Source organism: Taudactylus pleione, unplaced genomic scaffold (genome assembly GCF_031769625.1).
Source record: "Taudactylus pleione unplaced genomic scaffold, aTauple2 ptg000040l, whole genome shotgun sequence".
NCBI lineage: Eukaryota > Metazoa > Chordata > Amphibia > Anura > Myobatrachidae > Taudactylus > Taudactylus pleione.
This window is the reverse complement of record NW_028284442.1, coordinates 21,767,643-21,911,821: the sequence shown is the minus strand read 5'-3', so window position 1 is coordinate 21,911,821 and position 144,179 is coordinate 21,767,643. Positions and strand designations below refer to the sequence as shown.

Here is a 144,179-nt window from a genome sequence, read left to right as displayed (position 1 = left end):
ACATGTTAACATGTTCAGCATGTACACATGCCCATAGTCGACTTGCAGTGTGTTGACACTGACGAAATGTCAACACGGTGACAATGTCAACAAGCAATTTTAACCTTAATCCTTACCTTGATGCCAACCCTAACCCCTAAATCTAACCCTTTTTCTCCATGTTAACATTTTGCAGATGATTCTGATATCAACTATATGGATGTTGACCTGGTGACTGCATACCAATAAAACCAGTTAATTTCCAGTGGGATCATTTACACAGAGACATAATATTCAGGGGAAAAAAAGAACCGTGCATGTGTTTTTTAGAGGGGATATGATTATTTATTTGTTAAAACCTTTTGTTTAATTAAAATGTTGCCTATTTTTTACATAGCATACTTCCCACCCATCTGGCATTAGAAAGGACAGTCTCAATTTTGGAGGACTGTATTGAATACATACTCTCCTGGAAGGTGCGAGAGTCTCCTGATTTGTCTGGTAGTCCCCCAAACCCCGAAAGAGAGTAGAGATGTGTGGTTCAGTTTTCCTGAAAAACGAACAACCTCAAACCTTGGGGTTCCCAGTCGAATCGAGTCCCGGCTCGGGTCACTTTTGGGGTTTCAAGTAGAACCGAATCCTGGCTTGGGTCCGCTGTAATTTCGGAATTTGGATTTAGAACCTAATCTTGGGTTTTGGATTGCATGTAAACAGGTCCAAGTTACATGATGTTAGCTGTTTTTATCAATTTTAACAAAATTCAAAACCGAATCCAAACCAAAACACTTGAGGGTGATTTTGCCAAAATCAAATCATATAAGGGTGGTTTTGCCAAAGCACGGGTGTCCGCACATATCTCTACTTCATAGTGAAGTGGACAGGATGGGGCAATAGTGACCAGGAATCAGATTTGTTTGGAGGGGTGGGGCTAAAATAATGCAAACCCAAAGCATTTTGCCATGATGGGGTGGGGCCTAATGATGTGAGAGCCCTACCCGCCCCCAGAGTGAAAATCTGTATCTCTTCCCCGGGCTTCTCCCAGAGAGGAGCACTTCTAAGTCGGCAAGCATGCTTTCTTGCCATCCATTCATTCTAATTTACAGGAGTTTTATGGGTGTTTTACTGCTGCACGAAGCTCGGATCAGGAGCCTCCATGGCGTGCGGCAAATACCCTCAGGGGCATGGACATTCCTAAAATGGGAAAAATCTGATTGCAAACATATTAACACATGAACTGCCTATATATAGGTGCAATGTCGTTTTAGGCCTACTTTCCCATAAACTACTGTGTATTTGGACACACATAAACAAACAGTTGTAATCAGATATTTCAGATGTTGAACAGGACTGTGAAAAAATGTGATTGGACTTATAGCTACAAATGTCCATGTTTATAATCATCGTCTGACTGCTCTAATTGTTCCCCATTGAATCCAACCAATTGATGTAAATAACATACGACTGGAACTTACCGGTGTAGTGACTAGAGACTGGAACTTACCAGTGTAGTGACTAGATACTGGAACTTACCGATGTAGTGACTAGAGACTGGAACTTACCGGTGTAGTGACTCTGCACTGGAACTTACCGGTGTAGTGACTAGAGACTGGAACTTACCGGTGTAGTGACTAGACACTGGAACTTACCGGTGTAGTGACTCTGCACTGGAACTTACCGGTGTAGTGACTAGAGACTGGAACTTACCGGTGTAGTGACTAGACACTGGAACTTACCGGTGTAGTGACTAGAGACTGGAACTTACTGGTGCAGTGACTAGAGACTGGAACTTACCGGTGTAGTGACTAGAGCAGGGGTTCCAAACCACGGTCCTCAAGGCACACTACCAGTCCAGTTTTTAAGGATAGCCATAGTTGAGCACAGGTGACTTAATTAGTACCTTTAGTTATTTTGATCTAACCATCTATGCTTAAGCATGGATATCACTAAAACCACCAGGACTGTTAGTGTGCCTTGAGGACTGAGGTTGGGAATCACTGGACTAGAGACTGGAACTTACCGGTGTAGTGACTAGAGACTGGAACTTACCGGTGTAGTGACTAGAGACTGGAACTTACCGGTGTAGTGACTAGAGACTGGAACTTACCGGTGTAGTGACTAGAGACTGGAACTTACCGATGTAGTGACTGTGCGGTTCGGTTTTCCTGAAAAACGAACACACCTGAACTTTGGGGTTCCAAGTCGAATCAAGTACTGGCTCATATCACTTTAGGGGTTCTGAGTGGAACTGAATCCCAGCTCGGGTCTGATGTAAGTTCGTAACTCAGACTTAAAAACCAAATCTCGGGTTTTGGATTGCATGTAAACAGGTACAAGTCACCTGATTTTAGCTGTTTTTATCAGCTTTAAATAAATCCTAAACCTATTCTGAACCAAAACACTTGAGGGTGGTTTTGCCAGAACCAAAACCAAAACACGGGGGGGCCGCACACATCTCTAATGGTAACACATGTCATTGCTGGCACTCAACAACTACTGTACCTGTGAATGAGCACCTTACACCTCAGAGATTGTGAGTGTAAAACTGTAAAGCTGTTGATGTGAGATGTCCTTGGTATTTCAAAAACATGGATGGTGAGTACACATGACTGGCATGTACAGTTTTACTCATGGTTATTGCCTGTTCTATGGGGTGTAAAGGAAATTTAGCAGTGTTACAGGCCACAAACTGTATGTAGAGACCTTATATTATGTAGCATTCTAGCAAAAAGAGACCAGGGAAAGTTGAAATCTTGGGTATTTAAATAGCAGATGAGGTTCAATGCATATATACACAAACATTTCCCTTGTGACATGACAAGTTACAGTCTACATGAATACTTAATGGTGATCGATTTGGGAGTATCAGAGAAAAGACTTAGGGCCTGATTCAGAGTTGGGAATAGTAGTGGCAAACGCAGGATTTCTAGAGGGGGGTTTCCAAATGCTTATTTTTAGAGTTAGTGTGGCCAGTCCATGAAGAGGGCATAATTACCACTTATCCAGCTTTGTCATACAAAGTGTATTGTGTGTCATAATTCCAGGCATATAGAGGACCAGAGATCACAGTAAGCCATTAGATGTGGCAGTAGGCCATCCTGTCTGAGCTGAATGTTTTTATTTTAAATGTGGGCACCATTCCAGAGCATGGGAGCAAGTCCGGGTGTCTGGGGGAGCAGCAGAAGAACCTAGCACTGCCCTGGACATATATGTACATACTGGGCTCTATAGCAGTGCATCCCTAACAGTGCATGTTTTCCAAATTCCCTAATTGGTGCACAGGTGTATTTATTACTGGCTGATACATGTTAAAAGATCCACAGGTGGTGCTAATTATTTCATTTATGATACTGAGAAGAACATGCAGCGCTAGTAAAATTCCATTATATTACTATTTATATTGTGGTCATGGTGTGGGCTGGGCAGGGGGGTTTCCAGGCAGACGGAAACCTCCCCTGCGTTTGCCTATAAATAGAGAGAGATACCTCTCTCAACTGATCATCTTGGTTAAACCATGCTGCACTGCAGGTGGGGAAGATGTAAAATGTGCAGAGAGATTTAAATGTGGGAGGGAGGTGTCCAAACTGACATCTAAATTGTAGAGTAATAATACAGTATTTGTGGGCTACATGTAAAAGCAGCCAGTATTTACCCTACATGCAAAAAAAAAATTCTGTATTTACACCCCTTGCATTGCAACATGGTTTGTCCAGGTACACTGGGCCTGATTCAGAGCCGGACGCTATTTGCGGACGGTCGTTCAGGAAAAGGGGGTGGCTATTCAAATGAACCGTTCGCTCTTTGCGGTCTGTTGACGCCTCCATGTCTGAATGAGCGAACAAAACTTGCGGTCGTTTTTTGGATAACTACGCCCCCTGGCCGCTCGCATCCTACGTCATGTCCGCTATTTATTAGATTAATCGAGTACATCGACCAGCGTATGAACTGCTCGCTATTCTTGTGGTTGGTTTTTCCTACCACAATCTTGCGAGCAGTTCTGACTATAAAATAACCCAGTGACGTGGTCAATGACGCTGCTGTATTAATTATGCACACCCATAAAACGCCTGTTTTGACCTTTAAGCACGCCTGAGTTCGGATCTCCACTCCCCGTTTTCAAGCACCTTCCCCTGTTACCACCCACATACGCCTCCTCCTGTCACTCAAAATAGCAGGCATTCGCTATTTAGCGAACAAACGAATTTCGGCCGCACTGACTGGTTCGCGCATGCGTATTAAAATCCGTACGCATGCGCAGTTGGGCAAACATCGATCGGAACGAACGAGCGGCCGCTTGCGAGCGGCTCTGAATCAGGCCCACAGTTAAGTGCTGTCTCTCTCTCTATTCCCAACTCTGAATCAGGCTCTTTGAGCAGAAAGAACTGGGAGTATTGGTGGGGAAAGGTGTAGAAGTACTGGTATATGGAGATATATCCGGGAGTATGTGTAGAAAATGTACTTGATGCAGAGGTAAGTGGGAGTATTGCCAGAGAAAAATGTAGGAGTATTGGTAGAGAATAGGCTTTATGGAGAGATATCTGTATATTGCTAGAGAATAAACTTAATTGGTATCTCAGAATACTAGTAGAAACAGTGGGCCTGATTCAGAGCCGGACGCTCTGACAAGAGCGCTCGCTCTGAATCAGGGCCCTCCTGGCCGCTCGCATAGCTGTGGGTGACCACCCACAGCTTATGCGAGCGGTTAAAAAGATGGTCGCGATGGTCAAGACCATCTCGACCATCAGGCTTGCGACGAGACCCTGCGGTAGGGTCTCGCTGCCGCAAGCCCAGGAGTGCTTTTGGCTCTATCAGAGCCAAAAGCACTCCCACTGACATGACATAGTGATGTCAGTGGGGTCGGCCCCAGACGGTAGGCGTTCCCATGGGAACGCCTCCGTCTGGGCAGCCACGCCCCCGGCACGCCCACCAAAGGGGGTGTGCTGTCACTCACCATCGACAGCACGCCCCCTTTGGTGCGAGACCCATAGCGACGGCTTGGCCGTCGCTATTCGGGTCTCGCGCATGCGCACGACGGAGCGCGAGCGGGTCTGAATCAGGCCCAGTATTCCAAGATGGGTATCAGGGAGTATCGGTCGGCATCGTAACAGGGCACAAATGTGCTGGCCCACTCCCTGAGTGCCCAATGTCATGACATCGTACGCATGATGCACAGAAGAGGCAGGTCGGCAGCATCGGGAAGTGCAGGCTGCTTGGTGCCTGTCTGGAGCATTTAAAGGATGCTCCAGTTGCACTGCACCAGTGATCCTGGCAGCAGGGAGCCGTTTCAGGCACCCTGCAAGGCAGAAGCAAGGGCCATGAGGCAGCGACGGTGCTGCCCACAGAGCCCTATGCTCTGTTTGGAGGCAATGGTCACACGCCCCAAGCCATAGCCCTGGTATTGTTATGGTATAGCCCTGATGTACAGTATAGTGATCCTTGAGTAGTGAATAGGTTTGTAGGTTTGATGGTAGCAATCTGAGACTAGTGGTAAAAAAAATAGGTTTGCTAAATGGAGATCATTGCGTCCTGGTAGAGAATAAGCTTGATGGACAGAGATCTGGAGGTGGTAGATACTAGTCTTATCAATGGCATGCAATGTCCCTCTGTGGCATCTAAAATAAAATAATAGGATATTGTACAAAAGGGATATAGAAACAAGGGAAAGAGTGTAGTTTTTGGGCATGCACAGAGCAATTATATACAAAATACGTAACACAAACTGGTGTAGTACTGCTTTGTATCAGTCCTTATTCTGCATTTAGTTACTGGTCTGGCTATGCTTATCCCCTATTCTTTGCAGCTTCCTCTGTCGTATATTACTTGGGGGGAGATGCAATGCCAACTCCCATCTCTACAGCTACACATCAACCCTCAGTTCTTGTCTTTACAGCTTCCTGCCCTTAGCGTGATAGCCCATAGCAGTGGGCACCTTCTTGGGGTACAGATTTTCATTGTTGAACGTGTACTCTGTATATTAGCACCGCACCTCCATAATAATGTATTTTTTGTCCCCCTAAGATACGTATAGATGAAGTCATAAAAACAGATACTAGATGATACTATAGATGTTGCATTAGCTAGTTTTAGATACATATGTGTCCTCTTGCATCCTTGCCGCTCGCACTGCAAACGTGCGCAGGCATCGCGCCATGCGATTTGCTGTGGCTGTGTGCGCCACAGTACGCCATGCCCTGTACTGCATTTGCACCATGCTATCCTATGGGTTGCAGGTGCGAATGCAGCGCTCATACCCGTTTGCGGGCGTGCAACTCGTGACATACGTGACGCGATTTGCAGCATAAGCGGCAAAGATGCAAGTGGACAAATCAGTACAGCTGAGTAGCGCATAATTCAGTGGTTGGTCATTAGAAAAATCAAACAACAAAATGTAGGGTTTTATTTTAATAGTTGAACACTGAAAAGATGGGCACTGACAGGCTGGGACAAATCTGGATGGCAGAAGCAAGAGAGGACTGACATTTTGTATTCATCCCTAAATTCTAAAACAAAATGGTGGCTTCTTAATGTATCATATAAAATAATTAAGCAATCCAATTACAAGTTGCCTTGTTGTTCATACTTACTGTCCGTGTGTGAAATGTAATTCGTTCAGGGGGCACTATAACTAAAATAGACTATAACTATAATAATAATTGCAAGTAACCACAAATGTATTCAGCCCCACCCAGTGAGGTACAATAGTCCAGTGATATGTAAACTGATACTATACCCCAGCTCCCTGTTTGCCTGTTAGAAGTATATGGGGCTGTACGCTGAATGCCTTCCAAAAGAGTCTAGCTGTGATCTGTTCAAATTGACAATTTTCATGAGTAAATATTGTGCTTGGTGTCTAAAAAGTGAAATGTAAATTGTCTAATAGCATCTAGTAGTCTCCTCGGGGAGTGTGGTTTATTAAAGGAAAGCAGTGAAATGAGATCTTAGTGCCCGGGCAGCCCTCTAATGTGAGAATCAAATAATGATGTGGTGTTTGGCCAGCTTTCAGTCTGCATTGTTATCAGAAGAATGAGAGTCTTTGCTATTTAGTCCTTGACCTTAGCTGCTATGCAACCATTTGATCATGCCTAAATCCAACTCCTAACATGGTCACATCACGCGTGATCACAGGCTGGATGCTTGCAAAATCACTCTCGACTGATATCATTGGAGTTTATTTAACGCTTTTGCATTAAGGGGGATTTCCAAAATGCTAGAGATAATCATACCCAAAATTGCCCGCAAGATTTCACCCAAACACCATCCAAGGAATTTTCAGCGTTTATCAGCTGTTTATTTTCAGTCCAATTCCAACTGTTTACTTAATGAAAGCTACTGTATATACGCACGTTTTGTAATGCAGCAGAATTCCCAAGTAACATCTGTCAGTATGAGGTAATAACAGGGTCTGTCGGCGGATAAGTGAATCTATTTTTAGTTAGTGCTGGTTCCAGTTAAATGATTGCTGTTGATGGCTATTATTGCAGAGCACTGACATCCCCTAAACACCTATGCTATGCTGTAAAAGATAAAAATTGATCTTCCTGCTAAATCACCAGCTAGAATTACAACACAAGTAAAATATGAAGTGTTATATTTTCTAAGAACCAGCTGCATTCCTTTTGGTGTGTGTCTGGCTAATCCAATGATAGAAGTAAAATCATAGCAGTAAAACTAAAAATCTGACCCATGAATATCATTAATAAAATATTGCCCTTAAAATCATTTTGGCCTATGGTACATAGAAATGTTTGAATCCTACCTATTTAGATATCAGTGATGAAACGTCTGCATTTGGGCCCACAGGTGAGGGGATCTGGAATTGACTGCCCACCCTCCTGAACCATCAGTCTACTGTCAGAAAAGCACACGGGACAGTGGACCAACACACTGCCAGAAACTTCTCCATATTTGCTGCGGTGCCAAGTGATGCTGTGTTCTATGTGTTCTATGCTGTTAAATAAGTGTATGTTTAGTTATCTGTGAAATGTTTAATTTTAAGCTAGACTTGTCTTTGATGGGTTTGGTACGGCAACCTGGCATTTAGAATAGTGGCGGTCAGAATGCTGGCAACGTAATCCCGATAGTTAAAATGCAGATGAATTTCAGGCTAACCCTTACCCTAATCCTTACCCACCCCTCCCGCAGCCTAACCCTTACCCTCCCCTCCCACAGCCTAACCCTTACCCTCCACTCCCGCAGCCTAACCCTAACCCTCCTCCCGCAGCCTAACCCTACATCTAACTCTAATACTTAACATTGCAAGTTATCCGCATTCTGACCCGTCAGGATCCTGCTGCTGGCATTCTGACCGCAGGGATTCTGAATGCCAGGATGCCGACTACATGGGTACGGCATCCAGGATCCTAGCGGTCAGAATGCCCGTCTTGGATATGTTACTGATTGAATATAATGACCACGAACATTTTTGGCTGTGGGGAGGGGGGATTTGCTGTATCTGAGGTTGGAGAAAGGAGGAATAAAGGTGAGAAAAGTTTAATTTATATGAACCAATCTTGCCAATCTTGCTATGTATAAAGTATAGTATTGGCGCCTGATTCAGCAAAGATCCCAACAGCGATTACGCATGCAATCGGCCGATTGTTGAGTTCCGCACATGCATCGCAGTGCGTGTGCGCAGACCAGTCACTGCGCTCGGGATTGTGATCGCAGTGACTACGCAGACCCATCGCAGAGTGATTTACAGTAAGTGCCGTTTGTGGGAGGTGATGGGGGGGTGGTTGGCGAAACACAGGCATTCCAGTGCGTTTGAACGCCGTTGCAGGGGCATACATAAATTATCCACTGCGATGCCATACCCAGCTCGAGTACTCAGTGAGTGCGATGGGGTTAGCAATTCCTGAGTAAGATCAGAGCTTGTGCAAGTGTGTGTGAGGCTCCGATTGTGCTCGATGTTACCGATGGTTTTGCAGTCTTGCTTAACATTATGGATGTGTGTAAGGTAAGGTGGGCATCCCTGTGTAGTGCTGCGATGGCATAGCAATCGCAATGGATTAGCATATCATCGCAGTGAGACTGCGTACGTAATAGCCGCAATCGCAGTTGTGATCTGTAATGAATCAGGCCCTTAATCACTTACACTGGGAGATTTTCAGATATCAGTGCCATAAGAAAACCCATCAGTACAACAGACAATTGGAAATCCCTAATATAAAAAAATTAATACAGTATGTACAATGTATGAGGTATAGCATAACTGTGGTTTGTAAAACAATATATGAAAAATACATAAAGAATAATAAAATACATATAAAAATGTGATTGCCTAGAAATAAAACAAGATTAATGGTTTAACACCCATAAGTCCCTCTGGCGTCCTTCTCCGCATGTGCGTCACCCACTGGGAGGAAGCACCGGAATGTATCGCATTCTAGTGCTTACTACATACGGAAAATGCAGTAAAACTCCCCAAAACTGCATTTTTCACTTTAGTACATCCAGACCTATGTGAGGTACCAAGTGTTCCACAATCCTGTTCAGATACTTTGCCCTTTTATACCCAATAACGAATAAAATAATTATGATGTTTTAGACAGCGCCTGCAGATCCTCTGTTCTACACATTAAGAAAGGGCTGTAGCAAGGCCCCAGAACATGTGACATCATGACAAGGGGACGGGGCTGGTTTTGGATCTGGATTGGTTTTGCCAAAAACTCACCTCCGTGTTTTGTTTTCGTGTTTTGGTTTTGGATCTGGATTTTTTCTTAAAAATAAAAAAAACAGCTAAAATCACATAAAATTGGCATTGTTTTGTTCCTACAGTATTAATAACCTCAATAACATTTATTTCCACTCAATTTTGACCACCTCACAGTTCACAATATTGATTTTTTTCATCTTGTTAAAGGGCCAAAAGGTTACATCCAGTTTGCTGGCTCAAAACTGATTGATATAATTATTAATAGAGTTGAGGACTGTGCAAACATGTTGGTTGGGATACCCTTGAGGATTGAAGAATTGATAGTTGGTACAGTCCTTGGCTGTAAAATTGATAATAAATTAATTAAAAAACAATTCATTGGTGCACCCCTGGTCTGAATAATTAATAATAATTTAATTTAAAAAGTAAAAAAAAATTCATTGGGTGCAGCCCCTGGCTGAATAATTAATAAAAAGAAATTCATTGGTGCAGCCCCTGGCTAAAAAATTGATAATAACTTAATTAAAAAACAAATCATTGGTTCCTAAACCAACCATAACATTAATTTAAAATGTCAGGCAGCAATGCCCCAACCAACACATAATGGAAAGGAAAGGTGCAAAATAGAATAGACCTTGGGCCCACCCATCCACCCTTATGTTGTATATGAAACAGGACATTCACAGTTTAACAAACCAATTATTTCAGCGACAAAGACTGCCAAATGTGGCTGAAATGATTGGTTTGTTTGGACCCCCATAAAACAAGCTGCCAATGCGCATTGGACTTGGAAATGAAAATGATCCCATACACAAACTGGCTTTACATTACAAGTTGTCATTGTCCTCGTCCTCTCAATCAGTGTGTACATCCTCTTCTTCACAAAATATTAATTTGCCCCTGCTGGAATCCACCATAGGTGCATCTGTAATTTTTTGATGTAATTGTTGGTAGAGGTCTTCCTCGTGGAATTTGTAATTCATTTTAATGAATATCATCTTTTCCACATTTTGAGGAAGTAACCTCCTACGCCGATCACTGACAAGGTTGCCAGCTGCACTGAAAACTCTTTTGGAGTACACACTGGAGGGTGGGCAACTTAAGTAATGCAAAGCCAGTTTGTGACTCCAAATTGCCTCTTTTTCCTGCCGGTACTGAAAGGGACTGTCTGACATTCCTATTAGGATGTTATCTCTGAAATAGTCATCCACAATTCTGTGAATGGAGACCGTATCACACATAGTCACGGTAGAAGACATGTCACTAGTAGGCAGTTCTCTCAGGCCCGACCAGATGTAACTTTTTGGTGAACGGTCTGCATGAATAGCTGACATTCTGTAAGGAAATTTAGTTTTTCCTGGCAGCTGCAGAAACCGAAGGAGGAGATGATGGCATTTCACGTGCGGCTGCAGCTGACAATTTTTTTACCAACAGCTCTTTGCATAGTTTTACATTTTGGTCTGTTGGAAAAAAACTCACAAGGTAGGACTTAAACCTAGGATCCAGAATGGTCGCCAAAATATATTTTTCAGATATCACTAGATTGACGACTCTTGGATCCTGGTGAAGTGACTCAAGGGCTTGATCCACCAGTCCGACATACCTTGCGCAATCACTTAATTTCAGTTCCTCCTTCAGTTTATCGAGCTGTTTTTGCAAAAGTCTGATGAGGGGAATGACCTGACTCAAGCTGGCAGTGTCTGAACTAACTTCACATGTGGCAAGTTCAAAGGGTTTGAGAACCTTACACCACACGGAAATTATACTCCACTGTGCTTGAATAAGGTGCATTCCCCCTCCACGGCCTATTTCATAGGCTGTTGTATAGCCCTGGATGGCCTTTTGCTGTTCCTCCATCCACTGAAGCATATAGAAGGTAGAATTCCACCGAGTTACTACCTCTTGCTTCAGCTGATGGCAGGGCAAATTTAACAGTACCTGCTGGTCATGCAATCTTCGACAAGCGTTTGCCGAATGCCTAAAATGTCCAGATATTTTGCGGGCCACCGAGAGCATCTCCTGCATGCCCCTGTCATTTAAAAAAAAAATGGTGCACCACCAAATTAATTGTGTGAGCAAATCATGGGACGTGTTGGAATTCGTCCACATGTAATGCTCTCATAATATTGGTGGCATTGTCCGAAATAACAAATCCCGAGGTGAGTCCAAGTGGGGTAAGCCATTTAGCAATGATTTCCCTAAGTTTTTCTAAGAAGTTCTCAGCTGTATGCCTCTTAGTGAAACCAGTTATACAAAGAGAAGCCTGCCTCTGTATCAGCTGTCTTTTGGTAGATGTTGCTGCTGCTGTTGCTGTTGTAGGCAATACACCTACCCAGTGGGCTATCACAGTCATGTAATCCTTAGTTGGCACTGTCCCACTTGTCCACATATCAGTGGTCAAGTGGACAGTGGGTACAATGGCATTTCTGAGGACATTAATAAGGTTTTTTTAAATGTCCTTGTACAGACTTGGAATTGGTGTTCTAGTGAAGTGGAATCTAGAAGGGATCTGGTAGCGAGGACACAGGACCTCAATTAACTGTAGAAAACTGACTGCAGTAATGGCGGATACTGGACACACATCTAATACCAGCATAGCTGTTATGGTGTCAGTAATCCGCTGTGCCACTGTGTGATTGCTGTCATACTTGTTTGCCCTTGCAAACGATTGTTTAACAGTTAATTGTTTTTTGGAGGATACACTACAAGTAGTCTTCCTCTTGGTCCCCTTCTGGGATGAAGATCCACTCACAGCAACAGCAGCAGCAACAGGCGTAGTCATCAAGGATCCTTCTGAGGAATCACGGATAGGAGAGGAGTCAGTCATGCTTCGAATAACATTGGATGCAGCAGGACTACTCCCGATGATGAATGAGGATGTTGATGATGCAGATGTTGGTGTTGGAGATTGAAGGCGCTTGGATCCCACAAAGAGGGAGCAGGTAGGCGACACTGGACTTGTTACATTTTGAGTTTTTGGAACTTGGCGACATACACTTTGATATTTGATGAATGGGCTCCAAGTGCCATAACAAGGAGGAGGTTCCTAGGTGGTTTAGGTCCCTCCCTCTACTCACTCTTGCTTGGCAACGGTCACATATGGCTTGACAACTGTTGTCCGGATTGGGGTGGAAATAATTCCACATGTAAGAAGTAGATTTTTTTGTCTTTTGTCCCGGCATGACAACAATGGGCTTTGGCTTTTTCAATCCAACAGCTGTTGCCTTACTTACACAAAGGATATCCTCGGCATCAGCATCCTCATTACCAAAATCTTCATCAACATCCTCATCACCAACACCATCCAAAATATCTTCCTCCTCCATGTGCAATTCCACAGAAGCATCCTCACTGACTACGTCTGCAAGATGTTGGCTGCCCTTCCCCACATTTACAGAGGGCACACAAATGTTGGAACTTGGAGGATCCTCCAGTACACTAGTATTTAGGTCTCGCTCACACATGGCAACCGCGGACACACTTGCATTCTCCTCGGGGATTTGTGATTTCGATTTCTCAGGGCACACAGTTGGTTTTTCCGGAGCTGTCTTACTCTTCTTAACAACATAACATTTTTGAATGGTACCACCACCACTACTACTATAAGCAGAAGAGCTATCAGAACTTAAATAAAGGCCAAGGCCTTATCCTTTCCTTGCCACTTCGTGTAGTGAATGGCATATTGCCAATTTTTTGTTTATCTAAATGCATTTTGACTTTCGATTTATTTTTCTTTACTACAGTAAAAGTAGCTTTACAATATCCATGGCGTGACTTAAGCCCTGGGGGATGGGCCTTCATAGAGGACAAGGAAGTTGACGGACTTGCATTATCATGATGACCGCTGGCGGCAGCTACAACATGTGGTTCTTGGCCTTGCTCTCCCGTCATGTCACAGCCCTCCATATTTTCTGCGGTCTTGAAGCAGTGTCACAAGCACCAATAGTGTAGCCAATGTGCGGTTCCAAAATTCACACACGTGCAGTCGTGCACACACAGAAAAAAAATATACAAAAGACATTATTTGTTTGTTGGGTTTTTTCCGGTCCAGAACTTGGGCCCAGAACACAGATTGATGACGACTGGAGTCAGGCAGCACTAGGTTGCGACTTGCACTGCTGGCTGCATTTTGTTCTTATGTGCTAAGCCTAACATGCACACACACACACACACACAGAACAAAATTAGAGAAAAAAAAATAAATACACTATTTCTTTTATTTTGTATTTCGGGTCCACAACTTGGGCCCAGAGCACTGATTGATGACGACTGGAGTCGGGCAGCACTAGGTTGCAACTTGTGTTGCTGCTGTGTCTTGTGCGGCTAAGCCTAACACGCACACACAAAAAAATGTGACAATAAAATACAGTAGTTATTTTATTTTGTTTTTCGGGTCCACAACTTGGGCCCAGAGCACTGACTGATGATGACTGGAGTCGGGCAGCACTGGGTTGCAACTTGCGTTGCTGCCGTATCTTGTGCGGCTAAACCTAACACGCACACAGAAATTCTTTTTTACAAAAAAATACACTATTTGTTTTATTTTTTTTTCGGGTCCGCAACTTGGGCCCAGAGCACAGATTGATGATGACTGGAGTCGGGCAGCACTATGTTGCTGCTGTATCTTGTGAGGCTAAGCCTAACGCACACACACAGAAAAAAATTTGACAAAAAAAATACACTTTTTGTTTTATTTTTTTTCAGGTCCACAACTTGGGCCCAGAGCACCGACTGATGATAACTGGAGTCGGGCAGCACTAGGTTGCAACTTGCGTTGCTGGCTGTATCTTGTGCAGCTAAGCCTAACAGGCACACACACAGAACAAAATTAGAGCGAAAAAAAATACACTATTTGTTTATTTTTTTTTCAGGTCCACAATTTGGGCCCAGAGCACCGATTTATTATGACTGTAGTCAGGCAGCACTAGGCTGCAACTTGCTTTGCTGGCTGTATCTTGTGCGGCTAAGCCTAACACGCACACACAAACAGAACAAAATTAGAGAAAAAAAAATACACTATTCGTTTTATTTTTTTGGGGTCCACAACTTGGGCCCAGAGCACCGATTGATGACGACTGGAGTCGGGCAGCACAAAGTTGCAACTTGCGTTCCTGGCTGTATCTTGTGCGGCTAAGCCTAACACGCACACACACACAGAACAAAATTAGAGCAAAAAAAAATTACACTATTTGTTTTATTTTTTTTTCGTGTCCACAACTTGGGCCCAGAGCACAGATTGATGACGACTGGAGTCGGGCAGCACTAGGTTGCGTTGCTGTATCTTGTGCGGCTAAGTCTAACATGCACATACAGAAAAAAATAAAAAGACAATATTTTTTTTTTTGGGTCCAGAACTTGGGCCCAGATGGACGCAGCAGACAGCACAGCACCAGCCCAGATGGATCAACAATAGCCCAGATGGACACAGCAGACAGCACAGCAGTGACAGCTCCAGATGGATCAGCAATGCACCAGCCCAGAACACAACAGACAGCACAGCACCAGCACCTCTCCCAGCCCTACACTACCCACCCTCCCTTTTCAGTCTCCAGAGCCGGAGTGAAATGGCATCCGCCGCATGGTCCCTTATATACAACATAGATCATAGAGACGAAAGTTCGCGAGCCACGAGAATTTCGACTCTATGGTTTTGCCTCGGCTCCGAATCCACTCATCTCTAGTTATATACTGTACATTGTAAATAGGGATGTGCGCCGACCCCCATGTTTTGGTTTTGGATCTGTATCTCCTTGTGTTTTGGATCTGGATGTGTTTCAAAAATTGATAAAATCTGCTAAAATCACATATTTTTTTTTTTGTTCCTACAGTATTATTAACCTCAATAACATTAATTTCCACTCGTTTCCAGTCAATTTTGACCACCTCACAGCTCACAATATTGTTTTTATCCAGTTGAACCCCAAAATTTGCACCAAGCTAGCTGATTGACTAAGCTAAGCGGCAGCAATGGGCGGCACAAACACGTGGCAGTTCAACTTCCAACATGGCACATAAGGAAACATATGTTTTCATTAATGAAGAGGCCTGAGGGAGTTGAAGGCAGGGACAGGAAGGGTTGATTGGTAGTAAATTTAATTAAATTTTTTGATTCCGAAGCAAATTTGTGAGGGAGGAGGGGAGAACATGGGTGAACAATATGTCCCATGTTTTGCCCACAAAGTCAACTTGGTGGTTTAGAATATTGTTTTAAAATTAAAGGGGCATGCAGGAGATGCTGTCTGTGTCCATAAACATTTCGGGCCATTTTTGGCATTCAGCAACCACATGTCAAAGATTGCAGCAACACTGGCACTTAAATTTCTAGCATGGCACATCAGGAAACAAATGTTATTATTATTCAAGAGGCCTGAGGGAGTTGGAGCATGTATGCAGTTGAAGGCATGGAAAGAAAGATTTGATTAGTTGTAAATTTAATTTAATTTTATGATGCCGAAGCAAATTTACGAGGGAGGAGGGGAGGCATTTACAAAAAATATTTTACTGGGTGGTACATAGGGGCCCTTACAAACTTTTACTAAATGGCTTCCAAACAACTAATTACGGCCCTGACATTGCTGCCCCCTACACAACATCACAGTCCTAATTGAAACCTATGTGAACTGCTCTGCTGATTGAAAGTAGAGGGACCACAGCAGATAAAAGAGATATCTGCTGCTGTACCTTTTTAATACATATGTTGGATACTTAAAATTTTTTTGAAATCTGCAGGTCTCTGAAGATTTTTCACAAAATTACTTTAATAAATATTCCCCAGTGAGTTTCAGGCATAAAGGAGGCGATTCAATCAAGCGCTGTTAAGTCGGACTAGAACCACCTAAGTGGGAGAATGCTGGTGACCATGCCTTAAGCTGAGCGTTTAGTTGCGGAAACTGTCATTCTCCGACTAAAGTGCCGGCTGCGAGGCTGTTTGATAGGACCGTAAATGCATCCCAAATATGTGTCGATAAAGAATGGTAATTATCAGGGTTCCAACTTAATAATAATAAATAGGTCACTGAAGGTGAGGGAGGTAAATATGAACCCAACACTGGATCTATCAGAAGTATTTCCCAATGTTTCATTAAAATTTCCCCAACTCTATTGGCGTTGCTATTATATCTAGCTATATTTCTGCTCCTCATGCTGTGTTACATGCATTTGTGTACAAAATGTGCATGGAAAATGGTATACTGTATATATATATATATATATATATATATATACAGTCAGGTGCATAAATATTGGGACATTGACAGAATTTTCATATTTTGGCCTCTATTCACCACCACAATGGCTTTGAAATGAAACAAACAAGATGTGGTTTAACTGCAGACTTTCAGATTTAATTTGAGGGTAATTACATCCAAATCAGGTGAACAGTGTAGGAATTACAACGGTTTCTATATGTGCCTCCCACTTTTTAAGGGGCCAAAAGTAATGGGACTATCAACTCAAAAGCTATTTCATGGACAGGTGTGGGCTATTCCCTCGTTATTTCATTATCAATTAAGCCAGGTAAAAGGTCTGGAGTTGATTCTAGGTGTGACATTTGCATTTGGAATCAGTTGCTGTCGACTCTCAATATGAGATTCAAAGAGCTGTCACTATCAGTGAAGCAAGCCATCATTAGGCTGAAAAATCAAAACAAACCCATTAGAGAGATAGCAAAAACATTAGGTGTTGCCAAATCAACTGTTTGGAACATTCTTAAAAAGAAAGAACGCACCGGAGTGCTCGGCAACACCAAAAGACCTGGAAGACCACGGAAAACAACTGTGGTGGATGACAGAAGAATTATTTCCCTGATGAAGAAAAACCCCTTCACAACAGTTGGCCAAATCAAGAACACTCTCCAGGAGGTAGGTGTATATGTGTCAAAGTCAACAATCAAGAGAAGACTTCACAAGAGTGGATATAGAGGGTTCACCACAAGATGTAAACCATTGGTGAGCCACAAAAACAGGAAGACCAGATTAGAGTTTGCCAAACAACATCTAAAAAAGCCATTAAAGTTCTGGAACAACATCCTATGGACAGATGAGACAAAGATCAACTTGTACCAGGGAAGAGAAGAGTATGGAGAAGGAAAGGAACTGCTCATGATCCAAAACATACCACCTCATCAGTGAAGCATGGTGGTGGTAGTGTCATGGCGTGGGCATGTATGGCTGCCAATGGAACCGGTTCCCTTGTATTTATTGATGACGTGACTGCTGACAAAAGCAGCAGAATGAATTTTGAAGTGTTTCGGGCAATATTATATGCTCATATTGCTTCAGAACTCATTGGACGGCACTTCACAGTATAGATGGACAATGACCCGAAGCATACTGCAAAAGCAACCAAAGAGTTTTTTAAGGCTAAAAAGTGGAATGTTATGCAATGGCCAAGTCAATCCCCTGACCTGAATCTGATTGAGCATGCATTTCACTTGATGAAGACAAAACTGAAGGAAAAATGCCCCAAGAACACGCAGGAACTGAACACATTTGCAGTAAAGGCCTGGCAGAGCATCACCAGGGATTAAAACCCAGCGTCTGGTGATGTCTATGCGTTCCAGACTTCAGGCTGTAATTGCCTGCAAAGGATTTGCAACAAAGTATTAAAAAGTGAAAGTTAGATTTAGGATTGTTTAGTTTGTCCCATTACTTTTGGTCCCTTAAAAAGTGGGAGGCACATATAGAAACCGTTGTAATTCCTACACCGTTCACCTGATTTGCATGTAATTACCCTCAAATTAAATCTGAAAGTCTGCAGTTAAAGCACATCTTGTTTGTTTCAATTCAAAGCCATTGTGGTGGTGAATAGAGGCGAAAATATGAAAATTCTGTCAATGTCCCAATATTTATGCACCTGACTGTATATATATATATATATGGGTTGGGTACAGGATGCTGGTGCTCGGGAACCCGGCAGTCAGATTCCCAACGCTGTCTGTAAGTATCCTACCCTATCCCTAACCCTTCCCGCCGCAGCCTAACCTAACCTCCGCCCGTAGTGCCTAACTCTAACCCTACCCCTAATGTCTAACCCCTAAGCCTAATCCTCCCCCTAGTGCCTAACCACTAAGCAGGGCCGCAACTAGGGGGGGCTAGAGGTGCACGTGCACCGGGTGCCAGATTGCAGGGGGTGAAAAAAGCTGACTCAAGGTGGCTTTGGGGCTGCAGACTCAGAAAATGGCCATCCAAAAATGGCCACCGCCAAAGAGGAGACAAATGTTAGAGGTCCTTACTGGCCAGGGGGGTTTATGCTCATTGCCAGGGGGTTTATGCCAGCCATCCGCATGGACGAGCAAGGACAAACTTCAAGTACAGGAAGGGAGGGGGCGCAAAATTGCTGCCTTGCACCGGGTGACAGATATCCTAGTTTCGGCCCTGCACTAAGCCTAACCCTCCCCCTAACCTCAGTACTTATCGTTGGGATGCTGGTGGTCAGGATGCCAGCGCCAGGATTCTGACCGGTTTCGGGATTCCGGCATTCTGAGCGCCAGCATCCCGACAGCCAGAATAATAATTACATCCCATATATATTTCTATTTTAGGCCTCTGCCTAAAAATGATCAAATTACCAGCACTCATAGCCTGGGCTTGTGGCCTGTATTGGTGGATGATGTATTGCCCAAGCTATGACAGGATGGGCTGGTCCCACTATGTAAGGGGAAACCTGCAGCATGAGGCCCCACTGTCATAATGTGACAGCCTAAGTTTGATCAGCACAGGGCTGCAGAAATACATTTGTGCTCCCTTTCTAAAACAAACAGCACTATGATGAAAGTCTTGGAGCCCCTCCCAACACATGGGGGTGGTGGTTGCTGGAGTAATTGTTTTTAATAATGATAAATGATGGCTGGTGTTCATAATTAGTCCAATAACATGGTGTGTTCCTAGATTTTAAGAAAAAAAAAACAGCATTCAACCGACCTTCTTCCCCGGACTCCGTGCTGTTAAGAGATAATTTAACTTTTCCTTTTGGGGTTACATGTGATTTTCATGTATATCCTGGCTTTCATTGTTTGCTCTATGCATTTTCATGCAGAGTCTATTTGCCTGCCAGCGTTATATGGCTTGCCTGACAGGATTGGTATGGCTTGCCTGACAGGATTGGTATGGCTTGCCTGCCAGCATTGAATGGCTTGCCTGACAGGATTAGTATGGCTTGCCTGCCAGAGTTGCATGACTTGCCTGACAGGATTGGTATGACTTGCCTGCCAGCATTGCTATGGCTTGCCTGTTAGGGTTGGTATGGCTTGCCTGCCAGCGTTGCTATAGCTTGCCTGTTAGTATTGGTATGGCTTGCATGCCAGCGTTGATATAACTCACTTGTTGATATGGCTTGCTTGTAAGAAGCTCTACTGTCAGGTCTGGCTAAGATGATTCTCCACCAAAAGATTAGAATTCGTGGACCCAGGATGAGGAGGGAAGGAGGCGAGGGGCCTGAATAAGTGTCTTCCTCATCCACCAGTACCGAATGTTGGTGAGACCTGACTAAAGGCGCGGAATGTGTTCACCAGTGACCCCTCCGAGCAGGATTTGGGCTAAAGCTGCACCCAGTAGGAAGGTCGCAGCCCTTTGGTCAGGTATCCGGCGTAAGTGGGAAAAATGGAAGAACACTACCACAGGGAAAGCACAGGAGAAATATATTGGAGGATGTACTGAAGTGATGTACAGAGAACACACTTAGTGGTTTCAGTCGCAATGCTGGCACAGGAGATGGTAAAATGAGCCGGTACTTGGATGATGTATTAAGTACACTCATTGTGTACTTAATACATTGGTTCATCATTCAAGTACCATCATGAGATGGTACTTGAATGATGAACTCAGGCCCTGATTCAGAGCCGGATGCTCTGACAGAGCGCTCGCTCTGAATCAGGGCCGTCCCTCTGAATTTAAGAGCGGCCTCCTGGCCGCTCGCATAGCTGTGGGTGACCACCCACAGCTATAGCGAGCAGCCAAAATGATGGTCGCGATGGTCAAGACCATCGCGACCATCGGGCTTGCGACGAGACCCTTGTGGTAGGGTCTCGTCTGCCGCAAAGCCCTGAAGTGGTTTTGGCTCTATCAGAGCCAAAAGCACTAACACTGACATCACTAGTGATGTCAGTGGGGCCGGCCCCAGACGGTAGGCGTTCACATGGGAACGCCTCCGTCTGGGCAGCCAGGCCCCCGGCATGCCCACCAAAGCGGGCATGCTGTCGATCACCATCGACAGCACGCCCCCTTTGGTGCGAGACCCATAGTGACGGCTTAGCCATCGTTATTCGGGTCTCGCGCATGCGCACGACGGAGCCGCCTCCGTCGTGCGCATGCGCACTTGACCAACATCGACCCGCTTGCGAGCGCTCAGCGCTCGCGAGCGGGTCTGAATCAGGCCCTCAGTACGCACACTGTGGCCTCAGACGCAGCACAGGAGAATGGTATCACGAGATGGTACTTGAATGATGAACTCAGTACACACGCTGAGGATTCAGCCGCTGAGCTAACACAGAAGATGACTCTTAATAGATTGTACTCAGAAGACGTTCTGAGTACACACACCATGGAAAACACTAGGAACAAGTAACTAGAATGAACAGAGCTTGGAACCTGGAACGCTGCAACAGCAAATTACCACTGGAAGTAACAATGTTGTACAGGCAACTTCCTGTTGTCCAGAGCCTGGTTACATACCCTAAGGTAGCAGTCCATTAGAAGACACTGTCAGCTGACCGCAACCAACGCTACCATTGGGTAAAGGGATAGTCTGGTGAAAACAGACTGACATGGCTGCGTCCATGACAGTAACTGCAGAAACCACATCACGGAGCGAGCACATGGATGTCCTAGAAGACCCCAAGTATAACCCTCAGCGCATCACTCGATGTCACACCTGGCGTCTGGCCGCTCTAGAGATCAAGGGAAGCCGGTGCTGAGATAATGGCCGATCCTAGGCTGCAACCTGACACTCTAATATCTGGTATAAAATGTATATTTCTTGGTCTAGATGACGCTACTAAAACATGATGTGATTGGTAGGAGTTTCTTTAAAAATGATAGAGAGGGGAAAATGTATCTTATAGAACTATTCTCTAGTTTGTTAAAATGGTAATATCTTGGAGTGTGCAACATAATTTCACTAGGTGGCTGAGCCTCTCTCTCAAATACTCCTTTTAATTTGTTTCAAACTGCATGAAAGCAGAATGGTCAGATACATCTCCAATTGTCATAAAATATTGCTTGTAGCAGAGTTACTAGAGAGATTATTATGGCTTTCTTTTCAGGCTAGTCAGTTGTACCTACTGCAGCATATTATACATCTGGAAGTAAAGTTTTCCGCTCAGTAATGAAGGACCTAAGACCTACAAATTGTACTGAACTACAGTACAAAGCCTATCATCACTCTTCTATATTTAATGTAGCTGATACTTATCTTTTTAAACTATGTGCAATCACATATTTACTGTATTTTAGGACAATTTATATGAAATTGTGGCATACCGTTCTTGTTGTCTCAGTAATCTATCTGTAGTGAATTACATGCAATTTATATGTTATTTCTAATGAGAACGTTAATGAAACAAATATGAGTAGCGAATACACGTTTAATAAAGGCACAGTGGTAAGTACTTTGAGTGAAGATTTAATGGTTGGAAATTGAAGTAAGAAAATACTCTGAATGATAACACTGCTGAGCTGCTGCTGTTACATCGAATATGAGGATAATTGGACAATTGGGAAAGTGGTAGAGAATGAAAATGACAGTATATTATATACCTGTGTGTCTCACAAGGGCTAAGGGATACACACACAGCAGCAGTTGTTATAATAATATGTGACTGAAAGGTTTTCTGAAATTGGGTAACATTGGGGTAATTCATATAAATACAGCAGTTTATATAAACACCCATTAATGTTTTTGTGTTCTAATACTAATGGTCATAGAAGAGTATACTAATAACTTGCTGCTTATTTCCTTAACTCCTTATTTATGTTTGTTGCATATTTGCAATTTTAAGGTACTAAAAGTATCCAAAGACATGAATCAATCTGTGTTAGAGACTGTATTAATTAATTGTTAGCTGATGGGCAGATTAATGTCACTTTCAAAACAGTAAACTATTGAGCAGTATGGCTAGTGGTATTAGGCCTGGGGTGGCCAACCAGTTAGAGACTAAAAGAGTAAATAAATATCTATAGATACTGAAAAGAGTCATACACTGAGACATGTTTACATGCCCATCAGATCACCTTATATGCCATCAGACCTCTAGATATGCCTTTAGACCTACATGTCCCCCAGATTGCCCTCATGCTCATCAGTTCCTCATATGTCATAAGGACTTTCCCAATGCCCCTTTCAAGCCTATCAAACCTCGCCACATGCCCCATAAATGCCCATCAGACCTCCCCACATGACCATCAGACCTCCCCACATGCTATCAGACATCTCCACAAGTATCCACACCTACCCACATGCCCATCATACTTCCTTCACATGCCCATGAGACATCCCCCCATGCCTCTCACATTTCTTTCTTGCACCTCCTCTACTTACCTTTACAAATGGAGTATGCAGACATAGCAGCTCAAAGAGAGGAAGAAGAGTGCCCTGCACTCCAACCTACACACCTCTTATTGGTTGTGATATGGGACCTCCTTGCAGTATGCAGAGGAGGTCTCATGATGCGGAAATAGGTTTCTCTATGCTTAATAGCAAATTAGGGGCTGCATCAGAATGGAAACAGCCGCATGGGGACCATTCGCAACTGTCAGCAACCTGAGGCCCTGCAGCTGGGAGCCACATTTACAAGTTCAAAGATCCATATGTGGCACAAGAGCCACAGGCTGGCAGCCACTGCTCTAGACGCTTTACGTGGCTAAACCCTGTCTAAGTGGGTGCGACAAGCGCAATATTTAATGGGGGCCTAAAACACTTGAATTACTACATTTGGTGCCTATTAATTATTGTGCACCTAAAACAATTCAATTCCCCCCTTGTGTCCTTCACAGGCACATTCAGCTGTATTCTGCTAATAGATCATGTACCACGGATGCAGTCCAGCAGCATCAAGCTAATAGTTTACAGACTCCAGGGTCCTGCGCAATACTCTGCTAATATTTTCTACCATTGGAATCAAGTTGAAAGTTACTAATATTGTCACCTTACCTGCTTCTAATATTCCTTATCAAATAAAAAACATTAATGGGGGTTTATGTAAAATGCTGTATTTATATAAATTACCTCAATGTTCCCCAATTCCAGAAAACCTTTCAGTCGCATATTATTATAACAACTGCTGCTGTGTGTGTATCCCTTAGCCCTCATGAGACAGACAGGTATATAATATACTGTCATTTTCATTCTCTACCACTTTCCCAATTGTCCAATTATCCTCATATTCGATGTAACAGCAGCAGCTCAGCAGTGTTATCATTCAGAGTATTTTCTTACTTCAATTTCCAACCATTAAATCTTCACTCAAAGTACTTACCACTGTGCCTTTATTAAACGTGTATTCGCTACTCATATTTGTTTCATTAACGTTCTCATAAGAAATAACATATAAATTGCATGTAATTCACTACAGATGGATTACTTAGACAACAAGAACGGTATGCCACAATTTCATATAAATTGTCCTAAAATACAATAAATGTGTGATTTCACATATTTTAAAAGATAAGTATCAGATACATTAAATATAGTGTTCACAGTGCATATTATAAATACCGGAAGAGTGATTATAGGCTGTGTACTGTAGTTCAGTACAATTTGTAGGTCTTAGGTCTAACATTACTGAGCGGAAAACTTTACTTCCAGATGTATAATATGCTGCAGTAGGTACAACTGACTAGCCTGAAAAGAAAGCCGTTATAATCTCTATAGTAACCCTGCTACAAGCAATACTTTTATGACAATTGGAGATGTATCTGACCAATCTGCTTTCATGCAGTATGAACTGTGAAGCAAATTAAAAGGGGGATTTAGAAGATGGGCTCATCCCCCTAGTGAAGTATTGTTACACACTCCAAGATATTACACATGTCAACAACCCAGACACCACAGTTCAGTAAGATGCACATTGGCTGCAGTATTGCAATTCATAACTGAAATATATCGCAATGCACATTAATTCTTCAACATAGGACCGGATTCAATTAGCTGCGAAAAAGCAAAAACAACATCGGAGAAGTTTTCGCACAATTCGGTACTATATTTTCACGTTTTTTGTCTATGCTCGCTCCCGTTTTTCGCACTATCCTATTACAAAAGATTCAAAAACACATTTGTGTGAAAATTGTGCATGGTGAAACCAGTGAAAAGTACAGCACATTTTGGGGACAACAGCCTGTATCCCATAAAAAACCTAACTGACATTGGAAATCAATATACTATAGAAGTGGTTTAGTGGATCTAATAAAAGTATTTTGGGTTTTTACATTGAAATGGCTGTTACTGTATATGCATATTTGTATAAGTGTAGAAAAATTATTTTTTAGAAAAATAATTGCTGCAGTTAAATTGGGGGAACATTAAAATGGGTGCAAGTATATTTTTGAGTATTAAAAGTGCACTATTAAAATTTTGTAAAAATACACCTGCTGCAGTCACCTGCAATCCTAAAAACACCTGTCCCATCCACACCGCCCCCCAAAGTACCTCACCCAGTACTTTAACTGCATTTTCAAACGCTTTTTACAATTTGACCCCAAAGATGACATGTCACTATTGGGGGGAACTAAGTTAAATATTTTTTTAGTTATTAAGGAGGGGGGGGAGGGACTGGCTTGTCCAAAGGGTTCTGAACCAAGTCCCCATATTTTAGCCAAAAATAGGGGTTTAGCACAAGTTTCACCTGCTCTGAGATTGTGAAAACAAGATGCCGATTTTTGTCTATGGAGTTTTCGCACATGGACAGACTTCGGCAATAGGATAGCATGATACACAGTTATGTGCAAAAAGTTCACACCTGCGGACACTTATTGCCAAAACGCGGCTTTTCGCGGCTAATTGAATCCGGGCCATAGTGTAATAATCGCCCATTAATAGAGGGATGTATTTAAAACATTTTCTCCTCTCTATCATTTTAAAGAAACTCCTACCAATCACATCATGTTTAAGTAACATCATCTAGACAAGAAATAGACATTTTATACTAGATAGTGCCTTAGGACCCTATTTATCAATCATCTTTTTAGTAAAATAATGTGAAAAGAGGGGGAAGCTGGCAGTGGCGCATGCGCAGAACTACTCTCAGGGTATTTTTTGTAATAAATACCCTGAAAAGTGTGCAAAGAGGATTCGCAGGGACAGAGCCTTCTCGCAAGCTCTGTCCCTGCATGTGATATTTAATAAATCCTTGTAATGTATTCTGATATCGCATTGCGTGATTTTATCACATCCAATTCTCATCTGATATGTGGATTGTGATAAATAGGGCCCTCAACACTGGTAGGTTAGCCATATCAACACTGGCAGGTTAGTCATATCAACACTGGCAGGTTAGTCATATCAACACTGGCAGGTTAGCCATACAACCCCTGGCAGGTTAGCCATATCAACACTGGCAGGTTAGTCATATCAACACTGGCAGGTTAGCCATATCAACACTGGCAGGTTAGCCATATCAACACTGGCAGGTTAGCCATACAACCCCTGGCAGGTTAGCCATATCAACACTGGCAGGTTAGTCATATCAACACTGGCAGGTTAGTCATATCAACACTGGCAGGTTAGTCATATCAACACTGGTAGGTTAGTCATATCAACACTGGCAGGTTAGCCATATCAACACTGGCAGGTTAGCCATATCAACACTGGCAGGTTAGTCATATCAACACTGGCAGGTTAGTCATATCAACATGGCAGGTTAGCCATATCAACACTGGCAGGTTAGCCATATCAACACTGGCAGGTTAGCCATATCAACACTGGCAGGTTAGCCATATCAACACTGGCAGGTTAGTCATATCAACACTGGCAGGTTAGTCATATCAACACTGGCAGGTTAGCCATATCAACACTGGCAGGTTAGTCATATCAACACTGGCAGGTTAGTCATATCAACACTGGCAGGTTAGCCATATCAACACTGGCAGGTTAGTCATATCAACACTGGCAGGTTAGCCATATCAACACTGGCAGGTTAGTCATATCAACATTGGCAGGTTAGTCATATCAACACTGGCAGGTTAGTCATATCAACACTGGCAGGTTAGCCATATCAACACTGGCAGGTTAGCCATATCAACACTGGCAGGTTAGTCATATCAACACTGGCAGGTTAGCCATACAACCCCTGGCATGTTAGTCATATCAACACTGGCAGGTTAGCCATGTGAACTCTGGCAGACAAGCCATACCACTTAGCCTCATGCATCAAGCTCCTATTTCCCTATAGACTGTAAGCATTGTCCTCTTGCCTCTCTGTATATTTGTTAATGCCTATTTTAATTTTATTAGTGTATTCAATTCTAAAGTGCAACTGAATATGCTGGTGCTTTATAAATAATTGTTGTTTATAAATAACTATATAGTAATGGACTGACTGTGGCACTTGTCAATCTTCCGAGTTAGGGTTCTTTATTTTGTCCTGGTTGTCTACATGGAACAATGGGCAATGTAGGCCTAAAGTTGATTGGCACTATGGTAGGCTACGTAATGCTACATGTGACTCTGCTATAGTGCCATCAGCCCTGGCCTCCTTTTTACAGGTACTGCTAAATCATCATCATCAGTACAGATCTTGCACCAACGAGAAAGCAGCAGCAAGAGATGCTCCTCCTAAGAGGTATACAGTATCTGAAGCTTTTTTCCACTCTACATAATACGTAAGGAGCAGGTACACAGCCTTACTGTACTTGGGCTATACCAACCTGCCTCTTCTCTCCTCTGTTCTGTCACTTTAAGCCTAGAGAGGCATAGAGAGATATGTCTATTTTACTGCACATGCATTTTGCACTCAGAGTTAGACTTACATCCAATTCAGCATGAGCCATAAAGCCTTTATGATAAAGGGGTTCAAAAACAAAATCAAATATACATACAGTTTATGTCACATGGTTGTACTAATTTTAATGCATTTTCTGTGTTTAGTGGACAGCATGGTTGGTGTAATGGTTAGCATTACTGCCTCCCACACCCCAAAAATGTACTGGAAAGTGAATTGGCTCCCAACACAAATTTACCTGTGTGTGTACATGTGGTAGGGAATATAGATTGTTAACTCCACTGTGGCAGGGGCTGATGTGAATGGCCAAATATTCTCTGGAAAGTGCTGCGGAATATGTATGAGCAATATAAATAACTGGTAATAAATAATAATCAAAGTTAATGCATACTTACCTACTCTCCAGGGACTGCCAGTAGCCTCCCGAAAATTGGGTACCACTACCGGCACCCCGCAAGAGTGGGCAAGTCCCCCGGAATGGCCGTTGCCCTCCCTACTTGCCCGCATGTGAAAGTGGGTGGTTCGGGGGCCGATGACGCGATTCGCACTGAATCGCATCATCGTAGCTCTGCCCCCTGCCCGCTCCCTGCTTTACAATGCCGGTAATATCGTCATTATAAAGCAGGGGCGGAGCTGCGATGATGCTATTGCACTGGCACTCTCACGCTCCGCCCACTTAAGCCACCCCCAACCTCCCTGCTGCATCCACCTGGCAGCCCCCTGCCAGAGAGAGAATGCAGAATGTTGGGAAGTATGAGTTAATGTTAGTGTAGCTCATCCTGCTGCTGCATACAGAATACTGCAATCTTACATTACTTTGAATGTAGTGTGAAAAATTAGATTTATGAAATAGAAAGTAATTGGCCAGTATACAGTGTGTGTGCCACTTTAGGCTGGTTAATACTGTACAAATAGAACTTATTTCCTTTATGAGTTGTGAGTTTTGGGCACTGGCCTGGCTATGTAAGCTAATAGTGCACCGAGCAGTTAGAATGATTGCGCTGTGTTCTGAATTAAGTTACCTGTTGAAGTTTGCCTCCTGCAGAATTAAGTAACAAATTGGTCCAAAGGCAACAACTCTACAAACTTGATAAAAGATGTCTTTGCTCTAACCAGCCAGCGGGAGAGTTTTCACCAGGTTGATGTTTCAATTCCCTACAAAGGATGAAGTCTTATAACGATACAGTGATCCAAAATGTATATTTGCTGACTGATTGGGTTAGGGTTTCTGCAGGGAATTAGTCCAGTTGGGTCAGGAAATGCTGACTGTTCTAGTCTGTAGGCAGAGGCACTGCCATGTACTTGAATGAATCTTGGAAATGTCATGCAGAATTTATTTTTTTCCAAAATCACTGTGCACTTCAATGGAAATTATTAACTATGTTTATATTTAGTTTAAGTTTTTCTAAAATAAATAACACATTAGTAATTTATTGTGTACAGAAAACTAATTTACCCTGCATATTTGTAATAATTATTCTTATAATGTAACATAGACTTACACAGAGGTACGCAACCTGTGGAACTCCAGATGCTGTGGAAGTTTTGCTGGCAGGGCATTCTGGGATGTGTAGTTCCACAGCAGCTGAAATGCCACAGGTTACCTACCCCTTGGCTACCACATTACTTTCTCTGCCTAGAAAAAATAAAACATTTCTCACAAACATTAGAATTAACAATCAATTTTATTTTTAAACTAGCTGAAGTACCCGGCATTGCCTGAGTTTAAATCTTCAAGTTATTAAGTTTATGTTATGTCGTCCAAATCTATCCAGTGGAAGGTCCAGAACAGGCTTGCTGGCTCGAAGTTCTGTCCAGCGCACTCTACCGTGAGCTCCGACTGGGACCCCAACCACTGCATCAGGCATCCCAGACCAATTGCCACCACTCTGTGACGTTTTCAACCATCCATCCCATGGAAAGCCCAGAACAGGATCCCCGGGTCAAAGTTCTGCCCAGCGTACACCAATGGGAGGTCCGACTGGAACCTCAAACCCCTAGAAGGTCTCCTGGGATCCATTGTTACCACTATGTGAAGTTTTTGTCCAAATTCATTCAGTGGAAGTCCCAAAACAGGCTTACCGGGTCAAAGTTCAGCCCAGGATACACCAACGGGAGGTCTGACCAAGACCCTATCCCCCCTAAAACCTGACCACTTATGTACATAGGGCTCTGGCAGGTCACGATACTGTGAGGTGAGGGAGGGCCCTGGCAGGTTCCAATATTGTGGGGTGGGGGGGTTTGCAATCCCTCATCTGGTGCGTTTTCATATAGGCTATGGGGGCATGGTTAAGCCTTCTCAGCCCATGTAATTGGCATCCTCCCTCATCTAGGCACCCCTGTGTAAATAGTGTACTGGTTATTCTGAACAAGCACATACAGTACACCTGACTCAATCCCATGCACATGAGATATCCTGGTAAGCTGTACTGAAATCCATCTGTAATGTCATAGATGGATTTCTGGACACAATTTACTTGGCTCATTACAGGTTCTATATCTGTAATAACCATTGTGTATGTCAGAGAAAGAGATATGTTGGCATTTATTTCGATTTTATTCTTCATATTCGGGCAGTGCAGATCCCAGGACAGATCACTGGAAAGACTGGAGATGGTGATGATACCTGATATACTGAAAGGTGTTCCTGCTAAGGTGGTCATAGATTGCACAGCATGTAGCACAACCTGTTGAGTAGGCACAAGGCTAGAGACCCGCTGCACAGTAGACAAAAGTGTCATGCAGTGTGACTGTGAGAAGGTGGCAGTGCAATGTGTGACCAGCTGGACGTGCGGTATGCACAGGTACACCCGGGCTGTTGGGGAGTATTTTAACATCACATGTTTCAACCCTGAAGACAATGAGGCAATGAGACCATGGATTTTTATTGGAAAGTAGCCAGAGGGGCTCTAACAACTCAGGGGGCAGCCTTCAAAACAATAAAACCCAGGAGTTACGTGGTGGAGTTTGCAAACATACAAGAGGAGGATGCGGGAACATATAGATGTGATGTACATTATAAACAGGACCGCAGGTTAGTAAAGCGCCTATATGTTGGGGTTAAGGTGAAGTACCCGGATATTGCCAGTCTGAACAGTGAAAAGGATTAGAAAGAAAGTATTTCTGGGCGCTGTCAGGTTACCACATATTAAATAAAAATTATTACACTATAGATGCATACATGAATAAAACAGAAAAAACAATACTCTAAAATCAAAAGAAAAGTTCCCCTCCTATTTAGCTCTGAGTCTGAGACCCAATATCAGAAATCTGGCAGTCCATAATAGACAATATCTATCTTGAAATGCTGATACAAAAACACAGAGGTTTAATTGTATCCAATCAGGTATCTCTGTGATCCATTTAGCAACATACAGATAAAAAAATGCAGTTCTTATGTCATTTAGACACAAACAAGAAAATATGCTGTTAAAACGATGTGTGGAGCTCAGCTGTCTGTTACGTATAAAAGTACGGATGTGACATACAAAGTAACATTGTTTCCTGAGGAAGCCGCCGACTATATAGACTATATAATTTTTATTAAAATATGTGTTAACCTGACAGCGCCCAGAAACACTTTCTTTCTCATCCTGTTTGTAGTTTTGGTAGGTTGATATACCCCACTTTGGTGTTTTGGGGCTGCAGTCAGGTGTTTTATATATTGTTACCAAAAAAAAAGAAAGGCGCCGAACTTATATTTTTGGTGAACAGTGAAAAGCTGGTCGCTAAGAGCCAGAAGGTAATAGCTGTGGTACCACAAAGACGAAGACCAATTACAGATCGCCTAGAGAGTACACCTATCACATTACAAATATGAGTGTTCATCATGCTGGGGGCTGGCATCAGTGTTGGGACACTGGCAGGTTTTGTTTATGGAGCGTTACATCAGTATTTGTCTAGAAGGAGAAAGGGGGATGTAGAGGAAGGTAATTTTGAACCTTCCTATATACCATGACATGACTGTTCCTAAATGTTCTGGCACACACTGAAGATCAGTTCCATAGACTACACTTGCTGGACATTTTCGTTGGGCTAAAAATATCTGGCTCCCAAATATAACTACAGCCTTTGGCCTTGCTCCATGTCTGCTCTAGAGTCTGTTCCCTTACTCAAGTCCACTCCAAAGACCTCTGGTTGGCCTTCAGCTTGTCCAGAGAATGAAACCCAGCCTCCATCCCACTCGTGACTGTTGCATGGCCTCATCCACTGCCTGGCCTCCGCCCAGCTCCAGAGACAGCTGGCCAGCCTCAAGCCTGCTCCAGAGACTGCACCAAAGATCGCTGGCCAGTCTCCAGCTCTCCGCAGAGACTGTGGGCCTGCCTCCATCTCACTCCAAGGACTGCTGGCTGGCCTTTATCCCACTCAAAAGACCACTGCCTGGCCTCTACCCAGCTCCAGAGACCACTGGCCAGCACACACCAGAAACCACTGTCTGGCCTTGATCCCACTCCAGAGACTTGCTGGCCAGCCTCCAGCCCATTTGAGAGACTGCAGACTAGCCTCCAGCTTGCTCCAGAGACTACTGGCCAGTCTCCCGAGCATCAGAGAGCACTGGCCATCCTCCAAGCTGCCCCAAAGACGATGGGCCTGCCTCCAGGCCACTCAAGTGATTACTCCAAAGACCACTGGTTGGCCTCCAGTCCACTCTAGAGATCATTGCATGGCCTTTAGCCCATTTCACTGGTTGGCCTCCAGCCTGCTCCAGAGACCTCTGGCAAACTTCCAGCATACTCCAAAGACTGCTGGCTGGCCTCCAGTCCCCTCCAAAGGCTGCTCATTGGCCTCCATTCAACTCCAAAAATGCTGACCAGCCTCCAGCCCACTGCAGAAAATGCTGTTTGGTCTCCATCCTGTTTCAGAAACTGCTGATGAACCTCGAGCTCACTGCAGAGACCACTGGCTAGGATCCAGCGAGCAAAGGAGACTGCTTGCTAGCCTCCAGCTTGCCCAGTGATCATAGGTCTGTCTCCTGGTGGCTCAAGAGACCACTCAAGAGATCTCTGGTTGGCCTCCAGCCCACTCCATTGACCATTGGTCAGCCTCTAAACCATTCCAGTGATGGATATCTCTAAAACCTGAACTGTCCGGGAGCCTTGAGGACCGTGTTTGGGAACCTCTGGATTATGCTTAAGTAAATACTGTATCTTCACCATGTTCTACAGTCAGGTGCATAAATATTTGGACATTGACAGAATTTTCATATTTTGGCCTCTATTCACCACCACAATGGCTTTGAAAAGAAACAAACAAGATGTGCTTTAACTGCAGACTTTCAGATTTAATTTGAGGGTAATTACATCCAAATCAGGTGAGCGGTGTAGGAATTACAACGGTTTCTATATGTGCCTCCCACTTTTTAAGGGGCCAAAAGTAATGGGACTATCAACTCAAAAGGTATTTCATGGACAGGTGTGGGCTATTCCCTCATTATTTCATTATCAATTAAGCAGGTAAAAGGTCTGGAGTTGATTCTAGGTGTGACATTTGCATTTGGAATCAGTTGCTGTCGACTTTAAATATGAAATCCAAAGAGCTGTCACTATCAGTGAAGCAAGCCATCATTAGGCTGAAAAATCAAAACAAACCCATCAGAGAGATAGCAATAACATTAGGTGTGGCCAAATCAACTGTTTGGAACATTCTTAAAAAGAACGCACCGGAGAGCTCAGCAACACCAAAAGACCCGGAAGACCACGGAAAACAACTGTGGTGGATTAATTATTTCCCTGGTGAAGAAAAACCCCTTCACAACAGTTGGCCAAATCAAGAACACTCTCCAGGAGGTAGGTGTATATGTGTCGAAGTCAACAATCAAGAGAAGACTTCACAAGAGTGGATATAGAGGGTTCACCACAAGATGTAAACCATTGGTGAGCCACAAAAACAGGAAGACCAGATTAGAGTTTGCCAAACAACATCTAAAAAAGCCATTACAGTTCTGGAACAACATCCTATGGACAGATGAGACAAAGATCAACTTGTACCAGAGTGATGGGAAGAGAAGAGTATGGAAAAGGAAAGGAACTGCTCATAATCCAAAACATACCAACCTATCAGTGAAGCATGGTGGTGGTAGTGTCCTGGCGTGGGCATATATGGCTGCCAATGGAACTGGTTCCCTTGTATTTATTGATGATGTGACTGCTGACAAAAGCAGCAGAATGAATTCTGAAGTGATTCGGGCAATATTATATGCTCATATTCAGTCAAATGCTTCAGAACTCACTGGACGGCGCTTCACAGTGCAGATGGACAATGACCCGAAGCATACTGCAAAAGCAACCAAAGAGTTTTTTAAGGCTAAAAAGTGGAATGTTATGCAATGGCCAAGTCAGTCCCCTGACCTGAATCCGATCGAGCATTCATTTCACTTGATGAAGACAAAACTGAAGGGAAAATGCCCCAAGAACAAGCAGGAACTGAAGACATTTGCAGTAGAGGCCTGGCAGAGCATCACCAGGGATGAAACCCAGCGTCTGGGGATGTCTATGCGTTCCAGACTTCAGGCTGTAATTGCCTGCAAAGGATTTGCAACAAAGTATTAAAAAGTGAAAGTTAGATTTAGGATTGTCTAGATTGTCCCATTACTTTTGGCCCCTTAAAAAGTGGGAGGCACATATAGAAACCGTTGTAATTCCTACACCGTTCACCTGATTTGGATGTAATTACCCTCAAATTAAATCTGAAAGTCTGCAGTTAAAGCACATCTTGTTTGTTTCATTTCAAAGCCATTGTGGTGGTGAATAGAGGCCAAAATATGAAAATTCTGTCAATGTCCCAATATTTATGCACCTGACTGTACATCACCTCTCTGCAGCAAGTGGCTATGTTATGAGAGAGGTGCTTCTCTGACAGAGAATACAAAGGGCCTGATTCTGTAAGGATCGTAATTGGAAAGCAGCACGCAGGCAGCTTTGCAATTGGGATCCTTGCAGATATGGTAATGCAGCAGGAGGCATCACATCTCCTGTGCATTACTTAACCGAGCTGCGTTGTTCAACACAGCATCAGTTAATCTGTGTGCCATCGGCTGGCTGCAGTGACCCATAGGGTCCCGCAGCCGGCCGCCGCAGTTTACAGGAAGAGGCCAGGAAATCTCCGTCACCTGGCTGCCATCATGGGGGTACAACCAATAGTCCCATACTGGGCCTGGTCTGCAGTGGAGACCTGGCCACCATCATAGTTAATTGCTGCTCCCTCCAGCCCACCATGCTCAGTTGCTGCCATAGTTAAACAAATTAACGGGTGCTCGCCGTGATAGCTGATACACGTGTGTTGTACCCGGCAGTGGCCCCAACTGTCCCCGGCTCCGCCTCCCTCATATGTACACTGTGGGAAGATAAGTCGTTGAAACATCATGACATCATCATCTCATCTGAGGCATCTAACTGCGCCATAGTGCTGTGGCTCCAGTTGCCCCCAACCAGCTCACAGCCTCACACAATGCAGTACAATAAGAAAATCACACAGAGGGGAAGGGTGCTCAAATCCCAAAATAAGTCAAAGTGCCATCTACTCAGCGCCAGATCTCTTGTGTTTTGAATTGTGTCATCTTGCATTTTTTGGATTGCATATAAAAGTCCCTCCCTCGTGATCAGGCATCATTACACACTGGATACCAGAGGGAGAGGGTGTGGGTATTATAGGGGCACTTTGTACTAAAAAAAAGATTAGGAGCACTGAATAACAAAAGCCTAGCTGCATTCAGGGCACTACCTCACTGCTTGAACCCTAACTATAATGGGCAGGTAGTCTGCAAAGTGCCTTATGTTTGGTGGAAGGTGTCACTCCTTTATTCATGGTTTAATAAGGTTTGGCCTGAGGGCTTTTTTTTTTTAAAACCGGCCTCCTGCCCGCTCGCATAGCTGTGGGTGATCTGATCGTCCAAATCAGAACTACATCGCTCCAGTGTGTACCCAGCATAAGCTACTACATTTCTACATTTTAAAATGCTTTTAGGGATTCTCTAGCAAAGTAAATACATTTCTCAGAGTACATGTCAACCAAACAATGTAAGCAGCCCATTTGTATGCTATACAGTGGTGCAAGTAGGTATTATCTTTTACCTGTACTATGAAAAATGGGGGAGTGGCCATGCATCACAGGGGCCATGCCTGCACGACTCTTCCCTGTTTCTTGTCACTCTGGGGGCATGCCAGTGCTCTTGGAGCATGGCCTGGGGTCCGCCTCGCTGCTGAGTGCTGTGACTTACTTGGCGGTGCACCTAATGGCATCAGCAGTTAGTTGGAAAGGGGTGTGGTGTACTGGTTACTGATTTTGTTAATGGTACGTCATACTGGCCTGTACCATGGGGCTGATTAAGAGATGTACATAAACCCTCATGGTTTGCCTACACCTGCAATTGTTAGAGATCTGCGACTACTGTGCTGTGGTTGTTTGGGCATGGAAACGGGGAGGCGCTGGGCTACATTGCTGAAAACAGGGGTGTGACAGCCCCTTTCTTCTGGGAGTGCCGAGGCCAGTGTCTGCATTTTCCGAAGTTCAGCATGTGTGACGTTACAGTGTTGTGATGCAGCTGAGTAAGGGTCTGATTCAGAGCCGCTCGTAAGCGGCCGCTCGTTCGCTCCGAGCGATGTTTGCCCAACTGCGCATGCGTACGGATCGTTATACGCATGCGCGAACCAGACAGTGCAGTCGAAATTCATGTGCTCGCAAAATAGCGAATGCCTGAAAATTTGAGTGACAGAAAGAGGCGTATGTGGGTGGTAACGGGGGAAGGTGCTTGAAAACGGGGAGTGGAGATCCGAACGCAGGCGTGCTTAAAGGTCAAAACGGGCGTTTTATGTATGTGCATAATTAAAACAGCAGCGTCATTGACCACGTCACTGGGTTATTTTATAGCCAGAACTGCTCGCAAGATTGTGGTAGCAAAAACCAACCACAAGAATAGCGAGCAGTTCATACGCTGGTCGATGTACTCGATTAATCTAATAAATAGCGGACATGACGTAGGATGCGAGCGGCCAAGGGGCGTAGTTTTCCAAAAAACGACCGCAAGTTTTGTTCGCTAGTTCAGACCTAGAGGCGTGAACAGACCACAAAGAGCGAACGGTTCATTTGAATAGCCACCCCTATTTTCTGGCCGAGCGAGTGCTAATTGCGTCCGGCTCTGAATCAGGCCCTAAGTCCTTTGCTTTAGCCAGGGGATTTTGGACCCCTAGATATTGTATGCTACACTTCAAAACAATTCAAAAAAGCAGGCAAAATTTAACAGATATCTTTTTATACAAATCCACTGCACAGTTTCTCCTGTGTACATTAGTCCTGCCTGAAACAAAGGAAATTGCAGAATATAAATCAGTAATACTTTGTGGAGCATTAAAAATTAAAAGCAAACATACAGGAACATTGAAGGATTAAGTAGGGATTATTCATGAAGTTGGCAGTCTATGCACAATTGTACTGTGCAGTATCTTCTCTTATTGACAAAGGAGGACCACACAGATGGCTGTTGTGAATATTTAAGTCTTGTAATGGATATTTGAAACAAAATAAAGTTGAAGATGTCAGGGGCAAGGTTTCATCTCTTTAATTATTTGTGGAGATCATTGTTTTGTACAGTATGTGACCCCAGAACAAAAGGCTGATTTTAAAAATATTTTAAAAACCAATTGATAGTTGAAAGCAATCTTTAGTGTTTTTTTTAGACTTGTATAAACGTTATTACATTATGTATAAGAGGACAACCCGAAAGTTATCTTTAAGGGCAAATTAAGTATTGTTTATTAACACTTTTTTTCTTTGCCTATTTGTAATTGTTACTACATTTATGCTAATCCCAAATTCATTCTGGAAGCTAGCACACTTAGGACCTGATTCAGACCCGGTCACCAAGAAGCGTTCACTCGTAGCCAGACAATTTTCGCATTGTGTGCATGCGTACGCATCACAGTGTGCGTGTGCAAACCAGTGCGAGAGATCGGGATGTGTTCGCTCGCTGCGCATAGACTGCCCAGCAGAGTGAGTGACAGGATAAGCCATTTGTGGGTGGTGACAGGGGCTGGCCATTAAAAACGGGGGAGTGGAGGTGCGAACGCAGGCGTGCCTGAGCGTCTCAACGCCGTTTCAGAGACGTGCATAATTTAGAGACAGCGTCATAGTACACGTCACATGGCTGCTTTTTTACACTGTGCTCGCAATGCTTGCGGTAGGGTATGGTCAGCCACAAGTGCTGCGATCGCATCCGATGATACTCGATGGTACCGACAATATATCCATAATATCCTGCCTCTACAAGCCGGAATGAAATCAATCAAACATGTTGCCAGGTCCCGACTGAAAATAGTGTCTCAGGAATGAAGCTTCTAATCGGAGCGAAACATGTCAGTCACTACCTGTTTCAATTGTGATTGGTATGCTAATGTCGACTTATTGACACGCTACATTCCGGAGATGGTATTTTTAGTCGGGACCTGGTATCATGTTTGATTGATTTCAATTCCGGCTTGTAGAGGCAGGGTATTATGGCAACACCTAGCCAGAACTCCACGGTGCCCCTAAACCGGGACAATGGGCCACACAAGCACTTAGAGGTGAGAGCTGGGGGTATTCTTACCTGCGAGGACCATGAGTATATTTGGTCTGAAAGACTCCTTTGGGATAATAGGAAGCACAGCCAGCGGAGTGCCTTCCCAGTCCCTGATAACATTTGGAGACAAGAGACTTTTCACAGCAGCAGGTGCCCCTAAAGCTCATATCATCTTACATCGTGTGTGGCGGAGATCACAATATACTTTGTTTCAAGTCCGATAATACTAAAGGACTGTTATCTATAAATAAATGAACACCGCAAGGATTGCTTTATTTTATAAATGAAATCCGTTAACCTCTGGGATGTATCATTTTTCAGAGTATTCTGATTTTTTATATTTACTTGTGTCGACACAATTTGGATCAGCATTTGTAAATATATGAAATTGATATTAGTAAAAATTCTACTATTTTTTATTGTTTTTTTATGTACAAGTGCATTTGTTATATGTTCGAGTATATATTGATATAAAACGTCTTAAATATACTAACGGCATTTTGAGTTATTTACTGCCATCATAAGAAGTGATAAGTGCAACTTCGTTTTGTCTTGTCTAGTTTTGTGGCCCTTCATTGAAAGGCTTTAGTGAGTATACACAACTCACTTGTTAGGTGCTGCTAATAGTAATATTATTCATGTTTTCTATACTAACGCCTAAATACATGTTTTAAGTATATTCTTAATTGTTATAGAGCAGCATAAACAGCAACTTACTGTAAACAATAAGCAATTGTGTGACATAGGGGTCCATTTACTAAGCTGTGTTAGGAGATAAAGTAAACGGTGATAAGGTACCAGCCAATCAGCTCCTAACTGCCATGTAATAGGCTGTGTTTGAAAAATGGCAGTTAGGAGCTGATTGGCTGGTACCTTATCACAATTCACTTTATCTCATAACACAGCTTAGTAAATAGACTCCATAGTGTCCAATGTACATTTCAGTGCTACACAGTGCTACAAGGTTTGCAATGGTGTCTGTTCTGCTCTGTAATAGAATCTATCTTCATTGAAGTATATATTTGGACATGAGTGTGCTGGCTTCCAGACTGGATTGGGGATAGCCTTTATTACATTATACTGTCCATGCACATCTCCTTTTCTAATCATTGAAGAGAGTGTATTTTTACACTATATTTTCTCTAAATATATAATTACATGTATAAAGGAAGAATGTGACAAAAAGGCAATCCTGGGACTCGGTGGTAATAATGAAAAAAAAAAGACCATTTATCAAGGATGAATCAAAATATAGTTTATTGCTGTAAAACCCCTTACCCGGGTCTTCTGGGCAATGGTGTCTATTTAAAGTTTTGCTTTTGAAATGCTTCTTACCTTTTCTATCTTGTAGCTGCAGTGTCTCCAACCAAATCTTGACACATGGCTTTCCTTGGGTAAAGTTTGGGACCACGGTCACCAGGGGGAGATTTGGGAATTCCCTGCCCTGTCACTTACTCAGACCATGAAACAGAAATATATCACACCAATATGTTGCACAGTGACACATTTATTGATGGGTTTAGGATAACTAACACTTTTGTAATTTTTATATCAAAAGTACATTTTTCAGTATGAAAACATAAAAAGAATAATATCAACGAACATGGAAAATAAATAAATGGAGCACTAGATAACATACACCGATCCCAGTAGGGAATGAAATACTGATATCAGTAGATAATGCATAATACAGATATACACTCTCCTCTGTCTGCACTTTGGACATCATTCAGAGCCGCTCGCAAAATGCGAGCACTCGCTCTGAATGAGGGCGGCCGCATCTCTAAAACGAGCCGGCCTCCTGACTGCTCGATAAGCTGTGGGTGTCCAGCCACAGCTTTAGCGAGCGGCCAGGTTGATGGTTGCGATGGTCAAGACCATCGCGACCATCGGGGCTTGCGACGAGACCCTTGTGGTAGGGTCTCGTCTGCCGCAAGCCCCAGTGAGCTTTCAGCTCTATTAGAGCCGGAAGCTCACCACTGACATCACGAGTGAATTTCTCTCTCGCTCCAGGGCTTGCAAGTGCGCAGTGCAGCCACTGCGCATGCACAGGGCCTCTACATCGACGAGCTTCCGAGCGCATCGGCGCTTGCGAGCGGGTCTGAATGAGACCCTTTATACGCAGAATCTTCCTTCTCAGCACAGTAAACACATGCAAATGCATTTGTAATATCAGGCTGGGTAATAAAATAACAGTGTTATCAGCAGAATCACATATTGCTTTCACATCACACTGCTCAACGGTATACAATTGGGAAGCCGGCTGCCTTAATACCGGCTGCCTTAATACCGGCAGCCGGCTTCCCGACTGTCATATCCCGGCGAGGGTGAAATGCCGGGCGTCTAGATGTAGATGCCTGACATTTCCCCGACGCCGGGAGACCGGCGCCCGGCATCCCGATCGAAGGCACCCGGGGGGACTTAGTGTTAGGCAGCGGGGAAGGGGGGGTTAGGGTTAGGCACTTAGAGGGGGGATTAGGGTTAGGCACTTGGGGGGGAGGTTAGGGTTTGGCACTTAGAGGGGGGATTAGGGTTAGGCACTTGGGGGGGAGGTTTGGGCTAGGCACCCCTAAGGAGGGTTAGGGTTAGGGGGTTAGATTAGGTTAGTATATACTAATGATCGGGATTTCCAGCGCTGTCGGGCTTCCACTGCTGGGAACTCTGCTGTGGTCAGCCAGGCGGTATTTCATACCGATTCCTCCTCAACATATGCCATGCTGTCCTCACCATCTATTTGTAGTGCACTGGGTTGCAGTTCTCACTGTGGAGCTGATTTAGAGTTGCACAGATCTCTGTTCACGGATGCAAATAGCCAGACCCATTGATATATGGCACTAGTTTTGTGTGTTATCCCTACCCCCCCCAAATCGAGCGGTTGCACTCTGGCGCTTGACACAGGAGTGGCGCTAAGTTTGAGACCAATTATGCCAATGACGACCTTCCTCTGAGCCCAGTGGAAGCCATCCAGACTTAGCATGTCTACCTCACTTTGCAGGGTCCTCAATCGGGACTTTCCGTCTGTGCCGCCCGCATCTGACCTGCGATCCAGGGTCATCGGTGGCCTGAAGGTGAGAGTGAGTGGAACAAGGTAAGTGCCTGACTACACCTGCATGGCAGCAGGCTTTCACATTCTCCAGCCCTCACACACAGGTAGGAACCCCCACATTAGTTGAAAGGATATTCATATTAGCAAAAGATAGTAAATCAGGTTCCCGTGGCCGCTCTCATCTACATCCACTTTGCTTGTGACTCAGAATCGACACTGTGACTTGCTTGAAGCAAAGCTGAACATGATTTGGATACCATATTATATTTGCAAGTAATGAACAAATAGTCTCCTGAAAACCTCCTTAACTGAATCACTTCTAATGATGCTGGGGCTAGTACTGTAGTTTCTCAACAGATAAATGGCAGCACACTTTCCATCTATTGCAACAATCAAAGCTGGGGTGTGATATAAAAGGTTGACATTCAGACGGCCGACACCACAAGGTTGACTGATTCTGAATGTCGACAGTCAATAGGTCAACATCGTCATTAGGTCGACCATCTTTTTGTAGATATGTATTTAAGTTGACAGGGTTAAATGGTCGACATATTGAAAGGGTATACATTTAACATGTCGACACTAAAAAAATTGTGAAGCGAAATGGGAAACTGAGCTTTCTGTTCTTCCTTGAGTTGCTCTCCTCTTACTAGTGAATGGAAAGTGATTTTAATACTAATCGGGGAAATCTTAGACTTCTCCACGGTAAAGTCCTTCTCTGAATAGGACAAAGAGGTGAAAAGTCCTGTTATTGCTGGTAGAACGTGAATTAGGGCTTTTCACGTCTTCATGAATAAAGCCCAAAGAGAGAAATTAGGGGGAAATGGGAGAGATAAGAGGCATACCCAATTCCAAATAATTGATAGATTTTCTTAAAAAGTGGTGCTAATAAAATCTTTATAATGTATCCTTATATTTTTATAAGCATTGTTTGGTGTTAATCAGTGTACTAGTATTTCAGTTAGCTAGCGGCCTATTTGTACCTGTTCTGTGGGGTACACATTTGGCCAAGAAATCAGCTGTCCGGCTAAAATGCTGACCAGACGATTTGGAAGTATGCGCCTGTGCATACGCACTTACCAATCGGCCGACTGATGTCAGGCCAGAGGAACCACCAGTGATGTCATTGTCAGTTGTTCCTACAGCTAGCGTACGGTATGGGTCAGTCAGCCGTCCATACACACAGGCAGATACCCACAATATATTGCATCTGCAGTACTGCACAGCTCACATGATATAACTGTAACAACGTCGTTCATAGACATATCAGCAGCAGCCAGCCATGTTTCATATGCAGCAGGCCGCAGACTCTGCAGCTCTATGACACGCAGTGAGCTCTCCTGCTGCTAAAGAGATCTCAATGTCTAATTTATGCACGCCCATGAAATGGCATTTAAATTGTTAGCTGCGCCTGCTTTTTTCTTATCAACCCCGTCGTTACAAACCCCAAAAGCTGACTACATGTCACTCACTTTACGAATGGTTCCTCTGTACGAATGTACAGTAGGTGCAAAATAATCGCTGTGCATACGCAGTGTGGCATTTGCGTATGCACATTAGCAAACAATCACTCGATCTGCATAAAAATCGCCATTGCGTCCTTCTCCGAATCAGGCCCTAAGTGTTTATTTCAAATAGACCACATACAGGTTTATGTAAATATCAGACAGAATAATCTACAATAAAGACCTTTGAACCACAGTCGTTTCTTTCAAGATCTATATTCATATATAGATTCTCAAACTGCTCTGTCAGTAATAAGGTCCAACCTTATAGTCCACAGGGTAGACATGATAAAAATACACAATTAGTCCGGCAAGTCAGTCTCATAATCCAGATCCACAGATGTTGGATGCAGATGTTTTTCCACTTGCGACGGAAGGACAGAACTGGTTGATAATTGGGTGATTGCACGTAAGCAAAGCTGCTGGTGAAATGATTGGCTATGCAGAGTGGTGCGTACGTATAATTATGTCTGTACACAGGGCTGGTGCACGTGCACATTGGTAATAATGGCGGCTATAAGACCAATCATACAGATAAGGGCTGTTGGGGTGCAGGGATGCATACAACTCTACATACAGTATGGGTGAATATGTGACATTAGTTCTGTGCTTGCAATGTGGGGGCAACTATAGATTACTTGCTTTCAACTATAGGGACCAGTAGTGTAGGTTACAGCTATTATTTTGTGTCATGCCCGTAATTGTTGGATATTATTTAGTCTGCTCTCACTGTTCTTTTCCTTGTTTCAGAAATATTTTCATCCCCAAATTAACTTTAATAACAGATTCCTCAGAGTGGTATAATAAAGAACATTACGATATTGCAAGACTCTATACTTATTATCCGCAAATGTAGTCCCTATTATGTCATGTAACATGAATTATATGGTTTGAACTCTTCACTATGATTATAAAATTATATTGATTTTTCAATACTGATTGAGGTGTAGCCTGGAATACACTTTAACTGTCTATCTCATTGAGAGTACGTTATTATCTCAAATCACTAGAATTATGTTGATATATCAATCATAGATATAATACAGACATCCCTGCGTATACTAGACTTTCACAGAGACATGTTGCTATCCTCCTACTTATGTGAACAGCATGAAGGTATCATAGAATATGTAACTTAGAAGTAAATGTAACTATTAGTTTCTATTAACGCCCAATACAGCAGCATAAGTGTATTGAATATCTTGTGTAGCACCCCACTGTGACAGTGGGAGGAGTGATACTGTGTGTGATTTATTAGTGAAAAGAGGGGAGGAGTGATCTACAGAGTTGTGGTGAGTTCTGTCAGTGAGAACAGAGAAGGGTCATCTCAGTTGAGACCCCAGGGAGGAGGGGAGTTGTTGCTGGGGTCCCCCAGCACCCTAAAATGTTGAAGAAGGGGAATCACCCCCAGTAATTTTGTGAGCTGGAAATACCACACAAAGATGGGGCAAAGAGCACATATATGAAGAGGGGAGAATCGCCCATGAAGAGGGCATGAGTCCAATTATGGAGAGCAGGAGTTAAGCTGGGTACATACCATACTATGTGGTCTATTTACTTAGCAGTGTTTGGAGACAGAGTGAAAAATGATAAGAAAGTGATAAGGTGCCAGCCAATCAGCTCCCAACTGTCATCTCAAAGGCTGTGTTTGAAAAATGACAGTTGGGAGCTGATTGGCTGGCACCTTATCACTTTTCACTCTGTCTCATAACACTGCTTAGTAAACAGATCCCTATACATCATCCAATATATACTCCGGGCACAGATCGGAACAATATATCGTACACATCATAGAGTGTGTACACCTAATCCGTCATTTCCAGTCGTCATTCATTGAATCATCCCATTGGATGTGCTGCACGTCCAATGGGACGATTCAATGATTAATGCGGTGTAGTTACATGCAGCATGTAATGATACATTGCGCTGTTGTATGGCTGATAATGTAGGGTGTATGGTGTGCAAAATGTATTGTTATATTCCTCACAGCATCGCTGGGTCGCACCATTATAAGGTGTGTACCCAGTTTAAGAGCACCATAATATGGCTAAAGAGGGAAAGAGTGCTCACATACAAAAACCCCCAGCAGCCAGTAACACCTCCTAACTATCCTGCTTTGGGCAGGACATTCTCGCTTTTAGAGGAATATCTCGCCCCCCCACCCACATGCTGCAGTGTCCCGCGAGGTGGAGTTTGGGGAAGCACTCTCAGCTCTGCTTTACATATCAGAGCAGCGGATGAATAGATGCTGTGTGCATGTGCACGGTATCTACACAGTGTGGGGGAGAGCCTGAAGACAGCCCCCACAGTGATGAAAATAGGAAGGTATGAAGAGACCACGCCCCCTTCCCCACAAGGCCACAGGTCCCTAATTTGAAATCTCATACATTGGGATGCTTGCAGTTAAGTGGAGAAGATCATTGCAGAGGCAGTTGAACTAAACAGAAAGTTGGAAGCCCCATAATAGAGGAAAAGAGGGAGTGAATCCCTAAGAGAGAACTGAGCCACAAAGTCTTAGGGAAAGTGCTGCAAAGCTGTGAAATAGTCAGAGCCAGATTAAGGGGAGCCCCCGGCCAGAGCACTCTGCTGCACTGTGCCATGCATTCTCTAAGGGACAGACTAGTGGGGGTAGGCTGGATGATCAGTGGGCTGGATGACAAGTGGAGATGGGCCGGATGACAAGTGGGGGTGGTTGTCACGACCCTGTCTAGTTTTCACCTTTTGCCTGTAGACTTACCCTGCCAACTGTCTCCATGGATCTGTGTGTGTGGTTTGCTTGGAGGATCTGCTCTGATCATGCTGGCTGCAGCACTTCTCTGTATGCATTCCCTTCCACACTGATTATTCACCTGGGCTCTGCACCTGAGTTCTAGCCTTTGTCACACCATTTCCGGATTACCCTGTTTAACCCTCGTCTCAGCATTACCTGATTTCCCTTCAGCCATTGTCACGTTATTCCAGTCCAGAGTCAAGTGCCAAGTTCATCAGTTCAATCCACGTTATTCCAGTCCAGAGTCAAGTTCCAAGTTTATCAGTTCAATCCACGTTATTCCAGTCCGGAGTCAAGTTCCAAGTTCACCAGTTCAACTCGCAAGTCTTCCTGCTGGTCCCAGTCCGGTTCCTCCAACTTCCCTACTGGTTACAAGTTTCTGTCATTTATCATCAAAGGCAGTTCTCACTGCCACATAAGTCTTGCAGTAGAGCTATTTACGTCATCTGTGGTACTAGTCATGCTGGTCTCCGTTGAATCCAGCTCATCACCTGAGACAGGTAACTCACAGACACCAATCGTGACAGAGGTGCTGTGAAGAGGGGGAGACAGTAGCATATCTATAATGGGTGCAGTGTGTGTGGGGCACACGGGCCCCCGGGTCCAGGGCGGCCCCGCACTGCACACACTGCACCCATATTATTTTAAACTTACTTATCCGTGGTCCCACGGCGGGTGTCAGTGCTGCTCAGAACACTGGAAAATGGCTGCCGCGGCCATTTTTCCGGTGTTCTGCGCAGTATTATACGGGCACACTCTAGTACTAATGCTCTGGTGGCTAGCCAGCCGTGTCGGTCGGCTGCCAGCCACCGGGAAGAGAGGAGGGGGCCCCGCACGGGGAGTGCACATGGGCTCACTCCTCTTAAGATGCCCCTGGGTGGGAGGGTGGAACAGTGGGGGAGGGCCCCTGAGTCTTAAGTGCCCCAGGCACCACTGAACGCTTATTCCGGCTCTGGATATACTGTAGGACTTGATCATGAGATGTAAGCTAATGCCACTGCTACCGGTGGAACGACTGCACCATCTGTCACAGATCAGTCGAATATCGGCATTCTGAGTAACCCTACGGTTATTGAAAATGGCTGCAGGATCTGAGATGCCGGATCACAGTTGCAGGCTGAGACTTGAACGGTTGCAACATGCATGCGTTTGAGTCACTATCCCCCAGTTGCTGCCCCAAAACAGTCCCTGTCTGTCAATCACTTTGTGAATATATCCTCACTGCGAGCAACAATGGTAAGGGAACTTGACGCCTGCACAGTGCGACTCAGACGCTTGTGCAGATCACTGATAATCGCTCAACTGTGTAAACATCGACATTGAGCAAAAAATGTCAATGAGCAACATATATCGCTGACTGATATACTTATGCTCAAAGCTGCAGTTCTGCTCCCCCACATTGGAACCCAGGTTTGTTTTATATATACAGAAAATTACATGTTTGCTGTGCCCGATGCCCAGGACTCAGCTTTTACTACATAATACTGCAGCCCAGGACCTAGCTGTTCCCAGCACTGCGAAAAACACACAACCCAAGGAGAGCACTGCTGTAGCTGTCGGGTTTGGTCTGGTGCTGCAACACACATCCTAGCAAGACAAATATATATATATATATATATATATAAATATATAAAAATAAAAAGAGATTCCTGCACTCACATCCAATCACATACGTTGAGTAATGTATAGCTGGGGTGCTCCTTTTGGACATCTCTATCCAAAAATATACACAGTCAATACCACACATAAGTAGGTATATAAGGGCACTCACCACATGTTCAAATCCAATAGCATATTTTATTGATGCAGCTAAGCAGAAAAATAGGTTGCAAATCGAGTCACCAACGTTTCGATCTACACACAGACCATTGTCAAGGCGATGTAATCCATACACAACAAAGGTAACCAGGTCCACAGGGAACTACTAGCAACAAACGTCCATACAGCCATCCAACGGTTTCAACAACGATTCAAAGACGAGCAGTAGACTGTTTTGTGACATTACTTTATTGGTCTACTCATCGTCACTTAATTTCTACAAAAACAGATGAACATGAAAATTTTTACCTGCAATTGTAGAAATTAAAGGGTATAGTTACTAAAGTATGGGTTTTTAGAAGTGGAGATATTTCCCATAGCAACCAATCAGATTCTACTTAACATTTATCCAGCACCCCATAGAAAATAATAGATAGAATCTTAATGGTTGCTATGAGCAATATCTCCACTTCTAAAAACCTGCACCTTAGTAAATATACAGTACCTCTAAGTGTCCGGGCCATTCATCAAGAAGCTTAAGCAGGAGATATCACCGAAATCTCCTGCTTACCTTTCTCTCTCGGAATGCCCCGCTGTCTCCATACACTGGTATGGGGACAGAATTCATCAAGCTCCGAAAATACAATATTTTTGGAGCTTGACTGCTGGAGCATTCAACATCTTCAGATGGTGTTTGTTCCCACTCGCGGCTCGCAACGTCCCAAGTTGCGAAGAGGGTTCCTTTTTGATGCCTCCGCCAGATGCCGAAGCTTTTATGCGCATGTGTGACCTGTAGGTCACCCACAGGCACTAGTGTCACTGCTCCGAAAGCGCTTCGGGGAACCAGCAAATTTTCAGATCAGCTGTCTCCGAGCTGGAGCAATGATAAATTGCTCCAGTGCTCACAGTGAGTTAGTATGTTAATTATCGGGATCCGTTTAGACCCCGATATAAATAATCCCTCGTCAGTATATTTGAACATAGGGTTATTTTATTCATTTACAAGGTATGGGGAGACATCACATGAAACAAACAAAAAATAAATAAACAAAAAATAAAAAATAAAGTTTTTGTGCTTATCTTTAAAAGGGGGTACCCAGTCCTCATGGATATGTATCCAAAAAACACCAAAGAGCCTGGGTCAAACTTTGACCCAGGCTTGGATCTGGTGTTTTTTGGATTATTTATATTTAGCTCTCATATATTGAACATATACGCTCCATAGAGGGACGGAAAGAGGGCACTAAAAGTTACGTGGCGGATGACAAATACAGGCTATCTAATTAGCATTTTCTGGTACGCAGCCTCTATATGTAATTGTACTACTACTAATTGAAAGGAAATACTACACTATATACATTCTTTCTCCTATGAGCCCATTTTAGCTTCTTAGAAGGTGATGAAGCAGATGACATCCCACTCAACCTGCCTTATATAGACCACCCACCTTCTGGATCTACAGCTAAGCTCAAAAGTTTTTCTTTTGGTACGCACAATCACTTCTATGAGCACGAATTATCACCATTTTTAAATACTACACTATTAGGCGCATGTCTTCTTACACTTCTTTTTCAGAACTACTCCATCTGTAAGCCAAACAGACCCCAAGAAGACTGCTCCTTTTAATTAAGGATCAGTGACTTAAACAGCATATTCACCAATACACCATCACAATATCTAACTTGAAGTTTGAGGAGATAAAACGATTACTGTGCGCTGTCCCTACACATTTTCCATATTTTGAGTTGATAGTCCCATTACTTTTGGCCCCTTAAAAAGTGGGAGGCACATACAGAAACTGTTGTAATTCCTACACCGTTCACCTGATTTGGATGTAATTACCCTCAAATTAAATCTGAAAGTCTGCATTTAAATCACATCTTGTTTGTTTCATTTCAAAGCCATTGTGGTGGTGAATAGAGGCCAAAATATGAAAATTCTGTCAATGTTCCAATATTTATGGACCTGACTGTATATATATATATATATATATATATATATACACACATATATGTGTATATATATATAAAAAAAAAAAAACATGCATATAACATATATATATTTATATATATATATATTACACACATACACATTTAGATATAACTATAAATATATATATATATGTAGATAAATATGACCCATATATATATATATATATATATATATATATATATATATATAGCATGAATGTCAGGTATACAATACACAAGTATGGATGCAGTTATTATATTCATAAGTTAAAATTATACAAACTGCAGCACCGTCACACTCAGTCATTGGCGCTCTCCTCGTCTCTTGCCTTAGTCACACACAGAGCCCAAGATCACCCAGCCCAGCCTTCCTTTCTGTGTGGTGTCTCCCAGACTGTCCCCGCCCGCATCCCGGAGCCTGCCCTGGTAAAGAGTGAGAGCCTCACGAGATGATGATGTCATCAACTCGCAAGGCTTTCACTCTTCAACAGGCTCGGGATTCGGAACCATGGTATTAGCTCTGCAGCGGCTGGGAGTTACATATTATACCACCCGGTGGCCAAGACCCCCCCTCCACCCAAACTACCGCCGCCGGCGCAGGTTTTAATAAAGATGACCCTTTTTTTTAAATAAAAAGGTAAAAAACTCCCAAAACACGCAGTTATTGGTGTGCTGCGGCTCAGCCCCCTGACATAGCCGGGCCCGGGTAATCAGTACCCGCTCCCCCCCCACACTCGGCGCCCCTGCCTCCAGGCACAATATTACTGTGTGCACCCGCTCTCACCCCCTCCCCCCAGGATTCTGATGACGCTACGTCCCCTCTAGCTACCTTATTTTTGTCCGTTTGTGGGGTGAAAACTCTTTTGCTGGCACCCATATTGCTCATGCGAATACTTTCAGGCTCAGGCCCATAGACAGCTGGTCTGGGGCCAGGTTATTTTCAGGATGCATGGCCTAATCGCAGGAGGCTTAGTGGCAGCAGCCTCCCTGGCCCTACTGCAGCCGAGCACACAGCAGCGTGTGCTGGGCTGGGGATAGAGGTTTTTGACAGGTAAAAGGGAGGGGAGTGACGGTGGACCTGGGCCCCACGGGGTCCTTCCAACAAGCCTGGGACTGTGTATTTAGTACCCACTCCCATCCCCTCTCTGCACCCCTGCCCAGGTTCTCCCCGATATGAAGTTAATCTTCCGGGCTCCTGGACTGCACATACGCCAGATAATGATATTCACAGTGTTTCAGCACATCTATTTATTGATTCATTTTGTTATTCTTACCCCGTGTTGTCATTAAATAAATAAAGGATATAAATTGTACATAATTTATGCAGTTTAATGACAACACAGGGGTAAGAATAGCTAAATGAATCAATAAATAGAGGTGCTGAAACACTGTGAATATCATTATCTGGATGTCACTTTAGAAAGGACACAGTGATAAGAGCAGCAAGACTTTGCCACATTGTATAATTCTCCTGCAGTGTTTTAAAACATTTCCAGTTATGATCATAATATGATGTGATTAGAATACACAGAGAAAAGATAAAGTGTACATTAATACCGGCACAAAACACCATTAAAGCACATTTTCTGACCCCTCTGATTTACCTATTAAACAGTCCCTCGACACGGATTTTACATTTTAAAAATATTTCACCATTTTTGTATATTGTATGTCCTGATGAATTTTTTAATTTACTTATCCATGTGACCTGTGCACCATATCACTATCTTTTTATTTTGATGTTCAACTCCCCCTGACGCATCATGGGAGATGTAGTCTTTATTCTGTGTCCAAATAGCAGTGGCTGAATTAGGGCACTGGAATGCTCTGATTCAGAAGGACTGCTGTGCTGCCCCCAGCTAGCGGAGAACAGTGCTGTCCCCCAGCTAGTGGTGCCCCTAGACACGTGTCTCATGTGCCTAGTGGGAAATCCAGCACAGGGGAAAAAATAGAATCTGATTTACTATAAATAATGAAAACACAGGTCTCTGTGTAACTAAACTGTCTTGTGTATCTTTAAATCACTGTATGTCAAATATAGGATCACATTGGTCATTTCATATTATCTACAGTATGTAGCATTCTTATGTGGCTATGAAATCACATGGAGGTTTAAACTCCTAGCCTGCATTCCATTAGGCATGTGCAGTTCCAGAAGCATTTCAAGTAAATTTTAAAAGGGCTTCCTACAACCAATTAATATTACTATGAAAAACAAAGGCCCTCTGGAACAGATGCCTCGGATAATTCTGAGATCCAGTTACAGAACTTTTCCAACCGTACATCTATTGTCTAAACTTGGAACAAACATTTAATCCTTAGTGTCACTATAAAAAGACAATGACTATGGATTTAGTTGGCACTGACGGAGGTGAAGCAGCAGTGGCAACATGGTAAGACTTACTGAGACAATATTAGCAGTATTTTATCCTTATACAGTATTCTCTATCAATTTTTATATTGGTCAATAATTTACAACATACTTTATTAGGTGTAATACAGTGGTTCCCAAACTTTCTTGAGTCATGACGCCCTATCTTATCAGCTTTTTATTTACGGCACCCTTAGTCCAAATGGTTAGTATTCAGAAAATATTATTAAATTATGTAAATTGTACTAGACTGTCATCCAGTTCTTTAGTGGTGGACAGGTTTATGCTTCTGTTTGTCCACTTATTTTATGATCGGCAAAATCAGTGCTGGTGGCTACCAATCACATTAACCATATTTTTGATTTGGTCCTGGACCAGCAACCCATGGCACCCCAGGCTGTTGTAGCACCCAATTTGGGAACCACTGGCATAATGTTAAATGATATTATTTATATTAGTGACATATTGAAATGATTTTCATGTTAAGGTTTATCCTATTGTATTTTATCTTTTATATTAAATATTTATTTAGGATACCGATGAGCTCTAAAGACTGGAAGAAAAGTGGGGGGCTACACCAAAGCCTCTTATTTGCTACCCCAACAGGGCGTTATAGTGTATCCTAATTAGAAATGAGCAGTTCGGTTCTACTCTGGTCTTTTTGCCAATTTAGTGTAAGTTCAGATTTATTTTGTTGGCTATTCAAAACAGGTGAGATACGATAGCCAAAAACGTGGTGTTTTTCAGATCCGAACATAACCAAGTACAACCGAACTGCTCATCTCTAATCCTAATAGTGGTTCTTGGGTCAGCATCTCAGCCCTTAGGGTTAGACTTGCTATATGTTTAAATGAACTCGGGAATATGCAATATATCTTTATTGTGAAATGCTTGCAGCATGATGTTTTCCGCATATATTAAACACATGAGCTGATGAGCTTACATTCAAGTCTATACATACTATTTTTTTTAATACCAACCAAATGCAGAATACAATTAGTTATTTTCTGGATGTTGATCACAGTTCTTACCATGTTCTTGTATTATCTCAACTTTATTCATTCAATATTGAAAAAAATGATAAAAAATAAATAAAAAAAAGTTAGAATTCAGTGAAGTAAAATTGTAGTGCTTCAAGTTTTCCTGAAGGATTATTGGCTGCGATGTGTGGACATTCAGCAACTCTGCAAAATTGTCACTGGAAGCCAGAATTCTAGCTAGAGCATAGACACCTTCTGCCCCACTTTGTTTCTTGTATGTTCAATTGGACATTCTGACTGCTTTAACCCAAATGGCCGTGTGAATGGCCATTGGAGTTCACATAGGGATAAACAATCTCTTTTTAAATCCCTGGCTGAGTTGAATTTCTTCTGTGCACAGAGCACCACTCAGACTGAGGAGTAATGTGACCTGTTTGTCGCTATGTGTGTTCCCTTAGTCCATCACTAATAGGGCTTTATAACACTGATGCATTTGGCTGAATCACATTCCGCTCCATAACAGTCCAAGCATATCACTTGGGTCTATTGATCATCGGTGGCAGTGTGGCCCCGAAAAGTATAATTTCATAACACATTACACTGATAAGAAATTTGGTTTTCATTGGTATTAAAGTAAAAAACTCTTGCCAGGATAAAGGCTCTGATAGAAACTTGTCCTAGAGAAGAGGTCTGCAGTAATGTGATTGCGATCGCTCTCAGATGTTGTTATCCCCATAAGGACAAAAGGATTAATACCCTCCTCAAATAGCATTTACTATCAGGCCAAACTCCAGAGCTTGGTAAAAAGGGCCAAACCATAGTCCCTATTGGGAATAAAGGGGTCTGTGGTCTGCATTAGGCATTTGATAAATTGCAGTTTTACTAAAAGATGCCATGTGGATGTAGCCAATCCGTATGGATGTATCCCTAATAATGGACCCCATGGAGAGGTAACAAAAGTTGTACAGAATTTAGGGATCGTGTTTCTTGTGTGAAAATGATTGCTCTTTTCATTTGAGTACATTTGCTTCATTGGAACTAATTAGCAGTGTTGACAGATAAATAAATAAATTAATACATAAATTATAAATCGTTATGCTTTGGTCACATCGGCAAATACTCTCCGTCTGCCCATGCGTCCGAGTCGGTTGGTTATTGTTATTGCTCAGATCGACGCAGAACAAAATTGCATGCAGAGACATGAAATTTAGATGGGTGTTTCCAGGAGGTAACAGGGGCTAGACAGACGTGGGCATGTTGCGGTCAGCGCCTGCATCTGACGCAATTGCACTGACCTCGGCAGTCACGTAAAGGTGGAGAAATTGTCCCTGCCAAGGGTAGGAACAATCTCTGATGTTGTGACCGATGCGTCCAGTGGTGCATTTTAATACGCACAGTGGTTGATTAGCGCCACAGTTGGCGGGCACCTCAACAGGAAGCCCATTGGCTGCGGCATTAGCATAAAGATGCAGTCGCAGCTGTATAAAAAGACGCAGCCTCGGCTGAAAAGCGCGCACAGCTGAATCAGGCCCTAATTGTCTTTCCCAGTTTGATTCAAGTAGTTTTGCAAGCACAGTAAGCACAATATAATGTTCCGACTGCCATAAGATGTTACCTATAGAAGATGTTACCTATAATTATGACTTTCCTTGAGATGGGGCTAGGTGCATAGAGGGATTGTTTTTATAGATCTGAAATACGGCACATAATATGAACTGCATTCAGCTCACTTGTGTGTTGACAGGTTTTATAGAGCCCCGGAGCTCTAACCTGATATGCTGCGCAAATGCTTGTGTAATACCCCACAATGCAACCTGTTGATACATATTTAAATAACAAACAAAGAAAGCTAATTACAATGTAGTACATCTTGATCCCATATTTTGATCATTAGAACAACATGGACTAATTTGCCTGTTACACTATGTAGCCTTCAGTTCCAGCCCTCTCACTTGTCTCTGCAGTTACATGGGCACAAAATTAAAGGTGATTTTTAGATAAAGATACATCATTCAGCCGTGGTTACTGCAGTTAAAACAGACCATTATACACTGTACAAGGATAAATAGGTCACATTGGATGCTGTGCAATTATATAGTAATTCCTAGTCCTTTACTGGCTTTGATTTGCTGGGATGACAGTATTTGTACAATGAGACAGACAATTCTGCTCCTGAACACCAGATAGTTTTCTTTTCTAAATTGTGATTCTATTTACTATCACTTTAAAACGTAGAAAAGCTGGGCTGCTCATTGTAAATAATATCTGTTGGCATTTACTTTTCATTTATGAATTTTCCCATGGATAGTTGAAGAAACATATCATTGTTTATACCGTAGAAATCAAATTGAGCCAATAGGGATATTTTTTTTTGTATGATTTATAAATAATGTACAGTACGTTGTATTTTTTTTATATAAGGCATATAGAGTTTGTATTCTAGAGGTTAGCATAATAAGTGAGTTTAATACAAACTCATGTATCACTTCATTGGGTATAAATATTATGGCCCGTATTCAATTAGAGGCGTAAAGTGCTGGACTTTTCGCCTGCCTGACTTTCCGCCTCCTTCGCCTGTTTTAGAGGGGTAAACTTTTCGTGCGCGTCCCCGCTTTTTGCCCTATTCAATCGCTAAACACGCGAAAACAGAAAGCGGCGAATGCGGAACAGGCGGAAGGTACTGTCGGAGGTGGGGGAATCTGTCTGTACCCCCAAAAAAGATGCACTAACATAGGGAATCAATGTAGATGTGTACTAATAGTCCTAATAAAGTGTTAGGGGGTACTTAAGTTGTTTAATTTGCTTCTTATTAGTGTCTTTGTAAAAGTGGTGAAGAATGGCATAAAGCAGTATATTTTGGTGAAAATGAGTAGTTCAGTCAAATTTGGGGTACTTGAAAATTGGTGCTAGCATATTTTTATGTCTCTAAAGTGAGCTTTTAAAAAACGTAAAAAGCGCACCTGCGACATGCACATGCAATCCCAAAAACACCTGACCCATCCTTACAGACCCCCAAGAAGTCTATTTCACTACTTTTTATGCTTGTCCCCCCCACTTTTTACTTTTTCACCCCCAAAACGAAAGTACTTTTTCGGGTGTTCTGAGGTCATTTTTTAAATTGTTTTTGCTGATTTGTCCTTTGGGGGGCTGTCCCAAGGGTTCTGGGTGGTTTCCTCATGTTTGCACCCCAAAATAAAGATTTTGCACTTCTTTTGACCTGCTATTCATAGGCGAATCTTTTTCGCCTATTAAATTGCATTGAGTTTCCTTTTAGACGAATTCCGTCTGGAATTGAATTTGGAGATAAGTTCCGACCAGGCGAAAACTTTTTTGCCGATTATGGCTTTTCGCCTGTAATTGAATACGGCCCTATGTAGGAAAAAATTCTATCTATGAATTCACCGCCCATTTCTTGTCGAAAGCCTTCGCCATGCTACTCTATGTAACTAGGATGGCGTCAGTACATATTCTGCCACAATCCTTTCAGAATTACTATTTAGACATTTATACATATTTATTAGTCAATTCTAATCAGAACAAGGTAGTCTAATAACAATAATTATTTTATATACTGCATATATTTATTTTTATATATATATATATATTTTTTTCATATGTGGAAGTGGAAGCCCAAGTCAGGGCACCAAGGTTATCTGGTGAAGTTCTAACGCTTCATTTAACTCTGCCAGCCATTTTTACCGGGCAGAAGAGTTTCACCCAGCTGCTCCGGCGATATAGTCTTTAGTGCAATAAGCGGTAAAAGAAAATCGGTGTCATCACCGCATATTAATAAATAGGAGCCTATGACTGAATATTCTCCAGGTACTGTGTAAATGCGTAAACATCACATTACAGTTTAACCATTGTGGAAATCTAGGTACAATACAAACTAAGTTACATGGTACGACTAAAGTTGTATTATAGATGTTTTGTGCTTCTCAAATGACCTCCTATGTTTTCCGTCTGTTTCCTATTGTTCTATTATTTATTATGAGATATAGGTAAAATTAGGGATCAAATTAAGATTTTTCTATTTATTGAATATATAGCCTTGGACCTGCACTAGGTTGCTGCATTGTTCCAAATACCAAATCTGATTTTTATTCCTAGGAGATTTTCATTTCAGATGTATTTATTTATTTATTTATTTTATTTCTAACAGCCTTTCAGATAGATGGAAATGGATAAAATGCTGAAAGAATGAATAAAGTGTATTTGTATTAGTGTTATAAGGATGTGAAAAAGCTGATAATTGTTTTTTAATCCTCTAGAATGTTCAAGTAGTAATTATGCCAAATGAACTCTGCTGGGAGTTTGTTCTTTCTGAAGGGATTCTTCAATATTACAGGAACGTTGGAGTCATAGTAACATTTCTAATGCTTGGTAAATCTACTTTTAAAGGATTAGTCCACACAAAAGTGGCAGAGTGAAAATAATTACACGTTTAGCTCGAGCTGTTGGATACTAAGAAACAGTAATGACGTGTACAATGAGAGACCACACAAATTCTCTGAGCGGAGGCCGAGTTGTTTTAACTAGAACACTGGAATGTAACCGAGGGTGACATAAAAGTATTTCTCTATTTTTATATTCCAGTGAGTCCAGGGAGGGTTTATTGAGCTTGGCGACACATTGGAGTGAGCTGTGTATGCAGAAGGATTTTAGGGGCAATGATTCATGTGTCTGAAAATAGATGCTCTTCTGATAAACTGTCTGGAATGTACCACCTGAGCTAAGATATCAACGTGTCCCTGCAAAAATACAAGGCATTAAAGGAAAAAAAACAGTTCATAACAGTTAAAAATAATTTTTTAGGTGGAGCCTGATTTTTACATGGAACTTCGAGTTTAGATCATAGTTCCCAGACGTTAGAGCCTTTGTGTGCTATTTGTCATTAGGAGTACAGACATTAGGGCTCATGTTGAATTGGATGCATTTGGGGTTAGCTAGTGTTGGCCACCATATTTACATCAGCCCTTTGGCCCGCCCAAGTAATAAGGATATTGACAGGGGTGTACAATCTCCACACCCTTACTGTACTTGGCCATCGTTGGCATGCCCCTTCCTTTCTTATTTTGCTTCTCCAAGTGGAAGGAAATACAAGTACATAATTTTTTGGGAATGCACACACACTACATATTTACACGGCAGTAACTAGGGGTGTGTGAGCGGTGCCACTGGCCAGGGTGCCAGGTCAAAGTTGTGGCACCATCTCTGCCCTGGTGGCAATGGACGCTCCGGTCTGGCACCCTGCAATCTGTGAAGATGCCTAGGAAGCTCCAAGACTTCCTAGAACCAGCAACCCTTTCCCCTAGGCAGGATGTCACAAGTTTAGGGGGCAGGGCTAGCACAGGGTGGCAGAGAGCCCTGTTCCGGCTGATAACGCTGGAATATGTGGCCGTACATATTCCTTCAGCAATTCACGAATATATGCATGCTTATGTCTTTCATTATTTTTATTGCAATTAAGAGTACATAGAAATGATTCAGAATATATATTAGTTGTAAGTTGCGGAGGACTGTCACATGTGTCGAATGGCCTCAGGCCTAGAGATGAGGTCTACCCTCTCTCTAAAGTAGGCAGGTGTGTGTCTGAAGCAACACGTATTATTGTTTAATATTGTTTAATCTAATGGTGTAAATATTATAACAAAAATAGGTATAAATTAGAACTGATCAAAACCATTTTCTTCTCTAGCAAGACAGAATAATGGGTTAGTTTAATATGAACAGACTAGGAGACAGTTGGTCTCAGATCTGGCTAAATAAGAAGGGAGCTAATCAGGATAGCCTTGGCCAATAAGCGGTCACCAGTATTTTGAGAACATAGAAAGGAGATTATAGGTTTTGTTATGATTAAAATATATAATCAGTGAAATGTTTAGTGCGCATGAATATTGACTTAATTAATTAATATTCGCCATTTTAAAATATATCAGTAGCAGAGAGGGAAAAAAGTATAAAAGATTGATCAAATAGGGGAGGAGTCAGGCAGTCAGGTTGAGCAGGAGAGATCATAGGTCGAGAGAGTCGCGGGGCGCTGTGTTGTAAGTATAAACATTGGCTGACTATCACCTTGTGCATCTCTGCTAGGCATTGCAAATAATCATTTTGTTACTGCTGCTGAACTTGTTTTTGTATATTGTAAGTCTGCTTTGACAATAATACCATAATACATGTATAAATAATTTGCTTTTAAGTAAAACATTGTCATTTATTTTAGAGTTGGTATTGGTGTGAATTATTTCATTTCTTCTTATAAGTAAGGTTTATAAATATTATCCAAAACACATCGCGTTATCACGGCCCTGTGCGTCCATTGCCACTATCAATCAGATTGACTCCCTCAAAGACTGATGAAATCTAACATTATGGTCAACATTTTTAAACCATTTTTCCCCCTCACCTCCTCTGCCTTGTGAAGTCACTGAAAGAAGGCTGTGCATATGTTAATGGTATTTACAGCCTTGCTTTATGGCTCTGCATTCATACACACTGTAGTAGACATCATTTTCAAATATAACCCAGTTAGGGAGATAACTCTAGCTCCATTTCTGGCTGGTAATTATGTCTCACATATTTTATGCATCTAGTTGTCCTGATTATTAATAGATACAGATGCCTTGGCTTGTTGATCACGAATGATTAAATAAATTGTTTTGATGGATTAAGATCCCTGTATAGATATAATAATAAGAACTGAGTCTGCCCTTTGTCCTTTTGTGACTTCAAAGATATATTACATTTTAGGTAATTTTGGTTCACTTATCCCATAGTCTAAATTTAGCTGGGTGACACAATCTAAATATAAACAACCCCTTTTATTATAGGACACTGGTCACTGCCCAGAACCTGGATAGTGTAAATGGACAGTTGATAAGTCAGCACAGTTACATTAACCCCTGCTCTGCTTCAACACATGAAGTTCACACATTATAACATGTCATATTTTAACTCTTGTTATGTTCATAATCATGACAGTAATTTCCATGAAAATAGTATTTGCTGATATTTACAGATCCTCTACCGCACACTAATCTAACACCTGTAATTTGCCACCTCAGACATGCTTCTATGGTACTGTAATGCTGATAATAGGCCATAGAAAGTATGTGATTATCACTTTATTTTACTCTTGAGTTCATATACAGAGCTGATTGCGTTCTATAGAACAGGTGTATTAAATTCTCATATGATTAAAATAATGTTCGATACAATGTATTATTTAAATAAAAAACACTTAAACATTAATTTATTCCTCCATAAAGGAACTGTATATCATCTCAAAGGCGTAATTTAATTAAATGTGTAAATGTAATATGCACTGATTATGTCAATCCTGATTATATAGATTGGTTAGTAATTATTAATCAATGAAATATAAATTATGTATTGCATACATTCAATAATACAAAATAAACTCTTACTATTAAAATATGACTCTTGCATACGTTAACATTCGGCCAGTGTGCTATATATCTATCTATCTATCTATCTATCTATCTATCTATCTATCTATCTATCTATCTATCTATCTATCTATCTATCTATCTATCTATCTATCTATCTATCTGTCTGTCTGTCTGTCTGTCTGTCTGTCTGTCTGTCTGTCTATCTATCTATCTACCCATACAACCCTGTATGTCTCCCCTTAATTTAATCTATCAGCAAATATCCAGTGTCACACATAACAGAGACCCAATCAATAATTAACTGAAATTGAACTTCTATACTGCACTGTATATGAAGTGTCACGTTTGACTCTGGAGAATCTCCTGCTAATGCTGGCCATACACGCTACAATTATCGGGACGATCCGCCCGATATCGGGCAGTGTATGCCCAGCGCAGCCGACAGACAGACATTTCCTGTGTTCCTTCCTACGGAAGGAACAGGGAAATGTCTCCGCCCCCGGGGGCGGAGCGCGGATGTCGGGCTATACACTGTGAGATTTCTCTCACAGTGTATGCCGGCGACTTCTGCGGCTGGCAGGCTGCCAGATAAAATGTCTGTCGTTCTGATAGGCATTTTATCTGGTAGTGTATGCCCAGCATTAGTAGTTGAAAGCTGAGGTCCGGGGTTGAGGGAGGAATCGGAGGCGAGGGGCCTGGATGTATGATCTTCTCATCCACAAATATCGGATGTTGGCGAGACCTGACCAAAGGCGCATAATCTAACCTGCTGGGAGGTGTTCACCAGTGACCTCTCTAAGCGAGATATGGGTTTGTGCTGCACCCAGCAGGCAGATCGCAGCCCTTTGGTCAGGTATCCGATACCCGTGGGAATGGAGATAAACACAAACGATGGCCCGAGTGATATACTTCAGAAAGAAGTACTAGCTGAGTATCTGCACTGAAGAGTGACTCTGAGTAAACAAACTAAGATGTTTTGATGCACTGCTGCAGTGGGAGATGACTCTTGTGGTTGATCGCAGGCTAGATGCAATTGACGCACTGCTGCACAAGGAGTTGGCACTGGTGGGTGCACGCAGGCAAGGTGTTTCTGAAGCACTTCTGCACAAGTAGATGGCACTGGTGGGTGCTCGCAGGCAAGGTGTTCCTGACACACTGCTGCACAAGGAGATGGCACTGGTGGGTGCTCGCAGGCAAGGTGTTCCTGACACACTGCTGCACAAGGAGATGGCACTGGTGGTTGCACGCAGGCAAGGTGTTTCCGGTGCACTGCTGCACAAGTAGATGGCACTGGTGGTTGCACGCAGGCAAGGTGTTTCTGGCGCACTGCTGCACGAGGAGATGGCACTGGTGGGTGCATGCAGGCAAGGTGTTTCTGGCGCACTGCTGCACGAGGAGATGGCACTGGTGGTTGCATGCAGGCAAGATGTTTCTGACGCACTGCTGCACAAGGAGTTGGCACTGTTGGGTGCACGCAGGCAAGGTGTTTCTGGTGCACTGCTGCACAAGGAGATGGCACTGAAGAGACTCGAGCGTATAACAACAAGGGAACCTGGAATGAAGTGACGGCAAGTAGACACGAGAAGTAACAACATTGGACAGGCAACTTCCTGTTGCCCAGAGCCTGGTTATAAACCCTAAGGTAGCAATCCATTGGAAGGCAGCGTCAGCTGACAAACCATGCTACCATTGGATGGAGGGTCAGTCAGGTGATACAGACTGTCATGGCTGCGTCCATGATGGAAACCACGGAAACCAAATCACGGAGAAGCCACTGACGATAATGCACCTAAGGCATAATTCTCAGCACGTCACCCACCGCTGTACCAGATGTCTGACTGCACGAGAAGTCAGGGGAAGTCGGCGCAGCGGTGAGTAATGCCCGATCCTAGCCCGGAACGTGATATAAAGTAATGAGTGGATGTACAAAACACGACAACATTATCCAAATTACTGCTAATGGTACTTTCTAATGATCAATATTTAAATCTTTTATTTAGCTATAACTATACTAACATTCAAATGTTAATATTAATCACTCGTTCAGTCCCATAAAAGAACACCATGCATAAAATAGCATAAGATGAGTCTAAATATAAACATAATCCTTGAAAGAACAGTTTCTATCATTTATTTGTGGATATTTTTTTAACTGTTTTACTTTTGAGTGCAGTTTTGCAATAGTAGCATGCAGTATGCACCAGACATACTTCAATAACACTTATCATTTTTTTTAAACTTTTGTTTTGATAGCATTCATTATTATATTTGAATATAATAAATAAAACCGCTAAAGAATATTTGAATATAATAAATAAAACCACAGGTATAATTACCTTTATCTACTAAAAAAATAAAATTATTACTAAGAAAAAATTTATATTAGTGGCTTGACAGGCGTTTATGCACCTCTCGGCATGTCTTTAAACAGTATTTTCGAAATTATGCAAACAGTCCCTTACTGCACCCCATCTTTGTTAAACCGCCCCTGCCTTCCTCCATTCCACCTTTCCAGCTGCAAGCAGAATCAAGTTTCAGACGCAGCAAATCTGCGTTAACGCAAATGCGTGGAGTTTGTTTAATGGACATGAGTAGAAATAATTTGCATATTTTACACTACACAAATTGACGTACGTACAACTCAGGAGCAGCCCCACTCAATGCAAAGAGGAAATTTTATTTTGCAATATTAATAATAACATAATCATTGAAAACATAGAGGCCCTGATTCAGAGCCGCTCGTAAGCGGCCGCTCGTTCGTTCTGACCGATGTTCGCACATCTGCGCATGCATACGGATTTTAATACGCATGCGCGAACCAGTCAGTGCGGCCGAAAATCGTTTGTTCGCTATATAGCTAATGCCTGCTATTTTGAGTGACAGAAGGAGGCGTATGTGGGTGGTAACAGGGGAAGGTGCTTGAAAACGGGGGTGTGGAATTCGAACGCAGGCGTGCTTAAAGGTTAAAACGGGCGTTTAAGGGAGTGCATAATTAATACAGCAGTGTCATTGACCACGTCACTTGGGGTTTTTTGTACTCAGAACTGCTCGCAAAATAGCGGTTGAAAAAACCAGCCACAAGAATAGCGAGCAGTTCATACGCTGTTCGATGTACTCGATTAATCTAATAAATAGCGGACATGACGTATGGTGCAAGCGGCAAGGGGGTGTATTTTTCAAAATTACAACCGCAAGTTTTGCTCGCTCGTTCAGACTTAGAGGCGTGAACAGACCGCAATTAGTGAACGGTTCATTTGAATAGCCACCCCTTGTTTTAGAATGAACGACCGCAAATAGCGAGCGGCTCTGAATGAGGGCCAGAGTCATTTGTTTCAGGATAGTGTCTCTTTAATTATAAGATAAGAACTGAAAATGTTAACAGACCTCCCTCACACAAAAACCATTGTAACTATTTTACTCATAAACTTATTTCAAGCCAAAACTCCTCCCGTAGACGCAGAACAATTATAAAAATAAGAAGCCTCAGCCATTAAATAGTTCAGCAGAACAATATCCAATAAAACACAAACCACCCTCAATGATTATTCTCGTCTAGAGATTAGGAGAATCATGGGGAGACTTTTAGACTCTTGGTTGCCTGAGAATGTAAAGCCACACCCAGATCTATCACTGTTTTTATGTGTTATCTTAATCTATGTCATTTAATAAGCCTGTGTAATTTAGCAGTCTTATCCTGTAAATCAAATTATGTGCGGCGTTTGTCCTGTGGTATTAGTTATGAAAGATGTCCCTAAATTTGGGTACTGTGGTTTACAATACAGTTCCTTAGAACTCATCCAGGAACTTTGCTGGGATCTGTAATTGATTCATTATTATGAAAAAAAAAGTTGTTGATACAAAGTATTAGCCGAGACAGCTGAAATCACACAATGTGTGTGTTCTGCTCATAACTTGGGATACACGGTGGTGTCATTATCTGAGCATATAGCGGCAAGAGTACAAGGGTGTAAAAAAGGTTGCATGTGGAATTTTTATGTTTCATCTGTGAACTTTTACAACTTACAGTCAGGTTGAACTGTATGAGGACTGTCCAGCTTGTATACTGTGGGAATATATCAAATCAGTTTTCACGTGGAAGAAAAATTACTACTTGGTAAACAATCTATCTTAAACAATTGGCGCAGGATTGTTTGTCCTGTTAATAGAGTGGCGGTAAAAGTTTAGCACTCACGGATGAAAAGATAGCTCTATCTAATAAAGCTCAATAAATAAACAGACGTTTAATCAGCAAATATACATTATTTACACTGTAAGGAATATTTATCTGTAGGTAAATGGATTACGCATGAGATCATCCTGGAGGGGAGCCAATAGATCATTCCAGTTCTAGTTTTGAAATGATTAAATAAATATTGTTTCTCAGTAGTAATAAGGTTATCCGCACTCCAGTTATATTAAAACTTCTGCTGGCCGCACTGTCAGTACGCTATTTGCGTGCACTCGCTCTGAATCAGGGCGGCCCTATTTTTTTAAATTCCGGCCTCCAGGCCGCTTGCACAGCTGTGGGTGACCACCCACAGTTTGTGCGAGCAGCCTGGCGATGGTCGTGATTATCGCGACCATCGGCATTGCGAGGAGACCCTTGTGGTAGGGTCTCAGCACACGCAATGCCAAGTGGATTTCCAGCTCTAATAGAGCTGAAAGTCCACTACTGAAATCAGGAGTGATGTCAGTATGGCCGCCCACAAACGGCAGGTGTTCCTTCGGGAACGCCTCCGTTTGTTCAGCCACCCCCCCTACCCGTCTACAAAACGCGGCGAATTGTCGATCAACATCGACAGCCGCCCCATTTGGCTGCAAGCACCGGAGCGAGTGAAGGTCTTACTCGCTCCAGGGCTCGCGCACGCGCATTGCGCACCCCGCTCGTGCGCACTGGGCCACCATCAACCCGCTTGCGAGCACCATGCGCTCACGAGTGGGTCTGAATCAGGCCCTAGGTCGCTGTCTCCCCAGTCACTGCTGTGCAGGTTTGAAAGTGTTACGTCAGTTAATTTGTGACTGCAGTGCAAGAAAAAATGGCTGCCCCACTTGTGATTTTGCACGACATAAGAGCAGCGTGTAGTGATTCGTTTTTTTGTGGTCTGAGAGCACAAACAGAAGCGTTTGGACATCTGTAACTAAAGAATTGTGTGTACCTAGATGAACTGATGCTATTTTGAAGGCAAAGGGTGGTTACACCAAATATTGATTTGATTTAGATTTCTCTTCTGATCATTCACTTTGCATTTTGTTAAATGATAAAAATAAACTATTAACACTTCTATGCTTGAAAGGATTCTTACTTTGCAGCATTTTTTCCACACCTGCCTAAAACTTTCGCACAGTATTGTACATAATACAGTCAGGTGCATAAATATTGGGACATTGACAGAATTTTCATATTTAGGCCTCTATTCACCACCACAATGGCTTTGAAATGAAACAAACAAGATGTGCTTTAACTGCAGACTTTCAGATTTAATTTGAAGGTAATTACATCCAAATCAGGTGAACGGTGGTTTCTATATGTGCCTCCCACTTTTTAAGGGACCAAAAGTAATGGGACAAACTAAACAATCCTAAATCTAACTTTCACTTAATACTTTGTTGCAAATCCTTTGCAGGCAATTACAGCCTGAAGTCTGGAACGCATAAACATCACCAGACGCTGGGTTTCATCCCTGGTGATGCTCTGCCAGGCCTCTTCTGCAAATGTCTTCAGTTCCTGCTTGTTCTTGGGGCATTTTCCCTTCAGTTTTGTCTTCATCAAGTGAAATGCATGCTCAATCGGATTCAGGTCAGGGGACTGACTTGGCCATTGCATAACATTCGACTTTTTAGCCTTAAAAAACTCTTTCGTTGCTTTTGCAGTATGCTTCGGGTCATTGTCCATCTGTACTGTGAAGCGCCGTCCAATGAGTTCTGAAGCATTTGACTGAATATGAGCATATAATATTGCCCGAAACACTTCAGAATTCATTCTGCTGCTTTTGTCAGCAGTCACATCATCAATAAATACAAGGGGACCAGTTCCATTGGCAGCCATACATGCCCACGCCATGACACTACCACCACCATGCTTCACTGATGTGGTGGTATGTTTTGGATCATGAGCAGTTCCTTTCCTTCTCCATACTCTTCTCTTCCCATCACTCTGGTACAAGTTGATCTTTGTCTCATCTGTCCATAGGATGTTGTTCCAGAACTGTAATGGCATTTTTAGATGTTGTTTGGCAAACTCTAATCTGGTCTTCCTGTTTTTGAGGCTCACCAATGGTTTACATCTTGTGGTGACCCCTATATATTCACCCTTGTGAAGTCTTCTCTTGATTGTTGACTTTGACACATATATACCTACCTCCTGGTGAGTGTTCTTGATTTGGCCAACTGTTGTGAAGGGTTTTTTCTTCACCAGGGAAATAATTCTTCTATCATCCACCACAGTTGTTTTCCGTGGTCTTCCGGGTCTTTTGGTGTTGCTGAGCTCTCCGGTGCGTTCTTTCCTTTTAAGAATGTTCCAAACAGTTGATTTGGCCACACCTAATGTTTTTGCTATCTCTCTGATGGATTTGTTTTGATTTTTCAGCCTAATGATGGCTTGCTTCACTGATAGTGACAGCTCTTTGGATCTCATATTGAGAGTCGACAGCAACTGATTCCAAATGCAAATGTCACACCTAGAATCAACTCCAGACCTTTTACCTGCTTAATTGATAATGAAATAACAAGGGAATAGCCCACATCTGTCCATGAAATAGCTTTTGAGTTGATAGTCCCATTACTTTTGGCCCCTTAAAAAGTGTGAGGCACATATAGAAACCGTTGTAATTCCTACACCGTTCCCCTGATTTGGATGTAATTACCTTCAAATTAAATCTGAAAGTCTGCAGTTAAAGCACATCTTGTTTGTTTCATTTCAAAGCCATTGTGGTGGTGAATAGAGGCCAAAATATAAAAATTCTGTCAATACCCCAATATTTATGCACCAGACTGTAGTTGGGATCTCAGATTGTGGAAGATTCATCAGTAAACCATTAAGGTTGAATGAAGCAGTGGTTTACCAAGAAGTTCGGCTTGCAGATCCCATATCAGCTCAGTTACGTACATCTGTAAGCTCTCCGTCCCCATTCCACCACATCAGTTATTGAAAGAGCCTATATTTAGGAGTTAACAAATATTAGCACACTTAAAACTCTCTAAAATAATTTTGCATATTGCATGAGTAGAATAACAATATATGTTATATGCTGTTTAGAATAGTTTTAATTTGCAATTAGTTATTGATGAATAAAACAAACCTGCTATAGCTGTGGCTATATATTCTAGCCATTTAAACAAATGCAGTTTTCACAAAACAAACTACCTAATAATAATAAAAGGTCATAATAGAAATGAAGTACGAGGTAGCTACAGTAGTATTCTGCCAGTAGTATTAGTAATGACTAATTCCTGATCATGCAATGCAGAATTGATTACTTCATTTGTAAAAGTAAGTGTGGCCTGGGGGGTCAAATGCCCCCCCAACAGCCATCCCTTGTTGGTAGATTAGGATTAGTATAATACACGTCTATTCTTTAGCATAATTTGGCCACTATTGCACTATTAAAAAAATGAAGTAAGTTGTTCCTGTCGGGGCAGTATCCCTGGAAATAATAAGATCTCTAGTACTGCTTTGTGAAGTCTTCATTTATAGCAAGTTCTGTTTTCTGTAGAGAGTTATATGCTTACAGGTACTCGATTGCCACCAGATCTTCAGGTCAAAAAAGCATGGACTTATTATTTCTGGGTATAGAGGAGTAGATGAAGTGGATGGGAACACAGTAGACAGTTAGCAAGGTGATCACGGGACACTGGCGGGGATGCTCCAGGGACTGGACACAGACAGGCAGAATATGCTGTCACAGTGATGCAGAGAATGTCTAGTAAACAATCCAAGGTTGGGACAGACAGCAGGCAAGGCAAGTTCAATGAAACAATCCAAGGTCAGGCACATACAGAGGGTAATGTAGAGTGTGGTACATAGGCCCAGGTCTGGGCAGGTGACAGAAGCAGAATACAAAGACAGTTTAGATCACAAGGAAAACTAACAGGAACAGAGGTTCAGCACACTGGGTCAGACTAAACTATCACCAGTGTAACATATAGGAAACTAAATGCTAAAGTGGCCAACAAAGATGTATGGGAGATCGGCCGACGTGCCAGAAGATACAGTGGCACTTGTGAGACGTCCAGTGTCCCTATTCAATTCGCCACATCAGCAATGAGCAATAATAGATATTTCTACTATCAAACATGGTATACCATTCAGGGATTAATAAGCATACATGTATCAATGATTTAGTTACATAATTATAACCTCATATGTCTTTGTTTTTCTAAGTCTCCAAAGAAAGCCAAAAAGAAAACAGAAGGAGCCGGTTCTAATGTGTTCTCCATGTTCGATCAAAGCCAAATACAGGAATTTAAAGAGGTAATTCTTTCAGAGACATTTCAGTCCACATCTTTCATTCTAATTACATTTTGACTTACAGTACATAATTAATAAGGACACATGTGACTCATTTCTATGTATGTGACACACACGCCGGATTATTTTTATTTTTGGATTGGAATGACAGAGGTCATCTCACTCACTTATAATCCTTTAATGCACTGGACCTGCCGATGTGTTTGTCTGTAGAACTTTCATAATATATGGAATCTAGCTGGCCACACATAGCCCAATCCTGCTGCTACACTCCAGTGATAGATAACTTTATATATAAGGGTGGTCAAATCGTCACACACAAAGGGCTCACTCCTACTAGCTGCGAGTTCCCTTGCAGTGCGAGTAAGTGCAGCTGTAAGTAGGGCTGCGTACAAAAATCTGTGAATCCGGGGATGAGATCGAGGCGTGAGGGGGGTGAGTTGCAGTCAGTGGCGGCTCCAGGGGTGAGGCTGCAGCGCAGTCCAAAATTCTAATAGGGGAGCCACACCTACAGCCAGTGAGTCCCAGCCATCTATGTTTGGCAGTGTTTGAAATAGCAGTTGGTGTGGCTCCCCTATTTGAATTTTGGACTAGCCCCACCTCAGGAGCTGCCACTGGTTGCGGTGTTGTTGTCGGCATTTCTACACCATTGGGACGGCTGCTCACTCCCTTCGCACTTAATAGGATTGAGCCCAAAGGATTCTGTCGTAAATATTGAATGATTACATATTCTATGTACAGCACTGTGTAGTGTAGTGGGGCTACATGAATCAATAAATAGGATCATTTATGAACTGTAAATGTGTAAATACCCTGTGCTCCTCTTAGAATTCAATCTGCACTTACTGTGACGTGAAAAAGTTTTTGCCCCCTTCCTGATCACTTCTATTTTTGCACATTTCTCATACTTAATTGTTTCAGATATTCATACAAAATTGAGTATAAGACAAAGACAGCCTGAGTAAATGCAAAATACAGTTTTTAAATCATTTCATTTATTGAAGGAAAAAAGTTATCTAACACCTATTATTATTATTACATTTATAGGGCGCCACAAGTGGTCCGCAGCACCGTACATACAGTACAGGGTACACATAACATTACATTACAATACTGTAACCAAAATATAAACAGAACACAAGTAACAATTAGCAACACAATTGTCATACACGCTCTGAAGGTGAAGGCTGTCACTGAAGTGCTAGAGAAGAGGGCTGTGAGACAGTAGGGAAGAGGTCCCTGCTCCTAGGAGCTTACAATCTATATAAAAAATACGTAATAGCTGGTTGTGCTAACTTTAGCAGCAACAACGAAACACTTCCGATAAGTGGAGATCAGTCTTCTACATTGCTATTGAGGCCTATTTAGAGAACTTTGGTCTGTTAGTAGCTGTATCTGTGCTGATAAAAGTGATGTTTCGGATAGGAAGAGGGCAGCACCTCATTCATACAGAGAGGAGATTTATTGAAATGATGAAACAGAACAACCTTAAACCCACTCTAACATGTTTTTCATGCCTAAATGACGTTGTATGTTTAATTACAGGGCACTGCCAGCGTTTCTGCTTTCTTACCCTGGTTCGTGAAAACAACTTGCTTGGGATTTACACATGAAATCACATCTCTGTACTTTGCATTGATGCAGCCTTTGTTTCCTTGAGCACCAGTTCTAGATGCATAATTAGCTGAAAGGGAGAATAAATATTGACTGGTAGTATGTCTCAACCAAAAATACCTAAAGTTAGAATTAAAGTCTTAAGGTGTTTATGTATCAAGCAGTGAAAAGTGTGGAGAAATGGACCAGTGAAGAAGTTGTCCATAGCAACCAATCAGCTCCTACCTATTATTTTATAGACTCTACTTGATAAATGCTACTTCATAGCTGATTGGTTGCTATGGGCAACTTCTCCACTGGTTCACTACTCCACACTTTTCACTGCTTGATAATTAAACCCCATAGTTTATTCCTAACCTTTAGTTATATACAGTATAGCACCAACATTAAGACCAGGCTCCAGGGGTCGGAGCACCCTGTGCCGGCCCAGAACAAGGTGCCCTTACAACGCGTAATTACATAATTAACATAGGCCACACACCCCTACGTGACGTCATTTGGAGTCGTGCCCACATGGCAGCCTCCAAATAACGTCAGGCTGGGGGTAAAGCCCAGCCCTCCTTCACTGGCTGGGCTTCCCCCAGCCCTAACCCGTCAGTGAATGGATGCCGCGTGCATGCGCGCCGCATCCATTCACACTCCGGGGGTGCGGCACCGTCACACAGCTGCGGTGGTGGGGGTCCCCAACCTCCCCATTTATTCACCCGCGGGCAATTTTGGCCTACGGGTGGAACAGCGGGACATTACTGTCCCGCTGAAATCGGGAAGCTGGGGAGGGGTGCACCCTCTGCGGGTGGCGCCCCTGTGCAACCGCACTGGTCGAACACCCCTAGAGCCAGCCCTGACCAACATTTCACACTTTATGAAGATATACTACTTTTTAGCATTAAACATAGTTCTGTTTTAAAGGAGGCTTCAATACTGACTGCTGTCTTTTAGGCCATATTAGAACATCTGGCCTTCACTGTACGGCATGCTCTGCACAATAGCACAACACTGCTAGAGTCTTCATGTATAGCATCTGTAGTCTGATTACAGAGAAACCGCCGTCAAGTAACACACATTCATATTACAGAGAAATTGATCTTTCTATACAGTGTTACACTGTAGATTAAATCAAATAAATTGCCATCATTGTGCAATGTGTATTTAGCATTTTATCCTGTTACAGCCTTAGGTGCTCTGCCCTGTCCAATTCCAGTATACGGTTACCGCTGGCTGCCTGTAACTGTTTACTGGAACCCATCCAACAGCATACTGTGTCTAGTATTAATTTAGTTCAAGGAATTTGGGGTGGGTTAATTGTATTTTAATTAAACCCCTTGTCAGGACTCATTAGCATACTAAACGTGTGTAATTCACAGAGGCTTTGTTTATTGCTTACTCTTAACTGAAAGTGAAATGTGTCACAGGCTGTAAGAAAGGATCAGAGTGGATGGGAGATCCTGCGGATCTTACTAATGTGCCGTTTCCTTTTCACCAGGCTTTCACCATTATGGACCAGAACAGAGACGGCTTCATTGATAAAGGAGACCTGAGAGACACATTTGCTGCTCTGGGTAAAAAAAAAAAAGTGATATCTAAATTAAATTCAAACACAAGTATGTAGGAAATGTTTATACTTAAACCGAAGCTGCGTGAGTCAAAGGGGATATGTCACATCCAGTGAGCCAAAAGGGAAGTCTGCCAAACTGATTTAATGTGAGCCTCTTGTTTATGGGTTTGGAACCATAATGTGTTTCGTGAACAGCAGTTGTTTTATTCTATTATTTAATTATATTATACTACTGTCTGTGTGTGTGTGTGTGTGTGTGTGTCTGTTTGTTTCATTGGCACATGATAGCGACCATCGTATATGTATATCACCTTATTTGCATGTAAATATATGGGTATAACTATATATATTGAGCCCTTATACATACTAGCTTACAGTGTATTAGTTTTAAAGGCTTTGAAAGTGTAAAATAATATATAGTCTTGGCTGAGCCTATTTCAAGGGAAAGTGACTATATTGAATGGAATTATATTGCAATCTTGTTAAGAAATGCAGGTGCGTATCTACCCATTGGCCAGGATGGCACTCGCCAGGGGCGCCGGCCAAAGGGGGGGCGCCGTCCGGCAGTGCCACCAACAGCCAATGGGTGGACTACCCCAGGGACTTGAACTAGCCCCGCTAGTCCCCCGAGCCCCACAAGTGTAGGGCAGACCGTAGTGAGAGCGGTCTGCCCTGCACAGTAACAAACACACACAGCTGCCAGCGGCAATGTTTGTTATAGCAGCCAGCCAATGAGAGTCAGACAGGCTCTCATTGGCTGGTGCGTCCACGGAGGGAGCCGTCTGGAGCTCACTCATGAGCTCCGCCTTCCGGCTCCACCTGCAGCGGATAATGGGAGAGATGTCATGACGTCATTCCCACCCCATAGTGCAGAGCGAGAGCGGGCCCAGAGGAGTGGACAGTGGCAGACGTCAGCAGGAGCGGGGATCAGGTAAGTTGCTATTTTTTTTTTCTGTGTGTTTTTTTTTTTCTGGCACAGCACAGGGGGGGAGTGTGAATACTAGGGGGCACTGTATAGGGGGGCCGCTACTGGGGGCACTGTATAGGGGTTGGCCGCTACTGGGGGCACTGTATAGGAGGTGGCTGCTACTGGGGGCATGTTATAGGGATGGTGGCTGCTACTGGGGGCATTGTATTGGAGGGGCCGCTACTGGGGGCACGTTATGGGGGGGATGGCCGCTATTGGGGGCACTGTATAGGGGGGACTACTACTAGGGAAAATGTATACGGGGGACTACTACTGGGAGCAATACATAAGGGGACTATTACTGGGGGCACTGCATAGGATGGACTACTACTGGGGGCACTGCATAGAGGGGACTACTGCTGCGGGCACTGCATAGAGGGGACTACTACTGGGGGCACTTCCTGAAATTATGGGGGGAGGGGGGCGTCAGTCCATTACCTTGTCAGGGGAGCTCGGAACCCTAGATACACCCCTGAAGAAATGTCTACATTTTTGCATACAGAGGCAGTGGCAGATTTTATTCTTCTCTCCCCAGTAAAATCCGCCAACTCTAGTGAACCAGTTGCAGTCTGTGCATTGGCAGATACATCCCATGGGAATAACTATCTGCTAATCACACAAAGGACAGGCAGTCCCAGGGGGAGGTGTTTTCTCCAGGATGTAGTTAGGTAGCCGACGGTCGAAATGCCAACCGCCGGCTTCCTGACACTGAAATCCCGGCATGGGACTAATGATAGGCATCTAAATACTGACATCTATCATTAGCCGCACGCTGAACTCCTGACGCCCGGCATACAGATAGTAAGTAAGCCGGGCGTCAGGAGTGGGCTAGGTTTAGGGGCTCCCGGAGGGACTTAGGGGGAGGTTAGGGTTAGGCACCCCTAAGGGAGGTTTAGGGTTGGGAGGGGAGAGGGGAGAGTTAGGGTAGTTACTTACCTTAGTTGGGATCTTCATCTGCCAGCCTTCGGTGGTCATACATACCGATTCCGTTTTCTCCCCCTAGGACTGCCAGTCCGGAGCGTGATTAATGAGAGAATGGTTCCAGTGGGAAGTACCCGGCTTCTAGGGGCTGCAGCCTATGCAGCCAGTATTTATGCACATGCGCCGGTATCAGCGCCTACTAGAGCCATTGGGCATGCTCAAAAAAATTTTACATCTAGTTTGCAAATGACAGTCCCTGCCTACAATAACTTGTTCAATTGGTTAGATTCAGTCTCTAGCAAACCGCATCTAACAGTACTGCAAGTAAGGAAGCTGTCTTTAAAGAAAGGGGAACCATCAGAAATTATTTTTGCCCAGTACAAATTTAATCTGTCCCGTGCCACAGACATCGACGCAGACACACTTAGAAAGGAGCTTAAGAAAAGCATCCAGTGTGAAGAATTATATAGCTCTCTGAATGTATTTAACAGTAGAGTCACAGCTACCCGATTGCTCCGCTATTTATCATATTGGGATAATAAGCTGGAATTTTTGCTGCACTTCAGAATTTATTATTTCCAATAGCAATCAGTTATAAATTGGTTATAATACCCGATAGTTGTGATTATAAGGGCTCAACAGTAGAAAGAAACACCCAGGTAAATGTAACAGAACCTATAATGGTCAATGGGGTGAGATGGACACTAATAGCATCGCTGCTGTGTCTTTGGACTAAAATATGGTAACACAGCAGGAGACGTCTGAGGACAAAATACGGCTCCTGCCAGCATCGCAGATCCAAGTGCTGCATCCAAAGACATAGCATCATATCTCCATCTCCATCATTGGTCGTTTAACCAGACTGGCCACTGGAACCGCTCAGAAGTGACCATGAAATCTGTATTGGAAAACGTAGACCCTTGCCTCCGCACACCTACAAAACAAGGGCGACACGTAGCTGGTCTGTAAAATGGACCCGGAGACTGCCCCCTCCTTGTCCCCAAACGGGCACAGCCTGTCAATTAGACTGTGGCTTAGGGGGCACTGCGAGCACAGCCCTCCTGCCACCAGACATGTACACAACTCATCAGGGTATGTGTATACAGTATACCTGAATCAGGCCCAATGCCTACATGTGGGAGCAGGTCTTCCAGGATGCACCTTTCACTTACCAAGCATTATGCAGCTTGTGAATGATCACAGGAACAGAACACACGGGCACATAATTGACAGCATAATAGGCGCGTGTGTGTAAGAAGCTGTTAGACAGGCAGGATAATAATGTTTTACAACAGGGCTTGAATCCTAACGATGCTTTATTTCTCAGTGATATTGTACAGCCAGCCAGAAAGTCTGCTGGGAATGACATGTACACACATGCACTGACTAGACATAAGCGCATCGCTTAAACCTTTCCTGCAGAAACCATGTGACTGCATACAGATGAATGAGCAGGTAGTCCGTGAATAAATGGCAGCCATTCATGTATTAATTGTCAAAGTCAACTTTTAAGTTTTTGACTTGTGAATTAATTTAAGTGTATTCATATTCTAAAACATAATCCAGCATCACTTTAATAAATTAGATGATTCCAAAATATTTTTAGTTTTTTTATGTGTTGAAATAGGGTTATTTTTGTACTCTGCCATGTGCATGACTTTGCTATTAATAAAACTTTAAATTGTAGCGCATTAAGGGCCTGGTTCACTACGAATCTGCGAACGCAGGTCTGCTGAAAAAATATGCTAATGACTGCAATCGCAAAGCTATTATAGAGATGCCCAAAGCCAGCATAGAGACTACCGATTTCGCACATCCGTAATACCTTGCAATCCTGCGTATACATCGGGAACATCGAGTAACAACAGCCCCTGCTAACCTCGTCATTTGCTGTTGCAGTGGTTAATTTATGGACGCCAATGCAATGCCGTTCAAACGGCCTGGCACGCCTGCTTTTCTCCGACCACTCCCCCTTCACCACCCCCAAATGCTGGTGTCCCGTCCCCCTACCCGCTTTGTATCTGTGTGAGCAATCGCAATGCTAACTCGCGCACTGCAGTGCATATGCATGCGCAGTATGCACCATCGACCGATCTGCGAAAGCAGTTGCAATTGCGATCCGTGATGAATCAGGTCCTAAGAGCCCTATTGCTAATCAGCAAACATTTTGTGGAATGTGATTTTAACTAAAGGCTGACTGTCTCTCCATAAACTTCCTAAATCATTGTAATGTGATATGTTATTTAAAGTGCTTTAACTTTGTCATCATTATAACTTTAAGCATGATGCTCATTCTCTACTATCATGTTTACAGTTCCAATGCTGACACATAAAGTTACAGTGCTTTAAATAACATTACTACTGTGCCTGCATTCCTTGATATTACCAGGGCCGGTACAAGGCTTTAAGGTGCCCTAGGCAAAGTTTCACTATACCGCCCCTGCTTCCCCCAAACCCTTCACCCAGCCCCTCACGAACATATCTACTCCAGCTCCAGTACACTATCGCAAGTCAGACTGCATTTGCGAAAAAAATGTGTAGCTTAAAAAATGCAAATTGCAGCCAAATTGCAAAGCGGATGGATGGAAAGATATGGGATAGATAGATAGATAGATAGATAGATAGATAGATATGAGATAGATAGATAGAAGATAGATAGATATCAAACAGGTGGACAGACAGACGACAGACAGACAGACATGGGACAGACAGACGACAGACAGACATGGGACAGACAGACACGAGACAAACAGACATGATAGAGACATGAGACAGACAGACATGGGATAGATAGACATGAGAGAGACATAGGACAGACAGATATGAGATAGACATCAGACAGAGATGGGACAGACAGACATGGGATAGATACACATGAGAGAGACATGAGAAAGACATACAGGGGATAGATAGACATGGTATAAATAGATAGATAGCCAGCTGCAGGGAGGGAGTGGCACAGTGCAAATAAAAGTAAATTAGAGGTGTCAGTTTACATTTCTGACACAGGAACATGGCACTTACCACCTGTGACTATGGCCATGGGTTACAGCGATTCATCAAAAGCCCATGTCATGACTGTACGTATTTTGTGTGCTCTGTATAAAGTGTGTGTATTATCATAATTCCCTAAAGTATATATTTCAGGAACGCTGCTTGCCATGAATGGATACAGTATGTCAAAATTGGATTGCCTTAGCTAATCAGAGCAAATGGCCACGTGACACCTAGCCTTTGAAGAAAAGCTTCAGGGACATAACGTCTGCTCACACACTAGGTGGCCCTGCTCAAGGAGCATTGCAGTCACACTGGCTGCTAGGAGGGTCATTTGTAACACCTCATGCTAGCAGTCTTCCTATCATAAAATACCCTAAAGGCTCCAGGGAAGTATATTAGTGTCAGGTCTTGTAGTTGTGCTAATTTGCATTTACACAAGAACCTGGGAGAACAAATGACTGTACGTTTGAGCCTGGGAACGGTGGGGGCTGCTGAGGGAGAGGGGGGCGTGTGGAACTATAATACTCAGCATTCCACACTGCTAGGTGTTCACTTCTAGGGATAGCTGAGAGCGAAGAAGTGCTCCCCATGTCGGTCTATGGTGGTCTCCCTCCACACAGAGGACCTCATTCAGAGGCGGTCGCTCGGTTGCGATCGGTCACACCCAAAGTGACCGAGAATATGCAAAATGAGCGCTCAGTCGCAAAGCACATCGTAAGCGCGGAAATACCCACAACAATGAAAGCACACCTCCTATGTCTACGGCCTAATTCAGAGTCGGTCGCAGGCGGCAACCTACATCAGCACGACTAACACCTGTTACATTGTTAAATGCCTACAAACATCGGTTGAGGCAGTAACCATCGCCAGCAGTCGCAATGCTTAAGGTAGACCCTGGGCTACCTTTAGCTCTGCGAGCAGTAGCGTCGTTATTGCAACGAGATAACGTGTGTGATGACTCGCTCAGTAATATATGCATGCCCTTAAAACGCCCTTTTTAAGGTCAACCACGCCTGCGTGCGCACCACCACACCCCCGTTCACAAGCACCTTCCCCTGTAACCACCCAGAAATGGCACGAAATGTCAATCACAGCTACGACCTCGTAGTGACTAGCGAGCAAGAAGATTGCGGTCGGGAAGACAGGCTTGCGCACGTGCACTGCCAGGTATACGCATGCGCAGTTGAAAAAAACATTGCTCGCTACGTCCAATCGCTCCGTGCGACCGCCTCTGAATGAGGTCCAGATTCTCTAAGATCTCAGCGTAAGATACCGTAGGATTCTGACTTTCTAACCTTTACTTATCTGTAATCAATCTGTGCATTTATTAGTATTACTATATATATGTCTTGTTTATTTACCTATTTTTCTTGTAATTTAACCCTGGAGATAGTTCTCAATAAATACTAAAACTTTATCAGCGTTATCTCTGTGCTCTAATGAATTCACGTGCCTGTAGAGGCCCATGCTATATTTGTGTAATCACTGTGAGTTTAAGTGAGATTTATGTGTCTGGCGAACGTAAGAGCGCTATTTTAATACTCTTCGTGGTGGCAGCTTAAGTAAAACCCACGTCACAACCACCCAGCTACGTCAGGTTGGGGTATCTGAGTGCAAGCTGGGCACGGTGTCGTGACACCACCAGTGTGTCACTCTTCAGCAACTGCAGCTCTCAACCCAGCCAGAGGCGTCACTCCTGTTGGTATCACCCAGTGCTGTAATGCACCGTGATACCCCCCTTCCACCAACAAAAAAATATAGGGATCAAGGTACACACACACACACACACATACACACACATACACAGTGTATACGCTAACACACACAAAAAAAGTTAAATAGTAGATAAACTATTTAAAAAAAAATATTTTGAAAAGTTTAATGATTAAAAGGAAAAAAGCATTTTTTTAAACTGGAGAAAAATCCATAAAGGCATGAGGGCCAATTTCTCAATAATAGCATACTCAGTGAGATCTAGGTGCAATATTAGTGCCCATGATCGCATTGCAGTATGCAATGATAGCTCCGGGATGTATGATATAGCACCCGCAGGGACAGGGGATCTGAATGGAGCCCATCCCTGCAATGTGCAAGGAGTGAAGAGACCGCATCAGTGTAAATAATATATATGGGCCCTTAATAATTGAGAATTGTGCTTACTTGGCTTCCTTAGGTTCATTTATGTGGCGTTGAGTCGTTCTGTTCAGTCGTTTCTCTTTTGATTGCCAGCCAGCAGCCAATGGGTGAGGATGCAGAGGCACACATGGATAATATGGGCAGGGGCACAATGTGGATAGGCAACACACAGAGGAAAAAGGGACAGGAGCATAGATAGGCTGATTCAGTGGTGCCCTCTAGTGGCCGGCGCCCATAGGCAGCTGTCCAAAGCTGCCTAAGGCTAGTTTCACACTTGCTGGTTTTGACCGTTTTTTTTTTTGCCAGGTGTGAAATATAGTTAAGCAAGGAAGTGGGTGGGTCCTTTCACACGGCCCGGGCATGGCACGATTGCCGTGTTACAGCTGGGAATTTCCACTGAGAAGGACTACTGCCGTGCCATGCCCGTGCCGTCCCCGCACGCCAGTACTGTATAGGAAACAATGTTTCCTTACACACACACCAGCCAGCTTGTGCAGAAGCTGCTGCTGTTGCGCATGCACAATAGATATGTAAAAAAAACAAAACATTAAAAGTGGCTCAAAGCCGCAGCTTGGGAAAGGCACTGTGTGCCTGTAAAATACCGTCCGGCTTCTGCCTGTTTCTTGGCCGGACGGCCAAAACTAGCAGGTGTGAAACTGTCCTAATGGTAGCGGTGGCCCTTGATATTATGCTGTTGACATTTTGAGAAATCGGCCTGTCCTAGCAGAAGGTGTGCATTGAAGAGGAAGTGAAATCTGCACAGATGTTATTAGCAGTTGTGCAGAGGGAATCCTGCTGCAGCAGTTTTGCAATTGTTCTACTTGGTAGTCATGGTGTCACTGCCGGATCTGGGTTGCTATATGCTGCTGTAAGGACAACAGTTCAGCTTGGAGAAGACTTTTGACTCCTGCAATCTTTATACTCTTGGAACATAGTTGCAGATATTTCAGAGGTGGGATGTCAGGGTAGGGGCAGTGGTTATGGCATCAAGAATTGAGTGAAGGGAGGCCACAATGATGGGATTTGCTACAAATGTCGTCATCAAGCCCTTGGATCACCTAATTTTCTTGGCTGGTGAGCAGGATCCAGAAGACTGGTCTACTCTCCTGGTATCCAAGAGAACTCCCCATATTTTGAGAGACCTGAATATTCTGGGAAAGTAGGCCATAATGTATTGAAAGAAACAAGAGGTCCAAAGGATGAGGAATGGGTTTTGCCAAGTTCTCCCCAACTCCTACATGTAATAGACTTAAATGAAACTTAATGGAAGGGGAAATCTGTCACTTGTTATTATTTAGTTGCATTGGATTATTGGTTGTTAATGTTGTTACTATTTTTTTTTGTCAGGTCGGATCAATGTGAAGACTGAAGAGCTTGATGACATGGTGAAGGAGGCACCAGGACCTATTAATTTCACTATCTTCCTTACAATGTTCGGTGAAAAACTGAAAGGTACGATCATGTAGCTGCAGATAGACATTGTCCACATATGATGTATTTAGTAACATCTCTAACAATTGCTTTAATCTACAAAGGAGTTTGTTTGACTAACAACCAGATGACTTACATGTCTCCAGAAGAAAGAAGAAAGATGATAGGTGAGGGATCTCTCCGATCTCTGTGTTGCCCCTGCAAGCTGTCCACATAAACTGCAACTGATTGAAATACACGGCCATGAAAAAACAAGGTTTTCTGAGGGCCATCAATACAGCCTTAAATGGTGGCATCTCATTGGTGGCTTACTTGCCATCGTGTTGCATATTCACTTCCTATCCATGTGGACAACATACCCACAAGCACAGGGATTAATAGTTGCCTTCTAGTAGTGTTGTGTTATATGTACTTACATGAAATGGATGTACAACAGTAACACAATGACCATAATCATTTATCTGATGCATGTTAGGTCCGTTGTGCATGCGCAAACATGATCACTTCATTTTAAGAAGCACTTGATTTTATTATATGGATAGAACATATTTTTTATTGTTTAATTTTATAATCCCAAACTGAGTTTGGTTCCAATTACATTCTGTATACAGATGTGTCCACATACATCTAGCCTCCTTGCGCGTTAAACAGCCCTTCTAGTTGCGACATGCATGGAGCAACTTGTAGCGCTGAGCATATTTTTGTGCAACTTTTCCCCTTAAAATGCATCTTATTCGTAAAGCTATGCCAATAGAACACACAAGCAGCGTATGCTGGTTAAAATGATATGTGGCATGTCTATATTCTGTGTGCGACTGCGGGTGTATCTGCATGTGAAATGCTACGTTACAGTGTCACAGCTGCTGCCACTGTAATGTAGCATTTCACATGCAGATATAACCGCACTCACGTAAATATAGGCATGCAGCATTTCATTTTAATCAGCACGAGCTGCTTGTGCATCCTATTCACTTTGCGAATGAGATGCATTTTAAGGGGATAAGTCTCACAAAAAGATGCTCGGTGCTACCGAGTCTCACTGCACTCTTGCATTATGAGTAACGCAACTTGTAGCGCACGGAGGATAGATGTATGTGGACACATCTGTATATTTATGTTACGGTGTCTTTGAGCAACTCTAATAGCTTAAAGCTGATTCATGCAAAAGAAAAATATTAATGGCAAATCTTTCACTCTCAGGTATGAATCCAAAAATATCTTTAGCATGCTTTCAGATGTATGCAGTCTTTACAGATATACACTCCAATATCATTATATATATGTATATATATATATATATATATATACACTATATATATATATATATATACATATACTATATATATATATATATTATATATATATATATATATATATATATAGATACAACCAAGAAAGGCGGCACTCAGAGGCTGCAGTAATAGTGAAACCAAACATGTACTTTACTTTGTCAACTTAGTTAACGCTGATGGGGGATCTTTGTCAGTAAATGATTGTATATCTCAATGTGTGCTTGTATCACATTTTCTGTCCTGAAGAAGGGGACCACGTACCCGAAAAGTAAAGTATATGTTTGGTTTCACCATTACTGCAGTCAGAGTGCTGGCTTTCTTGGTTGTGTCTACATTTGGGGTGCTGTGCCCTTAGGAAGGCACCAGAGCAAGGAACCGCTTGGAGGGGACCGGAGTGGCAGAGTTTTTGGATGATATATAATTATATATATATATCTATAGCTATCTGAAGAAAGATGAGAAAGACAGCACCTCCTAGTGCAATATCATATGTATAAATTTCTCCACCACTGTTGTATTTGCATGTAAGAATATCCGAAATAGGCGAAATCTTCCCTGGTGACAATCACATGGGATGTATTCATCCAATAACCAATTTTTCAGTTTTTCCACGGTAACATCCAATTATAAAGCAAGCATAGAAAGAACAATATAGTGTAATACAATTTACACAAAGAATTTATTCATCACAGAACAATAAAAAATGTCCGTACATCTAAAATAATAAATTCAAGCTTATCTGGAGGGAACTTAGCCAAGAACCCACAGTGTCTCCAAAGTTAATAGGATAGAGTTCCGCACCTCAACGCGTTTCGTCCTTATGCCATCTATTGGACTTCATCAGGAGGATAATAGGTAAGTGTGGAGGTAGTCCTATATATACCCCTAGTAAAGATCATTATTAGGGGTGTGTGTACTGCCTTTTTCAATTGTGTACCAAACCGAAAGTGATCTCACTTCCTGTTCCGCATCATTCACGGTCACTGGAAGTCGCTTAATAGCCCAATGATTCCTCTCTTTACATCCATAATCTGCGGCCGCCAGATGTTGTAACATCATCTATTTCCGGGTTACACCAAATGTGCACGGACAGGCCAACCTGGTCCCAATGCCATCAGACCTGTCCCACGTGTAAGGCAGACCGGAAATCTCGCGATATTACGGTGGCCATTTTGTCAGAGTCTTTCTGACAACAAGCGCATTTTAGCGGATTGCGGCCATGTTTTCGAAGTTCTAGTCGCTTTATAGCGTAAAACATCTCAGTTTGTTCCGGGTTACACCAGAAGCGTGCGGACAGGCTGACTCGGTCACAATGCCGTCAGGTCCGTCCCACGGGTATGGCAAGCCGGAAGTCTTGCGATGTTACTGCGGCCATTTTGTCAGGTTCTTTCTGACAACAAGCGCATTTTAGCGAATGCCGGCCATATTAATGAAGTTCTAATCGCTCTATAGCGTAGAGCATCTCAGTTTGTTCACAAGGCATCCAATCTGATATACACACTCAACAATAATAATAATACAATACAATACAAGCATATTGAATAAATAAAAGTAATTGCTTACTAAGAATCAATAATATGACTAATTAGCAACATGAATGTATAACAACACCCTAAAATCTCATAAATAAATAAAATGTATATAGATAAAATATAAATAGTAAAGTTGTATAAACAAGGAAATACATATAAAAACATTATTTAAAAAATACAGATTAATACAATGGGATTTCTCATAAAAAATAATATATATATTTTACACATAAACAATAACATTATATATATATATATATTTATTTATTTTTTCTCGCTGGACCGACACTCTGCTATACAGGGAAAATAGCGCTCCTGTGCCATGTGCAACTGGTGTATACAAAAATTTAAATCAGCGGCACTCTGAGACTTTGAATACGTTTTAATGTGAACCCTCACATTTCACCAATGTTTCGGGGCTCACACGCCCTTTTGTCAAAGCAGATAACTTTCCCGAAACGTTGGTGTATTGTGAGGGATAATTAAAACTTATTCAAAGTCTCCGAGTGCCGCTGATTTTCATTATATATATATATATATATATATATATATATAAACTGTATATGTACTTGCAGTAATCCCTGGATCCCAGGAACAAAGCAGCACTCCCCGTCTTAATAATGTGCAAAAAACTACTTTACTCCATGAACAATCAACGTTTCAAGGCATCCAGGGCCTTTTCATCAGTATGTGATATACAAAAAAGTATATCACATCCTGATGAAAAGGTCCTAGAGGCCTAGAAATATTAATTGTTCATGGATTAAAGTAGTTTTTTGCACATTATTAAGACCAAGGAGTGCCGCCTTGTTCCTGGGATCCAGGGATTACTGCAAGTATATTTATTCCCTTTAGATGGCACCCCTGCATTTTACTATATAAGGGAGTGCCCTTCCACATGCTTATATATATATATATATACATATATATAGTGGCAAGATGAGATTGGGTTTGCGATAGTGAGCCACGGATTCTGTGTGGGCCTGGATTGATCCACCTAAACGCTGCTTAGTGGAGTCAGTCCAAGGAGGACAGAGGCAGACCAGTCAGGCTGCTTGTGGCATCAGTCCAAGGAGCCCAGGGTGCCAAGCCAGAACAGTGGGAGGCCCAGAGGTCTTGTCCAGATCTGCAGTCAGGCAGGAAGGACCACAAATCTCTGACTGTGTATGTGAAGTTTTAGCAGCCAAGCTGCAGGTCAGGAGGCCAGTGTCCATACTTGCGTGGGGCACGGAAGACCACAAGAGAGACTTTGGGGTAAATTTATTAAAGTGAGAGTTTTTAGAAGTGAGTTTTAGAAGAGATGTTGCCAATAGCAACCAATCAGATTCTACTTAACATTTAACTAGCACCTTCTAGAAGATAATAGCTAGAATCTGATTGGTTGCTATGGGCAACATCTTTTCTAAAACCCACTTCTAAAAACTCTCACTTCAGTAAATGTACCCCTTTGTGGTAGACAAGCCAGGCCAGGAGGCTGTGTTTATCTATACCTTTAAAAGACAGGACTATAAGACTGAGACTGTGTTACCTTTGCAGACTAGCTGCTCATTGCAGAGAATGGCCAAGGAGTGAGGTAGTGCCCTGCATGGGAGCTAGGTCGTTTATTATTTTGTTTTTGTATGCTGACAGTAAAACACTATTTGTTTCATTTAACCTGAAAGCTGCACGTGGATCCTTATCATGCACCTAGATACTGCACTACTGACTGTCATAACATATACATACATACATACACACACACATATATATATATATATATATAAAAAAAAAAAAAAAATATATATATATATATATATATATATATATATATATATAAAAACATCCAAATTGGCCCGGCACTCCAACCACAACAGTATATTGCTCCGGTGCCCTCCAGGACAAGTAGCCCAAAACGTAGAAATCCACAAATGGAGGCACTCAGCGAGACTGAAGTATATAATGATTAAAGGACTTATCATTATATACTTCAGTCTCGCTGAGTGCCTCCGTTTGTGGATTTGTATATATATATATATGTATATATGTATATATATATATATATAATAATTATATATATATAGTTATCAGAGGGGCAGTAAAGGACAAACAGGTGTTTTTCTTTAATCCAGCTTTGCTTGTCATAGAGACATTAATTGTAAGAAGCTTCTTATATAATCTTCTTACATGATTTAACACAGATCATTAGTTAGCACAGAGTTGGCAGACATTTCTTTAAAGCAGAAGGAAGAGATGTAATACATTTAATTATAATATACATATTGCTTAATGCTTTTTGAAGTCTTCATGTTAATAAGAACATTCATAGCAAACACTACAGAAATAATAATAACAACATCAATAATAATAGCATGTATAATTGTGCCATAAAAACACGATAATATTTTGCCAGCTATGGCTACAAAGATATACCTAATTTATTGCTAAACATTTACATTTTTATCAGCAAGTATTATAGAAACATTGGCAGGAATGTACAATGATAACAGATATAAAAAACATTGTTATTTAACTACACGTTCTTCATTAATCGTTGCAATGTCCCTGGACATCGGCACGATTGCCGGTCGCACAAGCGTCTACCCGGCATAAGGGTAAGCTAACATGATGCACAGGGCTGGGCATCACTTTTTTTAAATCAGCTAACAGGACTGGGCAGCTTCTATATACATTAGCCATTAGAATTGAGGTGTGTGTGTAGGGGATGGGGGGAATTCTGTTTTTTCACACTAGCCAACCGGACTTTCAACACCACACACTAGCATTTGAAATCGATTTCCTTTACTAGATGGTTATTGTTAGGGACGTAAACTAGGTATTTGAAGGCCTCATTGCAAAAGTTTGTATGAGCCCAAATATACCACCCAATGGTGAAAAATGTATATAACACATGTAAAGTTGACAAGGTAGATGGGCCTCCCTCAGCTCTTGGCTCCATAGCAGCTGCATCTCTTGCACCTATGGTAGTTACACCCCTGGTTCTTGTACCAAAAATCCAACCCTACAAGCATTGAACTATTCAGCCAATCCAAAGAAGTGTTTCATTGTTCTCTCCAGACATCACATAAAGTGTAGGGACCATCGTAGCAATGCTCAGCAGTGTCATCATTGCCAGAGCTGGTAGACCAGGGAAGTATTGTGTTTTTCATGACCAAATATTACATTTGCAAGAAAGCAGGGAGGAGTGTGAACATTTGGTGGGATGGCAGTCAAGATGAGGGACAATCAATTCACATTTTTTTGCAACCAATCAATTATTTTATGCATTCCTGGTGTATTTCATTATCATTGTCTTCATTGTCTAGTGAAGCCTTGTCCCCCTATACTGACTGACGCATTTGCTTGCTTTGTTAAAAGTGAATACAGGGTTAATGGTTGCAGTACATGTATTGTGTCACAGGATCGCACACTGCCCAAAATGTTGTCTTACCTAAGTTCTGTTTACTATAGGTAAATGCACAACGCCTATGTGACAGCAAAGTATGATGCATGTCAATCAACTCGATTACACTTTTATTATTGGGATACCCCTCTGCTGAATAGGACGGCCATTGCTGTCTTGTGGGGAAGACACTATTTCTGCATTTGCTAGGATATCCAGTGTACAATGTGCACCTTTATGGCACGGTACGATAAAAATGCATGATATGAACGATAACGATATCGTTCATATCGTGATCGGTCTGATCGTTCTTTTTTTTTTTTGCCTTCCAACCCTCAAACGACCAGCAATGCGCAGGAACGTATGGACGATAACGATATTGACCATCGCCCGTGCATGTAGGCCAAACTGGTTGATATCGTCCATGTGACATAGGGACCTGCGATCGTTGATTGCGGGTCGTTGACCGTCGTTGGTGGTGTGCTGGATGAACGATATCCATCATCCGGCACATCGGGAAGGTGCAGGGAGATCAGTCAGCGATATAATTATCACTGACTGATCGTACCGTGTCTATGCACCATTAGTCTTTCTCTCCATAGAGATCAGTGATCTTTATGAATATCTCTCTCTCTAAACCAGGGGTGGGGAACCTTTTTTCTGCCGAGGGCCATTTTGGTATATATATTATTTGTGGGCCCTGTGCAGGCCACACCCCCTCCGTGTCATGTCACTGGTGAAATGTAAGGACAACGGTGTGACCATCTGAAGCATCCTAAGGACGCTCCAGGCGGCACAGCTGCATAGATTCTAGCTGCAGTGTGCCATTCTAGGCACCCTGCTAGCCAGATGAGGCTAGCAGAAAAAAGCTCTGAGGGCCAGACCAAATGATTCCGGGGGCCTTATTCGGCCCCCGGGCCTAAGGTTCCCCGTCCCTGCTCTACACAAACACTTAGCACAAATGTAAATTAAAGGAAAATCTACAATGTGCTCTCTAAAAGTCACATTTGGTCAAATGTGCTCAGTAACTACATATTATGCAAGACTTCAGAATCCAGGGGGATAGTGATAAAGTGGAGAGTGATAAATGACCAACCAATCAGCTCCTAACTGTCATTTTTCAAACACAACCTTTAATATGACAGTTAGGAGCTGATTGGTTGGTACTTTAGCTCTCTCCACTTTATCACTCTCAAAGGCTTAGTGCATCTCACCAATTAAATGTCTGAAATTAAAACAGTACATACATTGGTTAAAGTGTACCCATGGCCTATAAGCAGTGGGGGCAGCCAATCTGCGAGCTGAACAAATATTTAATCAATTGCTTTTCTTAGGATCTAGTGACATCAAAGAGTTATGAGGCCCAAAATCATGTCACTAGCTCCTAGGTGTCTGAAATAGGTTGGGTTGGTTAGCCGAACCCTAACCCTACCCCCCGCATCCTGAACCTAACCATCCCCTTCCCCCCCACAATCCCAATACTTACCATTGGGATGTCAGTCGTCGGGATGCTGGTGCTGGGATTCTGGCGGACATCCCGACAGCTGGGATACTAACTGCATCCCGTCTGAAATGCTGAATACTAAAATAGCTGATTTACTTGTGTATATGTCAGTGCATTTTATATAAGTACTTAATCTTGATACTTATTTATAATATTCTGTAGGTGCTATACAATGCATTATTTTCTTCTGGACATCATAATAGCTATGTTTACTCTAAAATAATAATATGAAATGTTTTTGTGCCTTTCATTTGTCACTTGAAAGTTGAAACGTATATGCATATTAAACTGTCCCACTCTTCTGTTATGGCCAAGCACAGCTTGATTCATTATTTATATAGTGGTTGATTATATACTGTACAGACGCGATTAAGACTGACCCTCAAAATGACCCAGTGTAGTTATTTTCCATTACAACTGAAAGTAACATGTTTCCAATCGGAATGCCAGTTTGCTTCTATCCCTTGTGCACATTAGAGTTTCTGCGGCTAAGAAATGCATATTGATTTAGTGGATTCATCCATTAACTCCCAGTGACAGAGAAATAGATTGCAGAAAGGATTTTTAAACAGTGAAAAATATTCAAATGACTCTGTATGGTAATTAATCGTTATTCGTTACTATATGTGTACACAGTTGGATTTGGGTGCAGTCTGGGGTATAACTCCCATGTTAGAGCGAGCAGCAGCATGTACAGAGTTGACTGCTGAGAGGCATTGATATATGTTAGGGATGTGCGCCGGACCATTTTTGCCGGATTTGGATTTGGATTTGGTTCTAATTCGTCGTCCGGCTTTGGATTTGGATTTGGATTTGCCAAACTGCGGTGACTGGCTTTGGATTTGGATTTGGATTTGGATTTTTTTACAAAAATTGACAAAAAAAGCTAAAATCACATAAATTGGTCTTTTTTTTCTTCCTAGAGTATTATTAACCTCAATAACATTAATTTCCAGTCAATTTAGACCATATCACAGCTTATAATATTGTTTTCAACATTATTGGCCAAAGGTTGCAGTGAGCTGACTGGTTACTAAGCGACAAAGCAGCGGCACAACGACACAGACACCACAGTATAAAGCACATCTATGACACATTGCCACACAGCAGTGGCAGAAATGAAAAGTAGGGCACCCACCCAGTGGGGTACGGCCAGCAGAGTCATAGTACTTGTTTACAAAGTGGGCTACGGCCCTAGGAGTCACAGTGCACAATCTTATAAGCATTACACCGCACATAGGGCCTGATTCACATTACACCATAAAGTAGTGTCTCTTATTTATGTTACGACACACAGTAGTGCCCCTTTTACACAATGCCCACAGTAGTGACCCTTTTACACAATGCCCACAGTAGCGGTGTCCCTTACACAATGTCCCCCAGCAGTGGTGCCCCCTATGCAGTCCCCTTAGTAGTAGGGTCCACTATGCAGTGCCCCCAGTAGAATGCCCCCCAGTAGTATGCCCCCCATTAGCAGGCCCCCCCCAGTAGTATGCCCCCCATTAGCAGGCCCCCCCAGTAGTATGCCCCCCATTAGCATGCCACCCAGTAGTATGCCCCCCCAGTAGTATGGCTCCCCCAGTAGTAGGCTGCCCCAGTAGCAGGCCCCCCCAGTAGTAGGCTGCCCCAGTAGTAGCCCCCCCTGTAGTATGGGCCCCCCCCTGTAGTATGCCCCCCCCCTGTAGTAGGCTGCCCCAGTAGCAGCCCCCCCCAGTAGTAGTAAGCCCCCCCAGTAGTATGGCCCCCCCCAGTAGCAGGCCCCTCAGTAGTATGGCCCCCCCAGTAGCAGACCCCCCCCAGTAGTATAGCCCCCCCCAGTAGCAGGCCCCTCTGTAGTATGGCCCCCCCAGTAGTATAGCCCCGCCCAGTAGCAGACCCCCCCCAGTAGTGCAGACCCCCCCAGTAGTATAGCCCCCCCCCCAGTAGCAGGCCCCTCTGTAGTATGGCCCCCCAATAGTGCAGATCCCCCCCAGTAGTATGGCCCCCCCAGTAGCAGACCCCCCCCAGTAGTATAGCCCCCCCCAGTAGCAGACCCCCCCAGTAGTGCAGACCCCCCCCAGTAGTATAGCCCCCCCCCAGTAGCAGGCCCCTCTGTAGTATGGCCCCCCAAGTAGTATAGCCCCCCCAGTAGCAGACCCCCCCCCAGTAGCGCCCCCGGACCTTTGACAAGTAAAAAAATAAAAAAAATAAAACTTACCTGATTCCCCGCTCCCGCGCCGTCCGCTCTGTCACACGCTGAGGAGGGAGCCGGAAGACGGAGCTCATGTGTGAGCTCCAGCCGGCTCCCTCCGTGCAGCAGCCAATGAGAGTCTGTGTGACTCTCATTGGCTGCTGTAACAAACACACAGCTGCCGCTGGCGGCTGTGTGTCTGTGTCTGTGTAGGGCAGAGCGCTATCACTGCGCTCTGCCCTACACGCGAGGAGACCTGATGTCGGATTCTCTAGTGAGAATCCGACATCAGGCGGCCGCCGTTCGGCCCCGAACGGGGATCCGAGTCAGGCGGTGAACACCCGAACAGGGTTCGGGTGGACTCGGATCCCCAATGTTCGGAGCGGTTCGGATTCCACAGAATCCGAACCGCTCATCTCTAATATATGTACACCTTTTTGAGAAAGTCTAATACTGATGTAAGGTAGAGTCTTATATTATTATTATCCTTTATCTATATGGCGCCACAAGGGTTCTGCGGTGCCTAACAAAGCACATAAAGAAATGATCAGTACAAGAAAACAGTGACAACAGTACAATGCAAGACAAGTACATGACTTATAAACATTGTTGCATCAGCGGTCATGACATTAAAATGAGCAGCAGGGTGGCATAAATCAACAGTTAGGTGCCATTGTAGGGAGTATGGAGTAGATGATAGTAAGGGAGGAGGACCCTGCTCATGAGAGCTTATATTCTAAAGGGGAGGGGCACACAGACGGGTGACACAGATGGGGTAGACAGTGAGCATGGGGCAAAGGATTAGGATGAGAGATGGAAGGGTTTGATGAAGAAGTTGGGTTTGAGAGCCTATTTGAAGTTTTGTAGAGGGGTGGAGAGTCTGATATGGAGAGGGAGAGAATTCCAGAGGTAGGGAGCAGCACAGCAAAATACTGTGGATTGGATCGGCATCAGCAGAATGGGGAATCTCCGTTTAGATGTATGGCCCACATAAGACATGCTTTTTTTATATTATTCTAAACAGTGATACCCCGTTTAGCTGATCCAACCCATCAATCAGTAATCTGATCCACTGATTTGTTGATTTCTCAGGGGATCGCCAAAATACTAATTGTTAAAAATCCAGATTCTGATAATTTTTGGGTCGGAGTCAGTGAATTGAGATTGTCCAACATGTTAGATGTTGCAGATCTCCCGATTCAGGCATTGGCAGAACAGGAAATTGCCCAGATAGATGCCTCATGCATGGGTCATTTGGGGTGATATCTAATACTGGATGAGGAAACGTTAGTCAGACAAATAGAGTTTGAAACATAGAATTTGACAGCAAATGAAAACCTCTTGGCACATCTAGTCTGCCCTGTTTCGTAACTTATTGGAAACCTCAACACTGTTAGTTCTTTATAAGGATATTCTTATGCCTATCCCAAGTATGTTTAAATTGCTCTACTGTCTTAGCCTCTACCACCTCTGATGTGAGACTATTCCACTTATTCAATACCCTTCCTGTGAAGTAATTTTTCCTCAAATTTCCTTTGAACCTATCCCCTTCAAGTGTCAGTGCATGTCCTCGTGTTATATTACTTCTCTGCCTTTGAAGAATGTTTCCATCCTGTACAGCCATGGCCAAAAGTTTGAGAATGACAAAAGTATTAGTTTTCACAAAGTCTGCTGCTTCAGTTTTTATGATGGCAACTTGCATATACTCCAGAATGTCATGAAGAGTGATCAGATGAATTGCAATTACTTGCAAAGTCCCTCTTTGCCATGACAATGAACTTAACCCCAAAAACAATAATTCCACTGCATTTCAGCCCTGCCACAAGTGATTTTCTCATTAACACAAATGAGAGTGTTGACGAGGACAAGGTTGGAGATCACTCTGTCATGCTGATTGAGCTAGAATAACAGACTGGAAGCCTTAAAAGGATGGTGGAGCTTGAAATCATTGTTCTTCCTATATTAACCATAGTTACCTGCAAGGAAACACGTGCAGTCATTATTGCTTTGCACAAAAAGGGCTTCACAGGCGAGGATATTGCTGTTAGTAAGACTGCACCTAAATCAACCATTTATCGGATCATCAAGAACTTCAAGGAGGGAGGTTCAGTAGATGTGAAGAAGGCTTCAGGGTGTCCAAGAATGTCCAGCAAGCACCAAGACCATCTCCTAAAGTTGATTCAGCTGCAGGATCAGGGCACCACCACTGCAGAGCTTGTTCAGGAAAGGCAGCACGCACAGACTTTTGGAGGATGGCCTGGTGTCAAGGAGGGCAGCAAAGAAGCCACTTTTCTCCAGGAAAAACATCAGGGACAGACTGATATTCTGTTAAAGGTACAGGGATTGGACTGCTGAAGACTGGGGTAAAGTTATTTTCTCTGATGAATCCCGTTTCAGAGAGTTTGGGGCATTTGGAAAAACGCTTGTCTGGAGAAGAAAAGGTGAGTGCTACCATCAGTTCTGTGTCATGCCAACAGTAAAGCATCCTGAGACCTTCATGTGTGGGTGTGGGGTTGCTTCTCAGCCAAGGGAGTGGGCTCACTCACAATTTTGCCTAAGAACACAGCCATGAATAAAGAATGGTACCAAAACATCCTCCAATAGCAACTTCTCCCAACCATCCTCAAACAGTTTGGTGGTGAACAGTGCCTTTTCCAGCATGATGGAGCACCTTGCCATGAGGCAAAATTGATAACTAAGTGGCTCGGGGAACAAAACATTGAAATTTTGGGTCCATGGCCAGGAAACTACCCAGACCTTAATCCCATTGAGAACTTGTGGTCAATCCTCAAGAGGCGGGTGGACAAACAAAAACCCACAAATTCTGACAAACTCCAAGTATTGATTAGGCAAGAATGGGCGGCCATCAGTCAGTATGTGGCCCAGAAGTTGATTGACAGCATGCCAGGGCACATTGCAGAGGTCTTGGAAAAGAAGGGTCATGACTGCAAATAATGACTCTTTGCATAAGCTTAATGTAATTGTCAATAACAGCCTTTAACACTTATGAAATGCTTGTAATTTTACTTCAGTATACCATAGTAATATCTGACAAGGTCTAAAAACACTGAAGTAGCAAACTTTGTGAAAACCAATACTAGTGTCATTCTCAAAACTTTTGGCCATGGCTGCACCTTGTTAAAACACTATCATGTCCTCCCTTTCCCTTGTCTGTTCCAAAACTATACATAATAAGATCCTTTAGTCTTTCCGGGTAAGCTTTGTGATGTAGGCCATGCACCATTTTAGTTGCCCTTCTTTGTACAATTTCTAATGTATAATTTATATCATTCTGGCTTCCAGAACTGAACACAGTATCCAAGATGAGGCCATGCCAATGACCTGTACAGTGGTATTATTACTTTCTTCCTGCTACTGATTTTTCTCTCTATGCAAATAAGAATCATGTTCTCTTTGTATAAATGAAAATAAGAAATCCATTATTTATATTTATACTGCCTGTCCCACAACTAATAATGACCACTCTGTTACAGTTAACATCCCTAAGCTACTTGCCTGGCGTGGTTGCGACCACACCAGACTGGCGTTCCCTGACATTGCTGCATTTAATGTGACCAGTCAGAATCACCCACTAGACGCTAGCTGATAGCCAATCTTCTAGCAGCTGCTCCCTTCGGAGCGACCCACAGGCCCCTCTGCAACAGTGGCTGTATATATATATGTTTGTATGTGGATATATTTTAATTTGTATATAAATGTGAGTATGCATGTGTGTCTGTGTGTATATATATATATATATATATATTTATATATACATATATTGTAAGTTACACGGGATATAGAAATGAGGACTCCAGACAGGCAGGTACTTGGTAAGGCAGTGTCTTTTAATGGTAGCAGACACTGCACCTTAGCATACGTGCGGTTAGGCCTGCATACACACAGGCACATCACAGAAAATAACAGAAAAGTAAATGTTCCAGCACTCCTTGTGCTTAACAGTCAGCAGTTACAATCTCTGTGGACCTTCCAGGTCCTAGCACCCTAATGCTAACCTCCACCCCCGGCCTATCGCCTGGCCAGTTTGTCCAGCATCAGGAGCAAGGAGCAACAGGTGTGTGGGAGTTTTAAACCCTTTCTGTGCTCCAGTGATTATTCCAGCTGGGTCTGTGTAAATGTGAAATCTTGGAAATCCACATCTCCACTGTTAATGCAGAATGCACAGGTTTCACTCTAGCCTCTCTTGGAGGGAGCTGATTCCACCAGAATGTGGGCAATTCAAGTGAGAGACCACCCCTCTCACCACAAAATAATATTCACATATACACATACACACATTCCAGCCCCTTTTCTTGCGTTGATCTGCCCTTCCCCCCCAGCTAACACAGTTTTTTTTAACCTAAATTTAAAAAATTACCAAAATAGTTTTTTCTTTTTCACATTATATAATTAATAGCTATTTAAACATGATTTTACATTTTTGTTAAAAAAAATATATTGACTCAGGTTTAAATAGCTCTTATTTACATAATTTAATAATAAAAAAAAATTGACAAAAATAATATAATATAATAAATATTAGCCTGTTAAATGGTTAACATTGTAGCTACTTGGCATTGTAACTTCTCTACTAGTTTGAAGATATAGGGCTTGATTTATTAAGGATCGCTATTGCAATCGCAGCTCCGTAATCGCACACAGGTCAGCTATGAAAATATGCTAATGAATGTTATCACAATGCCGTCGCACTGCCAGCATAGAGACGCCAACTGCCTCCCACTACCGCTATCTCACATCTGTAATACCTTGAAAACCTCTATAAACATTGGTAACATCGAGTACTATTGGTCCCTCACACAGAATTACAGCAGCCCTGACCGTACTTAGAAATTGCTAACCTCGTTGCACGAGTACTCAAGCTGCGTATGCAATTGCTCTGGCTAATTTATGCACGCCCATGCAACAGCGTTCAAATGGACAGACACGCCTGCGTTTCTCCGAGCGCAGAGCGAACACACGCCGGTATAAAGATGCCCACTTTTCTTTCTTAGTACACGTCATCTCCAGGAAGTGTGTGATTAATCAGAACCATCGAGAGCCATCGGAGCAGCACCCAGCGCTTGAGGTAGACCCTACCCCACCGCAAGCACTGCGATCACTGCAGGCTGAAATACAACCAAGTGACGTGTACAATGACGCATCTTTGCTAATTATGCACACCCATAAAACTCAGTTTTGATGCCCAGACACGCCTGCGTTCGCAGCACCACTCCCCCGTTCACAAGCACCTTCCCCTGTTACCACCCACAAACGGCGCTATCTGTCATTCAAAGTAGCGTCCAGTCTGTGTACCTTGAGTGCACAATTCACGGACGCAGTGACTGGTTCGCATATGCATACTTTGATGCATACGCAAACGTGCGATAATCGCACATAGTGTGCGTCCGCGGCTCTGTGTCTGGGTCTGAATCAGGCCCTGTGTGTTATAAAGAATAATACAGCCCTTATTCTAAACCAGGGGTGGGGAACCTTTTTTCTACGGAGGGCCATTTTGATATATATAACATTATTCTCGGGCTCGGTGCAGGCCACGCTCCCTCCATGTGATGCCACACGGGGCGGGGCCATAATCGCCGGTGATTAGAGCAATGCCCAGAGCATCCTGAGGATGCTCCGGGGAGCTGTAAGGGCGGCGCTGTGACTGTCTGAAGTGTCCTAAGGATGCTCCAGGTGGCACTGCTGCATAGATTCTGGCTGCAGGGTGCCATTCAGTCACCCTGCTAGCCAGATGAGGCTAGCAGAAAATAGCTCCGAGGGCCAGACCAAATGATTCCACGGGCCTTATACAGACCCCGGGCCTGAGGTTCCTCATCCCTGTTCTAAACTATACTGTAAGAATGGGATGCGGCCAGCTTACATTACCGGCGGGATGCCGAAGGTAAGTAGCAGGGTTGGGGGAAGGGTTAGGGTTAGGCACCAGGTAGAGGGTTAGGGTTAGGCACTAAGGGGGAGGGTTAGGTTCAGGGTGCGGGGAGGGGGATGTTAGGTTCAGGCATTAAGGGGGGAGGTTAGGGTTAGGCACCAAACAGGGAGGGTTAGGGTAGGGAGAGGGGTAGGGCTAGCATACTGACCAACAAGTGTCGGTATGTTAACCCTGCCGGTATCCCGACTGCGGGCATCCTATACCCAACCCAGAAGAATATAGCTGTTATCTCATAGCTCTGTGTGATCTCAGGCCTTCTTATAGTCATGGAATTCCTCAGTGGCAATCCTTATTGTGTACTACTATAGTAGATTTACGATCCTATATATATATATATATATATATATATATATATATATATATATATATTTGCTCAAAAATGATTGCAAAGACAGCAGATTAAAAGTGTATAGAGTGTATAGTGATTTTTTTTTTTCAAAGATAAGAAAACAAATCTGTTAAAAGCACGCGAATGCTAGCATAAGCATGAGAGGAGATAAGCACCCTGTTTTTTATTGTAGCAGTACTGGTTAGAACTGGGTTTGTGGTCGCAGTCATGTTATTGGTATTTGTATTGAGTCAATCAGAGTTTGACAGCCTATCAGGGACCTGTTTAGGCGGGCTCTGTTTAGGGTTATCAGTGCACTGGGAGGAGTCAGCTTCCTCTTTTCCAGTTGTGATCTCCTCTGGGATAAGTACCTCAGTAACTCAGTGTCATAATATTTATTCATTATTCTTGCCACTGCTTGTTTTTACCTTCATTTACTATCCCATATATATTCTGCCTCTCCTATCTTGTATCTCCTCTATTATTTTCATCCCACCCGTGTATCCCCCCCACACGCTCCTCACCTCCCTCTGCCGGCTCTTTCCCCTCTGCATTTACTTGATAACCCCCCTCCTGTGCCCCATCCATTATGCCGCGTCCGAGCCGCAATGCTCCCCCCCCCAGCGGCTGGTCGATGCAGCCAGGCCGCTTACAGCGCGGGCCCCGGCGTCCTCGCGCCTTCACCGCCAGGCCTCCAGGTTTGGCTGGCCCGCGGTGGGGGCCCGTCTTCAGGAGCCTCTCAGTCTCCAGGGTTTGGCGGCGGGAGCGTGTCGCGGTCACCGCGGCTCCCGCCGTTGGCCCTTCCCAGCAAACAGCGGCGGCCATTTTATATGTGCAGGGCCTTTAGGGCCTCTAGCCTTGGCAGCCGCCTCTCCTCATACACGCGGGGCACGTGCACTGCACCCGCGCGTGTGTCCTCCGGGCCGGCGGCACCCGCCGCGCCCGGAGCATTTGTTAGTGCACCCGCTCTGTCCCCATCCAGCCGGCAGGCATGGCTGGTGTGAGCGGGTGCTGCATCAGGCCCCCCCCGCTCACCAGCCGCTTCCACGAGGCCGGGCAGCGCGGTGTCCTCAGACACTGCGCTAAGCCCAGCCCCCACAAGTAGCGGGCACCATTTTAGGTGCCTGAGCCCCCATAGCCACAAATGGCGCCGCGCGGCGTGCACACTGCACCCGCGCGCGTGCCCTCTGGGCCGGCAACACCCGCCGTGCCCGGAGCGCTGGTTAGTGCACCCGCTCCTTCCCCATCCAGCCTGCAGGCATGGCAGGTGCGAGCGGGTGCTGCATCGGGCCCCCCCCGCTCACCACCCGCTTCCATGAGGCCAGGCAGCGCGGTGGCCTCAGACACTGCGCTAAGCCCCGCCCCCACAAGTAGCGGGCGCCATTTTTGATGGCCTGAGCCCCCATAGCACTCAAATGTCACCCTCCACTGCTCCAGGAGCGGGGAAGGTTTTTCGCTGCTGACCCCTGCCATTGGGCACTCCATTTTCCAGGGGTCAGCTACTTGCCAGCACAGCTGGGTTGAACTATTCACCAATGAGCCACATTGCCGTGGACAGCCATCATAGTGATTCAAACCGCAATACCCCGTTAATCCAGCAGTTCTCATACCCCGGTTTAACCCCTTTTACCACCTGTCTCCAGCGTTCCCATCAGCGGTTTGGCCCACCATAAATTTTCAATAGGTATTGCCCCGCCCGCTGCACAGTGGTCCCCATATTTTGGTCAGGGTTTTAGCCAGTGGACACTTCCGCCTGCCCTTCCTGTCTTTTCCCAGCGATTTATTAACCCTCAATTACCCCATGCTCTGGGCCTTTATGTACCGCAGGTGCTACACCCTTCGTGTGATCAGTAGTTTCTTTCCACTTCGGCCGTACATAACCCTTACCCATAATTTATCTAGCAGGTGCCCAGGGACATTTTTACAGCCGAATCCCACCCTACAACCCCCCTTGCCTCTGGTCCCGCCACCTGGCAGGCCTTCCACCCCTCCGCACCCCACCCAAATTCATCCACAGCCCCCTCTGTCTGCCTGAGCCGGAACTCCCATCCCTGTTGCTTTTCAGCTTCAACTTTGTCCATTACTAATGTTGATGTCCCCAGTTCGCAGAGCATAGTGTCACCAGCGTCTTTGGCTCCTGCTGCCAATGTCACGGAGGACGTTCCGGCTTTGTGGATTCAAGTCGTGGTGGGCACATCTCACAGCGCGGGACAGGAATCGGTTTCCACGGTCGGGGCCGCTACCTCATCGACGTCTGGAGCAGGTGAGATCACTTCGCCACATAACACTGCCACGTCATCACACTCTGAAGTCTCATACGATTCATCTGGCTCAAGCGAAAAACCGCACAGGCTCACGCGTTATTTTGTTCAAAAAAAAAAAAGGGGAGGCATAAGAGCACAAATAGATTCCGTAGTTATGCAGACAGCTCGGTTCCGGATGCATCAGGCGATGCAGTTCATTGCTCTAATACTGCGTTTTTGCGGGGGTTAGATAGGTTTGTTAAGAGGTTTTTATTGAGGGTTTCGTTTGCCCGTTGTTCGTCCAATTTTTTGTTTCGGCCAAAGGAACATTAAGTCAGCTAAGGATTAACCAGTGGTTGTGAGGAAAAAATCGTTTCCCCTTCGGGTGTTGTTCCTAAAAGGAGGCCGGTAAATTCCGGTTGATCCAACACCTGTTCTATCCGGAGGGAGAGTCCGTTCACGACGCTCTAGATCCAGGCGAGTGCAGCGTCATTTATCAATCTGTTGAGGATGATCTACGGTGGGTGCACGAATTCGGTGAGGGAGCCCCATTGGCGAAGAGTGACAGAGTCCGTTTTCAGGCTGATTCTTTCAGATACATGGGTTTCAAAATTGATGCGTCATATTGTGTGGATAAGTGTTTGCCAATGGTATTCTCCATTTCCTGCTCCTTTTTCGAGTATTTCAGCTCTTTCCTACAGTGGTGCATTCAGCCAGGTTCAGGGCAGTCAAGTATAGCCCATTATTTAGATGAATTCTTATTGGTAGAGAGGGCCACAGCAGGCGTAAACAATAATAAAAAAAAATAAAAAAAAATAGTGAACTAGTTTGAATAGTGAACTCAAGGTCGACATGCACTTATGGTGCACTTTTTGCAGGATTTTAACAGGGTTCGGTTTTTGGTTGCCCAAGCCAGTGGGCTTTGGATTTTGGGGCCTTTTTTGAGGGTCAGTATTGCGCGGAGGCTTGGCCACAGGATTGGCGAGCTGCCGGTTTTACAAGCAATATGCTCCTCCTCGAGTTGTTCCCAATTGTAGTGGCCATAGAGATCTAGATGGCGCAGCTTAGTAATCGGAGCATAATTTTTCTGGTGTGACGGCAGACTCACTCTGGAAGCGCTGGCGACGGGTACGCTAAGGTCCTATACGGAAGCGTGGAACTCTTTGCCTGCTTTCATTAACAAAATAGATAAGGGTAAGAGTGTTGAAGGTAACAGGTTGCAGTTCAGTGGTTTTGGCATGAACAAGGACGGTCAAAAGCAGCAATGTCCGGTGCTTTGGCAGGCACTTCAGATTTTTCACAATTGCGTGTCTTGGTAGACCCAACAAAGTCATTTATTCTTTTCAAAGCTCTGAAGGGTTGGGCGTAAGAACAGGCGCATTCAGACGATTCTCGTAGGCCAGTAGGTACCAGTTTGTTAAGGAATAGCGGCCTGGCAGCGGCAGGTGCGGCCTTTAGAGATTATGAGGCGATGTTGTCAGTTTGGCATTTGTTTTGGCATTTTTCGGGGCGCTGCGTGTAGGTGAACTGGCAACTGCTAGTAAGAAGTCAGTGCGCACAGGAACTTTGTTGGAGAATGTGATTATGATATCGGACTAGATTTTTGCTGAAAATTCTGAGATCAAAGACCGACCAATTAGGTGGGGGACATTGGTAGTCAATTACTGAGCATCCGGACCCGAGCATATGCCCCGTGGCCATAGCTAAGCTTTACAACCAGCGGCGTCCGCGAAGTGCATGGGGATCTTTCACCGCTCTCGCTTTTTTTCAGTTCACAGCGATTTTTAAGCATTATTTGATAGCCCTTGATTTGCCGGTGGACATTATGGCGCACACTCATTCAGATTTGGTGCGGCCACTTGTGCAGCAGCAGCGGGTTCTTCCAGCGAGGCAATCAAGCGATTGGGTCGGTGGAAGTCTTCCGCTTATAAAGGTTATGCTAGAGGTGACAAGCTGCCTAAGTAGATAGCGCTTCAATGCGAGTTTGTTTTTTGGGATACCCAGTGCCTTAAGCTACCCGCCGCTAGGGGGGATTGGAGCTCTTTTCACCTTTTGCCCTCAATGAGGTTTTGGTGTTGTTCACCTCCATCTGGGTCACTCAAACAACTCAGTTTTCCCTCCCTGGTTGGTGGTGAAAATGCTGTGGTGTTTGAGCAATACTGTTCCTTTAAAAACTTTTTCCTTACAGGTCGTGGTAGGGTACTTGATAGGGTGTGGATTGTGGGTCATTCATATGTGTATTGGGCTGGCAGGCACTCCCCTTGCTCGAGAGACCCCCTGTAATGTCCGCTGGATTGGGGTGCGCGGTGTCAGATGGAATGGCTTTTTGGCTCTTCTCTGGGATTCAGAGAAAAAATGGGGTGCCCCAGACTGCTTGGTCATCCATCTGGGAGGCAATGATTTGGGCACGTGTAAAGGTGTAGAGTTCATCATTGCTATAAAGAGAGACTTGCAAATAATTGCTCAGCATTGGTCACAGGTTCAGTTGGTTTGGTCTGAAGTCATTCCCCGTAGATTTTGGAGAGGAGAACAAGGAGGTGCAGCTTGAGAGAGAGTGAGGAGACAACTGAATGCTGCGGTGTCTTGTTCCGTGGAGAGTCTCGGGGCGTGCTATCAAACACCCCCGTCTCCGCTATGAAGAGGTTGACTTCTATAGATCAGATGGAGTGCATTTGGTTGGGGAAGGTTTGATCTGGTTTGTATCAGTTCTTTTGGCTGGTATGGGCAGCAGTTAGCGGTCCTAGTTAGCTGGTGGCGGTACGTCGTCAGTGGACCCCGTATTTGGCGGAAAGCTGTGCTCCTCGGCGGCTCAATTTAGTGCAGCTGAACTTGGCTAGCATCCCCCCTTTGAGGAGGCGAGTCGGTCGCTGCCTTAGGGGAGGACCAGGTCTCCATCTTATGGAGGGATCAGCACTTTGCTAGATTAAGGGGAGATGGTACTACTCGAGAGAGCTCGCACTTGGGGGTGGAATCTCCACCCCCATCTTAGTAATACATTCCGCTTATGGGCTGTAGCCGAGTTAGCACTGCTTTTTCGCCACCATGCTCGATGCTATTACAGATCAATTACAATTCAATTAAATAAATTTGGCTGCGACCTCTTTATTGCAAATCTATTCAGTTGTCAGTGTCGTTATTTTAGATGTTAAGTTTAAGTTAAGTATGGTGAAAATAATAAAACTATGGGTGACTTATAGTCCCTAAATCTCTAAATATTGTTACGCTATATAAGAAACTGTTAATAAATAAATAAATAAATATAAAGTAGTGAATCAATCTAAATAACACACCACTAAGAAGCAGTTAATTGCTGGGGGGCTATCTATCAGTATGTCAATAGCTGGATAAATGGATTGAGTCTTTTTTTTTTTTTTTTAAAGCATTAATCAACAGGAACTGGGGTAAAATACATAAGAATTGTCATGCCAAATGCTTATATGCGAAAGTCTATTTTTGTAATATTAACCACATGTTGCTTTCTATTGAGTGCTAGAAAAATGTATTTGCAGCTTGTAGAGAAAATACCTTTAATACACATCAAAAGGAGCACTTTATTTACCAAGTAATCAATAAAGGATGAGTTATATGTGACACTGTTTCAGACAAAGCCTGGAGAAGCAGAGAGAGACAAATGTACAACACTGTATGATATGGTGGGAACCCAGGCTTTGTGAAATGCCTCATGTTTGCCACCGGCAGTATGATTGACAATAGGGAACTGAGCGTAAAGAGATATTGATTGAAAAGGAAAGACGGGCAGTGATCCCTTCAAGGCACAGAGAACACAATCTTCCAACTGCAATAATGCATCTTTCTGCCCTTAAGTGTATTTCAAGAGATTTTTATTTCCTTTATTGACAGTCTGCTCAAGTGAAACTTAAGTGATGCACTTGGCTATTGAAGACATAAATCCCCAGGAAACTGCATTTGCTTTATTGACAGAGTGTTAAACAAACAGAAAAGCTGAATTTATCTCTAATAAAATAGATATAAAATAAAGTGTAACAGAATATTAATTGTTGCTTTAATATGTGCGTTGATCAGGGTTATATATATTCTGTTTTCGCCACTTTCAATCACTGGATTTATATTTAGGTCCAGACCTGTATACCTTTCACTCAAATCCAGGCCTGAATTCATTACAGAAAATGTTTTGCCACAGGTCCGTTAGGCTGGGTACACATACACGCACGCCGATGTCGGGAGCGGCATCGCAACGTGCTGCATTCGGCCTGACGGTGTACCCAGCCTAAAGGTGCCCACACACATAGCGACATTTTACACGATTTGGCCGATTTCGATGAATCGTGACGACGAATCGGGTAAAAAAAGTACAAATCGTGAGTTTATACTCACGAGCACGATGCCGATGCGCGTCCCCGCTCGTCGTACATCGCATCTTCTGATGTGCCGTGCTGTAGGGCAGATCAGCCAATCTGGGATACAATGCATTGGCTGCAAGATAGATCTTTAGTCAGATTGGACATTTTTAACTCCAAATCGTGATCACGACGGCAAGGGAGCTCCCGTGAAAGTTCATGAGGAAATTGGCCATAAAATCGTATTGTGAGGACATCGGTATGTGTGTGGGCACCTTTAGAGATTGCACTTGTTTGTAAAATACTAGCTATTTCTATTCCATTCAGTATTGTCATGCTGAGTATTCTGCGAGGGGAGGTACCTAAAGCTGGGTACACATTAGATGATATTTTGAACAATTTGGCTGATTTTGACGGATCGGAACAACAAACCATTCAAAATCGTCTAGTACCCACTATGGGCCTGATTCAGACCCACTCGCGAGCGGCTGTCCGCTCGCAAGTGGGTCGATGTTATGCACTGAGCATGCGCACGACGGAGGGAGCTCCGTCGTGCGCATGCGCCAGACGCGACGAGCGAAGGAAAGTCCTTCGCTCGTTGTGTCTGATCAAAGGGGGTGTGCTGTCGATGTTGGTGGGCGTGCCTCCCTGACGGGGGCGTTCCCGTCAGAAGCCGGCCCACTGACATCACTAGTGATGTCAGTGGGAGTGATTTTGGCTCTGATAGAGCCAAAATCACTCCGGAGCTTGCGGTTGAAAACCTCAACCGCAGGCTCCGGCTCGCAGTTTCGATGGTCGCGACCATCGCGGCCATCAAAATGCACGCTCGTATAGGCTGTGGGTGGTGACCCACAGCTATACGAGCGTCCAGGAGGACGCTCCATTTTCATGGAGGGCGGCCCTCATTCAGAGCGTGCGCTCTGCTCAGAGCGTACGGCTCTGAATAAGGGCCTATGTCAGCTGTTGCATGCTCCTGTTTAGCTGTCAGCCGCATCATCAGGTCATCCCTACATGCAGCTCAACCCGACGATGCAGCTGACACTCCTTGCAGCGGGATGCGGCAGGGGCCAACATATCAGGCGGTCGGGCACCGGATCGTCTAGTGTGCCGATATGTTGGCCTGTCAGGGGGAGGGGAAGGGGAGGCACCGGTCACATCGCTGAGTCGTCTAATGTGTACCCAGCTTTAGACTTAAATTTCATCTAACATTTCAAATGGAAGAATCAATTAGAGGCAAACTTGCAAATCCCAGACTGACTTGAGGAAATTCATAAGAGGTCTTCAATAATGGCACCAGTGGTGGGATCCCAACATGACACAGACACAACATGCTGATACAATCTCAGATTGAGTGGAAGAATCAGACTGTAATAGTATGGGCAAGGATATTGTCGAGCTCTCTGGTATCTCCTCAACTCACCCTTAAATCTTAATGAGATGACTAATGAACTAACTATTTAATCCTGTTAAATGAGAGTCCTAAAACATATTGGGCGACAGGTAGAGCAAACTGAGAAATCACCAACCAGTATTTTGGAACGTGCCACGTCATTTCCAGATATAAAAAGCATCTCAAAGGCACTGTCTCCAGGTGAAGGATCAGGGAAATAGAAGCTGCCAGAATAATTTATGGTTTAGCCTCCAAAATACAGTAGTGGTACGGTGTAAATTAGAGATGTGAGCCTCCTGTTTTGGTTTTGGTTTGCGATCCGGATTCATCTTCGTGATTTGGTTTTGATTTTGACACTATTATATTAGACCAGCTACTGTATATTACATACTATACTGTGTAACCTACACCATACGATAGCCAAGATGATTATAGTTTATACTTTATCAGGAGAATAAGTCACAGTATTGTAGCAATGAAACATTTTAAGTACCTATATAGGATGTCTGTCATGTCTTTAAAGAACTGTATTTAGGGGGTGCGGTTTTTCAACTATTTGGAAATAAGCACTGAGAGGGAGTGAGTACAAATTACCCAGGTCTCTCTGGGGTTCTTGCCTGCCAGTGTGGTATAACAGCTCCCCTCCACCTCTGGCTTTAAATATGAGGGTTGACCACTTTATATGCTCCAACTGACAATAAACCCCCTATCCTATTATTATTATTACCATTATTACCAGTTATTTATATAGCGCACACATATTCCGCAGCGCTTTACAGAGAATATCTTACCATTCACATCAGTCCCTGCCCCAGTGGAGCTTACAATCTATGGCCCTGATTCAGAGCCGGACGCTCTGACAGAGCACTCGCTCTGTATCAGGGCTGTCCTTCTTAATTTCTAGAGCGGCCTCCTGGCCGATCGTATAGCTGTGGGTGACAACCCACAGCTATAGCGAGCGGCCAGGAAGATGGTGGTAGGGTCTCGTTACCGCAAGCCCTGGAGTGCTTTCGGCTCTATCAGAGCCGAGAGCACTCCCACTGACACCACTTGTGATGTCAGTGGGGCCGGCCCCAGATGGGAACGCCTCCGTCTGGGCTAATCCGGCAAATCCCGGCACGCCCACCAAAGGGGGCGTGCTGTCACTCACCATCGACAGCACGCCCCCTTTGGTACGAGACGGAACCGGCTCCGTCGTGCGCATGCGCACTGGGCCAACATCAACCCGCTTGCGAGCGCTCAGCGCTCGCGAGCGGGTCTGAATCAGGCCCTATATTCCCTACCACATGCTCGCAAACATACACACTATGGTGAATTTGAGGGGAGCCAATTAACCTACCAGTATATTTTTGGAGTGTGGGAGGAAACCGGAGCATCCGGAGGAAACCCACGCAAGCACAGGGAGAATATACAGACTTCACACAGTTAGGGCCGTAGTGGGAATCAAACCCATGACCTCAGTGCTGTGAGGCAGTAACACTAACCATTACACTGTCTATACTCAGTGGCGGTTCTAGGGGTGGGCCTAGAGGGCGCCACTGAGTCCACAGAAGGTAAAAAAAATTAATGAAAAAATTAAAATAATTAAAAACAAAAAACCAGCGCCGGTCTCCCCCGCGTTGCCGGGCGCCCAGTGATATTTGTTATCAGCGGGCCCCCGGCTCCCTCCCTGCAAAGGCAGCCGAAGCTCACTCTAGAGCTCCGGCTCCCGCATAGAGCACTATGGGAGGGACGTCATGACGTCTCTCCCATAGATCCGTGGAGCCAGAGCTCACTCCAGAGCTTCTGCTCCAGCAGAGAGCACTATGGGAGGGACGTCATGACGTCTCTCCCATAGATCCGTGGTGGAGCCGTGGTCGGACTGGATGGCAGCGGACGCAGGAGCGGGGCCTAAGGTAAGTATTGTGTTTGTATCTTTTATTTTTCAGAAGGGAGGCATGGGGGCATTACTACTGGGGGTATGTCTATAAGGGGGCATTACTACTGGGGGCATTTCTATATGGGGGCATTACTACTGGGGACATGTCTATAAGGGGTATTACTACTGGGGGCATGTCTATAAGGGGCATTACTACAGGGGTCATTACTACTGGGGGCATGTCTATAAGGGGCATTACTACTGAGGTCATGTCTATAGGGGGGCATTACTACTGAGGTCATGTCTATGTGGGGGCATTACTACTGGGGACATGTCTATAGGGGGGCATTACTACTGGGAGCATGTCTATAAGGGGGCATTACTACTGGGGGCATGTCTATAAGGGGTATTACTACTGGGGGCATGTCTATAAGGGGTATTACTACTGGGGGCATGTCTATAAGGGGCATTACTACAGGGGTCATTACTACTGGGGGCATGTCTATAAGGGGCATGTCTATAGGGGGGCATTACTACTGGGAGCATGTCTATAAGGGGGCATTTCTACTGGGGGCATGTCTATAAGGGGGCATTACTACTGGGGGCATGTCTATAAGGGGACATTACTACTGGGGCATGTCTATAAGGGGGCATTACTACTGGGGACATGTCTATAAGGGGGCATTCCAACTTTGGGCACTACTATAGGGGCATTCCTACTGTGGGCACTACTATAGGGGGCACTACTATAGGGGGCATTATTACTGGGGCACTACTAATGTGGGCACTACTACTGTGGGCATTGTATTAGCGGCACTACTACTCAGTACTGTGGGCCTTGTGTATAAGGGGCACTAATTTGGGCATTGTGTAAAAGGGGCACTACTGGGTGTCATAACATGACTAAGGGACTAATGTGTGGCGTAATTTGAATTGGGGATACTGTATTGTAAAGGGAATTACTGCATGTGGCATAATGTGCTATACAGGGCATTACTGCATGTGGTATAATGTGTTATACAGGGCATTACTACATGTGGCATAATGTGTTATAAAAGCCATTACTGCATGTGGCATAATGTGTTATACAGGGCATTACTGCGTGTGACATAATGTTTTATACAGGGCATTGCTGCGTGTGGTATAATGTGTTATACAGGGCATTACTACGTGTGGCATAATGTGTTATACAGGGCATTACTTGGCATAATGTGTTATAAAGGCCATTACTGCGTGTGGCATAATGTGTTATACATGGCATTACTGCGTGTGGCATAATGTTTTATACAGGGCATTACTACGTGTGGCATAATGTGTTTATAAAGGGCATTACTGCATGTGGCATAATGTGTTATACAGGGCATTACTGCGTGTGGCATAATGTGTTTATAAAGGGCATTACTGCATGTGGCATAATGTATTTATAAAGGGCATTACAGTGTAAGGCGCATTACTGCATATGGCAATTATTCGCCACGAGGGGAGAGCTTGGGGGAAGCCCAGCACCTTCATAAGTGCTGGGCACGCCCCACAGTGTGATGAATTGGGGGTGTTCCACAAGGACACGCCCCCTTTCCGGAAGCGCGTGTGCTTTCAGCGCATGCAGAGGAACGTCATCTACAAAAAGTGGTTGTTTAGTGTTTTTTTGGGGGGAGGGGGGCGCAACTGAACTTTCGCCCTGAGCTCCACGATGTCTAGAACCGGCCCTGTCTATACTGCCCTATCCTATGAAGAGTTAGCTCATCACAAAGATGTTTTATTGCTTTAATAACCTGAATGAAGGCACTGACAACTGAAGCGGAATCAAAAAAGTCAAAGATTTTATTAACATGGAGACAATCTTTTTTAGGTGGCGAAGAAAAAAAGCATTGCTCCCAAAACTCTAGCCCAGGGATGGGGAACCTCAAGCCCGGGGCCGTATAAGGCCCCCGGAAACATTTGGTCTGGCCCTCAGACTCATTTGGCTAGCAGGGTGCCTAGAATGGCACCCTGCAGAAAACACTGCCCCCTGGTGACAGGTAGAGGGCTCTCCCGAATGCACTGAGCCCAGTGCCTGCAAATAACTGGCTGTTGGAGGTGAGTATTTGGAAGGTCACAGCTGTCTCTCCCCAGGACACACATCCTCCTGTTTGATGTTTGAGACTCCAAGCAAACCCCACTCAATGCTAGAATAGGGACTGCGCAGGTCTTACAACATTCTTACTCAGTGTGGTTTGTGCAGGATTAGAACTCAGGACCGCCTCGAGCTTCCTTTGGATGCTTCAGATGGTCACACCACTGACCTTACAACTCCCAGGAGCATCCTCAGGATGCTCTGGGCATTGCTGTAATCACCGGAGATGGTTCCCCACCCCTGCTCTAGCCTATGATAAAATACTAAATGAGGCTACCTGAAGGCCTCTGACGCAGCCTGAGTTACGATAGGCCACACACCCTTTTATTTGGATTAGTATTACTGGGCCCAGACTCTAGGAAGAAGCCCAGGTCCTCCTTTAAGGGCAGAAACAACTTGCCCTGTGAAAGGAAGGTTTGCACAGCATTTACACACATCCTTGTGCAGTTCTGTACAGAGAAGTGAATGACGGCACATGTCCAGCACCTACTCGGGACCTTTGGTTCATAAATAACGTCACCATAAATGCTGACAGATTATAACAACTCTGGTTCATCTCATCTGGTCCCCAAGATTATTACTGGTTTATATTCAGAAGATAGTCAAGTTAATTGCATTTTTTTTTTAAAGGTTTACCTATACCAGTGGTCAGGGAACAGGAGTAAATGACCCCACATTGGGTAAAAATGAAATTCCTGGGGGTAATGGATGGACAGCCTGGCATGAATATAGAATGATTCATATGCATGCCCGGCTGTGCCGCAGGTACGCTCTAAGCCGGATGCCCGCTGAGATGTTATTACCAGCGGGCGCCCGGCTCCTTCCCTGCAGCGCCGCGTTAGCCGGAGGCTGGAGTTCTCTTCTGAACTCCAGCTTCCGCCTCTCTCCATGCGCACTATTGGGAGAGACGTCATGATATCTCTCCCATAGTTCCGAGGAGCAGCTGGGCGGACAGGACGGCGGCGGATGCAGGAGCGGGGATTAAGGCAAGCGGCACTTTTGTACAAGCGGCACTACAGGGGCTTTATATGGGGGCACTACTACAGGGGCACTATATGGGGCACTACTACAGGGGCATTATATGAGGGCACTACTACAGGGGCATTATATGGGGGCATTGCTACAGGGGCACTATATGGGGACACTACAATATGATTTCCTTCCTTTCAAATCAAGGGGGTAACGTCGGCATATCTAAATATATTTTGGGGTAAAAGATAAAAAAGTTCCCTGAACCCTGACCTATACTATCATCTATCTCACATGTACACTGACAGCTATTAAATTGCAACAAAGAAATTACATTTTGCTTAATGTCCTGCTACACATACAGTAAAGTGATAGTTTCTGACACTACTGATAATACACTGTCCCTTCAAGTACTGTCCATGATGTGTTACAGTTAGTTGTGCCCTCTAAGAGACACTAATAGCTAATAGACCTTATGGGCTTGTGTTGTGCATTTGCTGATTTAAGGTTTCCTTATTTAAAGTGGTTTAGAATAGTAATATTGACCATTTTCACTGACAATAAGTAATTGTTCATGTTTGTTACACAATAGGTTACTTGAAATGAATGGAAGACTGTGCACAGTTACTGTATACGGCAACATATACACAACAGAGGCTGACAGGAAATTGTACCTGTACAATATTGTAAGATCTCTAACAATGGGTCTCAGTCTCAGCAAAACACTTAACTTCGTGGCCCCTTCCAGCACATTTATCGGTGTCCAGCAAAGAAAATGTAATAATGATATTGCCCTGCAGGTAACCAACAGAACAGGAATGTACTTTGCTGGAAATATTGAGTGAGACATCAATGATGGTGCTGTCTAATAAGTTCATTTCACTCAATGGTGCTTGACAGCTCTCCCTAAGGCTCTGTCACTCTTTAAGTAATTTAAAGTTTGTAAGGTGCTAAAGTAGTTTCTAGTTGTGGTCTCTTTAAAAAGGACCAAAAGAGGGAAGCAAAACATTAGAAATATGTCATCATTTATTAAGTCGTCTCGGGAGAGCGTTTAATGTGGAACTGACTTAGCTTTGCATTCAAAATGATGCGAATGATGACAGATGTTTTATGAGTATGAAATGTCTGTTCTAGGGACGGACCCTGAAGAGACCATTTTAAATGCTTTCAAGATTTTTGATCCTGATGGTAAAGGCCATATAAAAGCAGATTAGTAAGTATATTGGTTTTATTATATTAGCTCAATATGAGCAGTACCCAATCAATGTATCTTTTGAAGCTAGTGATTGTTGAACTAAATGTACTGTTAGTAGTACTGCCATGAGTCTCATTTTCTCCCCAAGGCAATCCACTTATTTGGCCCCAAATTCTAACTCATATGATGTATTTTAACATAATTTAAACCCATGATAGTCCCAAATTACTGGGACATATTGGAAACATTTAATTGTCCTTGTATGTGACCTAGAAGGAATATGAGGTGGCTGTTACTGAAGAACCTTCAGGCCACCTGGGTCTCTCGGTTTAATATTACAACATTTTAGAAGCCCTAACTATTAATAAGTGTTCACACTGTATATGCATACAACCAAGGTTACTGTAGAATAATCATGTTCAATACCAAGTAAAACACATTGGCAGGGGCGTTGTGGCCATGACCCCTTAGGATAAAAAAAAATTGGCATTGAGCGCTGGAAAGGGGGGCGCTATGAGCTCCTCAGCCCGGAGCAAAGCCAGGGGCGGGGGGGGGGGGGAAGCGATCAATGCGATCACTCCCCCACACAGGCATAGGAGACTGCTGCGACTGGCCCGGGCCCCTCAAGCAAGCCCGGGCCCTGGTAATTAGTCCCCGCCCCCCTGCACATTGGCATTTATGCACACATGACCTGATTTTTAATGGCATATAGATATGTATATACTGAAATTGAATAGGTGCTGCACTGTGTACAGGCAAAATTACATAGAACGCAAAAGTAGCAATTCATGGATGTGGTGTTGTGCTTAATATTGTACATTGTTTAATTTTGTATTTATTATAGCATCAAGGAAATGCTTACAACTCAAGCAGACAGATTCAACCAGGAAGAGGTATGATTGTTTTACTTTTTGTTATGTGTAAAAAGTGATCACAATAAAATAATATCCACATTATTTTATCTTATTTTATTTCAGGATGTATTCAAAACATAGATTACACTGTTTCAAGATACAGTACATAGGGGTCTATTCATCATCACTTAATTTCTACAAAAGCAGGTAAAAATGAACATTTTCACCTGCAATTCATCAAGCTCCGAAAATACAATATTCAGAAGCTTGACTACAGGAGCAATTCGCCATCTTCAGATGGCATTTGCTTCTGCTTGCGGTTCACAACCCGCTTCTTCCCTTCGGAAAGGAGTCCCGGGTTTGCGAAGAGGGATTCTTTCGGATCCCTCCTCCCCTGTCCGGCTTCTTCCGCTGGACGTTGGGGCTCTCGTGCGTATGCATGATCTGTAGGTCATGCATGCGCACTTGTCTCACTGCTCCGAAAGGAGTAGTGACGCTGCTCTTGGAGACAGCTGATTTTCGCATCAGCTGTCTCCGCACTGAAGCAATGAGTTGCTCCGGCACTCGTGGCAAGTTAGTATGTTAATTATCGGGGTCCTTAATTAACATAATGAATTAACATAAGGAATAGACCCACCCTAGAGAGAATAAATTATTGTTATCTTTATAGCTTTTTAATGTAGACTGTAGTGTGAAAGGCCTGAGGCCATATATAATGCACTAAACACCCCTATAAAATAGCTTTATGTTTCCAGAGAAAAGGGACATTTTAATTAGTTCACCTGTCAGCCACTTATACTTTTCAATCTTAGGGGTCTATTTACTAAGCAGTGTTAGGAGACAGAGTCAAAAGTGATAAGGTGCCAGCCAATCAGCTCCTAACTGCCATCTCACAGGCTGTGTTTGAAAAATGACAGTTGCGAGCCGATTGGCTAGCACCTTATCACTTTTCACTCTGTCTCCTAACACTGCTTAGTAAATAGACCCCTAAGTCTTGACAGACAGTTGACAGACAGTTAACATTTGTGAAGTTGGGGGACTTCCATGTTTGTTTTGCAGTTTAGCCTTTCCAGTTCATAAAGTAATTTGCTTTGTATATATCCGGAACCTGAAGGATCTTGTAATCCAGAAATTTAAATGAGTTGATAATTTTTTTGGACAAATCCAAATAATCCAGATTATACAGCATAGTATGTAATATACAGTAGCTGGTCTAACATAATAGTGTATGAGCTGTATAGTTGAAGCGAATAAACTGGACTAAAGCAAATATTTGGGATTAATGAGCCCCCTGTATGTTCTTGTTGTATACGATCCTGTATAACGCATGCTCCTCATCTAAATGCCGGATCATATAATGTACATCAAGTACATACAAGGGGCTCTTTAATCCCAAATATTCGCTTTAGTCCAGTTTATTAGCTTCAGCTATACAGCTCATACACTATTATGTTAGACCAGCTACTGTATATTACATACTATGCTGTGTAACCTACACCATACTATAGCCAAGATGATTATAGTTTATACTTTATCGGGAGAATAAGTATTAGTATTGTAGCAATTAAACATTTTAAGTACCTATATAGGATGTCTGTCATGTTTTTAAAGAACTGTATTTAGGGGGTGCGGTTTTTCACCTATTTGCCTCATGGCAGGACATAAGCACTGAGAGGGAGTGAGCACAAATGACCCAGGTCTCTCTGGGGTTCTTGCCTGCCAGGGTGGTATAACAACTCCCCTCCTCTTCTGGCCGGGGATTGGTTGATTTTTTGGTGGCCCTGGACACAATTTAAATATGAGGGTTGACCACTTTATATGCTACAAATGACAATAAGCCCCCCATCCTATGAAGAATTAGCTCATCACAAAGAGGTTTTATCGCTTTAATAACCTGAATGAAGACACTAACAACTGAAGTGGAATCAGAAAGGTCAAAGATTTTATTAACATGGAGACAATCTTTTTTAGGTGGCGAAGAAAAAAGCATTGCTTCCAAAGCTCTAGCCCATGATAAAATACTAAATGAGGGTACCTGAAGACCGCTGACGCAACCTGAGTTACGATAGGCTACACCCCCCCTTTATTTGGCTTAGTATTACTGGGCCCAAACTCTAGGAAGAAGCCCAGGTCCTCCTTTAAGGGCAGAAACAACTTGCCCTGCGAAAGGAAAGTTTCCCGCAACTACCACTTGTGCCCTGTTAGGCCGCTAAGAAGCAATGCTTTTCCGCCTCACAATATAAACACTGAAAACAAAGTTACTAAAACCAGAAACCGTGTTCAAAAACAAACCGGGCAGGAACGGGTGGGAATTTCTCTGCAACCAAAGACGAAGTGAACCCTGCTTCCCCGCTTTAAATATAGGAGCTAAGACCCTCCCCTCACAAGCCCTGTGATAGGCTGCTGAAAACCAGCCCTGACCTGTCAATCACCACAGGCAGGGTAACTAAAGAAAAAACATCCACTGAAATCTCTAACCCCCATAAGACGTGTCTTATGTAGCATTAGGCATATGCCGCCTTCAGCTACCTTAAACTAAATGTTCAGCAAGGGTAGCACCCTGGAGTACCTATCTCCATGGCCAAAAGCTGGATTTGCCTCAACTAATGGTCTTAATAGAGTTTTTTAAATTAACAACAATAATGTGCCATTGTAAATCACACATACTTCAATCCCCAGAATAACTGCTTCTATGAGAAATTTGGACACGTTTCCTGATCCTGCCAATCATATCTATGTTTGATTTGATTACATAAACCATGTGATTTTGGGCCAATTTAGCCTTAACCAACCAAATGTATTACTAAAATTGTTAGTAAATAAAATAGCAGCATGCCTGAAATCTTTGGTCTCTAAAGGAATTAAAAAATATACAGGCAAAAATAATTACAGTCATTATAAAGATATATAGAACAGCTGGTATATTAACCGAAATATTTAACTTAAACATGTCAAGTTTAAAATCTCTAGCAAAAATGCTGCATAATACATATGAATTTAATAAATACTACATCATTTTATTGGTACAAGCAATGGAAATTGCATCAATTTTACCATATATTTTTAAATATTACTGAAAAGCTATTAAATTAAATAAATGAATGTGTATTTTCCATCCATATAGATTATATGTGGTAAAACGAGAGCCTACAGTATCTATTGTGCCTACACAGTAATGAAATTAAAAACAAAAGTCCCCCTCTGTTCTTTGTTGTTGACTCGGGAGAAGGAGTGGCAGTAGAGTGACTAATATGCCAATCAGGCCAACTAGTATACTAATCTTTGGGCAGAGATCACTCCCAATCTGTACCTTGGGTGCTACTAGAGAGTGAAGAGATCGGAGAGTATTAATGGGTGATGGGGAATCAGTGATGAGCATGATATTTTATAAAAGGTGTCTGACAGATCCTTTCCAACTTCGGAAATACTTTCCACAGCACAGTAACAATGTAAGTGATTTATGATAGGCTTGGCAAATGCATAGCTATGTAAAGTTCAGTTCATTTTTCTATGTCATTGTGCTTTTGTTTGGCAAGTTAGATAAATATTTCCATTCTTCCTCTTTTATGTTATATATTCTCTAAGGGGTCAAGCCAATTGCACGCCATGTATTCGCGGGTGCAAGTCATCACGGCAATGGCCGCACCTTACAGCAGCCCGAGTTCGCATAAAAGTGCTCCCAGCCCCAGCGGGCTCCGAGCAAATTGATGTGAATTCGGGCTCAGAGTGGGTTGCGAGGGGTGCGAAATGTGGTGCTATTGCCGGCGTTTAAACGCCGTGGCAATGGCACATCGCACCCTTCGCAAGTAATTGGATTGAGCCCTTAGATGGGTGAGCTGTGATCATGGAGGGAGGTATTCTCCTATACAGTACACATTCCTCATGATCAATCCCATTGAAGGACACTACAGACAGTCTCCTTAGCAGTAAATGACTTAATATTGCAGTTAACTATATGGCAACCAAAGTGTCAAACATTTCTGTGACGGTGTGGGAACTCTTACATGTGCATAATGGCCTAGCTGGATGAGATCTGTCCCTACCACGATGGAAATAAGAAGCCAGATAAGTCTTGGCATCATTCTAGCCCATTATTCCAAAAAGGAGATTAACGCACACACAGGCCAATAGCAGTGATCTTTCATCCAAATTTGCCATCAGGCCTGATAATAACTTAATCAGTATTGACAGGTTTCTTATCTGGCATCAGAGTTGTTTTGGGACATGCAGTGATATAGGGCCAATTGTTTTATGTCGCTGTTTGTATTGAGCATACATGGCAGACATAAAGCAATAAAAAAGCACACTGATTCATAATCCCATTTGCCACATGGAGATAATATGGGTATATTTATTTTCTCTGTGATGGATGGGTGCCCCACACAATGCCATGACCATGCCCACTCTGCTATGATTGTTCATAGTCTACTATGGGGCCTAGCCATACCCCCCACAGTGGTCACATTTCCAGAAGTGCCAGGCCCGCCAAATGTCTTGGCAGCACTGTCTATCGCAAGTGACTTCCTTTACTTTGAAAGCAGTTTCATGTGTTGTATGTGTGGTACATAATGTAATTTATAGCAGGGCTAAAAACTAGCCTTAACCCTCTCAAACTATTGTGGAACTACATATCCCAGCAATTCAGATATAGTTCCTTAGCAAATGGATTGCCATAGATTCCTTAGAATTTAGAGCCACATGTTACAGCGCAATCAGTATGATTTGCCGCTGGCCGCATGGCCGGCAGTTCAAATCCCGACAGCGGCAGCCCGGCAAGGGTGAAAATAAGGTAAGTATCACTAACCTTTCTAACCCTTTAACACTAACCCTCCCTTAATGGTGCCTAACCCTAACCTCCCCCCAAGTGCCTAACCACCCTCTAAGTGCCTAAACCTAACCCCCCCTTCCCCGCAGCCTAACCCTAAGTCTCCCAGAGGGGTGCCTAACCCTAACACTCCCGGGAGGTGCCTAACCCTAAGTCCCCCCCAGTAGCCCCTAACCTAACCCTCTCTTCCCCCCCCCCTCGGCTGTCCGCGCCCCTGCCCAGCTTACCTTCGATAGGGATGCCGGGCTCCCGGCGAAGGTAAAATGACAGGCATCGGGATTTTGACGCCTGTCATTAGACCCTTGCTGGGATTAGACAATCGGGATTTAGCCCGTCGGCATCCCAACTGCATATCGTTACAGCTATCATTCTCCATTTTTATATAAAATAATAAAATAAAAGCAAATACATATTTGAATACTTTTGGGACCTCCCCTCCAGAGGGTCGTTTTAGAAGTTAATTGGTGGCGTGGCAATGTAGTTCACACCCCCTATCTGAGCCCTTGTTTACTTCTCTAGATCAGTGGGCAAAATGCATGAGGATACTGTGCCCTCTCTGGATTACAGGAAATGTCCACAAAATCTGTGTTTTACTGGCATTTACATAAATAAGTATTAACTGAAGTTTAGTCCTTTAATGAAGATGAAAGGCACTCAAGAATATTTTTGCTCCGCTAGATGGCAAACATTGATTATTTAGTCAATTAAACTGGTTCCAGAGAAATATTTCTTTGAACAATACATCACAAACAATATTTGCCAACAACACATGTCCCACATTGCATCATAATGCACAATAGGAAAGGCTGAAATTTAAAAATATAAAGCAGCTATTTTATTGAGTTCTGATGTAACCTTATTTTGCATTTGTCTTCTAGATCAGCCAGATGTTTAATGCTTTCCCCCCAGATGTTGCCGGTAACCTAGATTACAAGAATCTATGTTATGTTATCACCCACGGTGAAGAGAAAGACCAGGAGTAATAAGATTACTAAATTGAATATGGGGATTCTATAGTGGGAACAACATTTCAACACGCTGCCCGAATTACTCTGATGATCAAAGCGCATAAAAATGTTTTAACTGTCTATATAATAAAAACAAATATTCACTGCCAGTGTTTGCATTGTCATTCTGTGTTTGTTCAGAGATTTTCATGTCCTGACTGATGTATTTCAGCAGTCAGCATTAATGTTTTATATTAACAGCCAATGTAAAACTCAATTGTTTTCATACAGATAGAATTTACGCAGTAGGAGGTATTTTCTTTAGACCTTACAAAATATGGAGATACGTAAGTATTTGGAATCAGTATGGTGGTCTGCAGAAAACAGCTTTCCAGAAGTTGAGTTATAGCTACGGTACCAATATATTGTTTATTGCTGCAGAAATACTTCCTGAAGTAACGAGCTAAATAATGAGTGTAGTTTAGTCAGTTGCACTCTGTGATGGTTGCGAAATCATGCTGGCAGTTGTGCAGCTATAATCTGCATGCTAAAACTACACTCTTAGCTTGTCAGTCTAACTTATTCATTACAAATCCACTGCATGCACTCAATGGTGAAATAAAGACACAATTGGCTTGTTGGTGTGATTAATAAAATTCCAATAAAAAAATGCAATATATATATATGTGTGTGTGTGAAGAAATCCTTATGACATGAGTATGTACTCAAGTACTAAAAAAGGAAGGCGGCACTCCAATCAATTGTATATATATATATATATATATATATATATATATATATATATGTGTGTATATATAGAGAATAGCAAATAACTGGCTCTCGGAGTCGACAATCACCAATAGCAAAGGTATATTGTGTCTAACGTTTTTGAGGTCACAGCCCCGTCCTCAGGACAAAATACATATACAACAATAAAACATACACTACTTACCCCACCAATAAATACCCCACATCTAGCCGCCATCCGTTGCTCTCCACAACGGGCGCAGGCACCTCCTGCCGGAAGCAGACTCTGCCGAACTTCCGGAACGCCCTCCAGCCATCACCATAGGAACCAACAGCATGCGCTCCACAGGCTGGCTTCATGCGTTCCAGTCCTGTTCGTGCTTAGTCTGAAGTCCGTGGGGCCACTACTGCAACACCGAGACGCAGAGTAGCTGCGGAAAAGCAGCGACATAATCACTTAATAAACAATAAATAAACATATTACATAAATGACAATTGAAACAGACTTATAAATACATACATTGTATAAATAATATACAAGATAGCAATCCTCCTAACACTAATCACAAAGTCATAAACCTACATATAAATAGATAATAATAGCACAGCAGATCACTCTAACGAGGAAGTAGCCGCTACGTAGAGGAGGCTATTCCAATTAATTTTGTCATTCAACCCCCAGGTTTTGTAGTACCTAATTTAATAATCCACCGGGATTCCTTAAATAGCAGAGATTTAGCTCAATCACCCCCTCTCAATGAAGCTGGAACATGGTCAATTATATAATATCTCAAAGAATCTAATGAATGACCTGCTTCCCTAAAATGTTACGCCACAGGCTGGTCAATGTCCCTACCGTTGAGTAACATACGTGTGGCAGAGCGATGTGCTGTCATCCGCTCCCTAAATTTCCTTATGGTTTGACCCACATAATACAACCCACAGGGGCATACAATAATATAAACTACAAAAGTAGAAAAGCAAGTAAGTACAAATCTTATGTCATAAGTAGTATTATTGTGTGGGTGCTTAAACGTCTTACATGGTATCAGAAACTTGCATGTTGTACACCCGCTGCAATTATAGCACCCAGGTGGTTTTAGATACACATTAGGAGGCAGTGTCTTACCAAAATCAGAAATATCTGACCGAATTAATCTGTCTCTAAGGTTACGGCCCCTCTGAAAGGCTGCCAATGGTCTCTTGTTGTGGAACATAGGTGGCTCTCCTAATAATTGGACTAGCCACAGTGAACTCACTTGTCCACGGGATAACATTTCCATCATCCTCTCTAATTGGATTCAATAAGAGGGACCTCTGCATCTTAAGGACCTCTGGTTTTTGTTCCTTCAATAAATTGATATCATAGCCCCTAATGACATATTTATCAATCAACATATCTAGCTCTGGTTCAATCATAGCAGGGTCGCTAATAATGCGTGCCACCCGCATCATTTGTGAACATGGCAATCCTTTCTTTAAAGATGGCGGATAATGACTGTTTGCCATTAACAAAGTATTTCTATCCGTAAGCTTACGGAACACCTCTGTCTGTATCTTTCCATCTATCACCGTCACATTGACACCCAAAAAAATGGCATTACTGGTGCTGTATGAATATGTATGAATATGTAAATTTTATGGGTGAATTTAATGCATTAATCTCCTGCATCAAAAATTCTAAACTTTCTACACCTCCAATCCAAATCAAAAACACATCCTCTATATACCGAGTGTACAAGTAAATATGCCTGCTAATCTCTGGATCACTATAAAACATGCGTTCTTCCTGGTCAAACATGCAGGGGCAGAACTATGGGAGACAACGGAGGCGCCTGCCGCCGGGCTCCAGCTCTGAAGGGGCACCTACTCCATTGCACACAATATATTCTCCCCACTTTGGGCTATAACTATGTACTCGGCGTATACCGTCACGGCCACCCAATACATGGCACCCCTTCCCTGCACCTGAGAAGCCACAATACACTAGTGGAGAGCTCCATGTCAGACCATCAACTGATTCCTTTGTCTATCTATAGCCTATCTGCATGCAAATTGCTACATTACAGTGTCAGTGGCTGTGATGAGGGGGCACCAAATTATAACTTGCCTTCGGGCATCTGGGATGAATTTACGCCACTGCAAACATGTATACATTAGTGTACGAGGGTGCCACAGAAGAACCCATGGCGCACCCTTGTAGCTGTAGAAAGAAAGACCCATCAAGTAGGAAACAATTACGACGTAATGTAAGTTCCAACAGAGTCAAAAATAACTCATGGTCAAACACAGAGATAGGTAAATTATCATTCAGAATTTTTTTCATGGCACACATACCCCCCTCATGGGGAATGGAGGTGTACAAGCTACACACATCGAGACAGCATAGCAATGCACCATCCGGTAATATATCTATTTCCATCAGCTTCTTTAAAAACATTGTTGTGTTTTTCAAAAATGTCATTTGCTGGTATAATAGTGGTTGCAGGACACAATCGAGCAGCTGGGATAACGGCTGTAATAGAGAGCTACGGGCCGATATACTCGGCCTACCTGGTGGTCTAATGGGGTCCTTATGTAATTTAGGTATAAATCACTGGAATTTTAGGATGCTGAACGCACAGAGATTTAAACACTTTAGGGTCAATGATGTTGTTTTCTTTTGCCCTCGTCAAGATGGTTATCAGCTCTTTCTGGTACTCAAGTGTAGGGTAATTAGTAAGCTTAGAATAAACATCCTGATCTGACAATTGGTTGTAGATCTCAGTGTTGTAATCATCGATTCCTTGGATCACAATGGCCCCACATATATATATATATATATATATATGGGCAATTCAATTGTTAGCAGATGACGGGCGCCCGACAGAGCAATTCAATTGTTGCTCTGTACGGGCGTGTTCTGCCGCGGGAGCATACATTTCAGCTTGCAGCCGCCCGGGGTTGTGAGCAGAAATCTGCGATAAGTCAGCACTTTGGGCGCCCAAACGGGGGTTTGGGTACCCAAAGCAGGACTTTAGACAGGTTTAGCTGCGGTGCGCGGCTAAACCCTGTCTGTTTGGCATGACATGCGCGATATGCATGGGCGCCCAAACATAATTGAATATCGCACCCTGATCTCCCATCACTTTAGATGGGAGCGAGGGTGTGATAAAACAATTGAATTGCCTATATTTTTATATATATATATAAATATAATAAAGATGCAGATTTCCGACACTCAAAAATATATAACTTTTACTTGCGCTGGTGCCCTCCAGGGAAAATGCTTTCCAATAGTAGCTGGACAAAGATAGCGGCACTCTGTGTCTTTAAATGCTAATGCTTATTTATTTCATCATTTCGGGCTACTGCTCCTCATCAGCAATAATGCACTCAAACATGGGCTACACTGACCAGATGCCCCATTAAGTGCATTATTATCACTGCCTATAACTCAGCCTTGAGTGATTCAGATGGGTGAAAAACAGTGGTGCGGATGGGGGCACAACGTGATGCTGATGTACAGTATGAAAAACAGTAGTGCGGATTGGGGGAAGACAGCGGCACAGATGGAGGGAGACAGAGTGGCATGGTTTTATGAGAACAGAGTGACGTGGATGGGGGTACAAAATGGCAAGGATGTGGGAAGACAGAGCAGCGCGGATGGGTAAAGACAGATTGGTTACAGATGAGGGAATACAGACTAGCACAAATGGGAGAACACACAACAGTAGGGATTGGGGAAGACTGGTGTGGATGGGGGGGAGACAGAGTGGTGGGGGCGGGACACAGAGTGGCACGGTTGGGGGGACAGAGTTGTGCAGATGGAAGAAGTGAGAGTGGCACAGATGAGGGGAAGACAGAGCGGAGTTGCTGGGGGGAAGGCAGTGGTGTAGATGGAAGGAAACAGTGGCACGGATCAGGGCCGAAACTAGGATATCTGTCACCCGGTGCAAGGCAGCAATTTTGCGCCCCCTCCCTTTCTGTACCTGAATTTTGTCCTTGCTCCTCCATAAGGCAGTGCACTACTCAGATGTCCCTGGTACAGTGACTTACATTATTCCACACACCATAATGCCCATTACACATTATGCCACACATTGTAATGCCTATTACCGATGTGCCACTTACATATTTGCCCGATGCCATTTTATGCCCCACAGTAAGGCTTCTAATTACTTTAAAATTACCTGCTCGTTGTCAGTGATTTTATGCTCATTACTATTTCCGTGCTCGTTGCCAGGGGGTTTATGCTCGTTGCCAGGGGTTACATGCTTGCTGCCATGGGGTTTCATGCTCGTTGCCATGGGGTTTATGCTCATTGCCAGGGGGGGTTTCAGGCTTTTTGCCATGGGGTTTCATGCTCATTGTCAGGGGATTTATGCTCATTACCAGGGGTTCCATGCTCGTTGCCAAGGGTTTCATGCTCGTTGCCAGGGGGTTTATGCTCGTAGCCAGGCGTTACACGCTCGTTGCCATGGGGTTTATGCTCATGGCCAGAGGTTACATACTCGTTGCCAGGGGGTTTCATATTCCTTGCCATGGGGTTTCATGCTCGTTGCCAGGAGTGTTTATGCTCTTTGCCAGGGGGTTTATGCTCGTTGCCAGGGGATTCCATGGGGGAGAAGATGCAGCTTTCAGCATCTTCTCCTGGCAGCGCCAGCATTCCCAGCACTTCCGGGAATGCTATGTGCATTGCGCTGGCTTAACAGACACTAGAGTTTCAGTAGGACCTCTAGAATCTGTCTCCTCCTTGGCGGCGGCAATTTTTTGATGGCCGTTGTCAGCAAAGCCCATGCGGTTGGCTAGTCCGCATGGAATCTGCTGAAAATGGCCATCCAGAAATGGCCACTGCCAAGGAGTAGACAGACACTAGAGGTCCAGTAAGGACCTCTAGCATTTGTCTCCTCTTTGGCGGTGGCCATTTTTGGATGGCCATTTTCTGAATCTGCAGCCCCCAAGCCACCGCGAGTCAGGCTTTTTTCACCCCCTGCTTTCCGGTGCACGTGCACCTCTAGCCCCCCCTAGTTGCGGCCCTGCACGGATGCAGGAAGACAGGGCAGCGCAGATGGGGAAAGAGATTAGTGTGGATGAGGGAATACAGACTAGCACAGTTGGGAGAATACACAGCTGTAGGAATTGGGGAAGATAGAGCAGCTTGGAGACGTATAGGGGAAGAAAGTGTACATGCATAGACAGAATATGATAGTTTTAGCAAATAGAGAGCTGAATGTGTATTCTGAATGAGATGCATGTATGGAGTGAGGAGGATGTTGGAACCCAGTAGGATTGTAGTGGTGAACGAATGTGGGCACTGAGTGGGAGGTGTGTGCCACATAACTGCTGAGACCTCAGTTGCATAGACTGCATGTGTGTATTAATTTCTGTGAATTAGCAGCTCCACTATTTTGTGAGTGACAGCAATCTCACTCTGTCAGAGTGCTGAATCTGCAGTTAACCACAGGGTGCCATGGCATACCATATCTGTATTGTGCAAGGAACACATCCATTAAGGCATCAGCCTTAATGATCGGAATTTCATTGCTTTCTTAAGTTTGAGTGGTAGAAATTCAGTAGTTTTCGTGAAATTTCAGATCATGTCTAAGAAGCCTTAAAGAGAAACGTGAAACCGTAAGGTTTTTTGTCTATGGAATTTCATTCCTTTTTTTATAATTTATTAACCATCAGGGACAGGAGCAGCAAAAAGGGCCACCTGCAGGGGAGAAGGGCAACAAAATGGTACACTAGCACTGGTGTTGGAGGGGACACCACACAGGAGGTGTTTCGGAGGTGCAGAGGGAGAGAGACGGCTGCGGGGGCAGGCTGCAGGCATGTGGCAGCAGTGCACAGGGGTAGCAGCGGGGGTGTGGAGAAGTGTACTGGGGCAACAGCTGGGGGCAGAGGGGATCACTGGCGCTAATGGTCCCAGCCCTGAATATTTTTTTTAATCCCCCTACACATTGGATGATGTGCTCACGATGAGGTATCATGACCGATTTCCCTTGAACTCTCCCCGGCACTCCAGGACCCAATATGGTGCATAAATAGCACATTTTGACATAAGAACTATCATGCAAGATCTAAAGATAGCTGACTGCATGCACGGATCAGTGAGATCCGTAATGCAGGCATCTGTGTAAAAAATATGATTCAGAGATGCATGCACGGATCAGTGCAACCCGTTCGTTAAGCATCGACAACAGGGCGGCAACAGTCCAGGAAGTTCAAATAGGATCAGCTGCCAATCAGGCAACACTAGGAGGAAACATGTGAAATCCTTTGACATCTGGGTCTCCTAGCAACCGGCAACCTAGAAGCATGGTCAGGAGCAGGAGGAATACTGGCAGGAGACAAGTCCTGGACTGGACTTGTAACAGTACCCCCCCCCCCTTTACGCGGGGTTGAAGAACCCGCAGATCCAGGTTTATCAGGAAACTTCTGAAAGAAAAGTCTTTTCAGTCTGGGAGCATGGAGTGCATCTTCCGTAACCCAGGAACGTTCCTCCGGGCCGTAATCCCTCCAATGAACCAAAAACTGTAATTTGCCTCTGGAGAACTTGGAGTCCAGAATTCTTTCAACAACAAATTCCTGTTGACCATGGACAATCACTGGACCAGGTTTGGAACTAGGCTTACTTCCAAATCTCATGGAAGAACGGTTTGAGGAGAAAGCAATGAAAAGTGTTGTTAATGCGTAAAGAATTGGGTAGTTGCAACTTGAAAGTGATGGGATTTACTTGAGCAATAACGCGAAAAGGCCCAATGAATCTAGGTCCCAGTTAATGTGTAGGTTGGTGCAGCTTGATATTCTTAGTAGAAAGCCAGACCAAATCTCCCTTTTTCAATAAACACGGTCTTCGATGCCCGTCAATATTTGGAATGAAGAGAAACTTTGCAGAGACTTTGATGAACTTTGCTCCAAATACTGCGAAGCCGAGACACAGATGGTTGAGTAGACCCACTGGAAACATTAGGTTCAAAGGAGTTAGCTCTGGGATGCTGACCGGTGACACAGAAAAATGGAGACACATATGAAGCTCAATGACAAGCATTGTTGAACGCAAATTCTGCCAGAGGCAAATGCAGGACCCAATCTGAATGACATTTGGAAATTAAACAATGTAAATATTGCTCCAGAGACTGGTTGGCACGTTCCGTCTGACCATTGGACTGTGGATGATTTCCTGAAGAGAGACTGTTAGAAATACCCATCGAGGAACAAAATGCTCTCCAAAATTGTGCAATGAATTGAGTGCCATGATCAGACACAATATCTAAAGGCAATCCATGAAGTCTAAAGATGTGTTGTATAAATAGTGAAGACAGTTCTCTGGCCAACGGTAGCTTGGACAAAGGAACAAAGTGTGCCATTTTACTAAATCGGTCCACAACCGTCCAGACAACCGAACATCCAGAGGAAACTGGAAGATTCACAATGAAGTCCATGGCAATGTGCATCCAAGGTCTCTTAGGTGTAGACAACGGAAGAAGAAGACTGGGAGAAGCTGTCTGAGGAGTCTTATTATGGGCACAGACTCCACATGCTAACACAAACTCACGGACATCTTTTGCTAAGGATGGCCACCAGACAGAACGAGAGAGAATGTCCACAGTCTTAGTAATTCCTGGATGACCAAAGGCTTTTTTAGAATAAAAATCCAAAAGGATAGTTTTCCTAAGTCTCTCAGGAACAAATAGAAGATGAGCAGGAACATTCAATGGAGCTTCAAATTGGCATCTCTGGAGTGTCTCAGCTAGAGTCCAGGTTAAGGCAAAATGAATGAAATCTTTAGGAATGATGGGTTCCTCAGAAACGGAGACTTGTTGGTCAGACAAGAAACTTCTGGAGAGAGTGTCAGCTTTAACATTTTTAGAACCAGGATGGAAGGAAATAACAAAATTAAAACGAGTAAAAAATAAAGCCGAACGTGCTTGACTGGAATTGAGACGCTTAGCTGTTTCAATATAGGCCAGATTTTTATGATCAGTGAGAACTGTGACTTGATGTTTAGCCCCCTCAAGCCAGTGTCTCCAATCTTCAAAAGCCCATTTAATGGCAAGCAATTCTCTGTTCCCCACATCGTAATTATGTTCAGCAGTGGCAAATTTGCATGAATAAAATGCACATGGATGCAATTTATTAACCAGAGGACTTCTTTGAGAAAGAATTGCTCCAGCCCCAACCTCTGATGCATCAACTTCCAAGATAAATGTAAACTCAGGATCAGGATGATGTAGAACAGAAGCCTGGATAGCCTTCAAAGGCCAATTGGCTGTATCCGCTCCTTTCTTGGTAAGATCCACAATAGGAGCCACAATGGTAGAGAAAGAATTGATAAATCTATAAATCTCCGGTAATAATTAGCAGATCCAAGGAAACGCTGGATGCCCTTTAAAGTATTGGGCTGAACCCATTCCAGAACTGCTTTACTGGGATCCATCGAAAATCCCTCAGTAGAGATGACATAACCCAGAAAGGATACTTGAGCGATGTGGAATTCACATTTCTTCAATTTAGCAAAAAGATGATGCTTACGAAGCTGTTGCAAAACCAAACGAGCATGTTGAACATGGAGCTCTTCTGACTTGGAGTAAATAAGTATATCATCCAAATAGACAACCACAAAAACACCCAGGAACTCTCGAAGAACATCATGAATTAAATCCTGAAAAATAGCAGGAGCGTTAGCAAGTCCAAATGGTATGACGAGGTACTCATAGTGACCTGAATGAGTGTTGAAAGCGGTCTTCCACTCATCACATTCCTTAATGTGAATAAGGTTATAAGCTCCTCTGAGATCAATATTGGAGAAAATGATCGCTTCTTGGAGTTGATCAAAAAGCACAGAAATAAGAGGTAGTGGGTATGAGTTCTTGATGGTTATACTGTTAAGTCCTCTAAAGTCAATACATGGACGTAGAGACCCATCCTTATTTTGGACAAAAAAGAAGCCTGCGCCGACCGGGGACTTGGATGGACGAATAAATCCTCTGGCTAAATCCTCTTTAATATAATCCTCCAAAGCTTTACTCTCAGGAATGGACAGAGAATACAAATGACCTTTAGGCAACTTGGCTCCAGGAACAAGATTGATGGCGCAATCATATGGTCGATGTGGAGGCAATGCATTATCTTTTTGTTTAGAAGACACATCAGCAAAATCCACATATTGAGGAGGAATGCTACAAGCGGACGAAACTTCAGGACATTGTAGCATCCGTAAAGGGAGTGAAAGGCATGAAGACTGACATTCAGGATTCCACTTAATAATCTCCCATGGAAGGCCCAATACAATAGGAACCAAAGGAAAATGCAGTAGAAAAAATGAAATGAGTTCTATATGTAAAACCCTAACGGTAAGCCGAATAAGAGGTGTCTTAACCTTAAGAGTTCCTTTAGAGATTAAGGCTCTCATTCAGAGCTGTACGCTCTGAGCAGAGCGCACGCTCTGAATGAGGGCCGCCCTCCATAAAAATGGAGCGTCCTCCTGGACGATCGTATAGCTGTGGGTCACCACCCACAGCCAATACGAGCGTGCAGTTTGATGGCCGCGATGGTCTTGACCATCGCGACCATCGAAACTGCGAGCCGGAGCCTGCGGTTGAGGTTTTCAACCGCAAGGCCCGGAGTGATTTTGGCTCTAGCAGAGCCAAAATCACTCCCACTGACATCACTAGTGATGTCAGTGGGCCGGCTTCTGACGGTAGGTGTTCCCTTGGGAACGCCCCCGTCAGGGAGGCACGCCCCCGGCATGCCCACCAAAGGGGGCGTGCTGTCAATCAACATCGACAGCACGCCCCCTTTGATCAGACACAACGAGCGAAGGAAAGTCCTTCGCTCGTCGCGTCTGGCGCATGCGCACGACGGAGCTCCCTCCGTCGTCCGCATGCTCAGTGCAGACCATCGACCCACTTGCGAGCGGACAGCCGCTCGCGAGTGGGTCTGAATCAGGCCCTAAGCCTCCATCCAGGCCACAAATGGAAACTTCTTGCTTTAATGGAACTGCAGGAATCTTTAACTTATGAAAGAACGAATAGTCCATAAAATTAGCCACTGCTACACTATCCAAAAAAGTCTGTGTCTTGAATTCTTTATCAGATGAATGAATGGATACAAGAACAAATTCTGAATTATTGGAGGAAAGAGGCTAGACCTAAGTGTAATTCCTCCTGTACACTTAGGGCCTGATTCAGAGCCAGACGCTATTTGCCAACGGTCGTTCAGAAAAAGGGGCCGGCTATTTAAATAGAGCGCTCGCTCTTTGCAGTCTGTTGACACCTCTATGTCTGAGTGAGCGAACGAAACATGTGCTCGCTATTTTGTAAAGACGCCCCTTGGCCGTTCGCATCATACGTCATCTCCGCTATTTATTAGATTAATCGAGTACATCGAAAGGCGTCTGAACTGCTCGCAGTGCTTGTGGTAGGTTTTACTTCCCGCAATCACTGCGAGTAGTTCAGACTAAAAGACAACCAAGTGACGTGGTCGATGACGCTGCTTTGTTAATTATGCACACCCATTAAACGCCCGTTTTGACCATTTGGCACGCCTGCGTTCGGATCTCCACTCCCCGTTTTCAAGCACCTTCCCCTGTTACCACCCACAAATGCCTCATTCTGTCACTCAAATTAGCAGGCCCTCGCTGTTTTGCGAGCACACGATTTCCGACCGCAATGACTGGTTGGCGCATGCGCATTACGACCCATATGCATGCGCAGTTGTGCGAACATCACTCAGAGCGAACGAGCGGCCGCTTACGAGCGGCTCTGAAACAGGCCCTTAGACTCTGCCTTTTTACGGATATCAAAGGACAGTCTTTTATGGAATGAGCCTTGTCTCCACAGTACATACAGAGACCTTGTGAATGTCTTCTATGCCTTTCTCCCGGAGACAGACGAGAAGCTCCAATTTGTATAGGCTCCTCACGATCCAGCAAAGGAAGCCACGAAGAAGATCGGGGAGACCTAGTAGGCAACTGTTGCTCTCTCCGTGTTTCACGTAAACGACGGTCAATATGGATAACTGTCTGCATAAGGTCATCCAGAGTCTTTGCCGGGGAATGTTGTACAAGAAAGTCCTTTATTACCTCAGAAAGTCCAATCTGAAACTGACTACGCAAAGTCGAATAATTCCAGCCTGATTCCATTGCCCATCTACGAAATTCAGAACAATAATCCTCTGCAGCTTTTTGTCCTTGTTTAAGAGAGCGAAGCTTGGATTCTGCAAGTGATACCTTGTCTGGGTCATCATACAACAGGCCCAGCTGGAGGAAAAAGGCATCCACAATCTGAAGGGCAACATGCGAGGAAGGCAGTCCAAATGCCCATGTTTGCAGATCACCCTGAAGCAGGGAAATAATAAGTCCAACTCTTTGTGTCTCAGAACCTGAAGAGACCTGACGCATGCAGAAATAAAGTTTGTAAATTTCCGTGAGAGTTGTAAACAAATTTCTGACCCCAGAGAAACGATCAGGCAAGTTCATTTTGGGATCCTTAAGAGCAGCTTGAAACGAGGAGGTACGGACATCTTCAACTTGAAGTAAGAGATCATTAACTTTTTAAGTAAGAGTTGCCAGAATTTGTGCTGGATTCTGCGTATGCTCCATCGTAGTCCAAAGATTGGGTCGGTTATAATGTTACGATCCTCTAGCAATTGCTAAGAGGTATTGGAGATACGAGGCACATTGAAGAAGTCACAAGCAGAATATTAAAATCATGGCAGTTTACTTTATAAGTGATATGGTGGACCTGGAAGGCCAGTACAAACACAACATGTCAATGGTGCAGTAAGGAGCTGATACAATAGGACAGTCAATAGAATATACTGTAGACGTACAGCCCAAATTAAAGTTGTTGAATGGCCAGGAGGGCCTAGTTGACAGCGATGCTTGAAATGTGGTATAGAAGCAGGATTGCTGGATGGCCTTGTAGACAGCGATGCTTGAAACGTGGTGTAGAAGCAGGATTGCTGGATGGCCTAGTAGACAGCGATGCTTGAAATGTGGTGAAGGAGCAGGATTACTGGAGGGCCTAGTGGACAGCGATGCTTGAAACGTGGTATAGAAACAGGATTGCTGTATGGCCTGGAGGGCCTAGTAGACAGCGATGCTTGAAACGTGCTGTAGAAGCAGGATTGCTGTATGGCCTGGAGGGCCTAGTAGACAGCGATGCTTGAAACGTGGTGTAGAAGCAGGATTGCTGTATGGCCTGGAGGGCCTAGTAGACAGCGATGCTTAAAACGTGGGATAGAAGCAGGATAGCTCTGTAGAAGAAGAAGGAGGGCTCTGTAGACAGCAATGCTTGAACTCGGGGTACTTGAGTCACTTAGAAGCCGGACAGCAGAGTACACGCAGCATGTACAGATTATAATTGGAAGTCTGGATGCACAGAAAGCAAGTTGCATAACCAAAAGTTCCACATGAAAACTCTATAGCTGACAGGGCGGCGACAGTCCAGGAAGTTCAAATGGGATCAGCTGCCAATCAGGCAACACTAGGAGGAAACATGTGAAATCCTCTGACATCTGGGTCTCCTAGCAACCGGCAACCTAGAAGCATGGTCAAGAGCAGGAGGAATACTGGCAAGAGACAAGTCCTGGACTGGACTTGTAACAGGTGACAGTCGGGGGTCACAGGCCAATGGAGTGCCATCTTAACGGGTCACCCATTCCCTGGTTTCTATTCTGGCATTTTGTCATATTTCCTGCTGTCTCATACCGCTTCAACACTGTAATTAAATCCTCTAAATTCTGAGGATCAGTGTGCGTGACTCAGTGCTGCATATATTCTTATACACTGGTCAACAACTACCATCTCTATAATCTGAGTGGCAGTGCGGTCTTCTGGCTGGAGCCAACTTCGCCCCTGTCTGGCGAGTACTGCAACCTGCTTCCGAATAGGGACCCCTAGTAATAGGGTCCATTCGTGGAAACGCTGCGCTTTCCTAGAAGGAGAGAGACCTGACCTAGCTAGAATGGCACTTTTGACTAGGTCACATTTCTCTACATCAGCAGAGGACAAAGCAGTATAGGCTTTCTGAGCCTCACCAGTGAGGTATGGAGTAAAGCTGGCCACACACTAGACAAACTTTCATCCAACCAGCCAACTAGTTGATTGGTTGGAATGAAAATCTGGTAAGGTATGGGAGTAAATGATGATCAGCAATTTGCTCCTAAATGCCAGAAAACATGAAAATGGTCGTCAGACAAGTTTGTTAAATGTTTGATCAAAACAATTTGTTCAAACAACAGTTTTTGTCCATTTTCAAGCATTTGGGAGCAAAATTGCTGATTGTCATTTGCTTTCATCCCTTACCAGATTTTCATTCCAACCAATCAACTAGTTGGATGGTTGGATGTAAGTTGGTCTAGTGTGTGGCCAGCTTAAGTCTATCAGCCCAAGTATCTGCTGGCCCACTTAAGCACTGTGCAACCTTCTCAAATATTAACAAATACACCTCTGGGTCATCTGAGGCATTTTCTTCAGATGCTTAACACCTGTTGTGCCCATTGATTGGGTCATTAATTATAATATTTTGTCCTCTGTCTTTTGATGAGAGGCCAACAAAGTTACTATAGTGCAAAAAACTTCCTCCATTTTTACAGTAGGAAGTGTATGTAAATACTTAGCAGCTTTTATAGAAGAGCAATGACAAGCCAGTTTACACAAATAAATATATATCTTTTCTTCAGCAAAGCAACTGTTATTCAAGTTTCATACAGGAAAATAAAGCACTGCTTTTTTTTCTTTAGCAATGCAGGGGTTAAACAGAACACAGGAATTGTTTTTTCTTTTAGCAAAGCAGAATGTGTGCTTTGCTCTGCTCAGTCAACAGGTGAAGTTAATTACACAGCTTGAACACTAGCTGGTGAACACACTAATCAACATTTTTAATATGTCTTAGCACCTTAGTAAAAAAAAAAAAAAGGAAAGTAACTTTTTTTCAGCACACACACAGACAGCTTTTGCTCATTGCATTGCAAGTTCGTGTCCTTAATATAACTGCGTTTTTTCTGGTTCGGCAACCATTCTTACGTATACTGAACGTTTTGCCTGGTCAGTTCCTTTGCTATGCCGCAGGTGTCTAGCAATTTTGCTACAACACAACAGTGCAGAGTCCCCGTACGGGCCACCATATGTAAAACGGGGTATAGAAATGAGGACTCAGACAGACAGGTACTTGGTAAAGCAGTGGCTTTTAATAGCAGCAAACACTGCACCTTAGCATATGTAAGCATAGGCCTGGATACACACAGACACATAACAGGAAGTAAGCAAATAAACATAAAAGTAAATGTCCCAGCACACCTTGTGCTTAATATTCAGCAGTTACAATATCTGTGGACCTTCCAGGTCCTGGAACACTAATGCTAAGCACCACCCCCAGCCTATCGCCTGGCCAGCTTGTCCGGCATCAAGAGCAAGGAGCATCAGCCCATCTCACCACTATATATATATATATATATATATATATATATATATATATTATATATATATATATATTCTAACACTACTGATCCCTGTAATAGCGGTTGTGTGTATGTATATATATATATATATATATATTTTATTCTATCACCCACGTAACCCACTGAATGTAATTACCAGATTAGATTCAAAGGACAAGGAGTTAAATATCAGTTCTCCAGATATCCATGCCAGGACAATTTAGTCATTGGTCATCGCCAGGTCCGCAATTATGGTAATATGAGCATCCAGGCCCATCTACTTTTAATTTCTCCAAGCAACAATTTATTATACAGTAATTGCCAATTTCAGAGACTCTTAAGCTGGCCACACACTAGACCAACTTTCATCCAACCATCCAACTAGTTGGCTGGTTGGAATGAAAATCTGGTAATGTATGAAAGTAAATGATGATCAGCAATTTGCTCCTAAATGCCGGAAAACAGATGAAAATGGTCGTTCAGACAAGTTTGTTAAATGTTTGATTTAAACAACTTGTTCAAACAACAGTTTTTGTCCATTTTCAAGCATTTGGGAGCAAATTCCTGACTGTCATTTACTTTTATACCTTACCAGATTTTCATTCCAACCAATCAACTAGTAGAATGGTTGGATGTAAGTTGGTCTAGTGTGCGGCCAGCTTTACTCTCATAAACCTAAGTGAAATATAAAATGTAATATAAATAATACACAATGTAAGGTAAAACAGATTTGTTTTATAGAACTACAAATACAACTTTCTGTCTATCTGGAAATATTTATTCATTTATATTGGAAGACAAACAACTTTTAAGTCCGGCATTCTCAAGCAAACATCTCTGTAAGTTTTTGATTTTACAATTACACAAGATAACCACATCAAGAAGCCATGCTCTCCCTCGCTATAATTTTGCTGTGTAATAACTGTGCTGCTTAAGTGGAATGGACACGATTTGCACATGTGAGTCATTGAAGGAAAGAAGAAAGACTAATAAAGTATAAACAAAAACCAAAACAATTGTCTTATTAGTGCTTTAATGTTTCCATCGCATGATATGAAACTTTTTCCAGCTTGGGAACAATTTCTAAACAAACTGTAAACTGTGCAAAATATTAAAGGGTCTATTTATCAAAGTCATCGTAGCATGACTGTGCATTTCCATGTTGCTTATCAATGTTCCCTCATTAGTTCTTTCAGAGCATGCATAGGGCCATCTGTTGGCTCACATTTGTCATTCCAGAAATGTATTCTATAAGGAATATTTATTGCAGAGGATGTTCTGTAATACAGAACAGGGGCACACTGAACATGAGCTGAACAGGGCACCAAGCCTCTCTGGGAGCCTGGGCTTGCCATGGTGATGTAACCATGCTGCCAAGTTGACACAGCAACACACTCAGCTACTACAAGTGATACCTGGTGGGGTTCTACCTATTGGCCACATCCCCTCCAGGCTCTAGGACCTGACCAAGTCCTTGGTGGCCCTGGGTTAGAAACCCAAAAATTGGTTTCCCGGGCTGTTTAGTGCTGTCCTCATGGTCTTCTTTTTTGCAAAAGTACATAATAAAATTTGTTAGCACTAGCCAATGCATTTATAAGAAATAATTTTATGTAACAATTATTGCCTGGGTATTTGTTCCCAAGCAATTTACCTTTTAATATAACATATCCAAGCTTCCCTATCTTAGCACCATTCCTTGAAGCGGGGGAAGAACTGTACATCATTGGACCTCACAGAAACATGGGGGGAGCACCCCTGACGGACAGAGCACCCCCTGGACAACACTACAGCACCCCTTTAGGACTGGGACACTGCACAGGACTTTGGAGTGGACACAGCCCCTATGGACAACTGACTGCACAACACAGTCCAGCCAGCCCCTATGGACTTTGAAGTAGTGGACACAGCCCCTATGGACAACAGCAGCACAGCGCAGCACAGCACAGCACAGCACAGCACAGCACAACACTACACTGCACTACACTACACTACAACACTACACTACACTTCACAGCCCAGCCAGCCCTAACTCCCACCCTCCCTCTTCACTGTCCACAGCCGAGTGAGAAAATGGCGCCAACGCGGGTACCTTATATAGGATCCAAAACCCGCGAGACCCGTAAGGCGGGATGATGACGTTTTGCCTTGATTTCAGATCTGAGTCAGGCGGGAAAAGTCGAGCCTGACTCGGATCGGCCTCGGATCGGGGGGGCTCGGGGGGGTTCGGGGGGGCTCGGGGGGGTTCGGGGGGGTTCGGATTTCAGAAATCCGAACCCGCTCACCCCTAGTTTTCAGTATAGCCCTGTTTTAGCTTTTTGGACATGTCTGTGTGTGCATGTTTGCCTGTTTTATAATCTTTTTTTTTTGGGGGTGTGGGAAATTTGGCTTCCACACCCCCCCTTCCCTAAAAAAATTTTAAATTTTGTCATTAATCATTTAGGGGCTGAACGCAGAATACTGGCTCGCCGCAGAGTTCGGCGCCGGGCTCGGCCCCTGCCGCCGACTACCAGCCCGAGCACATCTCCCCAACCTTCCACCAATTCCCCCTCCACCCCTGCCCGGCAAATAGTTGAGGCCCCTCCCTCTCCCAATTTGCCCCACCCCCAAAATTCATCCTCCCCTCCAACCCCCCCTCTCTTTTATTCACCCTCCCCTCCACCACCCCCTCGATTTTCCGGTCCCTCCCCAATTTCAGACCTCTCCCCTCCCTCCACCCACCAGCACTGGCCCACCTCAGAGGAGGAGGAGGATGGACTTCAACCCAGACCATCCAGCCCAATGACCGGTATGTTGACCTTTCTTTTGTTGTAATAAATCGTTTTGAATTGTGTATACAATGTCTGGGTTATTTTCCACTGATACATCTCACCCATGTGCAAACACTCATTCTTTGTGTTTTGTGCTTTACCCTAACAAGGCTACTGTGTCCTTTTTGTTTCTCATTTTTGTGTGTTCATTTCGAAATTATTATTGATACCATCTTAGCATTTGCCTTGTTATTTGTTTGGTTCTCCAAACTGGATCTTGTTTGCAACTCGATTTATTTGTTTATTTAGTTGTTTACACTTATAATGTAAGGTGTCTTTTCCTTAAGGATCCCTTTTTTTTTATACCAAAAGCGGACCAGAGGCGGATGCATGCTATGCAGGAGGGCTTTGCCGCCTTGCGAGGCCACGTAATTGCAATGCTTGTAGTCCTCAACCACATGTCGGTGCTCCTTCGGAGCTGATTTTTTTTTAATTGTGCTTTTTTTGCTAAATAAAAATGCGTTGGATGTTAACGAGTCTCATTTCTTGTCTGTAAAAATTTCATTGTTTAACCTTCCATTCTATTTGTTCATGTTATTTAAAGTAAGGTAAATTAGATTGTACAAAGCGCTAGAAAGTATGTAAGCTGCCACATTAAACACCTCGCCATACCAATAGGTTTGTGGCTACACCAACAGTTTGTGGTTTTGCGTGTGGTGGGTAATGTAAATAGAAACTGAAACCTGCTTAGGCCTCTTTTTTAAGAAACTACTGATTCACCCTAAGACCTTTGTTGTTTTTTTAGCGACACAAAGCATGTTCAAAGACTTGACAATTTCACACATTACAGGATACAGCATTCTGAAAGGTGGCATTTTGGGAGACAGGTTACACGTGCTTGTAATGTGTAAATAAACAGTCTTTTGAACGGAAAACAAAACTTTAATACACAGCAAACACAAACAGAAAGTGAATTGTGACAAGCAATTCACACAGTGAAAACACACGTCAAAAATCAACATACACCAAAATCCAAAAAAACAAACAACACTCAAGAACTGTTGAAATAAGTAGCAGGCCAACAGGAATCCACAAATGAGGCGATGCAAAAATATGTCAACAACTTAGTTCCAATGTGGCCACATGTAGTCAATTTAGTGGATCAGGTAGTAGGCATCGTTTTTACATGTTTTGAAAAGGAAGACAAGAACAAAAAAGGAAAACCAAGATTAAAAAGGCACATTCCAATCGTACATGTAGACATTGGGTCAATTAAGTAAAGGTTTGACAATAATTACCTGAAAAAGCGGGCCACCACATCATCGCGTATGGCCCCCCCACATACTGACCTCCGACCAACCTCGGGGGGGCCATCCTCAGGTAAGGCATCCTCTGGCTGCATTGGGACACCACTCCTTATGGCAGTGTTGTGAAAGATCCCACACAGGACCACAATTTTCAAAACCATATCCGGCAAATACATGAGTTCGCCACCAGAGCGGTGGAGGCATCTGAAACGGCCTTTTAAAAGGCCGATACAGCACTCCACCACCTGCCTGGTGGCTGTAAGTGCAGAATTATACTCACTTTGTGGCCCTGGTGTGGGAGCCAAATAAGGAGTGAGCAGCCAGGGCGTGCAAGGGTAGCCACTGTCTCCTGTGAGCATAAAAAATAACAGTCAGGATCACTGTGTCTCAAGCTTGGCAATGGTTACAACTAAAGGTCTCAACTTACCCAGAAGCCACACATCACCAGCTTGGAGGTTGTTTAATTTATGCCAAATCCCTGATTGCCGGATGACGAATGAGTCATGTGCACTCCCAGGTAATTTTGCATTCAGGGACAGGATCTGGAGGGAGGCATCACATACCACCATTACATTAAGGGAGTGATAGTGCTTTTGGTTGCGAAAAATGTCCTCCAGCCATGCTGGAGGTTTCAGTGGTATGTGAGTACCATCCACAACCCCTATGATGTGTGGGAAGCCAGCTATTTGGTAAAAATTGGCCTTCACCACACTAAGGGAACCCATATCCAATGGCATGTTAATAAAATGATGGAGGTGCTTGAAAAGGGCCTCCATCACTGCCCTCAGGATCCTTGAAAATGAGGATTGGGAGATTCCAGCCACTATTCCCACCGTGGTTTGAAGGGATCCTGAGGCACAGAAATGTAACACCGCCATTAATTGCGTAAGTGGTGGTATTGCTGTTGGACTGTCAATTTGCCGCTCAAGATCACTCTCTATTAATGAGAGAGTGTCTATGATGATTTTTGGAGGAAGACGGTATCGTCGTAAAACCTCATCATCGGGTATTCCAAAAAGGGTGACACGTGTTCTAAATATCTTGGGCCTTGCACGCCTACGATGCCTACGCCTGGGATGAGATTGAGGTTGGTCGGGTTCTGGAAGCATGGCCAAAACAATACGACCAACATCAACCTGAAATGGGAAGCCAGGTAGTTATTTTTGGATAGAAAGGAAAATTCAAAAATTTACTTATCTTAGGTTTAAATTCCAAAGATGCTTACATGCCGGGGTATGGTCATGAGTGCAACAACCTACATTTCCAAATTTGAAATTCCGGTTAGTATTTTTGGTGGACATATTTGATTCTTTAACAAAAAACAAAATGCTTAAAAAGATAGGGAGGAGCACACATTATTTCGAACATCAAACCTACTTTGAGAGGCCAAAAAATAATGTTCAAATTTCTTCCGAAAAAAAAATATTGCGCCAAATAGTTCGCATTTGGCGAAGGAGAATAAGGAAACATTAGTGCGCTAAATAGTTCGCATTTGGCGAAGGAGAATAAGGAAACATTAGTGTGCTAAATAGTTCGCATTTGGCGAAGGAGAATAAGGAAACATTAGTGCGCTAAATAGTTCGCATTTGGTGAAGGAGAATAAGGAAACATTAGTGCGCTAAATAGTTCGCATTTGGTGAAGGAGAATAAGGAAACATTAGTGCACTAAATAGTTCGCATTTGGCGAAGGAGAATAAGGAAACATTAGTGCGCTAAATAGTTCGCATTTGGCGAAGGAGAATAAGGAAACATTAGTGCGCTAAATAGTTCGCATTTGTCCCCTCAAAAATCACGAATCCAAAAATACAAATATGGGACGCTAGATTTAGTGTTAATACATGATCTGCCAAATAAAAAAAAAATCATGAATGTGCCAAATATATGCGAAGACCCACACATCAAATTCGAAAAATAATGTAAAAAACAAACTTACCAAAAGTCAAACAATAAGTCACAGTCCAAAAACTTCTCTGGGGCAAAGCCAAAATAACTCAACAAAAACAAAAAAATATTAAAATGCAGAAATTCGGATTGTAGAAACCTTAATTTTTAAAGTACATGAAAAAAATACTTACTCACCAAAAAACAAAGAAAGAAAATATCCGCACTTCAAAAAAACGAACGCAAAATATCCAAATCCAAACAAAAAACCAACTACACCTCCCAAAAAACGCCTCTCAACCACGAATCCCGCCAACAATCCACGACTACACACGATACCTCCAACAACCAACATCTGCCACCTCGACTCGAGTCGCCCATATCCATAAATAGTTTGTTTTTTCCCGCTCAAATTGAGGAGGGATCATAGGAGCGCACAATCAATGATGCGAACACAAAAAAAGGACGCATGTATAAATACGTCACGGAAAAGTCAAAACGGTCTGGTGTAGTTCAAGTGCTTTTGCAAAAAATGTCTACAGACCAGCAAAACGAGGGCCAAGAGGCGCCCGGTAAGTACTTCTCTCTTTCTGTTTAAAGGATTTGTTAGTCCCCAAATGTATAGCCAGTTGGACATGTAAATGATATTTATTTTTAAATTGAAAGGTGTGGAGGATGCCATGGAAGAGGCTGCTGGGCCGAGTATGGCAACCAAAGAAAGCAAAAAAAAAGGCAGCCACAATTCACAAGAAAGGAGATGGAGGTTTTGGTTCAAAGGTGTGTTGACACCCTGCCCCTGGCAGATCGGAATATGGGTTCAAGCCAGAAGTGGAAAATGTGGGAGGAGATAGCCAGTGCTGTCAATAGGGTTGGTGAGTTTGAACGTCTAGCCCGGGATGTCAAACGGCGGTACGTAAAAACTAAATTTTTAAGAAAAGTGGTTACAGGCCCAAATACTGCAGGAATAATGCTTTTGTTTTGTTCCACAGATGGACTGATTACAAATATCGTCTAAAACAAAAACTGGCAGAGAGGGCTAGGCATGCAAGGGGTACAGGTGGGGGTCCCACCCCTGTGTCATTGGAGCTGAATGACTTGGAAGAGCTGGCACAGGGGTGTGTGCAGTATGAGGAGGTGTTTGGCGTGTCAAACATGGATACGGACATGCCAGACTTTGCGGCTCCTCATGTTGTCCCAGGTAAATGTTGTTATGTTACCAACTCTGAAATGTGTTTGTGACAATATGTAGATTGTAATGTTCCTCTTTTCTCTTTTTCTCACAGAGACACAGGCAGATGAGTCTGCTCCAGAGGGGAGCCGTGGCCGCAGAATTTCTGCTGGCTCTGCAGGGGAGGAAGCAGTAGATCCGGCTGGGGACCCTGCAGAAGCCAGTCCAGGGCAATCCCCCTCGCAGGCAGTGGCCCTCCTCACGGATCTCAATTTTAAATCGGATCACCACACGGAGATTCTGCTGAGGATGGACGCCAGTCTGCTACAGGTGGCGGAGGCCATGGAGCAAAATGCTGCGGCCAACGTGACCATTGGTCAGGCCCTGGCGGAAAATACCAGGGCCAACATCCGAATTGCCAATGCCCTGGAGCAGCTCGTTCGCCAGCACATGGTGGAGCCGGCCTCCCTTCCTGCCGCAACATCAGGATCCTCCACCTCTGGCACAACAACAGCCATCCCTCCAAATGTGCCTAGCCCTCTGCCTAGTCCAGAGGCCACAACATCTGCCTCTGGAGAGGCCAGCCAAAGGACATCCCGGACCCGGTCAGGCTCCCACCCTACCCCAGCCAAACGGGGCAAAAAGCGATGACAGCACTGGCGAATTTTCCCACAATTCTTCTGTGCTTGACCCATATTCCTTAAGGGCCAAAACTTCCCTCTCCTTTCTTGTGAATTGTTTTTAATGTGTGTTCTTTTAATTTGGCCAAATGCCATTCTTCTTTTTTATTTAATTATGTCATTTTTTGTGACGTTATCCAGACCTGCAAAGTGGCCAATGGCCTGTAAAAACAAAAAAATTTCGTTTAAAAAATAAAACAATCAAATTATTCTGCATTGTATTGTGACATTATTCCAAAAATGTATTTTCGTTAATCCCGGCACCCCAAATATTTTAATTTGAAAACATTCCGAAAAAAAAAGGGTTAAAAACCATTTGGGAGTTTAAAGGCACACTTTTCCATTTAAAAATGTTGTTGAAATTTCTGAGAACATTAAAAATTTAGCCAAAAAAAAAACATGATGACAATATTGTTGCAATAACAGAAACCCCTAAACCAAAATAATGCAATTTTTGGGACTACAAAAATGGTACGCTAATTGATTGTGTAATACTGAAATTAGCAGTATTTCACCTGCGTACGGTTTTGGGCTTCCACCCAAAAAATAGTGGCTAAACACATTACAAGCAAGTTTGGTAATCAAAGTTGATTGCTTGTCTGTTTAAATTTAAAACATCGATGAAACATCGAGGCGGCTCGGGGAGGGGGACGAGACCATCGCCATTGTGGTAGAGTATACCAGACCCCAAGCTGTGCGAGCAGTTTGAACGGAAAGGGGATCAGACAGTGACGTATGACTCGTTCCGATCACATTTGACGTTCGCATGAGATAATTTAAGGACGCCCACAAAATGCCTCGACACGCCTGCGTTTTCCGATCTCCACCCCCGTCACCGCCCAAAAACTGCCTGTTCTGTCAATCACATTTGACAGGTCACTTCCTGTTCGCTATTTGACGAACGACTTAAAAAAAGATTGCAAACAGCCGTACGCACATGCGCTCTGTAACACCGCCGCATGCGTGGTTGCACAACATCGGAACGCTACGAGCGTACTGCCGCTAACGAGCGGCTCTGAATCAGGCCCTATGTACTAACCTGGCTTTCACCTGCCTATCTGTTATGCTGCAAACACACAGAACAACTTGAACAACCATAGATATCGTTGATAGATTTCCCTCCAACTTTCTGTAGTGCAGGTCAAACGATTTTGGTTGTACACACTGATAGATATCTATGATAGATATAACAGTGAAGCTATCTTTGTACAGGCAAATCTTTACAAAATCGTCCAAGTTGGCCTGCATGCATGACAGACCTTAGATATCGTTATCGTTCATGCGGGAACGTGCATCGTTGGTAGTTGTCAGGTTGAAATAGAAAGAGAAAAAAAGGAGAACTCTTGTTTGGAGGCACTCAAATTTGAATATTTTTTATTATGAGTTTTGTTTAAAGCTTAACTTTTAATTTATCCTATCTTTAAGAAAAAGATTTATATCCAATGTATGGAACAGTGGTTCCCAAACTGTGTGCCTCAGGTCACTTGCAGGTGTGCCCCAGGTGAGTGGTCCACCTAGTAATAATTACATGCATCTGAGGCATTTCCTTCTATCGATTAACTTGGCTGGAATCCCTGTTCCACTGCAGGCAGCAGTAAGTGCTACTAGAAACATAACCGACAGGCCTGGGTGATACTGAGGGGGTATGGCCATGCTCCCTTAGACAAAAAATGAACAAAACTGTGCACACTGCAAAGGGAAGCATATGTCCCCCTCAGCAGATGGCCTGGGCCGCTTGTTGGGCCCTTCAAACAAGCCTGAGCCCAATTAATTAGTACCCACCCTACACTTCTCTTGGCGCCCCTGAACATAACTACTAGCATGGACAGTTTAAACAAATCCAAAAGAGATCCCCACCTACTGTATAGGGGAGGCAGTCAGGGGACTTAGGTTTAGGCAGCGGGGAAGGGGACTTAGGTTTAGGCACTTAGAGGGGGGATTAGGGTTAGGCACTGGGGGGGAGGTTAGGGTTAGGCACCCTAAAGGATGTTTAGGGTTAGGGGGGGGGAATTAGATTAGTTATACTTACCTCTCTAGACGATCAGGATTTCCTACCGTGTCGGGCAGACGCTGTCGGGATTTGAACCGCTGGCCAAGCGGCCTGCGGTAAATCATACTGATTCCCTGTATAGTGACCCAGAAAGTGAACATCATGTGACAATTATTCCAATGTTGGGCTCCCAGTGCAACATCATAAAAGGAGAAAGAATACATATACATGCTGTAATATACAGTTATATTATATATTATATTATATATTATATTATACATGTATAATGTTTGTGAACAGTATTGGTTGTGCTCGCCTGAGCTTAATCAACCTGAGTTTTGCATAAATATATGTATAAATAAATTGTTGGTGTTTATTCAAATAAAAAGTGAAGTTTTTCTCTTACCTATGGGAAAAAGACAACAGTGCACTTTGTATACAGTATTTCTGAACTCAATTTCAATAGATATTGGTGCTCACCTTTAAAAAAAAATGTAAATCATTCAATCAAGTATTGAGTCTCCAGCAGTGGCAGATATTACCTATGGACTCAGAGCCGGCCCTAGCCAAATTAGTGCCCTAGGCAAGATTGTGGGTGGTGCCCCGCCATATGATAATGAAAAAGCGTGTTGCCTCACAGAAGGGGCGTGGTCTCACTGTGCTGTGGCCCCTTCCCCATTGTGCTGCGCTCCCAGCACCCCTCAGCCAGCACCAGGGCCGGCCCGAGCCTAATATTTTTGGTAAGCGAAGATACATTTTGGCGCCCCCTGGCTGAATTTGCACACTCTGAAGGTGCGTGCTCCCGACAAAGGAAAGGGGTGTGGTCTCATGGGAAAAGCCATAATCACGAGCACCAATCATGCTGGGTACATGCCCTGTGCTCTTGGAGCTGCTGGGCATGCTCCCAGTCCCTTTCTCCAGTGAATAGATGCCGCATGCATGCGCATGTCATCTATTCACCATGCACCCCCCCATCGCAAACACTTTGTCGCCAAAATAGGGATGGTTGTGAGGCATGCTAAAAAGAAAGGGGCGTGGTCACAAAATAGTATTCCCAATTCACACCACATCACACAGTAGCAAGATCTTATTCACATTACACCGCACATAGTGTCCGATTCACATTACACCACATAGTAGTGTCCCTTATTTATGTTCTGACAAACATTAGTGCCCCTTTTACACAATGCCAACATTAGTGCCCCTTTTACACAATGCCCACAGTAGTAGTGCCCCTTATACACAATGCCCACAGTAGTAGTGCCCCTTATACACAATGCCCACAGTAGCAGTGCCCCTAATACAATGCCCACAGCAGTAGTGGCACTTATACATAATGCCCACAGCAGTTGTACCCCTTCTGCAGTGCCGTCAGTAGTGGTGCCCCTTCTGCAATGCCCCTGTAATAGTGCCCCAGTAGTAATGCCCCCTGTAATAGTGCCCCTGTAATAATGCCCCCAGTAGCCCCTATACTAGTGCCCCCAGCAGCCCCTGTAATAGTGCCCCCAGCAGCCCCTGTAGAAGTGCACCCAGTAGCCCCTGTAATAGTACCCCCAGCAGCCCCTGTATAAGTTTCCCCAGTAGCCCCTTAAGTATTGTCCCCAGGAGCCCCTGTAATAGTGTCCCCAGCAGCCCCTTAAGTAGTGCCCCCAGCAGCCCCTTAAGTAGTGCCCCCAGCAGCCCCTTAAGTATTGCCCCCAGCAGCCCCTGTAATAGTGCCCCCAGTAGCCCCTGTAATAGTGCCCCCAGTAGCCCCTGTAATAGTGCCCCCAGCAGCCCCTGTAGAAGTCCCCCCAGTAGCCCCTGAAGTAGTGTGGTAGTGGTAGTAGTGGTAAGCCAAGTAGTGGTAAGCCAAGCAAAATAAAAAAAGTTTACTTACCTGAAGCCTCAATCCTGTGTCCGCTGCCGTCCACCGCTCCTCGTTACTATGGGAGAGACGCATGACGTCTCTCACATAGTGCCCGTGGGGGAAGCCTAGCCGGAGCTCAGGAGTGAGCTCCGGCTGCCGCTGTGGGGAGCCGAGCGCCCGCTGGTAAAATCTCAGCGGGTGCCCGGCAAATGGAGACTCCCTGCGGTGGCCGTGGGAAGGAGTGAGGCGCCGGGGGGGGAGGAGTGTGGCGCGGTGGGGGGTGGGGAGACTCCCTGCAGCGGCCGCGGGAAGGAGTGTGGTGAGGGGGTGGAAGGAGCGTGGCGCGGCGGGTGGGGTGAAGAGCGTGTGGCGCGGGGGGAACGACGGGGCGGTAAGGTGTCAATGTGGCGGCGGGAGGAGAGTTCCTGTAAGTTTGGCTGCGCTGGGGATTGAGCGCCCTCTGCTGGCTGGCACCCTACGCACGTGCGTAGTCGGCGTAACGGGCGGGC

At 43.7% G+C, this 144,179-nt stretch overlaps 1 protein-coding gene across 1 annotated transcript; it reads left to right on the top strand.

Annotated features, from left to right (window-relative positions):
• Positions 1-51,525: 51,525 nt before the first annotated feature.
• Positions 51,526-117,363, top strand: MYL10 (myosin light chain 10). The gene is made up of 7 exons (XM_088453841.1): positions 51,526-51,554; positions 68,305-68,394; positions 71,489-71,564; positions 79,929-80,033; positions 110,188-110,266; positions 111,093-111,141; positions 116,806-117,363. Exons 1-7 carry the CDS (start codon positions 51,552-51,554, stop codon positions 116,908-116,910), a joined length of 507 nt encoding a protein of 168 aa, XP_088309967.1. The 5' UTR covers positions 51,526-51,551; the 3' UTR covers positions 116,911-117,363.
• The last annotated feature ends 26,816 nt before the right edge of the window (positions 117,364-144,179 follow it).

Bases quoted from the DNA above. Each gene is read 5' to 3' on its own strand.
- MYL10 (XM_088453841.1), top strand. The intron at 80,034-110,187 runs GTACGATCATGT...TGTCTGTTCTAG, and splicing joins GTTCGGTGAAAAACTGAAAG to GGACGGACCCTGAAGAGACC. The intron at 111,142-116,805 runs GTATGATTGTTT...TTTGTCTTCTAG, and splicing joins ACAGATTCAACCAGGAAGAG to ATCAGCCAGATGTTTAATGC.